This window comes from Pseudorca crassidens, chromosome 9 (genome assembly GCF_039906515.1).
Source record: "Pseudorca crassidens isolate mPseCra1 chromosome 9, mPseCra1.hap1, whole genome shotgun sequence".
Lineage (NCBI taxonomy): Eukaryota > Metazoa > Chordata > Mammalia > Artiodactyla > Delphinidae > Pseudorca > Pseudorca crassidens.
In genome coordinates this window covers 103,687,337-103,831,515 of record NC_090304.1, presented here as the reverse complement: position 1 = coordinate 103,831,515, position 144,179 = coordinate 103,687,337, and positions in this window count along the sequence as shown.

The window sequence follows — 144,179 nt, the reverse complement described above, 5'->3', positions numbered from 1 at the left end:
ATTAGTTACTGAACGGAAATGCAGCTCAGCTCACTTGCCACATCTGCTGCTAGTCAGGGACATACAATTTCATGCCCTATTTTCCAGACGGCTTGATTAACATTCAGGGAAACCTAGTGACTTGGCCAGAGCTGCAGAAAAAGCTGGGGAGCTCAGGGATAATCGGACCTGGGAGAATTACCCCAGATGGAAAGAAAACGCAGCATCATCTCAAAACACAAGTCAAACATATAGTATTGTGAGAAAGAGTCACAAATGTGGAATGGCTCTTCTCTCCCCCATTCATTTTGTGTGTTAGTTCATTCAAATTCATTTGTATTCACTGAATACTTAGTAGGTGCCCGTTTTCTTTGAGTAGAGAGTGGTAAGCAAGTATATATTTTCCATGCTTTTATGGAGCCTGCTGTCAAGTGGGAAACGTATTAAATAAATAATCATACAAAGAAAAAACATGAATGTAGGAGTGATGGATATGTATTAAGAGGGAAGTACAGTATCGGAGTCAGAGGAGGCTTCTCTGAGGGTGAGGTGTTAAATGTGAGACTGAAGAATGAGCACAGATTAGCTCCCGAGCCGGGGAAAGGCACTCTATCCGGAGGGGACAGCAGCTTAGAGGAAATGTCTTGGCGAATTCCTGGAATTGTGAGAAGGCTGGCGTGGCTACAGCTTTAAGAGGTGTGGGAAGTGGTCCAGGGAAGTCTGGAAACAGGAAGGAGCTAGATACATGAAGGCTTTGAGTCTTCTATTATGGATTTTATATGTGGAATCTAAAAAAATAGTCAAACTCAGTAAAAGAGAGTAGAAAAGTGGTTTCCAGGGGCTGGAGTGTGGGAGGAAAGGGATAAGGTGGCAAAAGACTACAAACTTTCATCTATAAGATGAATAAGCTCTGAGGATTTAATAGAGAACATGGTGACTATAGTTGATAACAGTGTAGTACATCAGTGAAATTTGCTAAGAGAATGGAATTGGAATGTTCGTATATGTGGTGATGAATGTATTAATTAACTAGATGGGAGGGATCTTTTCAAAATGTACACATCTATGAAGATGTGTAGATTTGAAAGTGGACATCCATCAAGATGTCCACTTTCAAGAGCTCATAATTTTGTCAGTTATATCTCAATAAAAACTGAAAAGAAGTGTTTTTAAGTGTTAACCCTTAAATTAAGGCTTTTAAAGAGAAGAGATAATATGTTTTAAAACTGTAGACATTTTTTTATCTGCTCCATGGAGAATGGAGACCAGATCGGGAGGACAAGGAGAGGAAGCAAAGATAGGAGTTGGAATCCACTCGACGGATGGTTGTGGCTTAGGTTTGGATGAAGATGGTGAGAGTAAAGTGAAAGGGATGGTTTAGAGAGATACCTAGGAGGCAAAAATCAGTAAGATGTGGTGGTAGATTGAAAGTGGGGAGGGAGAGATAATGGTAAGAAGAATGTTCTGTCTTCTTTCTTAGGCAACTGTGTATATGTAGATGAAATTTACTGAGCTGAGAAAAGGCAGAGTGGGAGATACTAATTTTGAATTCCTGTCATAGAGATGGAAACAAGAGAGTGCAATACTTCATTTTGAGGGAACGTATAGACTAGGAGGAGAAGGAGGTTCGAGACTGAGGGTTGAAGAATTCCAACTTTGGGTCAAATTGGAGGAGGACCTGGTAGGAAGAAGTATATCTGGAGAAATAAGAGACAAACCAGGAGAATGTGGAATCCCAGAGGCCTAAGAAGAAGAAATGTATCAAGGAAAGGGAAATTAGCTCTGCTGGATGCTGTGGAATTATCAGATACAATGAGAACTGAAGAACGTCAGTTGGGTTTAGAAGCTTGGGAGTTGTTAATACCTGTAGTAGACCAGTTTTGGTGGATGCATGGCATATTTTCAAAGACCCATACTCAAGACCAGACTGACACCTAAGAAGTTATATGAAGATCAACAGCAGGCTCGGTGAGTACTGAAGAGGATGATTGGGTGGTCGAACGGATGGGTGAATGTAGACTTTGCCTGAATCTCAGAAAATTTTTAACTTTTTCATTTTCTTAAATCCTCTGGCTGGTCAGAATATAATATGGGGGAAATGAAGAAACTAAACAGAAACTAAACTGGCATTGGGAGTTGTGGCCTTTCCTTGCTGGAGGAGGAAGACATGGAGAAAAGGATGAAGAGGGAATGATCATGGTACATGCCTACTAGCTAAGACTTCAACATCTACCAGGAGATGTCAATGTATCCTCCATCTAAACCAGCTACTTTCAAACCTGGCTGATCATCAGAGTGACACCTACACCCACAAGTATTCTGATTCAAGAAGCATGTTCTGGCCTGGGAATTAGCATTCTGCAACACTTCAGTTAACCCTTGGTTTTAAGTTCTACCATAATGCTCCCTGAAAATTCCAACAAAGAGCTACATGACTCTGTTCCTTCTTTTCCTCACTGTTTTATAAAATATGGAACACAAAGAGAACATATTTGTGATTCGTTAATAGTGCCATGTCATTTTTTCTCTCATCAGAGGAAACTAAGCCTGAACACCAAGTGTGGTATAGTCATTTACATACCCAGGTGCTTGAATCGCTCCTCATAATATTTTGGAATGAATATTGGGAGGCTATTACCAGGCCCATCAGCTCCATTTTTCAGATGTGGAAACTGAGACAGAAAGATTAAAGGCACAGCCATTAACAGGATAAAGTAGGGACTTCAATCTAGAAGTTTCTCTCCAAGTTCAGGTTTTGAAGGGGAGCTGTTCACCCTACTGATATTTGAGATGCAGATATAAGAGGGGACAATCAGCCTGGTGACCTGTAATATGACCTGTACCTTGATACAGAAATACGTGTACGCATATATGCACACATTGTGAAAATGACTGGCTCAACATCCAACACAGAAAGAAAAATAAAATAGGAACTCTCATGATTTCTGCCCTCAAAAGGACCTGTAATCTCAATGGCAAGATGTTACAACTATTTCTAACACAAGGCTGCCAGGCTAAGTGCAAAGTGAATGCTGTGGATCTATTAGCTGCCAAAGATCTGGATGGAAATGGATTTAACGTATCTTGTGAAGATCAGCTTCAGGCCCTTCACTCGTACACACAAGGTTCTGGGATGAACCCTACCAATGTGTTCACATGCTCGTATATTTTGGTAAAATGTGCAATAATAAGACTTTTTTAAAATTAATTAATTAATTTATTTATTTTTGGCTGTGTTGGGTCTTTGTTTCTGTACGAGGGCTTTCTCTTAGTTGCGGTGAGCGGGAGCCACTCTTCATCGCGGTGCGCAGGCCTTTCACTGTCGCGGCCTCTCTTGTTGCAGGGCACAGGCTCCAGATGTGCAGACTCAGTAGTTGTGGCTCACAGGCCCAGTTGCTCCGTGGCATGTGGGATCTTCCCAGACCAGGGCTTGAACCCGTGTCCCCTGCATTGGCAGGCAGATTCTCAACCACTGTGCCACCAGGGAAGCCCCAGACATTTTTATTGTAAGATATTTTAACCATCTCTTTCTGTTTTGGCTTCAACTGCATCACCTTTCTTCTTGTGCTCATCTGTGGAGGGGTGCCTTGGACACTTTTGGGCATCTGCCTCAGTGGTGTTTGAGTAGGGGATGTATTTAGTTTGGGTTTAGTGGGATATGTTCAGAATATGTCTCACAGTGACTCCTGTGTGTTGTTAAATCATGGTGAGCAGTCCTGGTACAGGAATGACTTCCAGAAATCCTTCTATTGCCTACGCTGCCAGCTCACCAGCACCATGCACGAGGGTGCTGGGATAGAGGTCTTCTCCTGTGTGGACATGTCCTATGATGCCTGCCATGAGAAGTCCGCATGTGGGTAGTTGTTAATGAGTGTCTCAATTCAAATATAATTTATAAATAGTCAATGCATAAGAAAACTTAAAATTCCTTGGAATTTGATAGGTCATATACAAAGAAAACCTCACAGAGGATTTTCCAAACTTGACAGCAATCCTCAACTCTCAATTTTTCTAAAAAATCAATTATTCATGCTAGAGGAAAGACTGCATGGTCTTTCTCTTCTCTCTATAGAAAAATATAATACAAAATTGTTATCCTCTGAAGAGGTGAGCAAAGAGACTAGAGCCAAAAAAATGCCTTATAGACTTGTGTCAGGCAACTTGCTAATATATTGGATTATATGATGCTTGTGGTATTTGCCAACTTTTTAAAATTTCCAAATAAATATCTTATTCTAAGAAATAATTTACCTTGGAACCTAATTTCATATTATATTTTGTATATTTTTTTTTGTTGTTGTTGTTAAAGAGCACCCTCCCCAAACAGTCTACACTTCAGGTCCCATAAAAAAATGGATCTGCTTCTGAGTTTAGTGAAAGAATAAGCCACAGAGGAGGTTAGACGTGACTTTGAGAAAGTGGGGGAAGGCTTCCAGATAGAAGAGCAGTTTTACACGTGGAGGCAACATGAAACAAGAGCCCAACTTGGAAGGAGCACTTGGAAAGTCACAGTGTGCTTAAAGGAAATCTATCCAGGCTAGTTCTCATGGGGCTGTTGTAGTTTCTTTGTTGCAATTGGTTTTGCTCATTTTCTTTTGTTTTAATCATTTAATTGTTTTACATCTCACTGTTGAAGAGAGCGTGCATCTCCCACTGCTCCCACATAGGGGTGCCACACAAAATAGAGTGCCAGTTAAATTTGAATTTCAGATGAACCATGAATAATATTTAGGTATAAATGTGGCCCCTGCAATACATAAGACATATTTATACGAAAACATTTTTTTGTTGTTCATCTGAAATTCCAATTTGACTGGACATCTTGTATTTTTATTTGGGAATTCTGAAGGAAGGAAGACGAGTTTTACTTTTGGAAGCCTCTGATTCCGGGCCAGGGTCTTCATCTGAAACAACTCTCCACTGCACCAGCCACTGAGCTGTGTCCAAAGGAGAGCTGTAGGATCTGTGGAGCCTTCTTGGTCCACACAGAGCAAGGCAAGTTGACAAAGCAACAGTGGTTGGTGGAGGAGGGACTTTCCAAATTAGCGGCAAAGCTTTCCTCTGGGAAACAAATGTTGGAGAGTGAAGTAAAGTCATTCCCCAGTGAAGACCACTGTTATCACTAAGTACATTAAATCCAAGACCACATTACTGCAACAGACCTAAGGGAGAGCTGAATTTGTGTACATCCAGGGGTGATTTAGTTTTGTTCATTACTTATGTGTCCTTTGCCTTTAAAAGATGTTTTGAACAAGGCTTGGTTTCCTCCTCGATTCAAAAACAGTTCAACACGGTTTTGTTTTTTTTTTCTTTTCAAAACTCACTCCTCTACAATATTGTGCTCATTTATACCCTCCACAAACATGGGTTTGCTGTTGTGTGGATAAGGGTCGCTAGATTTAGGAAGTAAAAATAAAGAATGCCCAGTTAGATCTGAATTGCTGATAGATAACAAGTAATTTTTCAGTGTAAGGATGGGGTAGCATTTGTTATCTATCAGCAATTCATGTTTAAATGTGTGTCCTGTGGTTTACTTGGCAACCCTGCTCGGAATACAAGCTGATATTCCTGATTTTGAAACCATACAAAGATGGGAACTATACCCAATATTTTGTAATAACCTATAAGGGAAAATAATCTGGATTGTTACAAATATATATAGAATTGTGTCATATATATATACTTATATATATATATATATATATATACATGAAAATCACTTTGCTGTACGCCTGAAACTAACATAACATTGTAAATCAACTATACTTCAATGAAAAAAAACTAACGTAACATTGTAAATCAACTATACTTCAATGAAAAAACAAAGATAAATCCATCCATCCATCCATCCATCCATACATACATACATAAAAGAGTTTGCCCTTCTTTGAAAGTGGGGCTATCTGAGTTTTATCCTAGGGGAAAGGAATTGTTGAAAGATAAAAGACCTGCTTCAGGAGGGAGTGAGTCCCCTGTGTTTGGAGACTGGGTGAACGTTTGGTGGGCATGTAATGGAGGTGACACATATTTGAATGAACAGATTTGTTGAGTGTTGGACTTGAGGACATGATGATTTTTCAGGCCCTGAAGTTGGTGTAGCACAGCACAGTCTCTAGAATTGTATAGATTTAGTTTCAAATTCATGACTTGGTCCTTTATTACTGAATTTTTCTGAGCCTCTATTGCTTTATTTGTAAAATGGGGACAAGCCTAATGAGTTGTTATAAATATTAAAAAGATAATGCGTACAAAGCACATAGCACTGTTATAGACACAACAAATTATAGTGAAATAAATGTTAGCTATTGTCCAAGTCCCTTCAAGCTCTGAGATTATACATTTGCATGAACTTCAGTTACAAAAACTATGAGGATTTAAATAGACCAAGAATTTGGGTTTGTAAAAGAGACAGACAATTCAACAGCATGATATCCTACCACGGTAATGACCAAAACTATATCACATGGTCTCTTAGTCAGTTTATGTTTTTGGAATTGGCTCAAAGAGAATGAATTTGGGTTTTACTTTACTTGTTTCTCTTTCCGCACCCGACACAAAATAAAGTACATATTTGGTGCTCAGGAAATAATGTTTCATGAACAGTGTGCTCTTCTTTGCCATAAATGAGAGTCGGGGATTTAATGTTTATTCCATGAAACGCTTGGTTAGAAATGAACAAGAAACAAATTCAAGGACATAGTGAGGCTTCTCTTCCTTTCCATCTCTCTGCAGAACTTCTAAAATGTGCTTGTGAGCTTAGTTGTGGACAAAGAATGCCTCCTCCCATTTTGAGCAACTCTTAGCAACGGGATCTCGCTTTTTAAAAGGTGCAATCTCAAACATTCTAGGTGAGAGTTGTATGATGGCTTCAGTTTTATGTCATATTAGCACAGAGTAATATTTCCAATTGCCTGCTAGGCCGTTTTTCAGTATTTTGCAGAAACCTTATCTTTTTTTTTAGGGTAAGTCATCTTGATTTGATCCATTCTTCTAAAATAGCACTACCACACAGGTCAGCAGATCCAAATAATGAATACTTCGGACACAGAGGCTTTATAAAAATTCGTTTGTTTCCTGCCCACATCAGGAATGTGTAGTGTATGCAAAATAAACTGGGGACATTAGTTTATGAGAACTTTAGGTCCACCCTGAGTGCACAGAGATAAGTTCTAAAAATAAAGCCGAGTTCCAGTCTCTCTTTTTTTTTTTTCCTCCAGGAGTAAATGCTGACCATGAATCTTCTGGAGACTTGAGAAAGAAGCACCGCGGTTAGTCATCATCCTGCAGTCTCACAGTGCCACCTTTTGGTACATGGTTTCTCATTTCCTAACAGTGAATATGAGACAGCTGGTTTCCTCTGGTGATTTTTTTTACAATCCAACTTCCTTGGTTATGGCTTGACATAATTTCCCTGGAGAGTTCAGGCTTAGGGTATGATAATATACCTTGGATCTGCAAAGCATTAAAAGGGAGGATATTGTCAGATATATGATCTAGCCATGGACACAGGCCAGATGCATTTGTAACTAGGAGAGAAACCCCTCTTGTCCTGGTCCATTCCTAACTGGTTTGGCTTTGCTGTTATCTATCAGCACCTTCCTTAACTTTTGCAAAAAGGCTCAGTTGATTTCATTCTTTGCCTTCCAGCTATGCTGTCAGGAGCTTGCTTGTGGCCACATATATAACAGGTGACAACAGTGTTTTTTTCAGAGAAATAAAACCAAGAGAGCAATCGCAAGAACTTTATGTTCTTTTCAAGATTGCTCCTCTGGAATAATTACCCACAGTAGAGAATAGGATGTAATGAATTATTTATCAATGGGGCAGGCTTTACTGTATTAATGAATTAGTTAATTAGGATTTGGGTTGTATTTCTGGCATTAACTGAAATTAGACTTGTGTTACAAATATAATAAAATAAAGCTATTTAGGTCAACCTGTTGGAGGAAACTTCAAAACACCTAGAGACAATGAGGTTTTACGTTTTATGTTTTGGACTGCTAGTTGGAACCCTTGAAGGAAAAACTGGCTGAATTCTCTAAAATTAGGTTTACTGCATGCCTAGGCCTTAGAATTCCAAGTCAATCATTTGGGCTGAATTTCTACCCTGTCCCAACAGCTAGTCAACTCAATGAAAATACAACTCGTGTTGTTTACTATCATGTGCCCAACAGAAACAGTTGTATTTTTCCTCCTTTAATTTTCAGTCAGAAATTTTGGCTTGTTAGAGAGACATAGTCTAGGTTGGCATCACCGTAAAGCGCTTGTTTTATTCTGAGTTCTAAGAAGAAAATGGAGACATGTTATAAATAGCAACTCTGGTCTCTACTTTTAGTTTGCAGTTCAGTAGAAAAGGTGGGAAGGACATTTTGGTCAGGATGTTTGAGTTCCTTTACTTATAAAAACCCTACCCATCCGTCACCTTTGAGGTCAAATTTTATTTACTTCAAAAAGCCACTCTAATTCTCACAATAGCTGTCTCTCTCTACTCCAAAGCTCTTTAGCTTTTTTACCTTGACAGTGGGCTGTGCAATAAGGATGGAAAATTCCTAGAGATGTCAGACCATGTTTTACCTACTTTGGTGCTTTACGCCTAGTTGGCGCTCCGTATGTGATCTTGAATGAAGTTATGATGGTACACGTGGCAGAAGCAAAAGAACATTTCCAAGAATGCGACAGCTTAGCTCGATGTGGTATAAACATCTCTGGGAATGTAAAGCCCCAGCCCCATTCGGTAGTTTCTCTTTTCTCTTGCCCAATCTAAATTCTGCTGCCATAGCAGCCTAAAAGCAAATTTGAGCATGTTACCCTCCTCCTTTAAAAGCTCCGTGCCTTTTTCTGGCCTCCTGGATAGACTCCAGACACCTTAGATGGGTCTAGCAGACTTAGGCTGTCTGTCCCTAACTCGCTTGTACAATCTCACTTCTCACTATTCCACCCCATTTGCACGTTGATCTACTCATTCTGAATTTCTCTGTTGTTACCCCTTTCTGAAATATTCTTCCTTCACTTTCCTGCCTGAACAAACTTTTGCCATCATTCAAGACCCAATGTAAATATTTTCAACCTCTGTTTAGAATTTTCCGAGGCTCCAAGGCAGAGTAAGCCTCAATTTCTTCTGGGATGTTATGTAATTTTGTTCATTATTTTATTATAGCAACTACTATGTCTTGTGTCAAAACTTTCCTACTTACATTAAATCACTGACTAAACTTAAGTGACCTGAAGATAGGGACCCTAGTGATCTATTTAAATATTCAAGCAGGTGGTCCAGTGTATAATACTCAGGGAGCTTCCAAAAATGTGTGACTGATGAATAAATCAATAATCCTGAAGGGTAATGATGATAACACCGGATGAGGACTTGATGGACCTGTTACTTTCTTCTGTGAGATCTGCGGCAGTTTAACCTCCCTGGTCTCAGATTGCCCAACGTGCACGGGCAGTATTTCAGATTAGGTGACCTCCCTTCTGATACAGGATCTGTGAAGTTTTCACTCCTGAGTAAAGTTCATCAAGGCAGGCTCTCTGGGAACTTCCAAATTCAATAGGTTTAAATTCATTAGTCATGAAAGACACTTCCAGATTTGGTAGCTCCGGATATTTGAGGGTAAATACCAAGTTAGTAATCAAAGGATTGGAATTTCTGGAAAGAAATGGATTCTAACCTGGAGCCTCTAGTTTAGAGAGACTAAAATATTAGATACAAGGTCTATTCCTACTTGAGGTTAATTAGTGGATATCAGAGAATAAAGGGATGTATCATGCTAACATATGAATAAGTGAACATTCTTTTATAAGCCATCCACATTCAGTATCAAATTGAATTCCAAAAAAGTAAAACTCACACATACTTTTTAGAGGGTTGAATTGGCATTTTCTTAGACATTCTAGACAGGGGTCCACAGGGCAGGGACTAAGCTGCAGTTGTGTCATCCACTTTATGCTTGTTTTCACCTTCTATGCCTCAATTTAAAAGAGATCAGAAATCGAGGAAATAGAAGACCGTGGCCCCCTGCATATTCAACTTTCTGTTGAATATCTAAAGCTGTCTGATCAGCATATCAAACTTAACATGGCACAAACAGAACACGTGATTGCCCAAATGTCCCAAATTCATTTCCCTAAGTAGTACCTATTTAAGTAAATGCCATCACTATTCATCTAACTTCTCAGGACAAAACCTTAGAAGTTATCGCAGATTCCTCTTTCCCTCGATCCCATCAACCAATTCATCAATCAGATGTAATTTTAAACCCCATTCTGAATCTCTTCTCATCATCTTCACTGCAACCACTCATTCCCAAGCCACGATTATTTCTTCCTAGATTTTTGCAATGACCTCTGAAGTAGGTTTTTTGCCTCCACATTTTCTCCCTTACCTAGAGTCCCTCCAACACTTAGTGGCCAGAGTGGTCTTTCTAAAGCTTAAATCAGATCGTCATACTCCCCTACTTAACAGTTGCTAGTGGCTTCCAAATATACTTTGAATAAAAAACAAACTTTTTTATGACCTCCTTATCTGGACTTGCAATGTCCCCAACCTCATCTCCTGCCCTTCCTCCTGTGGTTAACTTTGACTCATCCATGTTCGCTTTTGGTGTCTTAAAACATACCCAAAATATTCTCATATCATGGCATTTGTACTTATGGTTCCTCCTACAATGAACACTCTTTCCATGTGGCTGCCTTTTTCTCACCATTTAGGTCTGAATTCATGTCTCCTCATCAAGGAGAACTTCTCTGATCTTACATGAAACAACCTCTCCTATTATAGTTACTCTCTGTCAAAATTACCCTATTATATATTCTTCATAGCACTTCCAGAACTTTACTTACCCTATTTATTGTTTTTTTTTCTTTACTTATATATTTCAGTCCTATGATGCACTCTCCCTGTAGGAGATTCACATCCAAGAATCCCTTCTTCTTTTAATCTTTCTCTTCTCACGCTGGAAGTCCTGTTCCATCCTAGAGGAAAGGCATGCAGCAATTGATTTTCTGGATGCTATACCTGGCTCATACTGAAGGGGGAGCACTGCACTGCATTGCTTGGGAGGGTTTTAGGTTTCATAGGCTTTTTTTTTTTTTTTAAGAATAAATTATCCACAAAGGGAACAAGCAGTTCTTTTTTGCCAACATTGACCACCCCTAGCTATCATACTCAAAACCCTTCTCACCTGGGTGAGAGGGGCACGGGTAAGAGAGAAGAGGAGAAAGAAAAGTTCTACCCCCCCACACACACAAATAAATTGAAGAAATAATATTCAAAATATTCTGAGTGGTTATTCTTGGGTTTGGGGATTCTGGGTGACATTAATTTTCTTAGCTTTAATTTACTTTATCTTCAGGATTTTCTAAAATGAATATTTTTTTCATGACCATAAAATAAATCTTTTTAAAAGATTCCATCTGAGGGAGACTATATAAACCTTCAAACTGCAAAATATCAATAATATTAGCCTCAATCTACCACTGTGTTCAGATACCTAACTGTATTAGTCCAGTGACAGATAGAAAAAGACTTGTTGATTAGCAATGAAAATACAAAAGAACATCAACAAAAATATCTATTCTGGAGAGAAGCTGGTTAAGAGTATTCAACATTAACCTCTAAATTAAATACGGATGAGATATTTTCTCTTGATTCAGTCCACTTATTATTACAACTGAGTAATAACAAATTATATGTATCAAGAAATTTGGTCAGAAGGGATATTGTTTTAGGATCAAAGTAAACCCTTCGGCAACAATTCAGATTCCAATTATGTGAGGCGATTGGACTTTGGAGAGGCGATCGCGTTATTATGCTACTAGTTAATGTTGAGTCTCTCTCGGGGGTTGTAGAAGAGTGGCTGCTGAGAACCAACAACACCCCTGGTCCAACCTGGCCTGCAGCTCTACAGGAATCATTTGATCATCATTTAAATACACAAGTTCTATGGAATTCAATAGATTACATGCAATCATTTTGAGAAGATATTTTAAAATTTAAGGTAACGATGCAAGCTTTTGGGTTCAGACCTTTGAAGGTGTCACTCATCATGACTGGGGTGGAAACAGAAATGTCAGTTTTGCTACTTAGGTTGTTGTTGTTTCAACTACTTTACCACTGGCCTGGGGAATCCAAACTCCAAAAGATGGCAAACTATGACTAGCAGTTGGGATTCACTCTTTTTTTTTTTTTTTAGCAAATTAAGGCAGTGTGAATTCAACCTAGTGATGAATGTGCCTTTCCCCTTCCAGAGCATCATCTGTACCAAATTGTACGATTTTGGCATCTGCCTTGACAACTCTAGCAAGCAATCATTTTGACAGGAGACCATCTGTGTCGAACAATATACGCAGTGTCTACATAACACAAGAGAGGGAAAGAACAGTCCCTAGGAACAAATAATTGTCTGAAATGACCCTGGAGGTTGGTATTTAGAATCTCAGGGGGAAATACGTGTGAAGAGTTGAACATTTGAGACAGATTCCTTTCTAGAATGGTTTCGGGGAGAAAGACTCTCCCTTGAGGATTTAAATGATGAGAAAGAAATATTTAATAAACAACTACCGCCCCTGGATTAAGAAGGTGGCTCTAATCCTGTCTGTTCCATTAACGAGCTCTATTTCCCGGGGTAAGCCACTTGACCTCTTGGTATTCTGTTCTCTTTTCTGCATTAACTAGCTGGGTGTTTCCTTGCATAAGTCACTTAGCATTGGTTTGTCTATATAATAAACTTCACCATTTCTGGAAATTGTCTCTCCCTCTCTTCCATGAACTGCCCCAGCTCCACTCCAAACAATGAGCTTGTCTGGCTAAAATTCATTGCTCTAATCAGATTCTTTCCTCTGTGTTTGGAATAGGGCCTAAGAGATTCCAACTCAGAATTGTCAGAATTTGTCTCTTGAATTGACAAAAATTTGAGATCTCTTAGCAGCAGCAATTTCCCATTGTATGTACCAGGAAACTGAGAAAACAATTCTGGACAAAACAAAAGAACAAAGTAGATGAATAGGCAAAGAGAGAAAAAAAAAAAACTCCGATTATTCACTTGTTCTCAAAGACTAGCTTTACTCTTCTCCCTGGATTTTAAGAGAAATTCTAGGATTCTTATCATTCATTCCTTTCTTTTTTCTCCTTAAATTAGTTTGTCACTTGCAACAAAGGGAAAGCCAACTCATTTAATATTTTATAGGAGTTTGGTATTTTATTTCCTCTAGTCTTTAACGGGATGTACCACTTATAAATCTTTGGTTCTCAATGAGGAAAATAAAGGACCCTATACAAAACCAGCATGCTAAATTATATGAGCTCTCTCATCCCATCTTGTTCTAACTTTCTACCTACAATTTTGTTTCTATTAAGGTCAAAGTTTTGGGTGTGGTTAGAGAGGAATACAGACACTATAATACATCACCTCTGTCCTCATGGAAGAGTTGTAGGACATCCACAGAGACAACTACAAAATCTTTCAGCTCTTGATGCCAGCTCTAAAAGAAACTAGAGCAGAAAGGGCCTGCTCCATCCCAGCTTTACTATGTGATTCTGAGTTCTCATACTTAGGTCTGATTGTACCTTCAGTAATACCAGAAATTGCAAATGAAAAATAAATTTTAACAAAGTGCTTTATGTTCCTTTGTAGCTGGCAAGATTTGACTCTTTCAGATCTAGGGCTGGCTTTGCTGGGAGAATGAATTGTCTGATTGTTGTAATAAGACACCTGCCGGAGGTGGATCTAATAGCTTGCAACCCATAGGAACTTAAAGACAATAGCCATCATAACTTAAAGACAATAGTCAAGCTAAAGACTGGATGAATAATCGAAGGCTTAGTGATAGCCTTAGGAGTCAGGACCCTCTGGTACAATTTATCTGCTCAGTTTCTTCTCTGTCCATTTTCAATCTCCTGCCTTAGCATCTTTGCTTGTGTAGTTTCTCCCGTGGGGTATGATTCCTGTTCTATGAGTCTCAATTCCAACTTCATCTATCGAAGGAAGTTTTAGTCTACTTGATCGCACAGTGACTATTCCCTCCTCTGAATTCAAAGTATTTGATATTAGCCCCATTCATTTGAAAATCATGTGGTGGCTTGTGAGGATAATGCTAGCCACTCTATAACAGGTAACTTCCAAAATTTCAGTGGCTTCACCCAAGAGAAGCTTATTTCTTATTCATGACATAGTGCGGGTTTACAGCCATTTGATGTCTTTCCTCCAAAAGGTGATTCAGGAACCCAGATTCCTTCCATCATACTCTCCTACAATTTGCCCCAAGGCCTTAGAGTCTTCCATATCCATCCAACAGAACAGAGACACCAAAGCACCTCGGCCTAGAAGTGACAAATTTTCATTTTTCTTATATTCTATTGGAAAAGAACTGGTCACATAGCCTCTTCTTCAAGTATGATGAGAAATGTAGTTCCTGGCTGGATACCACCTTCTTAATGCAACTCTGAACTACAGAAGTGGAAGCTTGAAGGGACTTCCCTGGTGGTCCAGTGGCTAAGACTCCATGCTCCCAATGCAGGGAGGGGCCTGGGTTCCATCCCTGGTCGGGGAACTAGATACCGCATGCATGCCTCAAATAAGAAGCCCTCAGGCCACAGTGAAGATTCCCGCATGCGGCAACTAGGACCTGGTGCAGCCAAAATAAATAAGTAAATAAATATTTTTTTTTAAAAAAGAAGCAGAAGCTTGAATTTTGGTTGATTGCTAGCTCTTTTCCACACATTTCTTGTACTTAACTTCCTCTCTATAAGCACTATTTCTCATTTCAAGCATTAATATTCTCGATGGTGATGCAATAATATTTATCTCTCATAACATATAACATACTACTGTGAGCATATGTTGTTCTTATTTAATGTGTCTTGATTGGCTTGTGCTAAATTAGGAAAGTATTGAAGTTTTACAGTGATGCCGAATTTCCCCAAAGTGCCTGGATATTATCCTGTTATCTGGTTTGATGAAATCCAGAAACAAATGGATAAATAGAATGGAAACATTCCCTTTAAAATGCGGTATTGTGCTTTATTCAACAATATTTATTTCATAAACATTTATGGAGCAATTACAATGTGCTAAACATTATACCAGATGTTCTGGCAAAGGAGATAAATATCTTAGAGTTCCTGACCATGAGAGTTTCTAGTAAGACTGACGAGAAAAAGTCAGTTATGAACGTACAGACTGACAAAACTACAGCGGTATATGCACAGAATGGAACGGAGTTGACGAACAGAGCACAGAGGGGAGGTCCCTCACTTTACAGGTTGATCTACTGTGATGAGCTCTAGATAGAAGCCATGAGACCATTCTTCATCATGATCAACGTTACTAATAAAAAAATAAGATTGGCATAGCACAATATCAAACACTCTCGTGTATATCATGTTGTTTTCCTCCACTGCGATCTTTTGGGAAGATTAAAAAAAAACAAGGCTCAAGGAAGCAAAGTGAATTTCCTAAGATAACATAATGAATAAATGGTGAAGATTGGAGTTATCCCACTATTGTAATAAATTTGTACTTGTATATTAGGTACTTTCTTCAAGCGTTATACATTTTAGTATATGGAAGTGAAGAGTCACAATGACAGAGCCCGTGATATAAATACATCGTGGTGTCCACAGAGCCTGTCACCTTGTAGGTGCTGAAGAAGTAAGAGTCAATGAATGGATGGGTTGGCATTTCACAAAGCCGCATGTACCAGTTTAGATCACGAGGGAACCATTACCAACTTGTTCTTTTCAGTATGTGTGCTAACTAGTAACTTGATTATACACCTCCCTGCAGGTTCCAAACTATGAGGAATTGAATTAGGGTCCCAATTTACTAGCTTTCCTTTGACGATAGCAACAGTTCTGAATGAGACAGAGTCCTTCACTGAGAGTACAGACAGCATGGTTCACAAAGCAGTGTGGAGTCCACATTGGTTCCAGACCAGCTTGCCAATAAGAGAGCTGGGTTGGCATAGAGCAGTGTTGCAGCTACACCTACTGGACTTTCCCTAAACCACAATTGAACTTTCAATAGAAATATTGAAAGTATAACAATCTAAGAACATTTAAACTTTTCACGCCAATCCATCTTTCTCTTTAATGACCTGCACTTGCACATGTGGGAAATAAGATAACTTCCTATGGAAAAAATAGTCATAAAAGGTTATCTTACTTTCCACATGTGTAAGCATAGCTTTTTATGTAGCAGAAAGATGATTTAAGACTAAATGTTCAATTTGAGACCAAAATACAGTAAGGGATGCTTCTATGTTTACCACCCAAAGCAAAAGTGGAATCACTGATAACATACACATGCAAAAACATCAGCGTCTATAAATCTGCGTTTATTTACAAAATATACTCATCTGCAGAGTAGTCTGTGTCTCTTTGCTTCTGGTTCAAAAAGAAAGGTCAGATTTAGTCTTCCATGAGATTGCGGGGGAGAGCTCTCAGTTTGAAGCTCCACATGACACCTCCAGCCAGAACTCAGTTTGTGCTTTTTTTCTCTTTTTTTCCTCTTCCTTTCTCTTCCAGATTCTTCCACCTCCACTGCTCTCCCTGTCCCCGCATAAACCTGGGGCAAACTGTAGTCCATAAGCAACCATACCAGCCACAGCATCTTGGATTCGTTAAGAGCTTTGCAGATGAGCTCAAACTCATTTTTCATCTTATTCCTGAAGCCATCAGATTAAAGCTTGTCACATTTTCTGGACACAAAGCTCCAGGCATGTTTTATTCATTATCTGTTCTCATCTTTGAGACAAGCACCTGCAAACCATTTCAGGGTTGGGAGACATCTCTGAAGTTTCAACCTACCATGCGTAGGTTTTGCATCTTTCCATGGGCCAAGAATCCTCATAGCAGCTTGGTTCACCCCAGGTACTTGGTGGCCTATCTAAGTCCTGGGGCCAGTTGTTCATAAGGATGTTCTTGCTGCTGGCATTTGAGGACAAATTGAAACTAAAATAACAAAAATTCTTTATTAACGTTTTACATCATATGACTTAAGTTTAAACCATTTTCTCAAAACACTTGAGAATGAGGACAGAGAAACGAAGGTGGGTGGTATTGAATTAAGGGCTGCTGGCCTGATTACTCTTCCAAGAGCCTACGTATCCCCTCATAACTCACTGATAGTGACCATTGGTGGAAAAACACTGGGCTGCACAGGATTAAAGCATGAAGCCTGGTTTTGTCAATACTTCCAGGTAACCTTGGATAGTTGCTCTATTTCTCTGCCTTTGTGTACCTACTGCTGAGGGAGGATGATTCTAAGCTGATCAATCGTTTACAAAAAAATGCCTTCTTGGTCAAGTGCTCAAAGAGACACCATGATATAAATCATGGATCCTTTTTAGAAAGTTTAGGGTAAGAAATGAGCAAAAGTGGTCCAAAACTAGATGGTACGGCAAATCAGGGGTAGAAGGAAATATACCTCAAGTGTTGTGATTCCCAGTCTACTGATCTTAGGTGAAACTTGGTCCTGCAATACAGTCTTCTTCGAAAACAAAGAATTCAACATTTCTGAAGTAATTTGAAATGTCAGAGGAAAATCAAAATTGGTTTAAAGTTTAGAGATAACTGTGAACATATGCTAGCAAATTCTATCGCAGGTGTCTATATATGCTTATCTTTGTGTCGTGTGACAAAGCTATGTTTAACTAACTAGCTCACTCACTAACTAAACATATAAATAAAGGGGGAAAGGCCCCAGAAGTTCAAATGCAAATTATCTACTCAAAGAATTTTATGGGGAGGAAATATTGGGAAACAACATCCTCCATAGAAGTACTACATCAGAAATCAGTCGGTCAGTCATAAAATAACTTGGACACCAAGCGCAGGACCCCTTATAGGCTCATATCACTTCAGAAGGTGATGGAATATTTGGCAAGTGACACACAAGGATGGGAGTTGAGCCAGCTACCCACAAAGGATTGTTTTACTCTATGCCAATCTCACTTTCTAGCGACCACGTGCTGGACCACAGCAATTTACTCCTCTTTGCCTGCTGGTAAGATAGACATCATGCCCTAACACAGAATATAGCTTCCCGGACATGGCTAACGTTAAGAGAAATAGTCACAAAAGCTTGACCACTTCATAGATGTTTACTGAGAGCATTTATTGGGGTTTTAAGGTATACCAATATGTATGAGATATAATCTCTTGTGACCAGGAATTTACAATCCAGTTGGGAGAAACAGCAGTTCCTGAGAATTTAAGCAGCAGTAGAGAAGTAGGCCACCGTACAAGTCGGTGATGATAATAACAAAGGAGCATGACAGGTAGAAAAGACAGGGGTTTAGAGGAGGCTACCTATGGACAAGAAGGGTTGAGAAGATTTCTCAAAGGAGAATTCTAAGTTGCGTATTGAAGGATGGGTAGAAGTTGGTGGCAGAAATAAGTCCAGTTGTGGTAATAGAAAAAATAAAATCTTGGTGGCAAGAAAAGTCAGAGATGGGAACAAAAAGGCCATCTGGCTGGATTCAGTGGTTCAGACGCACATGCTATGTTCACTTTCACACTAAGCCAGTTAGATCAGTAGGGCTGCTGGTTCGCTGCAGAAATCTGCACTTTCTCCTCAATGCCTCTTTTTTATTTATTGTTCTAATCACTGGGCATAATAGCAGCCAAGTCATAGGAGGATGGTGCTGTGACAGGATAATGGTCTCCGGCTTTGAAAATAATGTCTCAGTTTCTCTGAGGCCTCTTCTTTGGCAGCAGGAGACCATTAGCGTGTCACGTTGTCCGGCCCTATTGACATTATCTTTTAATTGTCCCTGAAGACCCATCTCCCAGGCAGTATGTCTGAGATTTTCAGCGCACTGGGCTTTCTGGACTGACATCCCAATCCACTTTATCATCTAACTTCAGAAAGTGTAAAGGACAAAGAAGATTAAAGGCTTTTATGAAGGGAGAGGAGCATCATGGGAAGAGGTAGGGAAGGCTATATTCATGACAACAATTAAAGACAAAGTAAAGTGGCAAGACAAGCAAGTTATTCTGCAAGAATTCCACGATCAGATGTGTGTGTGTGTGTGTGTGTGTGTGTGTGTGTGTGGCTATATGTAAGGACAAGGATACCATGTTAAATAGGCTATTCAAGACAAAAATCAAATTTCTAAACTGAGTGTTTTGATAGTTTTGTATAAGACATAATTAGAGAAGCAGAATGATGCCAATCCTGGCATATTGGCTCTGTCCTTAACTTTTCTTGAGAGACAGAGCTACATGTCTGGGTGGTCCCTCCTGTTGGCTCCGCTGTTTCCTTCAAGTGTCTAAAGTGTGATTATGCCCAGGAGGCTGGCCAGCTGTTCTCTCTCTCCCCTGAGGACAAAATTAAGTAAATAAGCTTAAACTGTATGAAGAGGCTAGAGGAGAGGGAGAAAGTAATTTTGGACCATGGAGGGTTGAGATCTGAGCATCAAAGACAATGGGAATTCCTCTTTGTTAACAGCTGGTTCTGGTATGGGAAGGGGTGGGTGTTGTCCGGTTAGGAACCTGCAGGCAAGTGGGTGTCAGAGTAGACCTTCCTCCAGTTGAGTCAGTCACTAGTGGGATGGGCTGTGTCTGGATTTGTGACAGAGAGGGATGGATGTTACAGGGGATTCAAGACAGAGTGGGAGGTGGACTCAGTGCCCTTGAACGTCACTTCTCTCCCACTTCAGGCCTAGGAGTCAGCCTTCATCATCTTACTGGCCAGGAGCTTCCCTTAGAGGTCATCAGTTAGGAAAATGAGCTCTGCATAAATATGTCTTCGTCCATGTACTGTCCCAGCACCTGGTTCACAGTGACACCAGGGTAGCTGTTTGGGGATGCGCTTCTCCTCACCCCAGCTCTGGGAGCCGTGGCTTCCTGCCCATGCTTCCAGCTCACAATAGCATCATGGCTGCCAGGCTCTGATTAAAGGGCTCCCTGGGGCCTTCACTTGTAGCCTGTCTTCTTTCCCTCCAGCCCCACCCTCCCCTGCATTCCAGAATCCCCTCCCTCTTCCTGTTATTGTCCTGCTCCTTTCTGATAAGATTACATTTGTCCCCATGAAGAGGAATGTTTCTTTCCTGTACGTTAATGTTTTTCAAAGGCACACTAATGAAAAGATCTCTATCCTAATGCCAGATAATTTATACTAAGTGTTAAGGGATCTGAGAGAGGAGCGAGAGGGCCCAGGAGGTGGGGGAGGCCTGATTCTCCTTTAATCACTTAGGAAACATTTGACAGACTATCGCCAAGCTTGTGATTCTGGTTTCCAAATGCAGTTGTTTTGGCTACGGGGAAAGGAATTGCATTTTACAAGGTAGGGATAATAGATGAGCTGGGAAGGAGAAAGGAGATGTGAGTTCCAAAGTTAACTTTTCTACTGTGTTTAGTTGCTCACATATGGTGTGTGGGCATGTCCCTTCATTCTCACCTCAGTTTCCTCGTTTGTGAAATCGGGCCATCTACCTACTTCAGGGCTTTTGTGAGGGTTAGTGACATAGCCTGTGAGACATGCTTTATAAGTGGGAAGTATAAATACGAGGTAGTTTGAACACCTAAATATATACATTGTGACTCAGGGTGAGATGCATCAACTCTAGGAAACAGGCCCTATAAAGGGTTTGAGAAAGTCAGGCATCATCTTTGTCCTCCTATCCGGCTCCCAGCCAGTCGAATTTTGTTTAAAAATACTGTAGAAGTCTGTTCAAGCCCTACCACATGGAAAAGGGTCCTTAGCAATCACTGTATAGATGACAAAACTGAGGTCCCCCCAAAACAAGAGAATTATTCAAGTTGGTACATCTTTTAACAGCAAAGCCAGCACTGGAATTCAGTGGAGGTTTGAGATACCTGGGCTGGGTTCTTTCCAGTCAAACATACAGTTTCTCCCACCAGGAATATGATTGCTGTGTTGTCCTTCAAAGACATGTTGGATATAAACTGAATAAGCCATGGACCGACTACAGATTCCCTAGCATGAAAGCAAAGGGCTTAGATGCAAAGTTACAGCCCTTGTATTTCAAGGCTGTTGCAGATACTCTGAGCTGATCATCTTCTAATCTGTCTTCCTGCTTCTGTTGGCTCCGTTGACTTTTCCCTCTCTTGGCCCCAACTGAGCTGCTTGGCTGGCTAACTTACCAGAAGTTGCTCTGGAGGCAGTGCTTTGGTCCGTTTATCAGTGGTTCAGAGAATTTGACATCCCTTAGTGCAACGGCAAATCTTGTCTCCCTACCTGGAAATAAAAGAAAACTATTTCCATGGAAGCCGTAAGAACATAGGGAAAAGCCATTGATTCATATGAAAGTGAGGCTGGAGACACGAAAGAGTCAGGAATTCTCAGGGAAAATAAAAATGGTCAAGAACAGTGGTCCTCAAACCTGGAGGCAAATCAGAATCATCGGCGGAGCTTGTAAAACTTGTAGATGTCCAAGCTCCAGCCTAGACTGATAGCTGACCACACTTAGCATTCATCAGGAGCACTTGGAGGGCTTGTGAAAGCAGGTTTCTGGAACCCACCACAGAGTTTCTGATTCAGTGGGTCTACGGTGGGGTCTGAGGATTTTCAGTTTGAACACACTCTTAGGTGAAGATGTGCTGCTGGTCCAGGGATCTCATTTTGAGAAACACATACCTAGACCAATTATATCAAAATTTCCACGTACAGGACCCAGACATCTGTATTTTTTAAAAGTCCCTGGGTGATTCCAATGTGTGGCCAAATTTGCCAACTGCTGATGATACAGGGCAATGCAGATTCTAGAACAAGTAGCTATGGTGGCCCATTCACACTTCTAATCTTCTCAAGAGGATACCATCCTGAGTCTTCTCAGGAGAGAGTTTCCTTCTGATGATTATTAGATGGGAAAGACACTAAGAATTCGTTGTCCCAAAGTATTCCTTCCTATGCTCCTTTCATCCCTTCCCCGCCTGTTAATTAGTTACCTAAGCTTCGTAAGTTACCTATGCTTACTGGTGTGCCTTAAAGGCATTGGAAAGGCTGGTCTGAATTCCTGATGGACACCTGAAGGAGTGAAGTGAGAAACTGGCCACAGCTTCCCACCCCATCCCTGTAGTCTGAAGACATTTCTATCTGAAAGAAAAGCATAATAAGACACTGTAACTGTGAAATGCCAGAGGTCAGTTGCTTGTCCTCACATGGTTATCGGTCATCCTGGTCACACTCAGGAAAGCAGCATCTCTGGTCATGGGGAAACTTTGCATGAGGTATGTAATAACTTCTCACCATCTGGAGTCAGTGGAATGACACCTGCTAAAATGGAATCAGTAGATATTAACCTGAATTTAGCCATTAATTAAAGAGATCTAATAATTAATATTGATCTGTTCTATGACCAAGCTCATTTCATGCATTTTCTTATTTAATTTGTTAAGGAGTGTGTTTTATTACACTATATGTGTGTGCCATACTTAACCAGTTCTCTATTGTAAGGCTTTTGCGTTTATCCAGATGTACTTTTTATAAAACAAAGTTACAATGAAGGTTGCATAAAATTCCTCATCCTTACTTATTATTTTTAAATTGAAGTATAGTTGGTTTACAATGTCGTGTTAGTTTCAGGTATACAACACAGTGATTCGGTTATACAGATAAATATATATCTATTCTTTTACAGATTCTTTTCACTTATAGGTATTACAAAATATTGAGTAGAGTTCCCTGTGCTATACAGTAGGTCCTTGTTGGTTATCTGTTTTATATACAGTAGTGTGTACATGTTAAAGTAAAATTCTTAGAAGTTGAATTGCTAGCTCTTACATATGCCTATTTTTAAGGTCTTTGATACCTATTACCCAATTCCTCTACAGGAAGTTTTTATTTTGTTAAACTAGTTTTCCACCTGCATAGTCAGAGGGTGCCCATTTCTGGCAGCCTTGAAAACACTGACTATTAATACTTTTAAATACCAGTTGTATAGGTGAAAATTGTTACCCGTTGATTTTTTTTTTTTTTTTTTTTTTTTTTTTTGCGGTACGCGGGCCTCTCACTGTTGTGGCCTCTCCCGTTGCGGAGCACAGGCTCCGGACGCACAGGCTCAGCGGCCACGGCTCACGGGCGCAGCCGCTCCGCGGCATGTGGGATCTTCCTGGCCCGGGACACAAACCCCTGTCCCCTGCATCGGCAGGCGGGCTCTCAACCACTGTGCCACCAGGGAAGCCCCCGTTGAATTTTTTATTGGCAACACATTCTCCTAGAATGTGTTTCTCCTAGAAAATTAAAACAAAAACCCTTTATTTAACCAAATAGGATTTCTACAGTAATCTCAGGTTTATCAATCCCATTGTAATCACAAATTTTTGCTTAAATCATAATTTAGACATATTGACAGACTTAGCTGCACTGTCTCTTCATGCTTCTCTTTTACCCTCCTCTTCATCAACTCTGGACTTTCTGACTTGGAACTCCTACATATGGAGTGTGTGTATGTGTGTTTGTCAGGGGAGGGTTATTTCCCCCCAGAACGTTGTGTTTTGGAACTAGAAAGAAGACTGTATTCTCCTTAGGAAAACCCACATTTCTACTTGTCTTCATTGCTCTACCGTTCTCCACCCGCTGTTATTCACCTCATTTCCCAATTAACCCAGGCATCCTTGATTCTGCGGGTAAAAGGCGAAACCGAGCGCTATGCAGACATTATATAATACCCCCATGAGGGCGTCAGTATTTGACAGCCTTCAATAGGTTAATTTTTCAAAGTGGTAAGCTGATATTTCTGTATAAAATGCACATCTGCAGAGTAAATGGTATTAAGTGTTGGTGAATTATGGTCCCAGCCTAGGGGTCACTTGGGCTTCAATGCTACAAGCACCTTAATGCTTTTTTGAATGAAAGCTCCACTAATTGCTTCCATATGATTCTCCCCTGGCCCCTCCCCCCAGCCTCCATCACTGTCCCCAGCCCCTCCCCAGTTGTGCCCTGGCACAGGGATAATGAGCTATGAAATTGTACCGTATTGATTGGGGGCTGATGTTAGAACAGAACCTGCCATTTTTCCCTGGGATTTGCTTTGACTCTTGAAGTTCAGACAGCATTGGGGTCAAGTCCCAGAAGCCCTAAGTCCTCCCCACTCCCCATTCCTTTAAACCACTGGGAGTGCACACTTAGACTGAAAAGGGGCAGACAGATCATTAATTAGCTCGGCTGCTAGGCTGTCTGGTGGGAGTGGGATGTGAGGGCATTTTAAAAGGTGTGCTGGCATGTTGATGGGGTGGAGGAAGAGGGAAGGAGTTGTAAGCATCCCCCAAATACACCGTCAGAAGGGTCGCCTGGGTGAGGCAAGCCAGGTCAGAAATTAGTCTTCTGAGGTTTGCCTGCTCCCCGCCCAGATGGCCACGGAAAGCCTGAACCCTAACGGGTTGGAAGGGGCACTGAGAGACAACTCAGTCTGGCCCCCCAGATGGAGGTTAAAGTGAAAAACATTGTCAATTTGGCTAAAAGAGGGTCAGCAGGAGACCTGGCAATGCACGAACATGGAGAAGCCCTGCCTGTATCATGTACCTATTGCACGTCAGGCGCTTCCGTGAGCAGCCCTGACTCTACCCAGCTGGCTCCTTTGGGAGGCAGGTATGAACACACCCACTCACAGCAAGCTGCTTGCCCAAGATTACCACTGGATCTCAGAGACAGTGGATCTGGACTCACGTTCGGATCCGCCCGGCTTCAAACCCGTGCTCTCCAGCACCATAGCCTATGGTATGTGTCCTGGAGTCACGCAGACCTGGGCTGGAGGCTGACTATTTCACTCACAAACTGGAGAACCCAGAGACACTCAATTTTCACATCTGTAAAGTGAGATGATCTTTCTATACGCCATTTACAGCTGTGGTGAGAATAAAAGAAGAATGCATGTGAAGTGGTCAGCAGAGTGTAGTGCCTGTGTAGCATTCTAAAGATGTTAGTTATTATTACTCATTTTTATTGTTATTACTATTGTTATGTTTCCTCCTAGGAGCCATGCATCCCCACAGCCTCATACTCCTCGACAGTCAGGTCTAGAGCTGCCCATTCCAGCCTCCTCTGACTTTAAGCCCAGCTTCTTCTCCTGATCCAGCTTGAGGTGACTTGGCATCTCCTGAGTTCCTATAATGCTACCTGCCCTAGTCTCTTGGCAGTGATACACGCTGCCCTCTCTCTTGAATTGTATTATTGAACTAGTATTTTTATTTTATGGCTGTTTAATTTCCCCCGTGTTTATGGCCTATTCTCCCCCAACTAAATTGTGAGGATCTCTGAACAGCAAAGGTCTCACATTTCTTTGAGTTTCTCAGTGCACCTGGTTTGAAGCCATGCCAGTATTGCTGCTCAAAAAAGTCTGAGAAGTCTATCTTAGTAAATAGCAATTTAATAAAGAGTATCAAATCTTGTGTTAGATACCCTTAAAGAAATTGGGTGGAGTTTGTTTTTATTTCCCACATCACAGGTCTGGTCTGTAGTCCATACTCTGGCCACTGCTGCCCCTACTGGCATCTAAATGTGTCTGTATTTGGTAGTGGGATTCTCTTTTGAAATAATTAGATGTTTTTAAAAAACAAAACAGAAAACCTAGGTAAATGAAAGAGCTCAAAAAATGGATTCAGCCAAACTAAACTGTATTTGTTTTTCAAGGTTCTGTTCTCTCCACCATGGATTTGGCTTTGTAGCCAAACAAATAGTTGACATTTATGTATCTTTATGCAGCACAAAGTCATGCTGAATGTGTTTACAGTTAGGGTTCTGTCAGACATGCTTTACAGAAACGCAACACAAACCAGTTTGAGAAAAAAAGGATGTTAGGGATGAATCCAAAAAACAGAACAGCTTTCAGAGATCTTAAAAACTAGAATCTGAACCATCTTCCTCTTCCTGCCTCCCTACTTCTTATTCCACCCTCCCTGGTGATAGATTTATTCTGTCTTCTTTCAGCTCTGAGATTATATTTTTAATGCTCCACAGTCAAATGAGAAAGACGTTTTCTCCAGCAGAAACTACCAGGAAGAATTCTCATAGAAACAGGAATAGGGATATTATAATTAGCATAGTCTGGGTCCCACGTCCCCCCCGACTCCCACCCTTTCTATAGTCAGAATGGCCACTCTTCAGCAATCTTCAGGCAGCTAACATGAAAGGTTAAACACCTGAATATTGCCAGATTGTTTTATCTTGTGCTCACTCATCATGCTAATATTTAACAAGCATTTGTTGAGCACCAAAGAGCGAATGAATAGGGGAGACGGTTACTACCCTTATGTAGCTAGTATTCAAGTGGGGAAGAGTGGGGATTAAATAATTGCTAACAACAGGTGAGGTAAGCACTATGGAAGGAAAAGTTTGGGTGGTCCGGGAGCACCAACCCCAGGGAAGAGATGGACTCCAGGACCAGGATAAAGTGAATTGAGTTATAGTTGGCCTGGTGAAGAGGAAGGGCGAGAACATTTGGCACCTGTGAGCATGCCTCGAGGAGAAAAAGCAAGTCTAGTTTGAGAAGCTTAAAGCAAAAGGCTCAGGATGGCTGACCCCTGGGAGGCTTGCCCTCTTCCTCCAGGACCCCTCACACAGGGTCTTTACTAGAATCCTTGAGAGCTGTGCTCAGTCCAGCTCCTTGGTCAACCTTTCTAGGTGTGTGTGTGTGCTGAACCCCTGAGTTTAGAAGGTGGAAAACCTTGCTTCCTACCATTCTCATCACAAAAGGCAACTCACTGTTCACTTGAATGTGCGTTGGGCAGTGGAGGTCTCTGAAGCCCACTTAGACAGCTGAGTTTGGAGAATGTGGAGGCCAAGTTGTTCTTTTCCACATCACCTTTTCATTTGTTCATGGAGCCTCTCTGTCCCAGCTGAAAATCACCTCATCCTTGTCTTAACCACATATTACCCTATTTATATCTCTCTTGTGATAAGCACTTTCTACCTAATGTTACATCTATGTGTGTTCCCATCTTCTCTCTACAACTGCTCCCTGAGAACAGGATCAAGTTGGTTACCTATGTGTCCTCCGTGTCTGTCTCTACAGGGCGTTTGCCAGAGTAGGTGCTCACAATGAAATTAATGCTTATATGGTAAAAATTGTATTCCAGGTACTATTCTTTTTAATCCTCACAGCAATTCTATCAGGTAAGCAATTTATCAACATTTTTCAAATGAGGAAACTGAGGCACAGAAAGATTAAGTAATGAGTGAAATGTCACAGAGCTTATAAATGCTGGAGTCAAAATTTGAACCCAAGAAATTTGGTACCAGAGTCCAAGGTCTTATCTATTATGCTAAACTGTCTATTGAGTGCTAAATGAATTCATGAATGGATGGATGGATGGATGGATGGATGAGTAAGAACAAAACTGGAGGCACAGAACCCTGGAAATGGAGCATTCAGGAAGAACTATCAGTAGAAATACACAGGACTGAGCATATCTTAAAAACCACAGAGGTAAAGCTGGTCAGTTAACCACGGTTGTTGTAACGCCCAGTGGAAAGCTTGGAAGTACTTTCCCCGGGGTGCATATCAGCTCCTCAAATCTACATACAGACCTTACCAAACTGTAAACATGGGGTTTGCAATGGTTTAGAGTAATCTTGAATTCTACTAAACTCCAAATAATTTTGTAATTCCCCTTTCTGCTTATTTCCCCAGATTCCTCAAATCATTCTTCAGCACTCACCTTTGCCATGTAAGTATCACAAAATAATCATAAGTATTTGAAAGATGCCTTAGAGGGGAACTTATTTGCCTAGGAAGTTAGAGGTCTAGTTTAGGGGTCTTTTCCATTTTGTTGAAAATAAATGATGTTTCTGAAGAGTTTGTTGTATAACATTCCAATATCTATTTAATAATTATTCAGCTGGGAAGGATGAGCTGGGAGGATGATGGTTACATAGAACTGATGGATATTTTATTTGAGGTGTAATATAGAATCATCCCAGCCATGGATCTTTGCTCCAGAGTCCCTCTAAAATCTCAGATATCTGTGGATATTGCCTCTGAAGTTTCTCTAGCTCTAAATCACTCTGAGTATTCTGGTTTCCAACCTCTGCCATGGAGGACATAGGTAGATGTCCACAGTGCTTATAGACACTGTCTGTCAGCCATTGCTGGGAATGGCCTTACTTCCCCTAACTATCAAGCTCCACTTATCAAGCTGTAAGGGCCAGATTATTTATCAAATCAATTCCCATGTTTTGTACGTGAGTCCCAGGTCTGTATCACCAAGTCTGTACACCTATCCCTGACAGAGTGGCAAAAGAATTTATGATGTTTCTGACTAGGGAGAATGAGAGGAAACAAGGAATTTTAACTAAAACTATCTAAGCACTTCTGTTGGAAGCTGCTGACTCTTAAACAACTGGTGAAATAATTTAGGAAGTCAACCCTAAGAAAAAGCATCCTGGAATAAAGCAGGAGTAGGAGCGGGAGGGAGGCTGCCAGGTCTACTGCTAGCAACACAATTCCATAGTCTGCATTTTATTACTAGACCCTGGGGGGGTTCTAGTTAAACTCACTAGAGCTAAAGGATTACAGACATTCCTATCTAATTTATGGCTCTGCAAACTGCACTAATTTGATTGAAAAAACACATATTGTTGAGATAATTTTCATGTTTTACCGTTAAACATGCATTATAAACTTATAGACCATTGGCTTTTTGTTGGGGGGGGCTTTATTTATTTATTTATTTTTGGCTGTGTTGGGTCTTTGTTGCTGCACACGGGCTTTCTCTAGTTGCGGTGAGTGGGGCTATTCTTCGCAGCGGTGCACGGGCTTCTCATTGTGGTGGCATCTCTTGTTGCGGAGCATGGGCTCCAGGTGCGTGAGCTTCAGCAGTTGTGGCTCGCGGGCTCTAGAGCGCAGGCTCAGCAGCTGTGGCTCACGGGCCCAGCTGCTCCACGCCTGTGGAATCTTCCCAGACCAGGGATTGAACCCATGTCTCCTGCATTGGCAGGCAGATTCTTAACCATTGCGCCACCAGGGAAGCCCAGACCATTGGCTTTTATTATTTACTTCTTTATTCATTTATTTGTTTACTTTTAAGTGCCTTCCCATGTATATTATCCATTTTGCTATTGGAGAATGAATCTTTCTCTTATTTATTTGTAAATACTTTTTATGATTATTGTTTATTAACTACATACCTACTATGCATATAGTTTCCTGTGCCCCAAAATACCAGTCACATAGTTCATGTTTGATGAATGTTTACTAGCTAAAGAAAAACAAACAAAAAAACAAACTAAAGTTTGTGTTTCGGGGAGTATGGCAGAGACTGCTAGTTGTCAATACAGCAGTCTAAGCATAATGTAGCATGTCTTAGTTTGCTGCAGAAACAAGTGACTTCCAAAGCTCTGTGGCTTGTAATAAAAATGATTAATTCCTTAGTCACATACATATGGGCTCTGGTGTGCACTGGCTCTGTACCATGTCTTCATTTCAGGACCCACACTGAAAGAGCAGTCCCTATAGAGACCAGACACCTCATGTGTTAGGGAAAGCACCTTATAGCATCTGCTTTAGAGTGTTACAGCATCTGCTCAAACAAAACATATGTCAGGTCAGCTGTAATGGTGCAGGGAAAACTCTGTAGGGATGAGTCCAGTAGAGAGGAACAGTAAGTATTTAGAACAAATAAATACATTCTCCCTTTTTTTCAGCAGTAAATAGATCTCTGAGTTTTATCTGGGCACAAAACTTCCCTGCCAAAGACGTGTGTCAACCACACTTGCAGTTAAGTGTGGCCATGCATTTCAGTTCCTCCAATGGAAGCCTAGTAAAAATGTACCTTTCAAGGTAAGGAGTTCTCCCTCCACTCTCTTTCTGCCTTCCTTATAACTAGAATACGATTCATTTTGATGAATGAATGAATTAATTTAATTAGTTTTGCTTTTATGGATGTTGCTTTTCGTGTCTTTGCCTAACCTAAGGTCACAAAGATATTTTCCCTATGTTTTACAGCAAAAGTTTTATACTTTTAAATCATATTCAAGATACATAGTTATTTAATTTTTTATGTATGCTTTGAGGTAAGGATCTAAATTCATTCTTTTGCCTATGAATATCCAATTGTCCCAACATCATTTGATAAAAAGACGACTCTTTACTCATTTCATTGCTATAGAACCCTTGTCAAAAATCAACTGACTATAAATGTAAGAGTTTATTTATGGACCCTTAATTCTGTTCTATTGGTGGGTATCTGTTCCATTGGTATAATTGTATATCTTTATGCCAGTACCACTCTGTCTTAATTGCAGTGACACTATAGTAAGTGTTACAGTTTGGAATTATAGGTTCTGCCTCTTTGATCTTCTTTTGCAAAATTGTTTTGGCTATTCTGATTCCTTTGCTTGTCAATGTCTGTAGAAATCCTGCTGAAATTTTGATAAGGATTACATTGAATCTATAAATCAAGTGGAAGACTGTCATCTTAATAATATAGAAGTTTACAGTATGGAATTTTGATTTCTGAATTTCAATAATTTTGATTTTTAAATTTCTCTCAGCAATATGTTATAGTTGTAAGTGTACAAATCTTGTTCTTCTTTTGTTAAATTAATTCCTAAGTAGTTCTATCTTTTTTATTCTCCTGTGAGTAGAATTGGTCTTTTAATTTATTTTTGAATTGTCCATTACTAGTATATAGAAATACAACTGATTTTTATATATTGATCTTGCCTATAGTGACCATAGATATAGTGATTAATATATACTGTATTGCTTACTATTTTCCTATTTGTTACTCTTTTTTTTAAACTTTCACTCTTTTTCTGACTTCTCTGGTTTTATTTGAACTTTTTAAAAGTTATTCTAATTTTTCTATTCTCTTAGCATATCGATTAATTTTTTTAAAAAATTAAATCTTAAATTGCTCTAGAGTTTTCAATATACATTTACAATAATATAAGTCCACTTCCTAATAACACTGTCCACTTTGTAGTGTGGGTATAATTGAGTATTCCTACTTATAATTGGTCTACTTATAATTGAGTATCCTACTGTTTCTTTGCATCCCTTATAATATTGCTGTCATTTATTTAACTTATATGTATGCCATAATCACTCTAGATTGTTGCTATTATTAATTTAAGCAAGCATTTATTAGACTAATAATAAGTTAAATAGAAGATTTTATTTTGCCTTTATTTTCCTAGAATTCTCTTTGTGAAGATCCAAATTTCTGACCTATATCATTTTCCTTTCCTCTGAAGAACTTTTAATCATGCCTGAAAGGCAGGTCTACAGTTTAAATTCTTTCAACAGTTTAACTATTTCACTGCATGCTTTTCTTGCTAGCATGGTTTCTAAACAAAAAGTTCAATGAAACGTTTAAACTTCTTTCTCCAAGGGTAAGTATGCCCACCCTTATCTCTGGCTTCTTTGAAGATTTCTCCTTGTTTGTGGTTTGTGCAATTTGAATATTGTATGCGTAAGTGTACTTTATTTATTTATTTTTTTGGTATTTATCCAGCTTGATATTCTCTGAGTTTCCTGCATCTATGGTTTGATATCTATCATTAATTTTGGAAAATTCTCAGCCATTATAACTTCTCAATTCTTTTCTTCTCCTTCTGGTATTCCCATTACACAGATGTTACATATTTTTAATTGTCCCCTAGTTCTTGGATTTTGCCTCTTTTAAAAAGAAATTTTTCTTGTTGATTATCAGTTTGGGAAGTTTCTATTGATATATCTTCAAGCTCACTGATTCTTTCCTAGGTCATGTCTATTCTACTTATGAACTTATTAAAGGCATTGTTCATTTTTTTAGTGTTTTTGATTTCTAGCATTTCCTTTTGACACTTTCTTAGAGTACCCAGTTGTCTTTTTTACATCGCTCATCTGTTCTTGAATGTCACTTTTTCATCACTTTTTTCCTTAGAGTCCTTAACGTATGAATCATAGGTGTTTTAAGTTCTCCTTCTGATAACTTCAAAATCTCTGCCATATCTGTGTCTGGTTCTGATACTTGATCTAACTCTTCAAATTGTGTTTTTTGTCTTTTAGTGTGCCTTGTAAATTTTTGTTGATTACTGGATGCAAATTATTGGGTAAAAGGAACTGAGGGAGATAGGCCTGCATTTATGAGGTCTTATGTTTTAGAGGCTAGAAGTTAGACTGTGTTAACAGTTTACTGTAGCTACAGCTGTCAGAGGCTAAGCTTTTCTATGGTGTCCTTGTTTTTTTCTTTTTTTTTTTTTTTCCTTTTTATGTCTTTGGGATTTCCTGGGAACTTTTTTAAATACGTTCTGAGACTTGTACTTCTTTTATTTACAATACCTGTTACTATACTGGAACCCTACTGATATGGTAGTAAATGTGGGGAAGGGGAAATTTTCTTTAGTCCTGTGATTAGGTCTCAGTCTTTTAGTGAGCCTGTGGGCCTATTGTGATCTTCACAGTGTTTCTCAGTCTCTCTCCTCCTTCAGTGACACAGGGAAGCTGGAGAGGAATGCAGTTGGGTGTTTCTAGTTCCCCATATGGAATGCTAGAGTTGGCTTAAGTTAGGTATTTCCCTTTCCTTTGGTTGGTTAGGCTCTTGTAAAGCACAAGGTGGTTAGGCTCTGATGAAACAATTTCCCTTGAAGGCAGGCTTTTGATAAAGAAAACAGTATGCTCTGGGCTTATTTCAAAATGGTTACTTGTCTCTTGCTTCTGAAGGAAGCAGCGGGGGAATTTTTCTCAATTCTTCACCCTAACAGCCTGGTGGGGCACCTGGAGGTAAAACTCATGAACGTGTGGTGATTCCCCTAAGACTGGAGCACCTGGAGTTTTTAACTCTCAAGATTATATACTGAACCTCTAAAAATGCATTAATAACGGCGTAAATCCTCCCACCATGATACTCACTCCAGAGGTAAATGTCTGTTCCATGGCTGCTCTGGTAAGCCATGATTGTCTGTTTCCACTGATCTCTCCAATTTGGGGGCAGCAGTTTGAGCAAAGTTCATCCAGGAGGGCCCTGGACAATCTGAGAGCTCTCAGAATGTATGGAAATTGGACTTCTAGGTTCAGAGTCTAACCGTTCAGCTAAAGCACCTTCATTAAGTGGGGTATTTCATTAAGTGAAGACTCAGTACTGTGGGGATAGTAGTGAGGTAGCACATGTCTGGTACAAGATACAAAGATGTTGCTAATGTTGCCATGGCCACTGTTTGCTCACCAGCCAGTGCTCTGCTGCTGCATAAAGATCATGAAAAGAGGATTGAATCTGATTTAATTTCCCAGCTTAAGACATCTGTAAGCATTATAGAAACACTGAGCACATAATGGGGGTGGGGTTGGGGGTGTTATACTTGGATATATTGAACTTCTGGACTTCTTACTATTAGGGTCATGTGGTTACTTGATTACTTGGTGAATGGTCCAGAACATTCTATTTTTAATCCAGAACTTGGTAGAGGGATATTCCACTTAAATAAATATGTTGTAATGAATTGAATTTTTAAAAATTCACCTCAAGTCAAATTACACAGCTCTGTTTTCGACAGATGAGGAGCAGGCATATACTACAACAAATGAAACACAAGATGTAGGTAGAAACCATACCTTGTTTTCACTTGAGGCAAGGCATGTTGAGGGCAATGCTGGCTTGGTTGTAGGACAATAATCCCTTGGGTCAAGAGACACCATTTGGGTGAAGTTTTAGAACACCAGATGGCATGAGTAAGTGTGCAAAGTTGAAACATCTGCAGATTTTTCTACACGGAATGAAAAGCAAATAAAATTTTAAAAAGCAATGAATCTCATAAAGTTTATGGATTGGCTTTGAAAGGGGACAGGCAAGATATATGGAGACAGTGGAGAAGTTAAAAATGAGTACTTCAAAGAGATCAACAAGTGTTTTCTGGAAACTTCTTTTCCTCTTTTTATTTAAGAGGTTCTTTTTTTTCTGTTTCAAAAGTAATTATAGAAAATTCTGAAAACACAGAAAGAAATAAGACAATATAAATCTCACTCAATCTTAAGACAGTTCCCATTTCAGTGTATATTACTACATCCTTCCAGCAATTTTTTTTCCTTATAATGGGACATAAGCCAGGGGTATCAGGCAAGAGCTCATTGTGTATTTAAGTATTTGAACCAAGACCTGAATGGCATTTTAGTGTTAGCACACTGGAGATAGTACCAGCAAAGGGAATGTGAGTTTGTAAGAGCTTTGATTGAGGGTTCATCTGGGGCTTTGTTGCCTCTGAGGGCATCTTCAATTTAGTCAGGCACTTGAAATTTGGGAATAAAGAGAGCTCTTAGGTAAAACAAGAAATTCCCTCATCTGGCATTTTTTGGAAAGTATGTTCCGTGAACAACCAATGCTAAAGATGTTAATTAGTGTTCACTGGAAAACACAAGTGCCATGGTCAAGAAAGTTGAGAATTCAAGTGGGTTGAATGAAACCAAACAGATTTCTCTACTGCAGAATTTCTCATATTGTTTAATATGCTAGTATGCAGTGCTAATCTCTGAGACAAGAAGTAGAGTATGTCGTGTTTCTCAAATACTGACCGAGAAGGTGACCGTAGAAGGAGATAGTATCCAGAGTACCCACTTCGGGAAATTCTACCCTATATCCATGTGGAATGATGCTTTGTTCCTGTTTCTAGAGGCATGGGGGGGAGAGGTCAAACAGGCTGCAAAGGACAGTCATGAGACGGTGTAGCAGAGCTACCAAGATGACTTTGCTGGGCATGGAGCAGGGCACCAGGGGCTCTCCATCAGGTGCTCAAGAATTATTAAGAGGCTCAGCTGGGAAAGCAGTCTAGTGGCTATTGCCCTGGAGGGAGTTAGAGAAAGAAGGCAGTGAACCAGGCATGAGTCAAAGAGGACCACAGAACTAAGGCAAAGCAGACTGACCCAACCCAGCTCTGCTTCTGCCCTTTGCCAGGAGAAAACAAAGCCAATAGGTTAATCAGAACCTCTGGGAAGCTAAATTGCTCCTGGGTTATCTCATTGGGATTAGAAGCTGCTTTTTTGCAGTTGAATTTATTCCCAGCAGAGGTTTCTTTCTTGGTTTTAAAGAAAGCACGTCTTTGGAAAATTACCTTCTAAATTGGACTTTGATGATCCAATTCACTATCCTACAGAGGACTGTGTTGTTTTTAACTTCTACTTACACTCACACTATAATGCTCACGTGGGAAATAAGGCAAATTATGCAGTTTAGAGAGAGGTTAAATAAATGAAGTCAAGAGTGTAGCAGTAATAAGGCAATGTGTCTTCAAGAGGGTTGTAACTATTATTTCATGAACATATATTATCTGTAAAGATGGTCAACGGGTTTGGAAAATGGGCCCTGTGATTCCTATTCAGAGAAGAAGCTTTAGGTCAGGAGGAAACTTTACTGTGGAGGAATTGGCAGAAGAAGAAACAGTATGGACTTTAGGAGGCAGATCTGGGTTTTAATTCCACTTTTCTTGAATTTCTTTTGCCTTGCACCCAGGCCAGGCCTGGAGTCCAGCCATATGTACACAGCCATAAATAGCTACAAGATCCCAAATCACTTGCCTTATGCTCTACGTTGGCTCATTAGCAATATGATGGGAGCAGTTTGTTGTTCTCACAAAGCTTCAATTCCTCATCTGAAAAATTGGATTAGTGTTATTTAACTCATAGATTTCAAATGGGGTAAATTTTAAATATACATCCAGTATCCAGCAAGGTTCTCAAGTATATACTAAATGACAAGAACTCACAGAGCAAGTCATTGGCAGGCCAGGCCAATCAAAAGACCTTGATTATCAGTCACTCATGTTCCAGGGAAAAGCAATTTAATCTGAGATGGCTGTATAACTTCAGAAAAATTATTTAACAGCTGTTATCTGTCATGTATCTTTTGGAATAATTTCATTCCGTCCTAGAACAAAATAGATTTGGACTTAGGAGACCTGAGTAGGAGGCTCAACTTTTTGCACCTATGGACTAAGCCCCTGAATATTTCTGAATCTCTACTTCCTTATGCATAAAATGCCAGTGATATTTGTCCAATCTATTTCACAGTAATGTAGTCAGGAAAAAATTAGATAAAGTGCTTGGAAGTACTAGGCAGGATGTAGCTTTAAGTTGATGGAGAAAGAGAATTCACAGGTCTCTGCTGTGGGAGGCTCCATTAAGATGCAGGGACCTAGGGCTGGAAAGTAAGAGATCACGGTTCTCATTCTAACTGTATCTGTCTATATTATCTTTGACATGTAGTTTTACCTTCTTGTTCTCCATTTTATTATCTGGTAAAAAGTTTGGGGCGTGGAAGGGAAGGAGATTTGAATAGGATTCTAAGATTTCTCACTGCTCCCCATTCTAAGAGTCTGTGAACATCATAAATTCTCCTTTCTGCCACCATTGTAAAGAAGGAGTCAACATTTATAAGTCTACTTAGATTCACTTGTTTGTGGAGAGATACCTGCCAGGACCATATAGTTTGATAAACTGGCTGTGTTTCTGTAACATTACATCTTTTATATTTTCTTTCAGAGGAAACAAATACACAGGTTGGCCTCGCTCAAAAGAACTTTTTGCCTACATTCTTGCTGGTCAGATACCAAGTGCCAAAGAAGCAAGCGATCCTACAAGAATTTCACTTTGGTGCTACTGAGGACAAAGGGGTAATTTAAAAATTTCACCATCACAGGCAGGTTCAACACCTAATTTGAAGCACAGAGACTGATTAATTGGGTTGTCACTTCCAACAGCTCTGAGCTTTGGCCTTTCCATGTGCCAGAAGAAAAAAAGAAAGAAAGCAACATTCCTGTACTTAATTTTCACAAACTTGAGCCAACAGAATGTGACAAAGGCTGGCTATTTCTCAACCATGAGTTCCTTCTCCCTATAATACTTAACCTCACTGGTTCTTTTCAGTTGTCAAATTGAGGTAACATGTAAAACTAAAATATGAATGCAAGAAACCACTCCCATACATATGCTCCCAACATAAAACACACACACACTCTTATAGATAGATGCAAAGACATACAAATAAACACTCACAACACCACACACACACAGCTTTGTGGAACAAGAATGTTTTATTCTTTGTCACTCTTTTTTTGGTTTTTTAAGAGACAGAGTTTTTGCTTCCATTATATGTTTCTATTTGTCTTCTTGTTTCATAATTAACTCTTAATAGTAATATTTATGATGACGGTAATGACAACTGGCATATAACAAGTGCTAATTATGTGTAAAGTTTTGCATTAATCTCTTTCACACAACACACTGTGTGAGATCAATATCGTTATTATTGTTTGAACTTTATAGATGAAGAAACCAAAGCATAGGGAGACCAAATCACTTACCCAAGGACACACAGTGTTTGAACTGGTTCTCAAATCAAAACATGTCTGATCCCCAATCCTAAGCTTTTGGCTACTCTTTTCTACTCCTTCTCACGCAAATGCCCAAATTTAAAATCTCAATCCACCAAATTTTTTCTAAAGTTAAAGACATTGAAGCCTTAATCAAGCAATAACGCTTAAGCACCTGTTGTGAATCTTGAATCGAGCCACTTCCTAGGTATGAAGTAAAGAGTTAATAGAATCCATGCTTAGTCTCAAAGGAGGAAGGAACAGTATATTACAGGTTGAACTGCATGAAATGACTGATTGTTGACTATTTTTAACAACAGAAATGGCAATTTAATGTGGATGTATATATCCAAAGCATTCTATGTTCTGCACCAAACCAGGACATTTCAAACAAGAGCCAGGCAGGAAATGCAAGTATGTGAAGCATTAGACAAAAGGCTTGGGAGGTGTGTAGCCATGAGAAGACCTGGAGAGGATAGTCATTGAGAAAAGGTATTAATATAAAATAAAAATAAAAGGAAAACCTTAAACCAATCTACTGACTGAAAAATACATGTTGTCAGGTTTCCATCTCTCCTGTAGAAAACAAACCTGCTAGCAATTAGAAAAGGAAGAATTAATTGACAACCAGGATTTTCACAAAGCTGCACAGAAATGTAGAAGGGCTTGAGGTAAGCCCTTTAAGAAAGGTAGACTTGAAATAAACAGAATTACAGAATTATGCAGTGCAATCATCACAGAGCATTTAGTGTTTTCAAAGTATCTGGCCCAGTAATATTTCAGTACAATATAAGAAAATATGAATAATCTCAACATGTATATATCTTTCGGGAGAAAGTAACACCACTCGTAATGCAGTCTCATCAGAATAGAGTCTACCCATTATGACAATAAATTAACACATATTCATTGAGCACTTTTATGTGTTCAGTGCTGTGCCAGATATTGGAAAGAGGAAAAAAAGAGTACAACCCAGAGTTCTTATGTTCACAAAATCAACAATTTGAAGGTTTTTTTTAAAATTAATTAATTAATTTATTTTTGGCTGCATTGGGTGTTCGTTGCTGTGCACGGCCTTTCTCTAGTTGTGGCGAGCGGGGGCTACTCTTCGTTGTGGTGCGCGGCTTCTCATTGTGGTGGCTTCTCTTGTTGTGGAGCACGGGCTCTAGGCGCGCGGGCTCAGCAGTGGTGGCTTGCGGGCTCTAGAGCACAGGCTCAGTAGTTGTGGCTCATGGGCTTAGTTGCTCCACTGCCTGTGGGATCTTCCCAGATCAGGGTTCGAATCTATGTCCCCTGCATTGGCAGGCAGATTCCTAACCACTGTGCCACCAGGAAAGACCAACAATTTGATATTTATCCCTGAGTTTTATTTTATATTTTAGCTTGTGGTGATATCAAGGAGAAAAGCCCAAATCCTTCCCGGTGAGGAATTTGCTTCTTCAGCCTTTTGTTAAACTATTGGTCTTTTTTTGTCAAATGGTGTCAGCACTCTATGTCCAAGGCCCTGCCTGCCTAACTGGGCAGAAATGACCACCCAGCTCCTCCCAGCAGCTCTTCCCCAGGGAAGTTTGAGCCCATCTCAGGGTCATTCCTGGGAGGGGGAGGTGCAGTTCAACCCAAATTAAGGCAATGCTGGGAGTGACAAGTAAATGAACACAGGGCTACTCCGGCTCTGTTCCCCTTTCAGAAAGTAATCAAGTCAAATTATCTATGAGAAGAAGCTCGGCTCATGGTTGAGGCGGTGTGCAAATGAAAACCAGATTCAGACGGAGGCTGACTTGAGAAAGCCCAGGAGCTTTATTTAAGAGAGAGAGAGGGAAAAGAGAGAGAGAGAAAGGAATATGTGTTTTCTCCCATCCCCAGACTCTACTTACTTTTAAATACTTTGCTTCCTCTCTTGTTCCTTTCTCCCCATCTCTGTTTGTTTCATTCTCCAAAGGGAGAGCAGAGTGAGCGCTCTGGCATGAATGTGCCTGGGCTCTGGGTGACCTTCCAGCATGATGGGAATGATAGGAAGGGGTCGAAACTGGTTTTGGCCTGAAGGTGCAGACTGCAGCTTTTGGTCTAGACTGCAGGTCATTGGTGGACCCTATAAAATACACGTGAACCCTTCAGGCCAGACAATGTTACTCCCCGGGGTATATGTGGCAATATCCGGAGATATTTTTGATTGTCATAGAGTTGAGGGGTTTTGCTACTAGCATCGATTGGATAGAGGCCAGGGAAGCTCCTAAACACACCACAATGAACAATGCAGTCCCCCAGACATAGAATTATTTGGCCCAAAGTGTTAATAGTGTCCAGAGTGAGAAAACTGCTTGACTAGGGACCAAATATTAGTCTAGAAGTAAAGAAATGGGAGACAGAGGACCCTTCCCAGCTGCCCCTGTGGAACCGTGGAGCCCTCTTCTTTACTGTGTGCTTGGCATCTCCTGTGCCCTCATTTGAAACTGGAGGCTGGACCCGCCTTAGAGCTGACCTCTCCGCTGATGATCTCATCCCCGTGGAGATAAAGCTGTAGTGAGGTAACCCCTCATGTGTGGGCTCTCCCACTGAGCTAGTCTTTATTCTTCCATTTACACCTGAGAACAATAGTTCCCTTTCTGAACAGAACCACCTCCAAGAAGTACCACTCTAGCAGATGTTGGGCACCCATCACATCACCTTCTTCTCCCCTCCCCTCCCCATACTTAGATGTGTGTCCAGGTGAAATCAGGAGGACTTTAAAGAGGAAAAGAGGCCCAGATATGGTCGTGTCTATGAAGTGTGTGGATGAAATGGAGAAATCCAATCACTTTTTCTTAAGGCCACATACTACTTGGAAGTGGGTCTCTCAACCCCAGGCATTGATAGATAGCTTGGTGATAATGAACAAATGTTCACACCAGGCAATATGGGATTAGGGAGTTCAGCAGCGGGAAGGACAGCATGGTGTTGGTGTCACTGTAATGTCCCTTGGTGCCTGATTCACTTTATCTCCTGACACAAGTCCCTTCATATGCCCATCTTTCCTGGTCATCAGCCCCTCTAAATTGCTTTTACTGTACCTAATAAAATTCACAGAGTCAATCTCTGCTTCAGACTCTGTGTATTCTGTGAGGGGCTGACCACCATTTCTATTTATAATAGAACGAACACAGTTCAGCTGGGCTGATTGTTTCTAAGTTCCAGAAGGACAGATAGAGGAAATTGCTTATCTCTGGAGCCTACACAGGGTTTGTGACGATGGAGAAGTGAACTCAGAGGGAAGAAGAGATGGTGTGAGCCCACGTTCTAAGGGAGAGGATTCCACAGAGGGCTGTGGCAACATCAACATATTCCAGTAATCAGATGGTCACTTCTTTTTACCTGATCAGGTGTATCTGGGAATGGACATTCCAACTCTTAGGGATCTCCTTTCCTCACGTTGAGTTGGGAGGCACAGCAGCTCATGCCAGACTTTATTAGCCGTCAATGGGAGCAAGAAAACATAGCTTAACCTTAGAAAAAGATAATATTTAGGTGCTAATTCTTATTTTCTCCCTCCTGTTCTTTTTTTCCTTGGCTAGTACTCTCCCTCTCTCTCTTTTTCTCTCTCTCTCTCTCACACAGACATTACTAAAGCCCTAGTTCAAAGTGATTTTACTTTGCCATGGCAAAAATACCATTTCACACTTCCAAGAGTCTGAAATGCCTGCAAAGAAGCTCAGAGGGTGGCTTGAGTCCTGACAGGCTCAAACAAATTGATTTTTGGATGCAGTGAATGTAACTCAGTCAGAAGCATGTGGATTATATTTCTCTTAAAATCTACACCATTTTTAAATGAAAGGAAGAAGCATTAGATCAAAGGGATACTAAATTTTGTTCAGCCTCAAAAGACTGTGGGCAAGTTCTTCATATCACTTGTTTTCAGTGTTTACTCTGTAGGGAAAAGAGGGTCCACTAGATAATCTTGTGCATTGTCTCTAACTCTGAAAGTCTGTGGCTTTCTGAGCCAGAATTCATCCTTTCAGACATTCTTTCAGCTTTCTTTTATGGTGAGAATGGGGCTCATGATAGGTCCATGATGTCGAGACCTGAGACTCGGTGTGTCCTATTGGACAACTCCCACTGGCCTTTGCGTGCCATAAAAACAAACAAACAAAAAATAAAAACAAATGAAATTCTCCAACATGCAAGCCATTTGGAACTAAACACTTGTTTCATTTTGTTTTCAAGGGGGTGGAGGGGAGGGCAGCAAGGCTGTTCAAAACAGCCTCTACAAATTCTGATGGAGCATCAGGAAATTGCATTGTTTTAAAGGGCTGAGTTATGCTTCATTGAATGAAAAGCACAAGGAGTTGAGGAATTTACACCACATACCACCCTGCAGCCTTTTGTTCAGTTAGCCTCTGCTGGCTTGCAAGGAATAGTGGCCTGAATGATTGCAAACAGATGCGGGAAAAATAACAGTGTGGTCTGAACAGGGGGGCAGCTAATATATGAAACTACACTTTTATGGGGCCACTCATATGTCCTTAGGAGATGAGAAGATGGCATTCCACTTTGCTACAACCATTTTAAACTGGTGGAGAAGATGCTGCTCTGTCCATACGGACTCTAGGAACAAATAAAACTGCAAAGAAATAGCTGGGATAAGGGAAACGTCAGTTGCAACCCTGGTTAATCAGCTACAATATCAACACTTCCTTAATTTATTGAAGAAATAATTATGGAGTGTCTATATGTATCAGATGGTGTGCTAAATGCTGGGGATGCAACAGGAAATAAAGCAGAAGTGGTCCATGCCCTCAAGGAACTTATAAAGAAGGAATTACAAAACAAACCCTTAAGGGTATAATGTGACAGCTTTTTGCTAGGTGCTTGGTAGATCTGTCTTATTAACCTCCCACCAAGCTGCTGTTTTTTATAGTTGAATAAATAGATGCTCAAAGAGGTGAAAGAGTGGTCAGCTTGTCAGTAGATTCCAAAATCTTTCAGATTCTTTCAGCCTGCCATGCTTTCACCCACAACATGAACTTAACTCCTCTGGGACCTAAGTTTCCTCATCTCAGTAGTGAAGAGATGGAAGATAATCACTTAGAAAGTATCTTCCAAATATAATATTCTATTTGGCCGCTAGCAAATTCCAGGGGCTCTTCTTCCATATTTGAACTTCTTTAAATGTTTGTCCTTTTTTGGATGCTTTGATTTTTTTCTTTCCTAGATCTATTTCTTATTTCTTGGAGTGTTCTTCAATCTCCTTTGCTGGATCATTTTCTCTGGCTCCTTTGAAATGCTGGCATTGCCCAAGATCTCATTTTCGGGTTATTCTTTCCCCTACTGTCTACTTTTCTTTGGTGAGACAATCAGTTCCAATATTCCTAGCCCTCTCCCAGGTGCTGATGTCCCCAAGGGTGTAAGTCCAGACACCACCTCTATTCTAAACTCAAGACTGATGTTTTTAACTTCCCCCAGAACATGTCCATGTGTTGGAGCACAAGTACCTCACTCTTTGTGATGGCATGATGGACTGGCACTCAGCATCCATTCTAATCCTCTTCTGGTTTGCTTGTCAGTACTTCAGAGGCTGGGACCCAGATGCAGTATTTTCCTGGGTGTGAATCATCTCCTGTCCCACTCATTAGAAGAACTTGCACAATATTTGGAAGGTGGGAGATAGGTGGGGATAGCTTGCTGTTGTTTCTGATGTCACTGCTGATACATAGGCGATGCTGTGACATTTTGGTTTAGTTCTGTTTGTTTTGTTTTTTCCTGCAGTAGCATTGCAGTTAGTAACTTCATAGATGTTGAAAGGCATTTTGAGAGTGGTGGCATCCTGAAATTTGTATCACAGATCCATTTGATACAAGCTGATACAAGGGATGTTTTAAAATATTTTATTGAAGTAGACTATACTTACAGAAAAGTACACCACAATGCACTTACAACTTGATACATTTCACAGCCTGAGCATATGAACACACATGTAACTGCATCCCTATCCAGAAACAGCATGAAGAAAGCATCCCAGAGCCCCTTCCCCAGTCACCACATCTCTCTCGAAGGGATAGCCACTGTCCTGACTTCTGGTTTTGGACGTTATATAGATGGAATCATATAGTATATATTCTTTTGTGTCTGACTTCACTCAACGTTATATTGGTGATATTCAATTACATAGCTGTGTGTAGTTGAAGATCATTTATTCTAATTGCTGTTCACTTTCCATTGTATGAATATACCATAATTTATAGCTAAGTTCTACTGTTGATGAGCAACTGGTGGTTTCCTTTTTGAAACCAGTATAAATGGTGTTGTCATGAACATGCTAGTACATACCTTTGGTAAACAACTACATGCATTTGTTTTGGGGGTATACAAAGGAGTGGAATTTCTAAAATGCATGTTTAGCTAAAGTATACAGATACTGTCACACCAGTTTCCAAAATGTAATTGGCTCTACCAATTCACATTCCACTGGGTGAATTCCATGTATATGGATGCAGGCTGTTCCCTATCCTTGTCAACACTTATTATTTTCCATCTTTTTCTATTTCAGCTATTCTGGTGGGTACTAGTGAAATCTCACTGTGATTTTAATTTCTATCTTCTTGGTTACTAAGGTGAGCATCTTTTCATATATTTATTATACATTTGGATATTCTCACTACATAAATGCCTATTCAAATCTGCCTTTTTTTCCCTCAGACTCGTAAGAATTCTTTATATATTCTTGAGATATGTGCTTTATTGAGTAGATGAATACTACTGTGCTTTGACTTTTTCCTCTTGCAGTAGTGGTTTTCGAGAAACAGAAGTTAATTTAATTATAGCAAAATTTATTAGTTTCTTTTAATTTATGGTTAATATTTTTGTGACCTATTTAAGAAATCTTTACCCAATTCATGATATGATATTCTCCTGTGCTTATTTCTAAAACTTTATTGTTATATTTCTTATATTTAGATTTGCTACCTAACTGGATTGGTATTTGTATATATTGATAAGTAGAGATAAAGTTACATGTTTCTTCATTTAGCTGTCTGATTGACCCATCACCATTTATTGGAAAAATCATCCTTTCCTCCTTACTGGTGGCATATTTGTGATACATCAGGAGCTAAGTATGTGAAAGTCTATTTCTACACTTTCTATTCTGTTCTATTAGTCTATCTGTGCACTAATACTATAATGTCTTAGTTATGAGAGCTTCATAATAACCTTAATATCTTACAGTAATTCTCCTAGCTTTATTTTTATGACTCCTGGCCCTTTGCCTTTCCAAATTTTTGCAGATATCAGCTTATCAATTTGCATACACACATACACATATACCTGCTTGGATCTTAATTGGAATGGCATTGAATCTAGAGATACTTTGTGAAGAACTGGCATTTATCCTTGTATTGAGTCTTCTGAACCATGAGCATCATACATACTCCATTTATTCAGGTCTCATTTAATTTATCTCAATAGTGCGTCATTGTTTCCAGTGTAGACACATTGCACATATTTCTTCAAATTTGTTCCTGAGTATTTGATGCTTTTTAGTGCTGATATAAATGGCATCATTTAAAATTTTGTTTCTTATTTGTTTTTTGCTAGTTTACAGAATTGCAATTGGTACTGCACATTGACTTTGTATACAATATTCTTGTTAAATTTATTTATTAATTCTAGTAGTTTTGTATTCATTTCATTTTTTACATATACAATCACATTATCTATAAATAATACCCTACTTCCTTTCCCATAATTATGACTTATTTTTTCTCCATTGCATTGGCTAGAACCTCTGATACAATTTTTAATAGAAGTGGTGTTAGCGTAAATCTGGTCTCATTACTGATTTCAGAGAGAAAAAGTACAATATTTAACCATGAAATTGAAGGATTTTAAAAATATGGATTCTCAACTTAAGTAAGCCCTATTTCTAGCTTGCAAACAGTTTTTTCTCATGGATGGGTGTTAAATTTTGTCGAATAATCTTGCTGTATCTAATCTATCAGCATTATAAAATGATTTTTTCCTTTCAATTTAGAGAATTACATCAATTTATTTTCAAATGTTAAACCTCCTGTATTCCTGAAATAAGCCTCAATTTGTTGGGCTGTATTATCTTCTTTATATATTGTTAAATTTAATTTGCTAATTATTTTAAAGGATTTTTTTCATCTATGTTTAAGAAGAAGCTTGATCTATAATTATCAATTATAATTGTCAAGTTTTGGAATCAAGGTCTTATATAAGAAGTTGGAACATGCTCATTCTTTCTATTCTCTAGAATAGAATTCACCAGTTGAAAGCATCCATTTCTATTTCTTCTTTGTCGGCTTTGGTAAGTTAAAATTTTTTAACGAATTTGTCCATTTCATCCAAATTGTTGAATATACTGGCATACGTGTTTATTATATCCCCTGATTATTTTTAATGCTTATAAGATCTATAGTTCTATACATTTTTCATCCCCAATTTTATAATTCGGGTACCTCCACCTCCCTTTCATAATCGGTGTTGCATGCTATTAGCTTTTAGGTCTAAAGTTTTTCTTTCTCTTGCTGTCCTTTTAGGTTTTGTTGTCTCATAAATTGAGTTGGGAAGTAATCATTCTTGATAACTCTGTAAAGTTTGTATACAGTGAAAATTGTTTTTTCTTTGACTATTTGGTAAAACTGGTTCACAAAATCAGCTAAGTACGTAGATTTTCTTGTGGGAAGGTATAAAGTTACATACGGATTCATTACTTGAATAGAAACAAAACAATTCAGATTTTAAATTATTGTGTTGTTAATTTTTATTTTCCTAGGGATATAGTACATCCATATAAATTTCTGAACTTGTTGGCACAAGGCTGTTAATAATATCATCTTGTTATATTGTCGATGTCTACACTGACTCTTTTTCATTTCTAATGATGATTATTTGTGCCTTTTATTTTTGTCTTGCTCAATCTCACCACATATTTGGTTTAAAATTTGTAATTGTTTCATATATCAAATTTCAGGTTTGTTGATCAATTTGTTTTCTATTTCATTAATTTATGCTTTTCCTCTTATTTTTCTCCTTGCATATGAACTGAACTTTTTAATATTTAGTAAGTTTGTTTTACCTTAAAGTGTATTTCGTCTCATGTTAATATAATTAAACCACCTTTATCTTGATTGAAATCTGCCTAGAATATTTGGGCTGTATTTTTATTTTTAACCTTTTTGTATCCTTATGTTTTAGATGTATATATTATAAATAAATAGCTAGAGTTTTAAAATTCAAATGTGATAATATTTGTCTTTTCCCTGAAGCGCTTTATCATTTATGTTAATTACAGGTACTTACAGATTAGCATATTTATATACAACCAATTATTATGTGCCTTCTATTCATCCCACCTTTCTGTGTTTCTTTCCTTTCATTTTTTTGTCCTCTTTCTATTAATTATGTACTTTTTCCTGATTCTATTCTTACCTATACTAGTTCAGAAAATATGAATGTTATTATTTTTGTTTAATAGTCACTCTAGTAATTACAACAAGCACACATAACTAATCCAAGTCAGAATTAATAGCAGCCTCACCGTCCTCCAGAAGGATGTTTGGTTTCCTTTATTTTTAAACAGCTTTACTGAGATACAATTCATGTACCATATGACTAACTATTTAAAGTGAAAAGTTCAATGTTCAGTATTATATTCACAGGGTTGTGCAACCATCACCACAATCTAATTTTTGGGACGTTTTCCTCCCCCTAAAAGAAACCACTTACTCATTAGCAATTATTTCTCACCTCCTAACACCTTCCCTCACCCCAGACAACCGTTAATCTACTATCTGTTGGTATAGATTTGCCTATTTTAGATATTAAATGGAATCATACAATATGTGGTCTTTTGTGTCTTGCTTCTTTCATTTAGAATAAAGTTTTCAAGATTCATTGGTATTGTAGAATGTATCAGAACTTCATTCATTTTTATGACTGAATAATATTCTGTTAGAGACATGTCACATTTTACTTATCCATCTGTTGGTTGATGGACATTTGTGTTGTTTCTGTTCTTTAACTATTAAGAATGTTGTTGCAAAACACATGAAAGGATGTTCAATATCACTAATCATTAGAGAAATGCTAATCAAAACTACAATGAGGTATCACCTCACACCAGTCAGAATGACCATCATCAAAAAATCTATGAACAATAAATGCTGGAGAGGGTGTGCAGAAAAGGGAGCCCTCTTGCACTGTTGGTGGGAATGTAAATTGATACAGCCACTATGGAGAACAGTATGGAGGTTCCTTCAAAAACTAAGAATAGAACTATCATATGTCCCAGCAATCCCCCTACTAGGCATATACCCTGAGAAAACCATAATTCAGAGAGAGTCATGTACCACAATGTTCATTGCAGCTCTATTTACAATAGCCAGGACATGGAAGCAACCTAAGTGTCCATTGACAAATGAATGGATAAAAAAGATGTGGCACATATGTACAATGGAATATTACTCAGCCATAAAATGAAACGAAATTGAGTTATTTGTAGTGAGGTGGGTGGACCTAGAGACTGTCATACAGAGTGAACTAAGTCAGAGAGAGAAAAACAAATACCGTATGCTAACACATATATATGGAATCTAAAAAAAAAAAAGGTTCTGAAGAACCTAGGGGCAGGACAGGAATAAAGACGCATACGTAGAGAATGGACTTGAGGACATGGGGAGGAGGAAGGATAAGCTGGGACGAAGTGAGAGTGGCATGGACATATATACACTACCAAATGTAAAATAGATAGCTAGTGGGAAGCAGCCACATAGCACAGGGAAATCAGCTTGGTGCTTTGTGTCCACCTAGAGGGGTGGAATAGGGAGGGTGGGAGGGAGACCCGAGAGGGAGGGGGTATGGTGTTGTATGTTTATCTGATTCACTTTGTTATACAGCAGAAACTAACACATCATTGTAAAGCAATTATATTCCAATAAAGATGTTAAAAAAAGAAAAGAACATTATAAACATTCATGTATAGGTTTTTGTGTGAACATATGTTTTCATTTCTTTGGGGGATATGACTAGGAGTGGAATTGCTGTGGCATATGGTAACTCTATGCTAGTATTTTGAGGAAATGCTAAACTGTTTTCCAAAAAGACTGCATTATATTACATCCTCCCAGCAGTGTATGAGCATTTAAATTTTTCCAAATCTTCATCAACACATGTTATTATCTTTTTTTTGGTGGTGGGGGGGTGGGAGTTTATTAATTAATTAATTTATTTTTGCTGTGTTGGGTCTTCATTTCTGTGTGAGGGCTTTCTCTAGTTGTGGCAAGCAGGGGCCACTCTTCATCACGGTGCACGGGCTTCTCATTATTGCGGCCTCTCCTGTTGCAGAGCACAGGCTCCAGACACGCAGGCTCAGTAGTTGTGGCTCACGGGCCCAGTTGCTCTGCGGCATGTGGGATCCTCCCAGACCAGGCCTCAAACCTTTGTCCCCTGCATTAGCAGGCAGATTCTCAACCACTGCGCCATCAGGGAAGCCCCCTATCTGTCTTTTTGATGATAGCCATCCAAGTGGGTGTAAAGTGGTATCTCATTAAGGTCTTGTCTTACATTTCCTTAATGGCTAATGATGTTGAACATCTCGTCATGTGTTTATTGCCTATTTGTATATTTACTTTGAAGAAATATCTATTCATATCCTTTATTTATTAATTTTTTATTTGCTGATACCATACTGTCTTGATTACTAGAGCTTTGTATTAAGTTTTGAAATTGGGAAATGTGAATCCTCCAACTGTATTCTTCTTTATCTAACATTATTTAAACTATTCTGAGCCCCTTGCATTTCTTTGTGAGTTTTAGGATCACATTGTTGATTTCTTCAAAAAACCAGCAGGCATTTTAATAAGGATTTTGATAGGAATGGTGGCATTAACCTGAGGTGAGGGTGGAGTTTTGGCCCTCTGAGGTCAAAAGGTCATCCATCAGACACTTGTGCGGGACCAGTTGAATGGTCCGTGGCCTTGACCAGTTTTAACTGGTCAGGACTAACTCTGTGTTCCTGAAAAGCAACTTAAGAGATCCTTACTATAGTGACTCATCAGTCAGAAGTGTTATCAACAGGGGGTGCTCAAAGGAGTCTTTTGATATATTGTCTAAGCTACATGAAGCTTGGAAGGTATGTAATTTGTAAGAACAGTTAAAGCAAGCTTGGTCATTGAAGACAAGTTACAGGATATTATTTATTAAGCAAGTTATAATTTAAGGGATCTGACTGATGATTGCCCTTGGTTTCACCCTCAGCCATCACTGCCTGGAATAGGGCTTCTGCAACATGGGTCTGGGGGAAATGAGAAATGAAGGCAGCCTGACCTTTCTGGGGTGAATATGTTAGCCCCAGACTGTAATCTGCAGGGAGAGAGACCTCCTGTCTTGTGGGTCTCACCTGCCCAGAGTAGAGGGCTCAGGTAAAGCTTCTATAACACAGACATTGGGAGGGAGGAGTAAGAGAGCAGGACATGGTTCAAATGCAACAGACTGGCATCGTTCTTACTGACACTGAGTAGATTTTCTTGAATGAATTTTTTCATTTATTCTATGTCCTTAAGACAATTTCCAGATATTTAAAATTATTTTTAAAATCAAATTCATCAGTTAAATTGTTTTGATGTGGGGAGGGTCTATTGAGCTCTTTATTCTATCATTCCCCAAATCCTGACCCCCTCTTTAGTTCATTTTAAGCTTCATTCACCTTCCCTTGCTTTGTATTCTAATGTCTTGAAATTATATTTTTCAAAACCCACTAAAAAATTTTTTTCTAATCCGTTTGTCTTTATATCATCCATGTATTTATCACCCTTTCTGCTATATATTCATTCTTATATCTCAAACTGTTCCTCTCGGAACACTTCATTCTGCTTAAAGAATATTTTTAGAATTTCCTTTTGTGAAATCTGTTGATGGCAAACTTTCTCAGACTTTATTCACTTGATTTTTCTTGAAAGATATTTCCACTAGGTAGAGATTATAGGACGGTAGTTATTTTCTCTTTCTTATATTGAAAATATTACTTCCTTTTCTGGCTTTCATTGCTGTTGATATGGAATCAACTTTCAACTAACTGTCTCTTCTCTCTGTCTACTTGTTTCTTGTCTTTGGAGTTCTATAGTTTTACTGTGGAGTACCCAGTTTTGCACTTCTTTTCATTTATCCTGATTTGGATTCATCTGGCTTCTTGAATCTATTTCTTTGTGCCCTTCATTGGTTTTAGAAAATTTTTAGCTAACGGATCTTCAAATATTGTCTACAACCTATTTTGGTCTCCCTTCTTATTCTTGGTCTTTGATAAGACCTTCTCATTCAGGTCTCTTTCTACTCCCATTTTTCTGTTTACCTTTACAGGATTTTGGGCAATTTCTTCATCTCTCTCTTTTAGTTTAATTCAACAATTGTGCTTAAACTTTAGTTTAACTTATACTGTTTTAAATTGCAATACTTATGTTTTTATTTCTAAAATTCCAGTAGGCTCCTTTCAATTTTTCATATCCATTTCTATATTTCTTTTTTCTTGCATATATTTTCAAACTTGTAATTTTATTTCTTTAAAATATTAAGCATAGTCTCTCCCTCCCTTCTCCTCCTCTTCCTCCCTCTCTCTCTTTCTCTCTCTCTCCCCCTCCCTCCTTCTCTCCATCCCTTGGAGTATGTGTCTGAGGATTTCATTTTATGAAACTTATACCAATCTGTTTCTGCTGTTTTTTAAATTTTTTTGCTAGTCCCACTCAAAAATACTTCACTTACTTGTAAGTTTAGTTATTTTTGACCATGAACTTCTTATTTTCCCTAAAATAGTTTTTAATACAAATTCTTTGGCACATTAAATGTCTCTTGGTTCCTTCAGAGTAGATTTCATTCACTTCTGTTAAGTACTTGTGGACACTATACAGTCTCAAATCACTAAATGCTGAGTTTGCGATTCTGTATATTACCTGGGTGTGAGCATATGGACTACAAATCAGCATGAGGCTAGTTTTTCCAAATTCTTAGAGGAATATTTTTCTTCCTTTCACTCATTGCCAAGTTTTGAGATTGCTTTTTTTCCCTTAGCCTTGGGACAGGGATGGTGAGGGGCAGAACATTTCTTGCACACTCCACTCGTGGTTTCAGGCATCCACTGGGGGAGACTACTATACTGTTTGTCTAATTGTCATTTAATTGCAAATGTATCTCTCTCATTCTCTCCTTTAGGCATTTAGATTTTCTGTTTATCACTGTTGATCTGCCAATTCACTAAAATATGCATTGGAGTGGACAACTGTCTTTTTATTTCTTTATACACACCTGGACAATTCCCAGCTAATATCTCTTCAAATAAGGCCTCTCATCCATTCGGTCTATGTTCTCATTCTGGGACATAGTGTAGGTGTGTTAAAGTTCCTTATTTTATTCACTGTGTCTATTTCCCTCTTATATTTTCTCTCCCTGTTTTTCTGTGTTCCATTATGGTCAGTTATCTGGATCTACCTTCTGATTTACTAACTCTCTTTTAAACTTTCTCTTTTTTTAAACTTCCTATTTTGTTTTAGTATAAATTTATTATAAATTATATTTGTTATAGGAATAGAATATTAATATAAACAAAAATTTAACATAAATATAAAAGTTCTATTGGTTCTTTTAAAATCTAAGTATGTTATATGTTCTTTTAACTTAATTGTTGTTTTATCGTTTATTTCTTTAAACATTTCATACATTTTATATCCTGTACTAGATAATTCAATATCTTAAGTTCTTAAGTGTTTAAAATGATATTATATTTGTTTCTGCCAACTATTAGTGTCACCTTGTTTCTTTGGATTCCTCATAATTGATGAGTATTAACTCAAATTTGACATTCTAAGAGCTAAATTTCTGAATGGTTTACTGTAGAAACAGTTTTCATTTGACTCACCCAAGAGCTGGGGGGATAGTATCAATCCAGGACTGGTTTAACTTCTTATTGGACAAAGGATTAATGTGGGAGTCCCTATTCTCCACCCATGGTGAGAGAGCTAGAACTTATTTTTCCATTTAGGCATAAACAGTGGCATTTATCTACAGGTCAATTCCTGATTTTGCATTTGCTTATTAGTTTCTGTTGATGTTGTTGGTGGTGGTTGGTTTCTGTTTTCTTTTGTTGCATTTGTATATTTTCCTTACTTGTTTGAGAGTACACATTTTTATTTTAGAAGTCTGTTTATTATAATTTATTTAGGCTCTGCTTTTATTGTTATAGGAAGATCTATCAGAGTTTCTGATCTGTGTATAATAATGGAAACGTCTGTATCTCCCTACACTTGTAGAAAATGGCCAGCTTCCATAATCTTTTCATTTTATAACCTTACTAAATATTATTTGGTGAATATTTATTTTACATAATAATTTCTATCTATATTTTAAAATTTACCTTTGGTGAAGCATTAATCCAAGATAACTGAAGGCAATAAACCCTTAGACATAAAACCACCAATATCTCCTTATTATAGTCTGTATAACTACTATGAGACAAAGATTGACTAAAGTGACCTACTTGTATTTAGTAACTTGAGTTGACACTAGCCAACTTACTATGCTCAAATTCTACCATTTGTACAATACCTGTTAGTAACACTTGAGCTTGAATTAGTTAATGAAAAGCAGTAGAATATGTTATGATTAGAGAGAGTATTGTATATTCTAGTAAACCAGACCAAGGTGAAAATTCTTTCTGACATTTACTAGGTATATTATATTGGGCTTCAGTTTTTCCCATTTGTAAAATGAAGATAATATAAGACCTATCTTGTAAGATTAATGTCAAGATCATGCATTTAAACACATAAAACACCCAGCAAGATACTTGAAATATAGTAAAAATTTTTAGTAGACTTTAACCATGTGTTTATTATCTCTGATTATCAGACAGCTCAGGAATGGGAAACAGTGTAGGTCAGTCTTTAAGGAAATGGAGTTTGGAAAGTTAAGTTCAAAAATCTTCAAGGAAGACTGGTCACCTGCTAGAGAGTCAGGCAACATTTATGAAGGCACCAGCTGTCAAAAGGAAAGGCTAAGTGTGTGAGTGGTGCAGAGAGATTAATTCCACAGTTTCTCTGGGGCTAGTCTAGGAAAACAAAGAGCTTAAGGTCTAAGGTTCCTTGCGAAGTATGTTCATACAAAAACAGTACTCTGATGACTTTCTTCAAGTGATAGAGGTTAGGTTCACATCTGAACAAGTACCTGGTTGATATTGCCTTATACTCATTTCTGCCCTTCCAGTCTTTGAAACATAACCCTGAGGAGGAGTTACTGTAAATTTCCTATTTTAAGATGTAAAGGTAGGTGGCCATAGCCACAGGGGGAAATGGGGACAAAAGAAGAAAGATGAACCGACACAGAAGTACCTTGGTGTGTGTGTGTGTATGTGTGTGTGTGTGTGTGTGTGTGTGTGTGTGTGTGTGTGTAAAGCTTTAGGGATACTTCTAGATATGATTAACTACAAAGCAAAACATCAATGATTGTAACTAGAGCCAGAATAGTGGTTATTTCTAGGGGAGACGGAGTAGAACAGATTGTAGGACAAGGGAATCGAGTTGTTTTGGTAGAGTTGTTTCTGACGTTTTGTGGCGTTACACTTACGACCATTTGTTAAACAGTATATAAGTGTTTTATTCACATTTCTGTATTATCTTGTGTTTCTAAATTTTAAAAATGAAAAGAATTAAAATGTTAAAAATTTAAAATATTTAATAGCTCTTGTTTTTTTGTAAAAGTATATTACACATAAAGCTAGTTTTTAGTTATTCTCATGTGATTATCATCCTTAGAAGGATTTATGAGGTTCTGATCTCCAGCTGGTTTATCCTTGATAACTGGCATACTTCCATGCTGTTTCCCATACATTTAGATGCTGGAAGCGATGCCTGGCTTTTACCCATTAGCCAATTGAAAAGATAATATTCACAATCTTTCTTATACCAATCAATAAAGTAATCATCGTGAAAGATTTGTTATTATAAATCCAAAAAGTCCTTATTAGTGAGTCACGTCTATCCTACACCCTCTGCCAACTTGCACTAAAGCCCTGCAGTGGGGAGGCTCAGGCGTTTGAGTTTGCTCCAAAGGGAGCCTGGCCTAACCAGGAATCTGGGAACGATCTATCAACAGAGACAGGAAGCAGCTAGATTCCCTAAGTGCAGCTTCTTTACTAAACGGGTTCAGAGTGTGTCACCTCAAAAAAATCATGCCACTCTGGCATACGGATTATTTTGAACTGAAGGCAGTTGACAAGAAATAGAGTCAAGCTCTCTGCCTTCCCCCTATTTGCCTAAATACAAGACATAAATTTGTAAAGGTGTCCCGCCTACCCTCTCTACCAGGAAGGGCAGAAGTTTATCACTGGAGACAACTATAGACCCTTATCTATAACCCAGAGATGGCAGCAGAGAAATCTACAAAAAAACCCTTACAAAGTAGACCTTATCTTCCATGAGTTTCCCTATAAATCTACCTTTCCACAGTTCGCCACCGAAAAGCCTAAACCCTCCTTCCTTTGTCTTGTCACTCCTCTACAAAATTATTATCTTTGTCAAGGTGCTATATAAGCCCCAAGTTTTAATCATCTCTTTACCTATCACTGAGTAAGCCCCTGTGTATGCATGATGCACATGCTAATAAACTTCTGTTTGTTCTTCTCTTCTTAATCTGTCTTTTGTCAGTCTGATTTACAGGGCCCTAGTTAGAGAATCTAGGAGGTTACAGGGAAAAGTCTATTTTTCCTCCCTTACACTACCTACTTCTAACAGATGTCCTTACAATTCCCATTTTGCTCTAGTTTCTGGAGTTGGTGTGTCTTTTTGGTTTACTACAAAGATAGGAGCCTATGGCTGGGGCCCCCTCTTGCCCCCTCTTACCCCTCATTGTCCCTCATGTGGAGTGTTTCTCCTGGCTTTTATTCCTTGGCTCTGCTCTTGGAATCAGTCCTTCCCTCTCTCAGTCTCTCCACTCTTGCTTTTTGAAAGAATTTGCTCCCCAAATTAACAGCCTACTTTTCCCCTCTCTTCTGAATTATTCATTCCATCAGTACACAGACTGTAATAGTTTCCATCTCAAAAACAAAAACAATCCTCCCTTGACTCCTAGTAAACACTACAACCCCATCCTGTCTCATTTCTCTCCCTAATTCACATCAAAAATCTTTGAATGATTTGTCCATGTTTATTCCCATGACTTCCTTAAAATACTGCCGCCCGTTTATCCACCCGAATCAAAATTTCTTCCCACTACGGTATTGAAACCGTTCTTGTCAAGGTCACTAAAGACACCCATCTCACCAAATCCAATGATCAATTCTCTCTCTTCCTCTTCCTCAATTTCTATACAGCATTTGACATGGGACCACTCGTCCTTAAAGAACTCTCTTCATTTGACTTTGGGAACACCTCACTTCCCTGGGTCTTCTCCAAATGGCTCTCCATTCCTTCCCATTTTTCTTTGCTGCCTCCCCTTCTCTTCCTGACTCCTAAGAGCTGGCCTGCTCCAGATCAGTCCCTAGTCTACTGCTCTTTATACGCTTTTTCTCTTTCCCTCGGCAGCCTGACTTCATAAACCATCGCTATGGTGATGTATCCCAGAATGACATTTCTAGCCCTAAACTCTCTCAGGAATTCGGACTTGGAAATTTAATTGCCTCCTTGACATCTCCATTTGGTTTTCAAATTAGGCATATCAAACCAGTCTTACAAAAACAAAACTTTCGTTTTTCCCTCCTAAACTTGCTCTTTGCTCTACTGCTTCCAAATCAAGAAACATTTCCCTCATCCTCCCAATGACTCAGGCCAAAAACTTTCTCTTATTCGCTGAATATAATCCATCAGCAAGTGCTGTCGGCTCTCTCTTCAGAGTGAGTTATGTCTTCAACTGTTTAGCAGCTCTACAGCTGCATCTTAGTCCAGGCTGCTCTCCTATTACCTGGTCTCTCCTCCAGCTGCTGCTGTCTCGCCTGGTTCTATCTGGCCTATCTGACCCTGCTAGTGATTCCCTACAGATCTTTCTACACAGAGCAGACGCAACTATTTTTAAAAATGAATATAATGTATGTTTCTTTCCTTCATAAAATCCTTCAATGGCTTCCCCTTATACTTTAAATGCAAATTCCTCACCGGGGCCTAGAAGACATTATATGGCCTGTCCCTCACCTGTCTCTCCTACTAGTTTTTCCTTTCTTCATTATGTTCTAGCAACACTAGCCTTCTGGATTTTTCTTGGATATGCCAAATCTCTGCCCATTTTACAGCCTTTACACTTTTGTTGTGCTCTCTGTCTGGTAGATTCAGCCCTAATCGTTGCATGGCTACACTTCTCTGTAGAGGATTCTTTTCCAGGCTTTCCTCTAGAGTTTTTCCTTGACCTTATTTCACATACAGCTTCCCCTCCACTCCTGATGCTCTGCTTCTCTTTTCCAGTAACCTGGCTTTTACTAACTTTGTACATACTTACTTTGCTTTGTACATTCTTAGTACATGATCAGTATGTATCATTATCTCAAATTATATTATAATCTATTTTCTAATGGACTACTGTCTTCTTTAAAACATAAACTCCAAGAGTATTGTGTAGCATGCAATAAAAATGATACAATTTCTTCTCAAAAGACATTGCAGACTCCTGATAACTCCACAGTGATCAGTTAGATCTCTAAGTTATATTAGACTCAGAGACCTCTTGCTTCAGGGAGAATAGTTTCATTCTCCTTAGTGCTATTCAGATAGACATTGGCCAAGATATTAACCTCTGACTACATCCTTGGACAAGAAAATGGAGTGAAATCAGCTGGGTCTTAACTCTCCCCAGGACAAATGTTTTCCAACCCAATGAAAGGTTTATTTATAGGTCCACTGAAACATCTTTCTTCCCTCTATACTCCTTGGAAAATACTGAAACAAGGTTGGTTTGAAAAGTTGGTGAACTATTTTAATAAGTCATCTTCAGGTTTGGATTTGAAGGTAAATTCATCAAGAGTAAAGGTCAGACCATGTTCCCTGAAGCTACTGGAAACCGGACTCCAGTGCTAACCACTGATAAACAAATGGTTTAAACCAAATAGCTCAGAGGTTAAACTTTGCCGTGAAAAATATGCCGCAATATTCTAGACGACTCAAAAAATATAAACATTTTTCTCACTTACTAAACCAAACATTTGGCCCACTAATTTAAAAAACAAAAACAAACAAAAAAACTAAAACCAATTTAAACTAAACTCCTATCTACCTTCCTTTGAATGAAATAGTGATTTTCTTTTAAAGTGTACATATCCTCAAAAAAAATTATAGAAGTTCAGAGGCTACACATAGTACCAGAAAGCAAGTAATATATTTGTGAGGCAAAAATCTTTACCACTTTTGGTGCTCAAACCACACTCTATTAAAACTCATAATTTTCAAATAGAATATATGAACAGGTTTCTCTGTTGAAGTTTGCATAGTGTTAGCCCTGGATTAAATATTAAGGAATCAGGAAGGAAGTAGAATGAAGAGAAGCTAAAAGCCAAAGGCAGTCCACTCTCATAATATGTTGCTGGAAATCGCATTGTATTGAGTTTTATTTTGGGGTAAATGAGGAACTCCCTCTCACATTGATCACTATTTACCTCATTTTAAATAGGAGAATTTCAAATGGACTCTTCTGTGATCTTTTTCTAATAAGAAAGATTTCTGGAGGAAATCTTTGAGGTACACAGTGAGTCTTCTTAAAAGGTAAAAAAGAAACATTTTTAAAAGTTTATTTTTTCTCTACAAAAACTCTGAAACAAATCTATTTCATATTTTTTTGTCCTGTAACACACATCCAGTAACTAAAATACATTTCTGAAATTCGGACAGTTATTTGGGAAATACTGCAAGTATTCACCCAATGTGAAAGTAGGGTGTATTACTGTGCACAAGTATTCCTAGACATTATTATGTTCCTGACACATCAAACACTTAATAATGTTTTATTGCATAAATGAATAAACCCTGTGACACATAAAGTCATCAAGAAATAAAGCATATGTTTCTTTCCAAAAAAAGGCAGGAATAAATCAGTAGTTAGGCCATTTTTATTTCTAGTTATGCCATAAATGTATGTCAAAGTCTTGATCAAACTATATATATCCTTTAAATTTTAAATATCCCTTTTAGAAAAATTTTTACATTCATATAATTATGACTTTAACGTTTTTTTCTAGAATGTCCTTCCTGGCATATATAGAAGACACAAAGATTAAAGGTACAATTCCACCTTCAAGGAGTTCATATCTGGAGAGAGAAAATAACAAGTAAACATAGAATTATAACATAGTGTAGTGGGCACTACATGAGAAGCATGAAAAGATTTCTATGACAGTACATCAGTAAGATGTCTTACCCATCCTGGGGAATCATGGCAGGCTTCTAAGATAAAGTGGGGGTCTAAGTCAAAATTTGAAGGACAAATAGTAGTGGCAAGGAAAAGAATGAGTGAGAGAGGAAAAGATATTCCTAGGAGAGGCACAAATACAGGAGTAAGAGAAATCACAGGGCAGAGAAATGAAAATAGTTCTACAGTGGCTGAAATATTAGTTGGAAATAGAGAAATGGCAAACTCAGAAGACTTCCACGCTCAGATGGAAAATTTAGAGGTATGAAGGGCGCAGTATAAAAGAATGGGAAATAATGAGAACTATGGCAGCTGGAGATTGCAAGCCAGGCTAAAAGCATTTATAGTGAAATGAATAGACAAGGAACTGCATAAACAAAATATCTGCAGGTTGGAGATAAAGTCCGTGGATCAGTAGTGTGTGATTCCATGTTAATGATTTGATTTTAAAAGGCTTTGCATACAATGGTAAATCATTTTAACTTTATCTTCAGACAACGGGAAAACACTGAAGAATTTTAAGTAGGGCAGTGACATAATATTTATAATACAAAATAATGGCAAAACTACACTCTAGGTTATGGAGGGTATGGTAGGTTACTTGAGTACGTACATCTAAATGTCCATGTCCACAGTTCTCATCAAAGTAACCAAAAAGTACATATAAAAATGAAAAGCTCTGACCTTCATTCTGAAAATTAGAAAAAGGAGAATCTTGATCCTAGAAAATTTAAACATTTGCTTGCAACATAATAAATATTGAATTGCAGTGGAAGAGTTGGTTGGTTATTGACTGTCCACTGGGAAAGGAAGACTTTGTCTCAGAATTAAATGTTAAACAGGAATGTTTAACAGGAATGTTGTCAGGAGAGACTGTGGGAGATGAAAAAGGAAAATTTTTACATTCAGTAATTGTAATTGATTCAATGAACAAGAATTTGGATTTTGATTAGAATTGAACACATGACATAAGCATAACTTGAAAACTCAGAAAAACTCATAACTTGCAAAACTCAGAAAAAAAATAGGAGCAAAAATAATGAGAGACTATATAGTGTATATTTGTTTTTGGATATTTTATATAAAATTAGAATTTCAAAAGAAACAAGCACAGCAGATAAAGAATGAGAAATTCTAAAATAAAAAACAAAAACACTTTCCTAATCCAAAGATTTGAGTTTTCATAATAAAGTGGATTACTAAAACCCAGATTTTTAAAAAATAGAAGTGTTAGAGGTTTTATGTGAAATTTTTAATAGTGGCAACATCTTTAAGAATTCAAATAGAAAAAACTATTCTTATAAATGTAAAAAATTCATCTGGTATCACTCTTCTCTGCAACATGTTATTTCAGATACAATGGAGTAATGATACCCATAGGTCTTTGGGTAGAAAGAAGATGGCACAAAAATTCTACATGAATTGAGTGCATAAATGTGGGCAGAGAAAATAATTTTAAGTTGTAATAATTCTGAAAAAGTATTCTGCTCAATTCTGGAACTTTCTAAATCAAAACTACTCAAAGAACTACTTTTGTTGACTAAGAGATGGATTAAAATAAACTCAATAATGGGGAGGTTGTGCTATTATATTATTCATAATGAGCAATGGTACCAGAAAACAGTAAATGATTGCTGTTAATATGGCTACAATAATGAAATTTGTGTCAAACAAAAGTTTTAAAATAAAATATACATTATAAAGAAATAATAAGAAAGATCTAAAATAAGAGGTGGTAGTTACCAAAATTGAAAAGGTGTGGAAGGGAAGTTGGATGTATTACTGATTTCTTACTTCAAATAAACAGAAGTCAATATATTTTTTACAAATATAATTTTACAAATTGAAACCAGTAAGTTTGAAAATATTTTTAAAATCTTAAAACCAACTTTTAATAGAATTTTAAAAACAATGCACTAAATAACTTTGAAAATGTCAAAGGAAAGCAAAAAGCAAAGGAAACACTGTTATAAATGACATGAATATTAAAAGAAGAAAAAAAAAGAAGACATCAGAGAAACCTAAAAAGCAAGGTATCATGCAAGTAACAAAAACAAAAACATAATTTAATTAAAAACTCTTCAAATAGAGGCAAGGCCCACTTGGGAGAAAAGAAAAAAAAACAAAATAACAAAAAAAAGCCCCACAAACTTGTGTGCTATTTACAAGAGATACAAAATAAATAAAAGCAAAACCTCAAGTCCACCCAGAAAAGAAAGGAAAATAGGTAATATTAATGGCATCCATAATCAAATTCAAAGAAATAAAGTTGTTTAAAAAAGTTATTCTTTATTAAACACTAATATACTTTGAAGATATAGTAGGCTATAGTGGCTATTATCTTTTATGTTTTCAACAAGAGCTAACTTATAAAAAGCAAAAGTAAAGAGAAATAAAAGGATTTGGCTAAATCGTAATTATAACGGAGGGTGTACATTATTCTCATTCTTTGTCACGTCAAGTAGGAAAGTAATAAAATGGGTGGTTTGGGCTTCCCTGATGGCGCAGTGGTTAAGAATCTGTCTGCCAATACAGGGGACATGGGTTTGAGCCATGGTCTGGGAAGATCCCACATGCCACAGAGCAACTAAGCCTGTGCGCCACAACTACTGAGCCTATGCTCTACAGCCCGTGAGCCACACTACTGAAACCCGTGCACCTAGAGCCCGTGCTCCACAACAAGAGAAGCCACCATGATGAGAAGCCCGTGCACCGCAAGGGAGAGTAACCCCGCTTGCCACAACTAGAGAAAGCCCACACATAGCAACGAAGACCCAGCACAGCCAAAAATAAAATAAATAAAAATTTTTTTTTAAAAAGGTGGTTTGAAATATACTCTTAGATATGCTTATTTGGATAATGGGAAGTTGATTTATAAAGAATTTTACTTAGCATTCTTATTTCAGCTTTGTACAGCTCACAGAGGAGCTCAAAACTGAGAGCAGAATATAATAACTATGCAGTCACGTTTGCAGTGTTATACTGAAACATGGTGGTTTAACTTTCCTGTCACAGTACCCATGATTTGTTAGTAATCACGTCACATATCACTCTCTAATAATTTCATATATCAAGTTCCTAAAATATGAGCTTTTCATTTATTTCTTTTCTTTCTGTTTTTATTATTTTATTTTTGTATTAAAGGTTGAATAATATGTTATGGGTATTATACATTATATTTTGTTTACATGATTTTAGGTGTATGGTAAGTGATAGCTACCAATGAAAGGAGAAAAACAGCCATAAGATAGAGTACTTAATTAGATGAAAAGTATCTATTAAAATTGTGTTTTATTTGACTGTTGAGGGAATTATGTCCATTTAATAAGATTTGGTAATCATTTAACAAAAATTAGCATTGATATTGAATGCAGTTTTTCCCCATTGAAATGAATACTATTGACCTGAGATACTTAACCTATTACAGGGCTTTCATGAATTTAATATGTTTGAAAGGCAGAGAAGAAAATATGTGTACCTACAGTAGACATCCATATTTTCCCAAACATTCATAGAGCATTTACAAAATGCTTGCACTTAATTTTAAAAAATCATTATATTCCCCAAAGTAAATAATATTATCTTCTCTGGACACAATAGATTCAAACTAGAAAGAAACATAGAAAAACAAGCCAAAGCAAACTTAGACCTTAGAAAATACTGTCCTTGTGTCTTTGGATCATAATGAAAAACAATTCTAGAAATACATACCAATGAGGAAACAATATATTAAGTGCCTATCAAAACATCTAGAATGCAGACATAGAAATGTTAAGATAAATCTTCATATTTCTAGATACTTTTATTCTTACTTAAAAAAAGGTGAAAATAGGGCTTCCCTGGTGGCACAGTGGTTGAGAGTCCGCCTGCCGATGCAGGGGACATGGGTTCGTGCCCCGGTCCCGGAGGATCCCGCATGCCGCAGAGCAGCTAGGCCCGTGAGCCATGGCCACTGAGCCTGCGCGGCCGCAGCCTGTGCTCCATAACGGGAGAGACCATAACAGTGAGAGGCCTGCATACCGCAAAAAAAAAAAAAAAAAAAAAAAAAGTGAAAATAATGAAACTAACCATTTGGATAAAGACATAGAAAAGAACCTCAAATGAGTCGGGAAATAACAGAAGGAAATTTCCTCACTTTGGCAAGAAATAATAAAACATGGCATAAAGGGTAAATATTTGGGAAAATATAGAAAACATTCTATCTTTATTTTAATATAATGTTACATTCCTACAGAAGATTATTGACAGATTAAATATGAAAACACCACAATATACTGTGAGGTATATAAATATGTAGAAGCAAAATACATGGCAACAAGGTTACCGTGTGTGGGAGACGATTGTAACTAAGATTTTTACACTGTGACATAGTATAATAGTTGAAGGTAGATGTTGCTATGGCAAAGGTGCATAATGTATTCTATTGAGCAATACTAAAATAATACTATATTTTTAGCATATAGCTAAAAATGCTAAAGGGGGTAAATACTAAATCCTCACTGATTCAAAAAGGGGCACAAAAGGAAGAGGATGAAGAAACTGATGGGACAAATAAAATGAATACCAAGATGGTAAGATTAAACTCAATCACATCAATAATTAAAAGAAAATAGACTAAATACACCAATTAAAGAACAAAATTCATCCGACTGGATATCAAAGCAAGATCCAGCTAAATGCTGTTTACAAGATACACGCTTTAAATATAAGTGCAGACAGTTTGAAAACACAAGGATGAGAAAAATGTATAATATATTTTATATAAATATTAATCATAAGAAAGTTCTTATAACTACGGTAGAGTCAGGAAGAGTAAATTTCAAGATGAAGGGCAATACCAAAGATAAAGAGAGACATATGGTCAAGAAGATACAACAATCGTATGTACATATGAAGCAAAAATAACTCTTTAGATATAAAAACAAATGAAAAGAATTAAAGGGAAAATTAGAAAAAGACACAATTATTTTAGATGATTCTAACACTATTTGGTTAAAAATAGTAGAAAAATAAGTAAAGATATAGAAGATTTGAAAACAAATATTCATCAACCAAATTATTCATTCAACCCAACTGGCATTACAGAAACAAAGAAACAAAATCAAAATACTTCAAAATGCACACTTCTTGCAAGTGTGCATGCAGTGTTCACCAAGACAGACCATGCACCAGGTCATGACACACACACCAATAAATTTCAAAAGATTGAAATCATTGAATATGTTCTCTAACCACAACATTATTAAAGGTAAAACCAAAAAGATATCTTTTAAAATCCTTAAATCCTTGAAAATTAAGCAGCCTATTGTTGAAACAATCAAGAGGTCAAAAATAAATATTTTTTGAACTGAATTATAATGAAAAGCCAGTATGTCAAAATTTGTGAGATACAGCTAAAACAAGGAAAAGTACAAGAAAATGTATAATTTTAAGTGCCTATGTGATATTCATACCAACTAGTGTGGCAGCTGAATTCAATAAGACTGACGCTATCAAAGGTTACTGAGAAATTGGATACCTTGCATGATGCCGATGGGGGTGGTACATGTCTGGAAAGATGTTTGACAGTTTCTTATAAAATTAACTCTACTACTCAGCTTCCACTTCTGGATATTTATTCAAGAAAGTCCTCTAAAGGACTTTCCTAAGAATATTCATACCAGTCTATTCATAATGACCAAAAACTGATAGCAATCTAAATGTCCATCAAAAAGAGAACAGGTGAAAAAATTTGTGGAATCATCACATAATGTAATACTACTTGACAATAACTAAGAAATGCTATAACCTGGTTGAAGCTAAAAAACATTGTGTAAAGTGATATAAACCAGACAGAAAAGAGGATATACAATATGATTCCACCACACGTAAAACTAACCTATAGTGATAGAAATAAGAAAGTCATTGCCTCTGGATATGTGGGTTGAGGGTGAAAGGTAAGAAAATTGCCTAGACAGGGGCAAAATGAAACTTACTGGGATGATGGAAATGTTCTATATTTTGTTTTGGGTGGTGGTTACACAGGTGTATATAGCTGTCAAATCTCGTCAAACTAAATCCTTAAGAACTAGGTATTTTATTGTATATAAATTATAACCCAATATGATTTTAAAAATATATTAATGGAGATTTTCTATATCATTGTTAAACTTTTTCTGAAAAAAGCCCATTTACTAAATATTTTAGGCTTTGATGGCAATACTGTCTATGTTACTCAACTCTACCATTATTGCAAGAACATGGCCATCAACAAAGGTAAACAATGGGCATTGCTCTGCACCATTAAACTGTATTTACATGTTAACTAAAATTACTATGGTGATCTTTCTGCAATATATATAAATATCAAATCATTGTGCTTTACACCTGAAAGTAATATATTGTTATATGTCAATTATACCTCAATAAAATTCTTTTAATTTAAAAATTAAAAAAACCTCACACCTATATTTACAAAAGCAGGTGGCAGATTCGTTTTATAGGCCAGAATTCCCACCTTTGTTCTGTATTCTTACTTATTTTTTCTAATTGATCAGTTAATTATTAAAAGAGGTATTAAGGAGAGGTATTAGTGAACTTGTCAAATTCTTCTGGCTGTTCTGTCAAATTTTACTTTATGTATTTTGAGGTTTTTTTTTTTTTATTACATGAATACATTCTATGTACTTGTAAACATACTGGTGAATTGACACTCCAAAATTTATTGTTGTTGTTAGTGTGTTCTTTATCTGTAGAAGAGTAGATTATTGGCCTTAAGGTCTAAAACTAGTTAAGCCCTGTTTCTAAAAGTAAAACACTACATTTTTAAAGTAAAATATATCTGATATATATTTTTCAATTTTTTTAATTTTAACTTTTCTGTGCCTTTGTATTTTTAGAAGAATTCCTTATAAGCAGCATATAGCTGGATTTATCTTGAACAAGTTTGAAAAAAATCTTTTAATTGGAAAGTTTAATCTATCTATCATATTATTTTGGTTTCTCTATGTCCCTCATTTTATGTTTATTACTTTCGTTTCTGACTTTGTGTGAATTTATTGAACGTTTATAATCCATTTTGCCACTGTACTGTTTTATAAACTACACACTAGTTCCATTCTTTGAGTAGTTTCTAAATACATGTGTATTTTACAAAAAATCAAATTTTAGTCATTGCCTCTGCAAAATAGGTTAATATAACATATTAACTTCAATTCCATTACTCCAACTTAGCATTTTATCCTTTTTCAATTTTTTAATGCTATTATGTTTTATCTCCCAAATTAGACATGATTGTTATTATTTTGTAAGCCATTTTATTATTTTTCTTATATCGCAAAATCTCCTTTAAAATTATTTCCTTCTACCTGAAGCATTTCTTTCAGAAATTATTTATATGAAAGTCATTTGAGTCACCTCTATCAGTTTTTGTTTTAATAAAAATGTCTTTATTTTACTCTCTTTCTTCAGTAAGTTCAGTTGAGTCTCCCTCAGAACCTTGAAATCATTATTTTACTGCCTTTTTCCTTCCACCTTTGCTGTTGAAAAGTCTTCTCCAAGTCCGTCATTTCGTCATAGGCAATTTGTTGTTTATTTGTTTTTTTATTCTGGGAGTCTATGATATCATCTCTTTAACTTTCATTTTTTTAAATCCTTCTTAGGATTCATTGGTCTTCCCAAAGCTGAGGGATTTTTTTTTTCCTTCCATCTCTTCTAGACAGTCTTTCTCTTAGCAAATATTGCTTTTCTTCCATTCTTTCTTGATCTTTAACCAACTATTTGATAATGCTTTTCATCCCTTCATCCATCTCCTTACCTTATAGTCAGACTTCATATTTTGCTCTCTGTACAAAATTCTGATAATTTCCCTAGATTTATTTTTCATTTCACCAACTCTGAAATATTGTCTAATCTGCTATTTGAAATATCCACTGATTTTACAAAATTTCAATGAAATAAAATTTTTCATTACTATAATTTCCTCTAAGGTTATTTTAAAATCTTTCTATAATTTATTTGTGTTTTAAATTCCCTGTTAAACTATTTAAACTACTTTGACTATTCCAATATATGAGGCTCTTGGAGGTAAAAGTGTGCTGTTTATTATTTTGGCTGTCACTCATGGTGGCTAGTTTCCCTCTGTTTTGAGATCTGACATTGGAGGGGGGTTCTTCCTCTGACCTTTTGTCCTATGTGAGTTATAATTCAACTTCCGCCTTACTACCAGTGAGAGCTCAGCCTGCCTGGTTCCCCTTATTACTCACTTGAGAAATAAGTACCTAAAGAAAATCAAGCTTTATTTATTTATTTTTTCCCAGAGACAACAAATTATAATCCTGTACTGCTGAAAGAATATTTCTCCCTTGACCATGTTTTTAAAATTTTAAATCTATTTTGCCTCTGGAACGAATACCTCGTCACATTTTTCATGTGTGCTGTGTTTGGCCTTTTCCTACCCCTCCAGAAGGCAACTGCATGAAAATGTTGGCATCACTGCTCTTTGCTACTGAGTAGGAATGACACTAGCTCTAATTAGATTACCTTTATTATAGGAACGGACAACCCTGAATGGCTACTTGTGCGTGTTTTTTAAGCAACGGTTTGTCCTACGGAGTGACCTGCCTCATTATCTTATCTAATCGTATCTGGGCTTCTCAGTTCCCACCTCCTCAAGTCACCATCACCTCTTCCTTGGGTTAGAGCTGACCTCTTGACTCCCCTCAGACACTCCTCAAATCTGTTCTTCTTACAACCACTTCAAAAACCAGTTCTTAAAAATATATTTTTTTATTTGAGATGACCAATAAAACCAAGAAGAAACTGAAGGCTTTACCAGGCACTTGTTTAGTCATACAGTAGTCTCAGTCTAAAGAAAAGGTCCTGGGTGGAAAGAATGAAAATTAAAATGGGCGTGAAAAGACATAATGAGGAAGAAGAAAAAGGGTAAAGGGTTGCAAGATGCAGGAGAGAGAAAAGATAAAAGGAGAACTGAGAGCTGTTTGGAGAAAACACTATCCATTTTCATCAACTATTTTTTTTTTCTTTTCCATTATGGTTTATTACAAGGTACTGAATATAGGTCCCTGTGCTATACAGTAGGACCTTGTTTATCTATTTTATCTAGTTTGCATCCGCGAGCGATATTTGGCATCAACTCTTCTTTTAGTTAGAACCCACGAACTCAGCATAGGAATGGTGTGGAAATCACAGGGTGGGAGAAAAGGAAAACCCAATGCCTCTCTTGCTCTAAGCAGGCGCAGGTGTGATAAATCACATGCAGTCTGGCAGTATATCCCATTAGACCTTGCCTGGGCACTGGCTTCTGGGGCTTGGACAGGGGCCAGTGGCAACCCACGAGTACCACAAACCTCCCAGGCTGTGCTGTTTGCTTGAGCGTAAAACTATTTGCGAGAGAACAGGAGGGTGTTTGAAACAGCTGAGCTGTTTGGGGGCTGAACTGGCTTCTACTCAGGAAATCTGGGGAGAAAGAAGGTGAGAAAGAGTGGGAGGAAGAAATATACATGTATTGCCTGAAGAGAGAAACAGGACTGAGGCCCTGACATGATCTGATCCCTCTAAGTAAAACCCTATTTGCAAAACATGCATGGTTTTCAGAATTTACTAAGCTAAAGAAGTGTAGAGTACAGGGTCACACCTACCGTCATTCTCTGCGGTCTAGACTAGGAGAGGGCAGATGAGGGACTCAGGAATAAGAACAGAGATATGGGGGCAAGGGAGGAGAAATAAGAAAGACTTGATGCTTCTGTATCTCCAAGTTACTTCTTCTAACTCTGAGTGGTACAACAATGACTTTTGTTGCACCTCCTCCAATGCAGTACATATTTATCAAACTGAGCATTAATTCCAAATATTACCTGAGGGCAAATCAAGAGCATCATCAGCACATTCCCTGAAAAAAGGTTTGTGGTGGAGGGGAGGGGGTCTCATCCAACATTCGTACATTCTTTCTTTTTCTTAAGCATCTAATGGAGGTAAATCCTGCCTCATGGAAACGAGAGGCACAGATTCTGAAGCTTCACTGCTTGGGTTCTGTATCCTGGCCCTGCCTTTTACTAGTTCTGCTATCTTGGATGGGTTACTTAACCTCTCCTTACCACAGTTTCTGCATGTGTAAAATGTAAGAATTCATTTTGTTAGTAAATATAAGTTCTTGCAACAATTCCTGGCACATAGTAAGCACCGTGAAGTGTTTGCTATAATAATCATGCCTCCCAACCCCCAATGTCAAGTCAAACCTGGTTCCAAGGACTCATTCACCAAAGTCCTTAAGATATCTATCATTTTGGTGTCTCCTTCTTCTTTCCATGGTGGTACAAAGACTCGGAGATTATGCAGTCCAGGTGAGGATAAGCAAGGAGTCATATGGCTGTTAATCCATGCTCATCCCAGTCATCACTCTCCTGCCACACGATGCCCTGGTCAAGCAGGTCAGGGCTCTTCAAGGTCACTGAGTACACAGAGATGCTGGTCATAATCGAGTTCATTATGTGGATCCTTACCACAGCTCTCAAGGACATGATGCTCAGTGCCCAGCCTCTGTAAGCTCCAGAGAACCGTCCACAAGCTGAGGTCCTGGCGCCTCCAGGTGGTGTGCAAGGGAGGACAGGTGTTTGCCATTTTATGTCCCATGGCCTTCCTTCCCAATGAGCAGTATATCACCTCTGATAAGTCCTTTTTTCCTCTAATAGCACAAGTTTACATCCCTCTCCTCTTCAGGAACATCCATCCCAATCCTCTACATAAGTCTAGGATTAAAGCACTAAGGTTCTGTTAACAACCCTATGGGTCTGTGGGAAGCACAGACCTCAGCAACACAAAGTTACCCTCTTAAGATATTTTTGCCTATACCATTAGTCCGTGGCAGAAAAAAATACACTACTTATCAATCTTAAATCACTAAAAGTGGGGAAATTACATATTATGTTACTCCTGCTAATGTAGTAAAAGGTAAACAGAAACACCTTTGAAGTATTAATGCCCAAAATATAGTTTGTGTGTTTGGGGATGAATGGGATACAGAGAGGACAGGAACACAACCCTTTCCCTTACAGAATGTAGCTTCTAGTTTGGATGTCACAATCTTTAAACTCAGCAGGCATGCCTTAGAATAATGGCATGCAAATACAGAATCATTCTGGCAAGCCACCGTGAGCCACGTTGCTTTTATAACTCATACATCTATTCATCCCCTGTTCTGCTTTACTCCCTAAACTGACCCTTGTGATCAGATCTGTGGGCAACAAGATAGCCTCATACTTGAGTGGTTTCTTCTCCTATTGGTATTTGTCCCCAAATCCCTATTAATAGAAACTGAAGCTCTGAGAACAGAGCTCTGGGAAGGAATAGACAGGTGTCTACATTTTCATAGGAAATTCACTGAGCTGCAGCCAAGGGAATTATTCAAAAACCCAGGTTAGGCACCGCAGTCAGAGCTAGGAACACCAGAGTATCCGAAGAAGACTTCTATTTACATCTGAATGCAATCTCCAGAGCTGCCTGACTTGCTTTCAGGCTGCTGTGAATATTTTGGTGGGAAAGTCTGCTTCGAATTCAGGGTAGCAACACACAGCTTCTTGCACCTCCCCCTCCTGACACCTACCCAGGAGCCACTGAGAGAGGATTCCTGAAAAAGAGGGCCGGCCAAAACCTTTTAGGCTTTGTTGCTATGGTAAAATGGCCTTTCCTCTGTGCTGCAGATAAGGGAAAGGAAATACAAGGAAGTTTAAGAAGATGTAGTTTAAATAGCATTGGATTGATTCCAAATGGCTTCATTTTTGCATAAGAGAGTCCCAAATCAGATCTAAAACATAACCACTGCTATAGTTGTAGGCTTTCCTTCTAGCTGTCAGCTTCTGCTAATTATACTCCACAATGTGAGAGAGATTTGCTTTGTTTCTTGAATCAAAGCACCAGTCTTTCCTAAGATCAGTGCTAACCATTTCCAAATTCCTCATGTGAACCAAGGAATTTTCTCTGCAGAGACAATATAGTAGAATCGTTATGAAAATGGCCTTTGGGTCAGAACAAAAGCTGAGTGAATAAAAATTCTCTGCTTGCTCCTCACTGCTTCACAGGTTTGGATCAGAAGAGTGTTCTAAAGGCTAAATGCTGTAATGAGTAAAAAATGTTTGGTACAGAGCCTGGTACGTAATGAAGGGTTAATAAGATAATGATCATTATCTCTATGTTGTTGGCTCACATCTAGTAAGTGTATTTTCCATTCTGAATTGCTAGACTCATCCCCACTCAGGAAAATAAAGTCATGAAGATTTTATTTATTTATGTGTTATTTAGTCAGCCACATGGCTAACATTTGAATCACAGACTTTGCAAATATAATTAGAGCCATGGATCCCCTTCTCCCAAAAGAAGAAATACAGTACCAAGATACACCAATGTTCATAGCAGCATTATTCACAATAGCAAAAAGGTGGAAACAAGCCAGCTGTCCACCGATGGATAAATGGATAAACAAAAAGTAGTATATACATACAATGGAAAGAAAATACATTCCTTTAAACGGAATGAAATTCTGACACATACTACAGCATAGATGAACCCTGAAGACATTATGCTAAGTGAAATAAGCCAGACACCAAAAGACAGATATGTGATTCCACTTACTTGAAGTACCAAGAGTAGCCAAATTCATAGAGACTGAAGGGGAAAGGTGGTTGCCAGGGTCTGGGAGAAGGGGAGAATTTGGAGTTATTGTTTAATGGGTAGAGAGTTTCAACACAGGATGATGAAAACCTTCTGGAGAGAGATGGTGGTCATGCTTGCACAACAATGTGAATGTACTAATTGCCACTGAACTGTACACTTAAAAATGGTTAAAACGGTAAATTTCATGTTATGTGTATTTTTCCACAATTAAAAAATAGTAAAAATAGTTTAAAAATAGTAGTACCAGAGGAGGCTGGTTTAGTAAGTCTAGAGGAAGACAAATATTTTTAAAGCAGCTTTATTGAGTTATTATTTACGTACATACCGTAAAATCCACCCACTTTAAGAGAGCAGTTAGTTATTTTAGTAAATTTATACAGGTTTGCAACCATTACCATAATCCAATTTTAGAATATAGTAAATTTATACAGGTTTGCAACCATATAGTAAATTTATACAGGTTTGCAACCATTACCATAATCCAATTTTTAGAATATTTTCATTACCTGAAAATCTTACTTTGTGTCCTCTAGTTGTGCCTTTTCTACAAATTTCATAAAAATTAAATCACACAATATATACTATTTGTGTCTGGTTTCCTTCATTTAGTATGTTTCTGAGATTCATCCACATTGTTGCATGTATCAGGATTTCATTTTTTTTGTTGCCTAGTAGTATGCCATTGTGTGGATAATTGTTTATCCACTCACCAGTTGATGGACACTGAGGTTGTTTCCAGAGTTTGGCTATCATGAATAATGCTGCTGTGAACATTCATGAACAATTCTTCACATGGACATAAGATTTTATGTCCCTTGTGTAGATACCTAGAGTACAGTTGCTAGGTTATAAGGTAAGTGTACGTTTAACTGTTTAAGAAACTGTCAAATTATTTTCCAAATTATGTGTACTATAGTTTACATTCCCACCAACATATATGCAAGTTCTTGCTTTTGATGTTGTTTTGTTTTATTGTTTTCATTCCATTGGCATCTGATGGGCATCTGTGTTTGTGGGCAGAAAGAGTATATTGAAACCAGTTGATTATGTATTTAGTTGTTACCTAAAATTTTGTGGTCTATGTGTAACCACTGATAAAGAAATTCTTATTGCTCTCACTGTCCTTTTTTTTCAAAAGATAACAGAAATTTTGTATTCAATCCTACAAGTTTTTTTTTTTACCTTGCTCTTTTAACCTTTCCCTTGTCCCAGATCCCGGGGGTCTGTAAGTCTGGGTTACACCAACTCATAAGGAAATGTTTAATAGCTAATGTGCTACTTTTTCAGGATTATCTCGATATTTAGGAATAATTGCAGATTGGGGAAGAACATGTCTAGTTTCAAATTCTGGCTCCACCACTAACCATCTCTGTGTCTTAGGGGACATTATTTAACCTCTCTATGTGACATATTTTTTTAACTTAAAGTGAAGATAATAATAGTTTTACCTCATAGAGATGTCATGAGAATTGAAAAAGAAAACACATGTAAAATACTTAGAACAGTGTCTCATATATTATACATACTTCATTAGAGGCAGAATCCAGAGATATTGTGGGTTTGGTTCCAGAACATTGCAATAAAGCGAGTCACATGGATTTTTTTCTTGTTTCCCAGTGCATATAAAAGTTATTATACAGCATATTGTATTCTATTAAGTGTGCAATAATATTATGTCTCAAAAATGTATACACTTTAATTAAAAATACTTTATTGCTGAAAAATGCTAACCATCATCTGAGCCTTCAGTGAGTTATAATCTTTTTCCTGAAGGAGGGTCCTGTCTCCATGCTGATGGCTGCTGACTGATCAGGGTGGTGGGCACTGAAGGCTGGGGTCACTGTGGGAATTTCTTAAAATAAGACAACAGTAAAATTTGCTGAATCAGTTGACTCTTCCTTTTACAAATGATTTCCCTGTAGTCTTTCAAAATTGGAGTCAATCCCCTCAAAGCCTGCCCCTGCTTCATCAACTAAGTTTATGTAATGTTCTAAATCCTTTATTGTCATTTCAACAGTCTTCACAATATCTTCACTGGGAGTAGGTTCCATCTCAAGAAACCCCTTTCTTTGCTCATCCATAAGAAGCAACTTCTCATCCACGAAAATTTCATCATGAGATTGCAGCAATTAAGTCACACCTTCAGGCTCCACTTCTAATTCTAGTTCTCTTGCTGTTTCCACCACATCTGCAGTTACTTCCTCCACTGAAGCCTTGAACACCTCAAAGTTATCCATAAGGGTTGGAATCAACTTCGTCCAAACTCTTGTTAAAGTTGACATTTTTGACCTCTTCCCGTGAATCACGAATGTTCTTAATGGCATCTAGAACAATGAAGATCAGAATGCAAGATTTCTCTGGTTCTCTAATTTCTTTCGTCCTTCACCCTAGAGGCACTCGTAACATGATCCTTTATCCTCCTCTGCTACTCCTGCTGCTCTGTCTGCAATACAGACACACACATGCACACACACACATGCACACAGTATGGGATTGTAAGATCTAGTACCTATTCATTGGAAGGATGCAGGTGGGATAAAAATTCAATGGAAAAAGAGAAATGTTTTAATGATGCAGATTAATAAATGAGGATATTAGGTAAGGATAATTTTGAGCTTAATTTCACAAGATAAGTAAAGATTTATAGTATATGCAGGTTTATATAAAATGATGGGACAAAGCTGTGGATGACTATTCTTCTTCCCACCCCCTCCTTAGGTGGTCACTATAGTCAATCTAGGCTCCAAAGACAGCAGAGAAAATCACCACCTGTTATGGAACAATTCTTTGTAGCCTTACTCTCAGTAGAACTCACAGGAATTCAGGGATTTAAAAAATTCAGAAGTCCAACCATCTCCCTTTACTAATGAAAAAAACTGAGGTCTAGCGAAGCTAAATGATAATTTTGAAAAGACTGATTTTAGCAGAACTAGGGCTAGAATGCTGAAAAACACTCTTTCTACTAAACCATGCTAGGTCAGCCAATCTTAGCCTCTTTAAACCAGAAGGAATGGTCATGAGAAAGGAAACAAGCAGGTGCAATTTTCTTTCCTATATCAATCTGACGCTTGTATTGCATCAGCTCATGAGCTCTCTAAGAGTAAGGGCCATACTTTCATTTAGGGGACAAGCTCTCTTGTCCCCACTGGAACCCAGTTCTGATATTGCAGAACTGATATAGGACTGTGATATAGGACACTGATATAGGACTGTGGCACCCGCTTCATGCACACACTGCAAATATTAGGCAGCCTTAACTTCTGACCTCCTTTCATTCCACCCTCCTTTTAGGAGCACCTGCAAAAGGCCTCATCCCCCTCACTATCCCATCCTATTGTCCCCAGCCTCTAGCTCCTGAAGATCCCGGTGGGAGGTTCACGACTAGGTCAACAGCAATAAGAGCAGCAGTTTCTCTGAGGCCCAGCCCAATTCTCGTTCTTCTGGGCTTTGTACCAGAGTATTTCTTGGTTAATGGCTTCTGTGAGAACCCAGTGTGAATGAGTAACAGGGAGGGATGAAAGACTTAAGTCTTGACATGAAGCTTTCCTCCAAGATAGACATTACATGGAGATATTAAAAATACAAGGATACATAGCCTGAAAATACAAATGTGTTATCCAAACACTAAAGCAGAGTAATTGACAGGATGAATGCCAAGGGGTGTTTAGACTTCTCGTGGCTCTACAACTATATTCCAGATCTATCATTCTCTTACATTATCATCAGTTTGGGAGTGCAAATCCTTCTAGTCCAAATCTGGGTTCATAACACTACACAAAAGAAATAAATACAGAAGAAGGAACTATATATAGTTAGCATTTATGAAGCACTTAAAATTTGCCAGACACTCTTCTAAATCTTTTACCTAGAGTACCTCATGTATCCTTCGTAACAGTCCAAGATAAGGCAGTTTTGTTATCTCTGTTTTACAGATGATGAATATGAAGTTAGGTAGTAAGTGGTACAGTGAAGCATGAGCCCAGGATGCCTGGTTCTATAGCCGGTGCTCTTATAACCACAATATCATTGGTGCACATAATATACCTTAAATGTTATTCATAGGACTTGAATTTCTATAATCAGTGCAAGTCTTGCCTCTGCTTTCTGTCTTCTTCATTCTTTTTGTTATTCTATCTCTGACATATTTCCTCTTTCATTTTTTTCCCCTTCTGTGTCTTATCACTACTGTGATATCAGTAGACATACTTTAATCTCGGGCTTATAGGCAACTGACCCTTGCCTGAGTGCAATGTTGGCTGTCTTTTTTGAGATCTGTATGTTAGATATTTCTCTATCCAACCTTTCATATATATTTCTTCATCTGTTTCCTCCTTTCCTTCCTTCCTTCCTTCCTTCATCAAACTATCAAGTTAAACTATATGCAAAACTGATCTAGATCAGTGGCTCATATGGGGTCAATTTTTGCCACTGCTTACCCCACCCCCAGAAAGAACACTTGGAAATATCTGAAAACCTTCTTAGATGTAACAAATAGATAGGTCAGAGAGAGTGTTTTACTGGCATGTAGTGGGTAGAGACCAGGCGGGCTGCTAAAGATTCTACAGTTAACTCAAGAGCCAACCCAAACCAAAGAATGACCGGTCCAAAATGTCAGTAGTACCGTTGTTGAGAAACCCATAGCAAGATGGAGAATAAGCAAAGATGTCACGAACAGTTCATTGTCTAGAGGAAGGAAAGATAGACAACAAAACTATGACAATAGTACATATGGTTAATTGCTGCAATTAAAATATGTTCAATTTAGGAGATACAGAGGAAATAAGTGTGAGAATAAAGGAGATTGCCTAAGAAGGCTTCACAAGGCATATACTAATACAACTGGGTTCTAAAAGTTCAATAGAATTTTCCCGTGGTGACAGAAGGAAGAACTCTGGCAATAGAAAGAATGAGGGATAAGCACAGTCATTTGGGGGAAACTCTCAATAATTTGGGTTGCTGGAGAATATATTACAAAGACTTTAGGTTCCACATTACAAGTTTACCCTTTATTTTATAGACAGCAGAGAATCATCCCAGGGCTTAAACAGATATGCAGAATCAGATGTGCTCTGTGGATATTGCAGTTCACAATGTAGACTCTGGCTTCTGTGAAGAAGAGACAGAATGCAATACTAGAGAGGAAGAAATAACTAGAGCCTTGGAACACAATATTGAGGACATCAACCATGACAGTGGGATCTGGGGTAGAGAAAGTGAGTGAAAATAAGAGACGCTTAATAGACAGACCCAACAATGTTTAACAACTAACATGTAGATATTGAGAAAAAATAATTGAGAAAGCTCCCTAGGTTCTGGCTTAGGCAGTTATGCAGAAACCATGCAATGCAATATAAAGAGAGGAGCTGGGGTTTATGGGGTTGTGGGTGGAAAGCATCTTTGAATTTTTAAATTGAGTGTATTAAGTTTGTGGAAAGTGTGAGTCGTAGAAATTGAGGCATTCAGGAAGCTGTTGGTTAAGCCTGGAGCACAACGGAGAGGTGGACATTGCATAGGCAGGTGGAGAATAGGGGGAGATGGAACTGGGACATAGGGAGGTTCCTGAAGGGGACAGTCAGCATTTCACTACTCAGTGTTGAAGGAAGGAAAGCAAAGCAAGCTCAGACCTGAGTGACCTTGGTAGCTATGGCTTTCCATTCTGATGGTGACGCCCCAATAGCAGGAGTTTTCAGAAAGTAAAAGATGCTGAGTCAGGCTGGGAGATAGCATTAAGGTTCTGATTATGGGTGAAGAGTCAAGTGGCAAGAACTAGACCCATGACTCAGGCCTAGACAAGCAGGGTGTTTTGAGTAAGAACTCTGGGCTCAGCAGGAACTGAACAGAGGGACAACAGACCGAGATAGAAGAGCAGGCTGGGCTAAAAATTTAAGATGGATTGTGTTCACAGATAGTGGGGCTCCAGCAATAAAACCAGCCCTAGAACCACCAGCTGGTAGATTGGCGAGTATTCCTTGCCCTGTGGATAATGGACTCAGATAGTGCGCAGAGCTGAATCTCTAAGAAGGCAGCTTTGGGGCAAACAGCTAACGGGTCTGGGAAGGCAGGGCTAGCACATGTCACCCAGCCAAACCACGTGGATTCTGAGGTTCAACCTGCATCAGAAGAGCGCTTTTCAGAGAGGGTCCCCTTCCATTATGTCTCACGCTTGTTATTTAGACTTTGTAACTTAGTGTCACTAGAACCTCCGTGTCTTTTGATCTGCCTTGTGAAACTGCATAACTCCTAAAGGGTACCAGCTCAAGATTCATCTTAAATGAATCTATCTCTGACAACCCTGGGAAAATTCAATCACTCTGTTCAGAGGGGACCCCAAATATAATTTTCCCATTATGATTATTATAGATGTGTTCTCCTGAATTGCAATTATTAATTTAAATGGCATGCTGTATTTTTCTTGATATTCCTGGTGCCTTGGGTGTAGTGAGAAATCAATACATATTCGTTGGTTAAAAATAACAATAATGATGTTCTCTTAATCTGCGTGTTGATTTTTGTGTCCTTGCCATTGAGTTTATTTCTTAATCACTGGTCTGTCCCTTTTTCTTAAATTTGTTATTCATAGACATACACATACACACACACACATTTGTGTTTATTTAGCAATGAAAAACATTCCATCTCTATGAGGCTGGTACTTTCCTGTTTTAATAAGCTGTCTCATAACCATCATCCTAATATTATTTGACTGGTGCATTGGGGGGATAAAAAATGTTTAAGCTGAAATTCTCAAATTATATTTGGCAGAATATGACATGTTTTCCCTCTCTCAGCACCAAACTATACAGAAAAATACCTGATCAAATTTCTAAAATAATGTGTTTTAAAAATGATGTAGAAGTGGTCTCGGCTTGAGCCTGAGCTGTACCCACCACTGGGACTCAGGTATGTTTGGATTTGACTGGCAAATTAGCGGGACAGGCAGGGCTCTGGCATCTCACTGAATGTGAGAAAGGAGCCTACAGGAGGAAGGATAGATGTGAAATGTCCAAAAGACTGAGTTCCCTGGACCAGAATTAGTGGCTCCTAGTTGAGCCCTATAGGAGACAAGGTGAAGGTATAAGATAAGCTGTTTGTATAATATCATGGTCTCCTGCAGGCTCTAGAGCACAACGAGTTCTGCATCAATGCTCTGGTGATACAGTCTAGGAGAGGAGCTTCTACTGAAATTTGTGCAAAATCCAACATAGGCTTGATGAAGTAAGAGCTCTACTCTGGTATCAAGAGGGTGTACAGATTTTCTGGCATGGATAGAGATGCTCCGTGGTGGGCACTGTTGGAGGGGCAAGAGTGTGGCTTTCTGCACTGGCTTACCAGGAAGCAGACACTGAAGAGGGTACTGAGGCAGGAGAGGAAGAATCTCACTGATACCATGTGGCCATTGTAGCCCAAGAGATTGTTTGCAAGCACAGGTGACAACCCTCCAAGTCACTCCTGGAAATGACTGGATTAGATTTTGAAGGCTTTTGGAGATTTTGTGGGAGCAGGTGGGAGATGGCATTTATGCAGCTATTACTATTGAGTCTTTATGAATTATAATCACAGCTGGAAAATCCTGTAGAAATATACATTAAATTATTTGATATAGCTGCATTTAGATTCTAATCTATCAATAGATATATAAGTGATAGGTTAGTTTTCTCCCTCACTTAAACAATTTGTTCACTTATATTTTTATTTTTTCCACTTACAGTTTTATTTTTTTTCACCTATGGTTTTTTTTTTCTTCCCTAGATGTTTTAAAATGGGTATTTGGAAATATTTATCCGTTTATTCAGTAAATACCTTTTCATAATCTATGAGACATAATGGGTAATTTATAGGAATCCAGATCAGGCAGCTACGGGCTTGAATTCTGTCCTTGCTACTTACTAATTGGGTGACCATAGTCACATTTCTTAAACAATCTGTACCTCAGTTTCCTCATGGGAATAACACACACACATGCAGGCACCTACACACAGCTACCTTATTGAGTTGTTGGGAAAATATACGTAAGATACTTCAACATCTGACATAGAGTAGGTGCTCATCTGAGTCATAATTATAATTATTACCACCCTCAACATTATCAACTATTCTGTGCATGGCATCATGTTATGCCCTGTGAGGAAAAAACACCTCCCAGTCATTGTCAAGGAACTCTAGTCCTCTTTTTACCTGGTTAAGTCTTTTTTTTTTTTCCTGGAACAATCACGTTGTCATTGAAAGATGGACTTTCTATCTATGATTCTTCTCTTCACATCAATCCTTCCTCCTTGGCGTTTGTGAATGAAGAACAGAGCCTTCCTTGCTAGTCTCTTTGGTCAGTAAAGTAGGGACTATATGGTTGTGCTTTTGCTTCACTTGGTTGTATTTCCTCTCGTTAATGTTTTCCTTGATTCCACTGGGGAAAATGCTGATAGAGATGGAGAAAAGAAAAGCCTAGAAAGAGTGACTGGTCTGTGCTTTCTCACCAGCTGTATGCAGCGGAGGACCTTTTCCCCTCTGGTGTTCTCCAGTTCTCACCTGGGACATGTTCAGGACATCATTCTGGTTTTAGGGAAAGGATATGCATGAATTAATTTTTAATTACACTTATGAAGGAATTGGTCAAATAATCAAAAAGGAAGAGTAAAGAAATAGAGGGCTGTACATGCAATAGGATCTCCAACTTCTGGAATTTGCTAGTTCATCTTTGTGGCTTCCCTGTGATAGGAAAATGAGGCAAGAGGTGGAGGGTGAGTTAACCAGGGTCAGTTAGTGAAATTCTTGCAGAGTCAGGAGCAGAAGTCAGGCCTTCTGAGCAGCGAGTCCTGGACCCCATCACTTGGACCATCACTGTCGGCAGCTCTGGTCCAGGAGCGCTCAGGAGGCAGCTGACTGATGCAGGAGAAACAGGGTAACATGTTGTCTGACGAGTCACTGTGGCAGACTTATAACCACTTTTTAATCAGATAAATCTGTTCTTTTCCACTCAAATAGCATAGGAAGTCAGGGAATCAAATGAGAGGAGCCGTAGCTCTGTTCAGAGAAAGAAGAAAGAGTGAGACGTGGAGGGAGTGAACATTGACTCTGCATTCTTTTCATATTTACCCCTTGAAATGCTCCCTAGAGCAAAACCAAATCCAGGCACTTTAACATATGTTATTTTGCCCGATGCTCACAAAATCCGTGAGCTGAATCTTACATTCATTTTACAGCTGTGGAAACTCAAACGAAGAGAGGTGAAATGATTTCCCAGTATCACACATGAGAAGGTGAGAAAGAATTGAGTCCATATCTTCTGATTTACCTTTTCTTTTACTCTGTAACTGTAGTTTCTAATAATTTCATGAAATATCACAAAATATCTTCTAATTTTCTCTAAATATTTTAAATATTTCATGAGATTCTTTACTCCAATTTATAATAGTTATCCCCTTTCCTGAATTCCTAAGCTCTCATTATTTAAATAGCTTGAGATTTCAATAATATTTTGTCTGGCCAATGAGAATAGAAGTACCCAGGGCAGGAGCTGTGCTCAGGGTTCCCTTCTGTCTTTCAAAATACCATGGGCATGTATCGATTCATAATAGGTGTTCAATAAACATTTGTTGAATCAAGGAATTCTTTCAGATACTTGTCTATTTTGTTCCTTATTGTCCTTGTGTCTCTCACTTTGAGCAGTTTCCCTGTGTTAAACACTATACTTAGCACAATTCACCCATTTTCTCATTTAGATACAATTATTATCTTCCTTTTTTGGTTAAGGAAGCTGAGGATATGGGGTTCCTTTTCATAAAGTTGCAAAGTTTGAGCCTTCATCAGCCTGATCTCAGGGGCCAACCTCTTAATCATGACAGTATTTTGCCTCAAGACCACCTATCTGTGTGGTAATGGGACCTGACCCCAAGAGCACTGGCTTCTTGGTTGTCAGAGTCATTATTAGACCCTCCACCAGGGGAAATTAACCAGTCAAAAAGCTGTTCATTCCCTCCCAATGAGCTCCCTCCACCTGGACTAACATGGTAGCTCCCCAGGGTCACTTTCTACCCTGGCATACACACTGCAAGTAAAAAATCTGGGGAATCAAACTCCAACATTAGTGCCATAAACACTCCACCTAATCACCCTCCTAAAATCAGCAGACCGAGTCCCCAGAATGCTAAATTCTTCTCTTCATTCCCCTCTGCCTCTTCTGAGGCTTTCATTTGAGCCTTTCCCTCCCAACTCAAACCAGATATGTAAGGATGGCATTACGTTTCTTCATAGCTAATAGCTAGACTATGAAATCATTCAGCAAGCAACTCCCAAGCCATGGGAATCCGTCGTAACAAATTTCCTTCATTTTTATAACCCTGAAGATAGAAGAGGGGCCAGGAGGTGGATGAAGGAGAGGGATATGGCCAGGTATTTTTAACTTTGTCCCTTGGTAGTTGAAGTGAGAGCAGCCCAGGTCAGATTAGAAGCAAGATCTCCTTGGAAAGGCTGGGGCATAACAGGGGCCTGGTCGACCCATATTGGATTGATTATGAAGCAGGAAGTGAAATCTGACATGGCTGACACTTAACACCTTCACACGCATCCTGTCTCCTAGACGATGAGAATAAAGATATTGTATTTTCAGTGGCACTGACATTTTTATACCTCTTAACGAAAGGGGAAACAACTCTTTGGGCTGGGTTGAAAGGATAAGGAAGCAGAGAACGCCTTCAACAGCCTTTGGGAAGATAGGTGATGTGAGTAGGAAGTTGTATAAGGAAGGAAACATCAAATCCTATATTTTGGGTGAATAAAGCAAACGAGTTTGCCTCAGCCTGGCCAAAGAATGGTTTGGGTGAGAGCAAAAAAACATGAAATAGCAAGTCAAAATAGAGAAATCCAATATTGATTTCTTTATCACCTGAAATAGTTGAAACTTTTTTCAATGTTTTCACTCCCAGTGTATTCAACAATTTCCAGAACTGAAAATATTTTCAAAATTGCATTAACTGTTTAAGGCTACTTGAGGATACATGGAATTGAAGCACAACTGTAAGTGTCTAGATCAACAGCACAACCTGACTTGATAAACTGACAACCACTTATAATAACACAGTCTGGAAATTTGAACAGACCCCGGGAATCACCCCTTTCGTCAACACCTGCCCCACCTCTAAGAGCTTTCCTTCTGAACATCTGAAGGCAGGCAGGGAACTATTTCTACCAGCTCTAGCAAAGAGATACCTCTACTTCCCTCAGTAAACTTTTCCCATGCAAAACAGCAGGAAATTATTTTTTTTATTCCAAACTTAAATCTCTCTTGTTGTAATTTATGACCGTTTCTTCATATTTCATATCGGGTGAAAGTGGGGAAGAGCCAGCCCACTACTATTTCTTTCATGGTAAGATGTGTACTTGATTCAGTAGCACCATCCATTCTACTGTCTCCAGAGGGCTGGATGGGCAGGCCTTTATCTATAAAGAGGGGCCACAGCCCCCAGATATGATGGGGCTCAGTACATCACTGGGGTGGTGAGACAGGGGTGGTACCATAGGAAACACCATCAAGTATGATATCAACAGCAGTAATAGCTACAATGACGTGTGGCACCACAACAACATTTCATAATGTTTAGGGTATTTTCACATAAATCATCTCATTTGACAACCATTTTAATTCTTACTTAAAAAAAAATACTTTTAATTTATGTGCAACTCTTGCCTCACCATCACAATAGCCCATTAAAATTTCCAGAGAGAAAATAGAAATTTCTTGAGACTCTCTAATATCTTTTTTAATAGATTTCATTCTTCTCTTCTCCAAAGCAGGTTATCCTCATAACCTCATATTCTGCTTTCAGTTCTTTTCTGTGCTCTTTTCTACAACTGTATGATTCCCATGAAGTGATTCTCTCTTTCTTCTTTCCACTTTCATTTTGTAAGATTGCATAATTCTTTTTGTAACTGTTGTTTTCCTACTTTATATCCATTAAACCTGCCCCACATCTCCCTCACAAACTTCCGTACCTCACACACACACACACACACACACACACACACCAAAAAAAGAAAACAAAAAAAACAACAATAGCAAAAGGAAGAACAATCTTTTGGTTACCTGGATCAAAAATTTCTTATTTTTCACCAGAGAGTACATGTGATGGGTTCTGCTTCTCCCCATTATTATTAAGAAGGTACTCTTTTTCTTTTTTTGCTGTGGTTATTCCTACCAGTCCTGTGTGCCTGCACTTGCTTGTGTGCGCATGAATGTGTGGGAAATCCCTCCTAAGCTCACCTTACCATGCTACAGAGACATAGCATGGGTCCCCACTTGGAGGAAAGTATTTGAATGCATTATTTAAGACAACTGGCATTAGGAATTTGATCAGTTTTAACTTAGTTTTTGGTTGAGTTAACAGCTACATTGTGGGAAGGTCATAGGATTTGGAGTAAAAAAAAAAAGATTTAGGTCAAAATGACCTACCCCTAACTGTGGGACTTTGGGTAAGGCTCTAGGGCTCCCTGGGCATCTGTCTCTTTCAGCAGCAACATAAAAACTGTTCTCTGTGCAATTTTACTCATTATTGGTTCATCTGATATATATATATATATATATTTCTAGTTAACCTTTGCACATGGAATTCTAGTCGTTTTATAGCACCTATGACACACAGTATTTCTGCATTGTCTTGGAAAGGAATTGTTTAATCAATCAGATCTTTATAAATAAGTAACCTTGATTTCTTGCTTTGTGGTTATTCTATATTACCTCTGTAATTAAAAAAAAAAACAAACAAACCTTCTCCTTGCCCCTCTGTGCCCTGGCTGCATTGTCTGTCACTTCCATTATTCTGTTCTGGCTTCATGGCAAGTTTCCTGGGCCAGCTTTCTAACAGGAATTTACAAAGCTTATTGATCCTCACTTTACAGCATCATTCTCTTGCTTCTCTCAAAAAAAGTCCCTAATGGCTTCTTTCCTCCTTTATACTAATTGTTTTTGTCTTTCTCCCACTTGCTATTAGCAGCCAAAGGTAAATCCCATCTCCCTTGTAACAGAGCAGCCTCTGCATTGAGAATGGCCAGCTCTTCTCCAGGAATTTCTCCCCACCACTTAGTTTCTAAGCTTCCATGGCTATGGCTACATTATTTTACTCTTCCTTCTTTGATTAATAACCATATTGTGTTCAGCTGTTGTTTACCTTGATTTTTTTCTCCTTCTCTTGAAGGAGTTCAACACAAAAGCTCCGCATCACCTCTCCTTCAGGCAGCCTTCCCTGGCTACCTTGTCTCCAAAGCCCCTCGCCACCACCCCTTCTCCCTCACTCCTAGAGGGCTGGAGTTGGAGCTTTGATTCTTCCTTAAACTCTTCATCATTCATTGCTTTCATCCTGTCTTCATGAACCTCTTCCATTTTTGATCTTTGTTTTCTGCTATTTCTGCTCAAATTTCCTCACCTTTTTTTTTTTCCTGTTCAAGAATTCTATTAAATTATTCCACAGTTGGAAATATCTATTCACCGCTTTAAAGCTGGTGGCTTTATATTTTTTTCCTTCAAAGCTTTCTCTCCCCCTCCCTCCCTCTCTCCCTCATTCCCTCCTTCCTTCCTTTCTTTCTAAATGTTCATTACTTTCTGAAATTTTTGGAAGGAGTACAGGGCATTCCTTATTTCTCTTATAGTTTAAATTTGTTCTTGTTTTAACAAGAACTTGCTCACCTTTCGTGTACTTCTGTCAATTTGTTCATGCCTGAGAAATTTAATTTAGCCTTTACGAAAGCTTGACTAAAGCAGGTACTATTATTCATTTAACACTCCTCAAACTCCACCTCTGTGTCCATAAATCCAATCTAGTCTGTTTCTCCACTTTTCTTGGTCAGTGTTTGTCATTGTTGGGTCATTTTCACAAGCAGCCAGCCCATTCTTACCAGGTGTGTTAGAAATCCACTGACAATACCATTTTTCTTGCCGTGTGTAAGATTTATAATATATATAACAATAACTATTATCAACACTATTTTTCAGATAAAAGTAATATTTAATGAGAAGTTGTAGTGTTAGGCATTATACTATATATTTTCTCACATTAACTCTTTTTATAGCTGTAAAATATTTTTTGAGGCAGGTAAGTAGCCAAACAATTTTATAGGGTTTTTTTTTGTAGATATAGATTTTTATAGATAGAAACAAAGGATTGACAATGGTCATTACTATTGAGCAGCAGAATCAGAGTTCAAATGTATGTCTCCCAATTCCTCCTATGTCACACAGGTCATTTTTTACCTTAACTTTTTTTGTCATTAAAAAAGGTCATGAAGTCATGAACACACTGAGAAATGGAGACAATAATCCACATAATTGATTAAACGTGAATGTTTTACCCTATTTCAGAATTGTCATTAGTTGTAGTGCTGGTATGTGTTGTAGCAGTAACAGTAGTAGTATTTTACATAAATGAAATATTAAAATTGCAGTTGAAGACCTCTATGCACTCCAGTTCAACCCTCTTATACTGAATTTGGTGAATTATTATTATTCTCAACCAATAAAGCCAAGATATAGTGTTGTGCTGAAGGAAGCATTTAGTGTTTATTGAAGGATTTTATTTGTGTTTTTGTGTGTCTTGCTTTATGTTCCTAAGGATCGTGTGTTTTAATTGGTGTCTTATTACATTTCTCTCTGCAGCATTCAGAGATGGCTGAAGCCGGGGGCATGTGTGGAAGTTAAGGATTGCTCTACTCAATACACTGATAGAGATGGGAAGTCCTGCAGTTCCCAGAAGCTGGAGAGTCATTTGCATTTCATAGTGCTACTCATGTCATTCCTTATTTAACTTTCGTGATTTTCTCATTTTTGAAGAATGGGATAAACTGGGTAGCTTCTTTGAGTTGAGTTTGAAGAGCTCTTAATTATTTATTGAACCCACTTTCAATGAACTAAGTGTAATTGTAAATGTGGCTTTTGTTTTTCCAACTTATGACTAAAGTGAAATTAATGGAAGAGTTGGTACCCTATTCCTAACTATGGAATTGGGTCTGGGGAGAAATAGAGTATGTGTTGTGTATTATTAGAATGCCTGTGGACAGGGCTAACTGAGACCATTCCCAGATGTGCTAGTAACTGAGGACTAGATGATTATGTTTCTAAAAGCCATGGACCTGAGCTCTTGTATTTCAGAAGACTGATGGAGAACTTACCCAGTTAGGGTTTCTATAATTTATGAAGGATATTGGGAATTTCAATAAAAGGAAAACATTTTCACAAAACTAATATTACAGCAAAGCATCAACAAATAGTATCTTTGTTACAGTAAAGCTAATTATTATTGTATGCCTACTTGGATCAGACACAGTGGAAACTACTTTGAATATATTTCCTCATATAATCCTCATAATTGCCCTATTAAGTATTCTTAGTCTTATTCTATAAATAAGGCAACTGAGACTTAGGGAGTTTAAGCAATTTATACAAAGCACCCAGTTATTAGCAAATAGAAAAAATTCTGTCTAATTCTGGTAATAGGAGCTGAGCTTTCTCCCTGCAGAGGCTGTCAAATCATAGCACTTAATGTATAAAAGTTATCAAGCAAAGTAGGAAAAAATTAAATGAAAAAGTGAAAGATTTATTGGCTCCTTTATGTGTTTCTACAGCAAACACTGCATATTAGCCATCCTGTCAAACTTATATTGAATTTTCGGTCATTTGACCTTTTATCTGTTTCGTTATCACATCACATCATTTTAGTCTTGTATAGCACTAAGTACTAATAAAGGGAAGTTCAGAATAAAACATTTTTTTCCTCTAGCTTAGCAATTCCCAAGCTTCATGGAACTACGTAGCACGTTCTTTATTTTTGCACAACACACCTCTTCCCAAAGGAGTTATGTGAATGTTTGTTTTTGTCTTCCAAATAAAAGATAATAGTGATTACAAAATGAATACTGTTTCAAGAATGTCCTTATGCTCTTAGGATATTGAAGACAACAGGTAGAGTTAGTCTCTGCTAGCACAATGCCCGGTAAATAGTAAATCATCAATCAATGCTATTTAATATAATTATTACCTTTAGTAAAAGAAATCATGACAAACATAGCTGCAATAGTGCGAGCATGAGATATATGGAAACAAAAACCCGTAATGACAAAACTTTGACTTTTGATCTAGTTATCTTGGCACAAAAAAACATGACTAGTTTTGAGTATATGGCAAATTTTTTCTTAGGCAAAAAGACTAGTTTAATATTTGCAACATGGAATTTCTAGTAGAAATTACACTAACCAGGTTCTTATTTATTTCTGTTCTAAAAGATAACCGTTCATGAAATGAAGGAAGAACCTCTGCTTTCATAAGAACTTATATTACATGAAAATATTGCCTGAGCCTCAGATCCTGTGAACAGTCATTTTCATAGGACTTACCTAGAATTTTCACACACGTTATTCTAGCCTTTAAAATGCTCTAATAGGGTAGCTGCAGCAATTTACAGACAGGGAAACTGAGCAGAGGTTAAGTGAGTTACTCAAGGACATGGAACAAACAGCTCACATTTTCCATCTCCAAATAAGGGTGTTTTGAAAATTCAACCTCCCATCTGTGGGTGTGGAGCACATTACCAGCACTAATTACCATAATAAACTGTGGGAAATCCAATTCAGAACAATGAATTATTAGGCTTGGATAACAAACAATTAATCACTACCAAATTAATAAATATGTAACATTTGTGTTTTAATTGTTTCACTAGAGTTTCGCTTGTGTGCTTGGCCAAGGCAATGTACCAGGCATTGTGCTAGTAGAGACAAACTCCACTTGCTGTCTTCAATATCCTAACAGTGAAGTTCAGATCTCCTGCTGTGGGGAGTGTAACAGACTAACCACTCTATCTGCTGATCTTTTGGACCTCCCACTGTGGTCTCTATGCTCTTGATGAACTATTTTTTTAATATGCAAAACAAAACTATAATTTAAGGATTATGACTTACATAGTATTATTGTAATACATGCTATTTTTTTTCCAGAAATTGAGCTATCATAATTGTTTTGGTGTTTGTGTGTATAGGATGTGCCTAGCATTACATGTTGCATTTTACTGCAAATTTCCATCAAGACCATAGCTGAAAATTGTGTTCCTCCATCCCAACATTAAATCCCACAAAGGTTTATTTTATCCAAAACATTTTCTCCCTCATCTAAATTAAAATCATCTAAAGATAAATATACCCAAGACATTGATTTGGGCTGAATAGAATTTTATCACACTCGATTTTACAGAGCAGAAATTGTGGGGTGTAAGAAGGGATTTGAACCAAGGTGGTTCAGTTCTTAACCACTCTGCATTATTACCTCCCAAAGTCTTGCCAACCAGTTAAGCAGCAAGAGTCTAAGGAATAAGATGGGAAGTTACAAGACAAGAAAACTTTGGTTTCAAATTCTGACAGAGAAGATTTTCAATATAAAATTCTTTACCCAGACAAAAGATCAGATGTGGTGATAAATATTTCAGGTATGCTGAGATTGAAAAATCAACTTATTACCACCTTTTCTCAGGATGATATTAAAACAAAAAAAATGATTTTCAACAAAATTTAAAGTAAAAAGGAAACAGGAAGAGGGTGTTACATCCAGCAAACTGGCCATCCAACACAGGTGGTCATTAAAAGGAACGTTCAGGATGGTAGCTGTGTAGATCTAGAAACAAAACAATATGGACTAGAACAGAAGGACCGGAACCAATGTCTTTGGGAGTTTGCCAGAAAAAAAGAGATGTATTTGAGTACATGGAAAATAATATTGTTAGGCCTGTAGGAGAAAGATTGGAACTCTTGAAAAGATATCAGTTAGTTTGTTCATAGAAAACTAAACAAATGAAAAATTATGGTAATGATGAACTCCAGAAACAGCAACAACAATAACAACAGCAAAAGGTTTATAAGAAAGGAGGGACACAACAGTGAACAATATTTGGAAGGTTCTAAGAATATAAGCTATTAATTTACCTAAAAGTTGTGATATAATTATGTTGGAAAGCTGGGAGTAGGTGAAGTTAGGATGACTGGTGTGGAAAAGCTAAATCCTTATCTCCAATGGCAGGTTGTCAATACACAAGGCTTAAAATTAAAAACAATACTCAAGGCTAGTAGAATCACATGCTGTTCAGAGACATGGAAGCATCGGTCATGTGAAATAGCTAGAAGAGTTGAGTAGTTGATTTTGGGATAAAAAATCTGAGGAATGGGATGGGGTAGGATACTCTTTCACTTTAAGACTTTAAGAATTATTTGACATTAAAAACTATTTACAGTTATTACTGATATAACATTAAAATTATTTAAAATTTAAAAATAAAAATACTTTTGCTACATGTTTCCCAATATATCAAGGAAGATTCTGGAGCAGGAACAGAACTGGGGAGAAGAGAGAGCTGTCTTTCCCTTGACCCTAGAAGTGAGTCTTCTATATCTTTGCCTCAGAACTGTTAAGATCAAGGTGGACAGACTCTGGAGGAAGGAACGTGACACATGAGTTTGAAACATTGGTTATTGGTCCTCAGATCATGAGCCATGAAAAGAAGGTCACCAAAGGTTTTTTTGTTTTTGTTTTGTTTTGTTTTTTGCTGCTCCCATCAATGCAGGCACAGACCTGAGTTCCTTGAACTTCAGCTCTGCTATGGACATGGGGAGAGCTGCCTGCCCCTCAGTCCTGGCTCCCTCACCAAGAGCGGGGAGCTGCCAGTTAAGTTGGACTCTGGACCCGTTAATCATGCACGTGACAGGCATTCTCTCTCTTCAGTCTCTCTGGGTGACTGAATGAGCCAATGGAGCCCTGACTATTTTGGCAGGTTTAGTGCTCTGTATCAGTCTGTGTGACCATCCTTGGATTTCCTGCTTTTGTGACACTGATTATTAGGAGTAAGGTCCAAGATTTTGATTTTGGCTTTGGGGCGGCACATGCCAGACTTATGACTTAGCTCAATTTGGACATTGGCTCAAGCCAGGTATGCCAGCTTTTCGAAGAGCCCTCTGTCAAGGTGGGGACCTTCACCCAGCTTTCAGTAAAGTAATTTCCTTTTTCTTATTTGCCTACTGAGCCTTTCACATCTATCCCTTGGCAACCCTACTGGTGGGGAGGTGAGTAGATGGATTGCAAGGTAAGATTCAGGCAATCCTGGGTCCCTGATTCTAATAATCATAAAACAAACAAACACAAAACACTTAAACCTACTTACCTTCACTTCTAACAGCAACCATGAAGAACAAGCAATCACACTTATTTTATACAAAAAACAGTTTTTATGTGTAAATGTAAGATGCCCAGAACACATTGCTTACAGTCTGTTCTATCCCAAATCCTACACAAAAGACCAGCCCTTGCTATTGATTAAAGACCTAGGGATGCTCATAAAAGCCTCTTCAAGCAGCTGTGGAAGTCTATGGAAATTATATTTTCATGTGCTTTTACAATAATAGTAATAATCATTCATTTTCTAGTGATGAAACAGGAACAAAAGAATGAACAAACAAAACCAAAAGAATAAAAATGGAAGGCTTATGTTAGGTAAGGAATTAATAAATACTGGAAAAAGACCCAGTGTTCCAGTTTGCCAGTATTAGGCTAAGAGTTGTAGCTTTTGTAACACAGATAATTTCATTTTAAAAAATGAGGATCATATTCTCTCACTCAGATTGCGGAGCTCTAATCTTTTGCAACTGAGTCATCACTTAAATTCAGTAGATGAGACGCTAGCACAGAGTTGCTTCCCTATAGGTACTTGCTAAATCCCTGTGAAATAGTTTTATATGGATTTGTGAAGGGGTTGGATAGAAGTATTTACCTTAAATTCCCTAATTCTCAGAAAATCAAATTCTGTCACTTAAACATCAGTTTCTCAGTAATTTCCTCATGAGAAACTGGGAATCCCAAACTTCTCTCTCTCACCTAAAATTGTATTTATATTTATTTATGTTATTGAAGTACAGTTGATTTACAATGTTGTGTTACTTTCTGCTGTACAGCAAAGTGATTCAGTTATACAAATATATACATTCTTTTTTATATTCTTTTTTAAACTTCTCTATATATATATCTATATCTATATCTATAGATATATATATATGTTTTAAGATTTTATTTTATTTTATTTTTTTATGGCCGTGCCTTGTGGCTTGTGGGATCTTAGTTCACTGACCAGGGATCAAACCCCAACGGCAGTGAAGGCATGGAGTCTTAACCACTGGACCACCAGGGAATTCCCTACATTCTTTTCCATTTTGGTTTATCACAAGATATTGAGTATAGTTCTCTGTGCTGTACAGTAGGTCCTTGCTGTTTATCCATCCTATGTATAATAGTTTACATCTACTAACCCCAAACTCCTAATCCATCCCTCCCCAAGGCCCCTCCCCTTTGGCAACCACAGGTCTGTTCTCTATGTCTGTGAGTCTGTTTCTGTGTGTGGTGACCACAAGACTGTCATAGATAAGTTCATTTGTGTTGTATTTTATATTCCACATACAAGTGATATCATATGGTATTTGTCTTTCTCTTTCTTACTTCACTTAGTATGATAATCTCTAGGTCCATCCACGTTGCTGCAAATGGCATTATTTCATTCTTTTTTATGGCTGTCATTCACCTAAAATTTTGCTTGCAGAAGCAGACCCAACTCAGAGTGATGCTCAGTGGAAATAGGCAATGTGGGATGGGCTTGTTGGTAACGTCTGTAACTACAGGGTCTCTAATTTTTTTGCTGTGAAATTATTTAAGTTGAGTGGTTTTTCTCTTGGAAGCTCCTGTTACTTATCCAGCTTCATTTTTTAAGCCTAAACATTTTTACTGCAAGGAAGTTATTCAAATGTGTTGAAATATTAGTCTCCCAGTGAAGACTCTTAAAACAACATATTATTTCAACACTCCCTGCTTCAAGGACCAGTTGTTTCAACATTCCCTGAGTCTCAACCCATATCACAGCCAAGTCTTTCTTCTGCATGTGTCTGAAGATTTACATTTCCATCCACTTAGAAGGGGAAGTCTTTGATTTCGGTCCAGCCATGATGGAGGCAACGTTGGTGCTTATATCTGAACGTTCTCTTGTTGGGTGAGGCGCCGTTTGGTCTTCCTACTAGTGGTTTCATTACTCTCATTACATTCATTGTTTCATTCTTTCCTCATACTGTTAATATTTTAGAAGAAAGGTTAACACTGATTACCATGAAAATCCACATGGAAGTTCTGCTTATATTGACTCACATAAAAATCTCAACTCTCATCCAAAGCATGTTTATCAAATGACACAAATGATCATTAATTCTTTTCCTCAAATAATAAGAAGGTTACTCTTTTATCATAAATAACACCTTATTCAGAGCATGGCACCTTATTCAAGATTCAAAATGTATTCTTTCAACTCCCGAATGTTATTTGTTTTATGCATTGACTCCTCATAATAAGTGTCACCAATGAATTTTGTTTACCTTTATTATGATAATACAGTTAGGTAAGCTGAACAAATATCATTTAGCGCGGAAAATATAAGTCGCTATTGTAGACACCGTGGAGGAAATGCAGACCAGTAAATGACAATGCCTGCCCTGCCAGGTTGAATAACTAATGCATGACTGACTGTCGTAAGTACTGTACAAATGTATGAATAAAATACTCGGGGAATATGGAGGGAGAAGTGATGGATTCAACAATTTCTAACACACACGTGAAAGAGATATACCAATGCAGCCTTACAGAGAAATCACCCTCATCAAATCCTCTCACCTTTTCCCCACTTGTTCTTACAAAGACAGTCTATTCTGGGAGCATGTGAAGCTCTTCTGTCACCACTGTCACCACTCACACTCAACTCTCTAAAAATTACGGTCTGCATTTTGAAACGGGTTTCACATGCCCTCTCTCCCCAGCTACCCACTCACCCTCTCGACGGCCTCATCGCAAAAGTCATGAGGGGCGTTGCCCGTGTGGTTAGCTGAGTACAGGCCAGGCCAGGAAGCCTCGTGTGAAAGAGGAGTTGCTGGTGGTTTGGCTGAGAGAACAGAAGTCTTGCCAAAGATGGCTTTGCTGCTCACTTTAGAAGTGATGTGTGGTGACCACAAGACTGTTTTCCCCACAGGGCTGAAAAACAGTTCATGAAAAATGACGTGATGGCACATGGAGAGTATCTTGATGCCCCCTCCAAGCTCACACACAGCGTGTACACCCTCCCTTGGCCAGAGGACTTAAACATCATTTCCACTGACCGCAGACTTTGAAGCTCTATGTGCACTTGTAATTGGCCTTTAAAGGGCTTCCTTGAGCAGATTCTGTGATACTGAAAGCTTTGCACACACAAGTCATGTAGACCACACCTCCACTGTAAACCACAGATTTGGCCCCATCATTCACTGACTCATTGTTTTGTGTTTACAGAGTCCTTGCTCACCCTGGGGTCTAACATCGAGAAAGACAAGAGTTCATTTCTAGTTGAATTCCCAGAATATCTTCGAAACTTCTCTTGCTTATTCTTCAAGCTTTTCCCTCTATAAAAGGAAGAAGGATATCTTATCCTATTAGATATTCAAAGAAGTTTTGTGTAATAGATGTAAAATAAACCAAGAGAAACAAAAAGATACGATGTTGAACAAAATCCCCACTGCCTTCTGCACTACTCATATAACCAAGAAAGAGACATATATCTGACTTTGAATTTAGAATTAGAAAAAGCAAGGTATGTAGGATTAGAAAGTAAATTGATGATCTTTTGGACCCACGTTGTTCCAATTCACCAAACATTTGTGGGGCACCCTCTGGGCACCAGGCACTCGACTAAATACATACTTGGGATTCAAAGATGTGTAAGATGTGGTCCCCAACCTCAAGGAGCTCACTGAATATGCAGACAGGAGAAAGTCAACAGTCACTGGAAATGGTGAGTGTTGAAACAGCTGGGATGGCCATCACCTTGGGAGCACAGAGGCCGGACACAGCTCTGCTGCGCAGGGGAGATTGAATAGCTTGAGGGGAAGAGAAAATATTTGCGGTGGGCATTTAAAGATGAGTCCAACCATCTCCTCAGTCTACACCCAGAAAGATGGAATCACGCACCTTGGGGCCTTCAGGTAACAGGCCAGTGTCTCCATAGTCAGAGAAGAGCAAAGATGAGGGAAAGATGGGAAGGCAGACAGCTCAGCGGCTCCGACAGAGTAGAAGCGCCGGATGCAGCTGGAGCAGGTGAGGGAGGAGGTCAAGGCTTTTTAACAACAGCTGCGACAGCTGGGATCCTAGGATCCTTCGAAAGGAAAGCCAAGCCCGTGAAGACATCAGAGGTGACCCCAAGAAGGGCATGTCAGGACCCTTCAACTAAGCTCTGCAGGAGAATATATACCTTTAATTTACTTTTTTTTAAAACATCTTTATTGGAGTATAATTGCTTTATAATGGTGTGTTAGTTTTTGCTTTATGACAGAGTGAATCAGCTATACATATACATATATCCCCATATCTCCTCCTTCTTGCATCTCCCTAATTTACTTTTAAGTATTTTTGTTTGTAAGAAAATGTATTGAGTTCTTATGCATATTTTGTCCTGGCTTCAGATTGGAGAAATCCTAGTTGGTGAAATAACATTTGAGAGATCTGGGATCCACAGTGTTAACATGGTGTCATGGACCATCTTTGATGCAATCCGTCTGTGCATTCACCACTTCGGGAACTGTGCTCCTCTAAGGCTGGCAATTCATAAAAAAGCACGTGGTTTGAGCTCTTAAGTTTCAGGCTAAGATGGGAACTAAGTCATCTGCACAAATAAGGGAAATGAAATGGACATGGGAAAATGGGTCCTTTGAAGTATAGAAGGAATTTGCATTTTTCCCCTGGAAAAGCTTTCCACTCATGGTACTTATTGGCTTCCTTCACTCCTGTCTGCTCTTTTCAATCTTGTGTGCCGGCACCCCTTCTTTTGCCAGCAACCCAGCCCTCCGTTCCTCAGACCATCCCTCCTGAAGCTGCCTCTCCCTGCAAGTTCATCTTCATCGACAATACTTCCCAGAGCTCTCCTTCCCCTAGGGCTGCCCTCAGTTTCAGGTGCACCACCTACATCCTGGAGGCAACTCATGTCATCCTATCTGAAAACACAGTCATTTCTTCCCGAATTATGGTTCTCTTCCTGAACAATCCTCTTGTTAAACGATGTTGCTATCGTACCTAGACCACACATCTGGACATCATCCCTGTCTTCTCTTTCCTTATCCCTGCACACCTAGGCAATCCACATCTGGTCTGTGGATTCCACAGTCTTATCTTCTGTCTCTAAGACTAAAGTTATTGATGGAAACAAACAGAAACTCACTCAAGGTAAACCATGTCAGAGGAGTTTGTTGTAAAGCCACAACAGATAATTCGAAGGCCCCCCGAGGGGATGACAGAAGCCAGCAGGCAGCACAAGGACTGTGACTGAAACTAGAAATTTAGGAAACGAGGATTCTCTCTCCCTCTCTTTCTAGGGCCCAATGATCTCATCTCCCTCTTTGAAAATCATCTTCTCTCTGACGCTTCCCCTGCATCTGCAGTCTACAGATATGGATACCAGGTCCTCATCTGTGTGATCACAGCGCTGGGTTCAGAGCACTCTTGAACAGTCACAGTGATCACCACGGTGACCGTCAATGTCTGCAGATGTGTCTAGCTCACCTGTCATAGTCTCCAGAGATTGTGAATTCCTTGAGGGCTGCAATGTGTTCTCTTCATCTCTGTATCCCCGGGATTTACAACAATGTTAGGCACCTAGTATTCGTCAAAACATGCTTGCTGCATGGATGCCTACCTCCACCTTCAAGTGCACACATTTGCTGTGACCTTGGTACAGACCTCAGCATCTCTGGGTTGTTGCAGTCCTCTCCAGCTGGTCTCTGGCTTCTACCGTCTCCTCCCTGGTTGGAGTCCCCTGTTTCCTTGCTTGCGTGTACAGTACATTCCTCACAGAGCGGCTGCATTGATTATTTTGAAACAGAAGTTAGACCACGCCAGTGCTCTGCTCGAGACCTCCCAGTATCTTTCCATCTCAGCCAACGTGAAAGCCAAGTCCTCACACAGGCCGGCGAGGCTCTGCGGGATCTGACTCTGCGCGGCCTCCTCCAGCTTAGCTCCCGCCTCACTCCTCTCACTCACTGCGCTCCGGCCACAGCGGCCGCCTGGCTATTCCTCTATCACATCCTCCCAGGACCCATGTTTCCTGTGCTTTGCCAGAAACTCTTGGCTCAGATATCTTCATGGCTGCTTCTTCAATTCCACGAAGACTTGACTCACACATGAGCCTATCAGAAAGACCTGTGCCCCAAGCCCCCTGTGAAGTGGGAGCTGCCATTCCCAAACACCCTACACCCCTTTCACTGCTTTGGTCTTTGGGATTTCTTATATATTTTATATTAATTTTATGTTACGTGTCTTAAACTGCTTGACTATCTGTTTCTTTAAGTCAGAGACTTTTAATTTTTTGTTTACTGCTGTGTCCCTAACATCTAAAATAGTCCTTGTCACTTAATAAAGGCTGAAAGATGTTTTTGAATGAGTACATAAACAAATAGAAAGACATTTGTAGTGATTTTCCCATTTACTTCCCTCTGTTTTAACCAGTTCCTGTGGCTTTCTTCTTCTGATATTGTAACCCTATTGTTTGTTGCCAAATTGGCCACAAATCCTCTATTTCTTGGAGTCAACTTTTGCTTTAACATTTATATCAAAAATGGAGTGCACTTCCATCCCAGGGGGGCAAGAAAACATTCCTGTGCAGATAGATGGGTATTAGAGGTATCAATAATTCAAGACTTCTAAACCCTGCATATGTATGTATACTTCTCCGGTATATGTATGTATGTGAGTGTGTACATTTGTGTGCATGTGTCTGTGCGTGCAGACATTTCCTACCTCTGTCAACTGGAAGAACCCAGAAGTAAAGATATTCCTAGAGTAATGAGTTTATTGAGTGCTCAAATCTTGATGTTTAATACTGAAAGGAAACAAGTATCCTGAGAAGAATGGCTGATAGGGTAGGAGAAGAATCAACCTAGAATATTTTGTTGCGTCAGAAAGCAAGACAGCATGAAAACCGTAATGAGAACATGTCACAAGGACACAGGAGCCAGACTGAAAGGGCTCCCACGGGTGACATCCGGGACACTTTTAGCATCACAGTGATTATGCATGGTATGCATAGTAGTGAACTGTAAATCACCGAAAACAACTTAGGTCTAAGCAGATAATAAGTAGAAAAATAAACAGACGGGGAGAAGGAGTGCTTCCGATTACAACAGAATGCTGGGTGCTGACTGGTAAATGGAGGGTAGAGACAGGAAGCTATCATCTGCAATCATCGCTGTAAAGATTGGATCAGGGACGACTAATTAATGGATGCTGGATCTTGTGGGAAATTTTGAGGAAGAGCAAGACATTTGTATAATTTTAACTGTCTCCCTACAGATTGCTTACTGTTGCGAGGGGAAAGCGTAGCAATTACACAATGAGGGAATCATGCACCTTGAGCAGGTGATCAAAATTAACATCCCCTGCAGGGGACAGTTGGATATCACACGTCTCACGGAGGATACCCTGAGAAGAATTCAATATTACCTGTTGTGTATTCTGGGAGAAAATACATAATCTGAATGTATGCACGAAAATGTGGCAGGCAAACCTCGAATGAGGCCAATTCTATTTTTTAAGGAGGGTGGTAGGTGGCGTTCCTTAAAAATATCAGTGTGATTGAAAAACAAGAAATGCTGTTCTAGACTAACTAAGGCTAAAAGAACATAAACAACAAACTTAATAACTCACCTAAACTACATCCATCCTGGAAAAGAAAAAGTGCTATTCAGGACCTCACTCGACAGACTGTAAATATGGATGGCCAGCTAAACTATTTCATCAATATTGAATCTACCGAAATTGGTAACTATACTGCAATCATGTGAAAGAATATTCCTGCTCTTAGGGAATGCACACTTAAGTATTTAAGGGTGAAGAACCTTGATGAATACAATTTATCCTGGAAAGTTTCTGGGGAAAAAAAAAAAAAGTGAGGGTATATAGATATATAAAGCAAATGACAAAGCAAATAAAGTTAAAAGTTAACAAGAGGTGAATCTGGGTAAAAGGTATATGGCTTCTTTTGTATTACCAGTCAGACTCTGTATCTGCAGGTTCTGCATCTGTGGGTTCAACCAAACTCATATACAAATGGGCCGGCTGTAATCCACCGTTTTATACAAGGGATTTGAGCATTCGAAGATTTTGGTGTCCTCTGGGGCTCCTGGAAGCAACCCCCGGTGGATATTGAAGGATGACTGTATTCTTATTCTTCAGTTTTCTTGAAGTTTGAAATTATTTCCAAATAAAATGTTTAATTTATTTTAAAGGCACTACCACATATTAGGGAAAGGTCTATTCCCTGAATTTCTGCAGACCCCTAGAAGAGTCTGCACTCTGGGATGCCTACCATGAACCCTCTCTCTTTGGGACCTGCGGCTGCCCCTCCCCTCTGCCTCCTGAGGGATGGCAGCCCCAGCACTAGTAACCCAGTAGGTGTGCAGGAGACCTTTGTGGAAGGCCTGGAGATAGAGCGATCACATCATGGTATAAGGAACAATTCAAAATTATTTATGGTACCCTGTTCTTAACTTTTCCTGGCTGTCTGAGTCCATGGAAATAGCCTCGCTCCGGCTGTTACCAGGCCATTGGCCTCCCACCATGGGGTTCTAAGACAGAAATGGCTACAACCAGATTTTGGGTCTGAAATATCTTTTTTTTTTTTTTGCGCTACGCGGGCCTCTCACTGCTGTGGCCTCTCCCGTTGCGGAGCACAGGCTCCTGAAGTGCAGGCTCAGCGGCCATGGCTCACGGGTCCAGCCGCTCCGCGGCATGTGGGATCTTCCCGGACCGGGGCACGAAGCCGTGTCCCCTGCATCGGCAGGCGGACTCTCAACCACTGTGCCACCAGGGAAGCCCTGAAATATCTTTTTTTTTTTTTCCTCCTGCTGCTACCTGCCCCTTACTGTGCTACTGCGGCGGCTAGTGTTTAAAGAGGAGAAGACATTGCAAACATATTGAGCGTTTATTTTCTCTCCAAAACTGTGCAAAGCACTTTACAGAAATAATTTCATTTAAAACTCACAACACCCAAGGCATAGGTATTATTATGATTCCCATTTTTCAGGTGATGGAATCATCATTTATCAGTATCTTGGCTAAGGTCTCAAGCCCCTCTAAGCTCCTACTACATGTTTCGACCGAGATGGCTGACTTCCAACTCCAGAGAAGCCTGTCGGAAGTCTGCAATGAGAAATAAGTGTAGTGTAGGTGTGGTGTTCGTATTTTTTAAAGTACTTAGGTTGCCGGCTTTATTAACATCCCTGGGAAATCTGAAGTAACGTGGGAAGAACTCTGCTGCCCTCTAGTGGACATTATTCACTATGACGCCCATCAAGATGTTAGCAATTCGGTTCTGCCAGTGTGAAATCAATACCCAAAAACATCAAGAGGTACGTATAGAATCCATTTCGTTTTTATGTCATATCTGGGGGCAGAGCCCTTTTGATCCCAAACTATGCTACAGCTTCTCCTGGAAATTAATCTGCGGTGCCAATTGGCTGTCACCAAGTACACCCTCATGTTGGAGCAATCGTTTTTTTAAATGATTTGAACCTCAGGACACTTTACAAAGTGGGTTTATTTTTTTACATACTCTAAAATTTTAATCTTTATAATATTCCTGTGGAGTAGATATAAGTAGCCCCACGTTATAAATGAAAAACCTGAAGCTCAAAGATGTAGAGAGACTTTCTCAAGTCTCTACCTTTAGTTAACAGCAAGGCTGAAATATGAATATATTTCCTCTTAATTCAAATCCAGACTTCCTTTCCTCCCTCCCTCCCTTCTTCCCTCCTTCCCTCCATCTTTCTTTCCACTCCTCCTGTCTTCTCCTTCCTCTCTCTCCCTTTCTTCTTCTTTCTCTCCCTTTGTTTCCACATCTATACGTTGTCCTCTGGGGCAGGAATAGTTGTCTGGCTGGTGCCCCCCCAGCGCCCAGCCCTCTGGAGCACATTCCGGTCTGTGAGACACCAGCAGACACATGAGCTGGGGTCTGGGGTACCCTTTGTTCTCCTGGGACGGGGCTTTCCTTGTCTCCCTCTCCTCCTTGTGTGACAACAACACGTGACTCAAGCTGTAAGATGAGACTTGCTGGACTGGGGCTGACACAGCTGAGCTGGGGTACACCAGCCACCATCCCCTGGGAGGGCTCGCTCGCTGTATAAGAAAAGGATCCTTCTGTGTGTTTGTCGCTGTAGGCAGAGCTTTTGAGACGTTTCTGATGGATGGGGTGCCCATCAACCGACAGCGCTGGGTCAGGACCGAGTCCCAGCCTCCTGAGCTCAGAGTCTACGCTGCCTGGGCTGCAGGGCCCATGGTTTTTAGAGATGATCCCAATTCCAGCCATCCTTTCCCCGGGCTTTCCTCAGTCCTCCCCTTAGACATTCCCACTTTATTTTCTATAGTTTTTTCCATCAAAAACACTGACTAGTTTTGAAAGAGGAAAAAAAAAATCAAGACGTAGAAATCATTAGGGGAACAAAAAAGCCCATTTTGCCTTAAATACTAATCTGCAGAGTGGGTTCGTTGGTAAATCATTTTCTGAAAGCCCGAGGCCACAGGCATTTGAGCCAGGCCGGAAGATAATAGCCTTGGCCAGAGCCCCCCCACTTCTTCCTTGATGCTCCTTCGTATCAATTCTTCTTCATGAACACCTGACTGATGCTGAGGATGGGCCCAAGCAGCTCTGTGCAGACACCCAGTACAATCTCCATCCTCACCTCCCTGGGAGAGTCACACAAGGCACCTCTTTCATCAGACCCACCTACTTTCTGATAGGTCCTCCGTGTCTCCACTGGCTCAGTGACCATCCCCAGCCTCTCTGTAAAAAGCCCCTGAAGCCCCCTCCAGCACTCCAGGGCCTCTGTCCAGGGCTCATCTCCTACCCCTGTTCCCAGACCCATCTGGAGCTCAGTTTCCATCCCGTGCTTTGTACTTTTTCACTCCTCTTTCCAGGCCCCGTAGACAGATTCTTTGAAGGGATCAAATTGCTTCATCTCTTCCCTGGAGACCTTCTCAGCTCTCCTTGGGCCTCATGCTGCGTGGCGCTAGGTGCCCTGTCTGTGCCTGGAGTGGACAAATGTAACTCCAGACCCAGATCCAGGTCATGGGGAGTTCAGACACTTAGCACGGCACGTGGGAGCTTTTTTTTGCAGGCGGATTCACATGCATTAAAATAGTACGTCAATCCTACTGAATCAACTGCCTCTCATTCTTTCAAACACCAGGATGTTACTGCTGGGAAAAGCCAAGTGCAGGCATCTGTGTCCAGCCCTCGAGAATTTCCCCTTTCCCTCTTTCAACACAAGTGTCACCTGGAAGTACAGCAGGGCTGCATTTGACAGAGTGGTAACAGCTACAAGACACCAGGTCAGTGGTTCCAGCTGGCAAACTTTTGGGTTCAGCAGCTGCCAGATGGGCAAAGCTTAGCAGTAATTCCTACAGTGGCTCCTGGGAAAGGTTTTAAGTCTTTCTTGGAGAACTGAGGTCAAGAAACTTGTGGCTGATAGTAAGAAAAGAGTTCAAACGCACAGTGTAAGGGAACAGATGGCAAGAGATTCTTCCCTACCTACTGGGAGGTTCTATCCTCTTCCAAAGGTCAGGTCTTACAAGCATCAATAAACTTGATTATTTTCTTCTTTGCTCCCAATATCTATGCAGCTGGGCCTCTGTTAACCACACCCCACCTCCCCGGTGTTTGCTGGGAAAGATGCAGTAGAGATCAGCTGATAGAATATGTGTGGGGCTTCTTTGGCTAAAGAGCTTGTCCTGGTCTAGATGGAATGTGAGGTTGGAATGTCAGCTGTCACCTCTATTGGTTCTAGAGATGTGGATTGAAACTATCTAGCTTAGCAAAAATAATTTTGCTATAAGATGGAAGACTGTATACGTAGATCGCAGAAGCCACCTTGCAAATGGCCCTCTGCTTAGGAAATGTGACTGGATTTACCCAAATCTTAGTAGCGACCAGAGGATTTTGGAACTAGAAGTGGGTATTTCAACAGAACACCATGGGACCAGAGTCCACTTGGTAACTACAGTGCGATGTATGTAGCTACTGAGCAGTGTGTCCTACCACTCACCCCTCCAGCCAGACAGCTCTCCACTCATTTATTTCTGAGTTTCAAGTGTAGCAAAGTGACTAAGAGCCCAGAGTGTTAAGTCAGGCGACTGGAACTGATCCTAAGTGCTATTCAGCCTCTGTCTGCTTCAACCTGTAAAATAAGGATAATAGTAATGGTCATAAGGGTAATAATAACTAAACTTTACATAGCACTTACTAGATGCTTGGCATCGTTCCAAGCACTTTGCATTTATTTAATATTAATAATTTAATTATTTACATTTATAAAGCACTGTTTTATAGCAGAAATGCTGCTTGCAAGAGTGTTAAATTCTGGAGTCGTTTCATGAGCAAAGGAAGTATGCATATTCAGAATGACCCCCTGGAAATTCCTTAAGTTTCCCGTCAAATATAATACATGATAGAGCCGACCCAAGCTAGTGGGTGTTGATTCTTCTAATACTATCCCTGCACACTGCCTTTCTGTGCAAGTTGCTGCTGGGGTTACAGGAGATGATGCATGTACAAAGCCTATCACAGGTCCTGGAGCATAATACAGCTATAATGTGAGTTCATATTACAACTGGGTTCCCAGGATGCCCTCTGAGTCAGAGTAGGACATTATTACACAGTCCTCCTGGATGGACACGTGACAAGGGAGGGGAGGACACAGGACTGGACAGAAGGACCAGTTGAGCTGCAATGAAGCCCTAAGTCTTCAGCCAGTTCCATGGGACTCTCTGCAGTTGCAACAGCTGAGAGCTGTCCCCATGGAGGTCTGACAGCTGAAGACCACATTCCTGGAGGGAGAAACTGTCACATTCCTGCGTACACCAGTTTCTGTGATGCTTACAGTATGTATTATTATTGCTGTTGCTGTTGTTGGTTGACATTATCACAATTTTTTTTTTGAAAAACATTCCATCTTTCTCCCTCTTGTGAGAGCACCAGAATCACAACTAACTGCTGAACGATCAGCGACAGGAAGACACAGGAACTCACCAAAAAAGATACCCCACATCCAAAGACAAAGGATAAACCTCAATGAGATGGCAGGAAGGGCGCAATCACAATAAAATCAAATCCCATAACTGCTGGGTGGGTGACTCACAAACTGGGGAACACTTATACCACAGAAGTCCACCCACTGGAGTGAAGGTTCTGAGCCCCATGTCAGGCTTCCCAACCTGGGGGTCTGGCAATGGGAGGAGGAATTCCCATAGAATCAGACTTTGAAGGCTAGTGGGATTTGACTGCGGGACTTTGACAGGACTGGGGGAAACAGACACTCCACTCTTGGAGGGCACACACAAAGTAGTGTGCGCATCGGGACCCAGGTGAAATGACCCCATAGGAGACTGAACCAGACCTACCTGCTACTGTTGGAGGGTCTCCTGCAGAGGTGGGGGGTGGCTGTGGCTCACCCTGGGGACAAGGACACTGGCAGCAGAGGTTCTGGGAAGTACTCCTTGGCGTGAGCCCTCCCAGAGTCTGCCATTAGCCCCACCAAAGAGCCTGTAGGCTCCAGTGCTGCGTCACCTCAGGCCAAACAACCAACAGGGAGGGAACTCAGCCCCATCCATCAGCAAACAAGTGGATTAAAGTTTTACTGAGCTCTTCCCACCAGAGCAACACCCATCTCTACCCACCACCAGTCCCTCCCAACAGGAAGCTTGCACAAACCTCTTAGATAACCTCATCTACCAGAGGGCAGACAGCAGAAGCAAGAAGAACTACAATCCTGCAGCCTGTGGAACAAAAACCACATTCACAGAAAGATAAACAAAATGAAAAGGCAGAGGGCTATGTACGAGATGAAGGAACAGGATAAAACCCCAGAAAAACAATTAAATGAAGTGGAGATACGCAACCTTCCAGAAAAAGAATTCAGAATAATGATAGTGAAGATGATCCAAGACCTCAGAAAAACAATGCAGGCAAAGATCGAGAAGATGCAGAAAATTTTAACAAAGACCTAGAAGAATTAAAAAACAAACACCTAGAAGAATTAAAGAACAAACAAACAGAGATGAATAATACAAAAATTGAAGTGAAAAATACACGAGAAGGAGTCAATAGCAGGATAACTGAGGCAGAAGAACGGATAAGGGACCTGGAAGACAGAATGGTGGAATTCGTTGCCACAGAACAGAATAAAGAAAAAAGAATGAAAAGAAATGAAGACACCCTAAGAGACTTCTGGGACAACATTAAATGCACCAACATTGGCATTATAGGGGTCCTGGAAGGAGAAAAGGGAAAGAAAGGACCCGAAAAAATATTTGAAGAGATTATAGTTGAAAACTTCCCCAACATGGGAGAGGAAATAGCCACCCAAGTCCAGAAAGCACAGAGAGTCCCAGGCAGGATAAACCCAAGGAGAAACATGCCGAGACACATAGTAATCATATTGACAAAAATTAAAGACAAAGAAAAATTACTAAAAGCAACAAGGGAAAAATGACAAATAACATACAAGGTTATGTTAACATAACATAACATAAGGTTAACAGCTGATTTCTCAGCAGAAACTCTAGAAGCCAGAAGGGAGTGGCATGGTATATTTAAAGTGATGAAAGTGAAGAAGCTACAACCAAGATTACTCTACCTGGCAAAGATCTCATTCAGATTTGATGGAGAAATTAAAAGCTTTACAGACAAGCAAAAGCTAAGAGAATTCAGCATCACCAAACCAGCTCTACAACAAATGCTAAAGGAAATTCTCTATGTGGGAAACACAGGAGAAGAAAAAGACCTACAAAGACAAACTCAAAACAATTAAGAAAATGGTCATAGGAACATACATATTGATAATTACCTTAAATGTGAATGGATTAAGTGCTCCAACCAAATGACAGAGGCTTGCTGAATTGATATAAAAACAAATCCCATATATATGCTGTCTACAAGAGACACACTTCAGACCTAGGGACACATTCAGACTGAAAGTGAGGGGATGGAAAAAGATATTCCATGCAAATGGAAATGAAAAGAAAGATTGGAGTAGCAATACTCATATCGAATAAAATAGACTTTAAAATAAAGAATGTTACATGTGACAAGGAAGGACACTGCATAATGATCAAGGGATCAATCCAAGGAGAAGATATAACAATTGTAAATATATTTGCACCCAACATAGGAGCACCTCAATACATAAGGCAAATGCTAACAGCCATAAAAGGGGAAATCAACAGTAACACAATAGTGGGGGACTTTAACACCTCACTTACACCAATGGACAGATCATCCAGATGGAAAATTAATAAGGAAACACAGCATTAAATGACACAAGAGACCAGATAGATGTAATTGATATTTATAGGACATTCCATCCCCGAACAGCAGATTACACTTTCTGCTCAAGTGCACACGGGACATTCTCGAAGATAGATCACATCTTGGGTCACAACTCAAGCCTTGGAAAATTTAAGAAAATTGAAATCATATCAATCATCTTTTCCAACAACAACGCTATGAGATTAGAAATAAATTACATGGAAAAAACCGTAAAAAACACAAACAAATGGAAGCTAAACAATACGTTACTAAATAATAAAGAGATCACTGAGGAAATCAAAACAGAAACCAAAAAATACCTAGAGAAAAATGACAATGAAAACATGATGATCCAAAACCTATGGGATGCAGCAAAAGCAGTTCTAAGAGGGAAGTATATAACAATACAATCCTACCTCAAAAAACAAGAAAAATCTCAAATAAATAATCTAACCTTACACCTAAAGAAAAGAACTAGAGAAAGAAGAACAAACAAAACCCAAAGTTAGTAGAAGGAAAGAAATCATCAAGATCAGAGCAGAAATAAATGAGATAGATACAAAGAAAGTAATAATAAAGATCAATAAAATTAAAAGCTGGTTCTTTGTGAAGATAAACAAAATTGATAAACCTTTAGCCAGACTCATCAAGAAAAAGAGGGAGAGGACTCAACTCAATAAAATTAAAAATGAAAAAGGAGAAGTTACAACAGACACTGCAGAAAAACAAAGCATAATAAGAGACTACTATAAGCAGCTCTATGCCAATAAAATGGACAACCTGGAAGAAATGAACAAATTCTTAGAAACGTATAACCTTCCCAGACTGAACCAGGAAGAAATGGAAAATATGAACAGACCAACCAAATTGAAACTGTGATTAACAATTTTCCAACAAATAAAAGTCCAGGACCAGATGACTTCACAGGAGAATTCTATCAAACATTTAGAGAAGAGCTAACACCTATCCTTCTCAAACTCTTCCAAAAAACTGCAGATGAAGGAAACATTTCCAAACTCATTCTACGAGGCCACCATCACCCTGATACCAAAACCAGACAATAATACTACAAAAAAAGAAAATTACAGACCAATATCACTGATGAATATAGATGCAAAAATCCTCAACAAAATACTAGCAAACAGAACCCAACAACACATTAAAAGGATCATACAGCATAATCAAGTGGGACTTATCCCAGGGATGCAAGAATTCTTCAATATATGCAAATCAATCAATGTGATACACCATATTAACAAACTGAAGAATAAAAACCATATGATAATCTCAAAAGATGCAGAAAAACTTTTGACAAAATTCAACACCCATTTATGATAAAAACTCTCCAGAAAGTGGGCATAGAGGGAAACTACCTCAACATAATAAAGGCCATATATGACAAACCCACAGCAAACATCATTCTCAATGGTGAAAAATTGAAAACATTTCCTCTAAGATCAGGAATAAGACAAGGATGCCCACTATCACCACTATTATTCAACATAGTTTTGGAAGTCCTAGCCATAGCAATCAGAGAAGAAAAAGAAATAAAATGAATCCAAATTGTAAAAGAAGTAAAGCTGTCACTGTTTGCAGATGACATGATACTATACATAGAGAATCCTAAAGATGCCACCAGAAAACTACAAAAGCTAATCAATGAATTTGGTAAAGTTGCAGGATACAAAATTAATGAACAGAAATCTCTTGCATTCCTATACACTAACAATGAAAGATCAGAAAGAGAAATTAAGGAAACAATCCCATTCACCATTGCAACAAAAAGAATAAAATACCTAGGAATAAACCTACTTAAAGAGGTAAAACACCTGTACTCAGAAAACTATAAGACACTGATGAAAGAAATCAAAGATGACACAAACAGATGGAGAGATATACCATGTTCTTGGATTGGAAGAATCACTATTGTGAAAATGACTATACTTCCCAAAGCAATCTACAGATTCAATGCAATCCCTGTCAAATTACTGATGGCATTTTTAACAGAACTAGAACAAAAAATTTTTTAATTTGTATGGAGACACAAAAGACCCCGAATGGCCAAAGCAATCTTGAGGGAAAAAAACAGATCTGGAGTAATCAGACTCCCTGACTTCAGACTATACTACAAAGCTACAGTAGTCAAGAAAATATGGTATTGGCACAAAAACAGAAATATGATCAACAGAACAGGAGCGAAACCCAGATTAAACCCACGCTCTTACGGTCAACTAATCTATGACAAAGGAGGAAAGGCTATACAATGGAGAAAAAGACAGTCTCTTCAATAAGTGGTGCTGGGAAAACTGGACAGCTACATGTAAAAGAATGAAATTAGAACACTTCCTAACACCATACACAAAAACAAACTCAAAATGGATTAAAGACCCAAATGTAAGGCCAGCCACTATAAAACTCTTAGAGGAAAATATAGTAAGAACACTCTTTGACATAAATCACAGAAAGATATTTTTTGACCCACCTCCTAGAGTAATGGAAATAAAACCAAAAGTAAACACATGGGACCTAATGAAACTTAAAGGCTTTTGCACAGCAAAGGAAACTATAAGCAAGTTGAAAAGACAATACTCAGAATGGGAGAAAATATTTGCAAATGAATCAACGGACAAAGGATTAATCTCCAAAATATATAAACAGCTCATGTATCTCAGTATTATAAAAAAAAAACAACCCAATCAAAAAATGGGCAGAAGACCTAAATAGACATTTCTCCAAAGAAGACATACAGATGGCCAAGAGGTACATGAAAATCTGCTCAACATCACTAATCAGAGAAATGTGAATCAAAACTACAATGATGTATCACCTCACACCAGTTATAATGGGCATCATCAGAAAATCTACAAAGAACAAATGCTGGAAAGGCCGTGGAGAAAAGGGAACCCTCTTGCACTGTTGGTGGGAATGTAAATTGATACAGCCACTATGGAGAACAGTATGGAGGTTCCTTAAAAAACTAAAAATAGAACTACCATATGACTCAGCAATCTCACTACTGGACATATACTCAGAGAAAACCATAATTCAAAAAGACACATGCACCCCAATGTTCAATGCAGCACTATTTACAATAGCCCAGTCACAGAAGCAACCTAAATGTCCATTGACAGACGAATGGATATATATATACAATGGTACATATGGTATATATGGATATATACACACAATGATACATATATATACAATGGTACATATATATATATAGTGGTACATATATACAATGTAATACTACTCAGCCATAAAAAGGAACAAAACTGGGCTATTTGTAGAGATGTGGATTGACCTAGAGACTGTCATACAGAGCGAAGTAAGTCAGAAAGATAAAAACAAATATCGTATATTAACGGCTAAATGTGGAATCTAGAAAAATGGTACAGATGAACCGGTTTGCAAGGCAGAAACAGACACAGATGTAGAGGACAAATGTATGGGCACCGGGGGGAAGTGGGGGATGGAGGGGGTGGAGATGGGATGAACTGGGAGATTGGGATTGACATATACACACTAATATGTATAAAGTAGGTAACTAATAAGAAGCTGCTGTATAAAAAATAAAATAAAATTCAAAAGAAGAAAACACGCTTCATTCATTTAATAAAATGTATGAACAACTAAAAAAAAAGAATTCCATCTTTGCAAGTTTCTGCTTTAAATCAGCTAATTGGATCCCATACGAGATGGAACATTGAGTCCTAGAGAACTGGCTGCCTCCTGGAGCCCCAGGGTATCCAGGTCAAGGTCAAGGTCATGGCCCAGGCCGCTTACTTTCTGTCCTGTACTCACTCTTTGATCTCCGATTCCTCTCTCACTGGACCACAAGGTGAACCGAGCCTGTGTCACGGTCTCCACCATGTATGAATGAGAGAAGTCACCCCAGACCCATATTTCTTTCACTGGAGTCTCAGTATCTTTCTAAATCCAACATTTGCCTCACTAGATATTTAGGGACTAGAGATGCCATTAGAAGAAATAGGATGTAGTCTGTGACTCTGGGGTTTATAGAAATAGGATTCATGAGATTTATGCCCATGAAGGCCTTTGGAGAGAACGTTCATGGTTATAAATTAGATTTGGTATAAATGATGGTATAATTAAGTATTTCCCAGAGAAACAGCATGAAAGAGGAGATGTTATGGGTGTTATTAGCATTGTTACTATCATGCAATATTTGAGACCAACTATCTATAGTACTATTGCGATTGTGTAAGATTTGAGGCAAGTAAGTATGTGTATATACTGGCCTCAAATAGAAGGTATTTTAATATACAAATTGTAGATGTGAAATATTGGAGAATCATTAGCACAAAAATAAAAGATAAGAGCTGAGCAATCCAGGAGTGTGCGGGAGGGTCAACGGTGCCTGAATCCTAGTCTTAAAATAGCCACTGCCCTTGCACACAAAACTTAGCTCTGAAGCTTTTGGTAGCCAAATAGGTCTCAGAGATTAGCAGTCCGCTTAGCACTTCCTCTTTAAGAAGGAGATGAGGGGCTCAGAGATAGTTGTGGCCCAGGCTTAGGAGAGTCCCCACCTGAGTCAGGTTCATCTGGAGACTTCGCTGGCAGATGGCAGGCAGGGAAGCCCTAAATTTCGTTGGACACTTGGGAATGTGTGTATGTGTGTTTGTGTCAGTGTACTTGTGCCTAAGTGTGCGTGTGCATGTTTGAATCATTGTATTTATTGCTGTGCAAATTTGTGGTGGCTTAAAATGTCTCAGCAGATCATACGTTCTGTGCAGGACTTATCTGTAGGTACCCCAGGAATATTGAACCAGCATTAACTCTGTAGGAGAAAGTACTTTTCTGATACCAACTTCTAGGCAGATGACAATTGTGCAATTGTCCAGTTGTCGTTCTTGCCCCGGGGGCCTGATCAGGATGGATTAAGGAGGGCCAGCCTGCTGCAGGCACAGGCGCTGTGTGAGAGGCTACGTCTCAATCATTTAGCTGTCTGATCACCTGGCCCCCAACCATAGTCCCTGCTTCAGAGAGGCAGAGTGCTAAGGGAAAGTGCAGGGAGCTTGAGATGGTGTTGACAGTATGGGGAGCATTTTCCTTTGTAACATGACATTAGAACCACACCCCCTGACCACCTCACATGATCCCACTATGACCCACTGGGAGCCCTGAGGCTCTGACAGCAAGACAAACACCAGGGTAGGTAAGTAACATGTTCTCTGAACTTCTCTGTATCCACCATTACCGACTGACACAATTGAATTGGTGTCTTTCTTTTTTCCCTTTGGTAAGGCAAGAACATGACTGTAGCTCTAATGGATCATCTTCAAAGACAGAAGACATGCTTATGCTCCCAGTTAATACACCAGTATGACTATTTGAAAAAAGGGCTGGGATGGTATTAGAAACTAGCCCTTTTTAAAATTGCCAAACTTATATCAAGCAGTTCTAGGGTCTTGCTTCAACAGCTTTATTCCAATAATAAATAAAGGGTAGAGCGCTTTTGAAAGGTGCCCTGTGAAGCAGGAACTAATATCGGCCTGTTTATAAATAAGGAAATTGAGGCTTAGCACGTAGTTTGCTCAAGATTACTTAACCCGTGGAGGGGTGATCCTCACCCAGTGCAGTCCGATGGCAGCGCCAAACCTCTTATCCATCACACTCTACTTTCTTTCATTAAGATATTAGACAAAACAGAGAAGACTGATTTCATTTCTGCTTCTCCAGGGTTCTTTTTGGGTCACTGTTCAGTCTTCACACCTACAGATTATTCTTATCAGAATTTGAGCTAAAAAATTGTAGTCGGCCTCCTAGGGTTGACCTGTCTATCCTTAGCAGACTTGAAAGCAGTCCAAACACCCCATTTCATACCTTTACTTCATGCTACATATTCACACCCATGATGTCAAATATCTTAGTGTCTCTGATGAAGGTCGAACCCTTAGGAATCAAGGACTCCACAACCTGGTCCCAGGTAACCTGCTCCATCCTCTTGCATCTCCAGGCTCTTACCAGCCTGAGTACCACAGACCAGAGTGATTGAGGACCACTCCATCATGTACTGCAAGGATCTCTGCTCAGGTCATGTCTGGTTATTCCCTTGGCTTGGAGAATTTATTTCCCTTTCCTCATGTGGAGAACTTCAATTTGTCCGTCCTTGAAAAAGTAACCCAAGTGTTACCTCGACCCCCAGGCAGAAGAAGCCTCTTGCCTGTGATGCCTGAATGCTGTTGATTGCAACTCAGTATAAGCCAGGGTTCTCCAGAGAAACAGCATCAATAGGAGAAATCTATATGTCTCTATCTACTTGTCATCTGTCTGGAGACATTTATTTTAAGGAATTGGCTCATGCAAATGTAGGGACTATGAGGTCTGAATCTCCAGGGCAGGTCAGCAGGCTGGAGATCCAGGGAAACGTGAATACTGCAGCTCAAGCCTGAAGGCAGAATTCCTTCTTCCCTGGGGGACTTTACTCTTGTTTGGACCTCAGTCTTTTCTCGTAAGGCCTTCAATGGATAGGGTGAAGCATGCCCACATCACAAGAGGATAATCTGCTCTTCTCAGAGTCGTCTGGTTATAAATATTAATCTCATCCGAAAGATACCTTCACAGCAATATCTAGACTGGTGTTGGACCCAAAACTGGATACCAGGACCTAGCCCAGTTGACACAAAATAAACCATCACAGTCTTTTATCACACTTCTCTGCAATTGTTTGTGCCTGCCAGCTCCTCTAGAATCTGAGCTGCTTAGGGGAAGCAAACCTAAATTTTAGTCTCATTGGGACAATACATACATGAAGATCACTTCTTTTAATGTATAAAACTGTGAGCACTGCATTTGACATAAAAAAAAAAATGTGTTCCCAGAGTGGCACTCAGTGCAAAAGGCAGGCGGTGGCCAGGGAAACAGAAATGACTAAACTACCGGCTGACTCCAGTGAACTGATTAGTCATAAATCACTAAGATCCCTGGCTTCAAATATGAAAATAGGTTTTTTCTGAGAGGTCTGATGCTTTCGTCTGGACAGTTGACTACCGGCAACAGGCTGGATACATCCCAGGTTTCGGGGTCCCAGGGGCTGTACTCTCCCAAAGTGGCAGGTCCCCACGCTCTGGAATGGTCAGAGATGCACGCCCTCGGAAGTGGGACTGATTGTCCTATGAGATGCACTAGCCCTAAGGAGGACTTTACATTAACTTCTTTCTTGGCCGTTTCCTTCCCAGTCACCGTGAAGGCCTCTGGAACGAGGGGGACAAGGAGGCAGTCCCGTAACTTCCCACTAGGTGGCAGTAGACTCCCACCTCTGACGGCCTCTGTGTCTCCTGCTCACTCAGCCTCCAAAATCTGGAGAGAAAACTTCCAACCCACGGGCAGAGCCATGCTGGGAATTTCAGGTTAACTGACTAAGTCGCTTTAATTTTCTTGGGAAAATAGTTGCAGTCACCCATTAAATAAGAGGCTTCTCAGGCACCGAGACCTGCGGTGCGAGGCACCAATTTTTTCCAGCCCCCAGATGTAGAGATGCTTCTCTTCCTGCAGTCATCTTATGCCCCCAACCCGGTCCAAACAGCAGGAGCAAGGCTCGCTTCTGGCATGACCCCACCAAGGCCTGTTTACCTCCTCCCCTTGAGTCCAGGACGGATTTCATGTTTAGGACCTGCCAGTGATTTCTCTCAATGTCCTCTCTCTGCTTCCCACCTGCCGTGCCACCGCACACAGGCTGCCGGTCCATAGCTGGCCACAGAGTTTGCAGGGTTAGGATTAGACTTCTTGCGGTGTAAGCACAGTCAATGTAAGTGGTAAAAATAAACACAATTCTCAAGCCAGCCCAACATGGAGACGTGGGCATTAAACAAAAAGTCTTTCTCTTCCTCCTTCAAAACCTTTATCTCCTCTATGAATATATTTATATCAGCTCTACAGCAAACCATTTTTGAAGGGCACACGTCCCATAGACAGGGACAATTTGTAGTTTTGGTTAATTCAGTGTACACGATATGAACTGGTTCACAGTGCAGAGCGAAGTCTCATAAATGTTGGTTGCATCTGACATCACTCTCTGGAAATTTTATGTAAGAGCTCCTTTGTCTTTGGGACTTTAAAGTCCTTCACCTACAGGTTCTCATTTTCCACTTAGAGTGATAACAAAGGGACATGGATTATTATTCTCAATTTACAGGAAAGGAAATTTAAGTCAAGGAAAGATTATTTGCCTGAGAATAGAGAGCAGGTCAGTGACCATTTCTCTGTTCTTGCCAGCAACCAGAGGTGCCAGCTGAAGCCCTGAACCCCAAGGAAGTAGAATCAGAGTCTCTTGAAATTGACTGAAGGTTTGGACCTTCCATCTCCTGCTCTCTCTGAGGCTACCTCTTGTCTCTTTACACTGCTCCGTAGTCACCCACAGGACAGATCAGCAGTACAGTCATCTGGTAGATCAATAGTCAACAATATCTCATTACCCCAGGAAGCAGATCGCTCCAGCAGCCTAGTTCTGATTTCCCTCAAGTCAGAGCATTTAGAGGATGGTGCTTCATCCCCAAGCACTCCATACCATGGACCTAAAACTCCAAGCTAACTCCAGACTTTGGGGCTGGAAGGTGTGAAGTCAGTATACGCATCATACAGAGTAATAGGGGCAAAAGCTCCAATTTTGTGCAGCTCCCATCATTTCCATCAACTGATATTCTATCCTCCTTCAAGACCTCAGTCATGTCACCTCTGCAGACCTTCTCTTAACCCTCTATTTCAGTTGGTATTAGTTGATTGCTCCTTGAGACTTACATACAATTTAGGGAATATTTTTGGTTTGAAACATCTCCTGTAATGCCTTATATTAGAGATATTATCCAAAGTTCTTCTCCACTGCTCCTTTTATTGACATTATGATGTCCTAAGGAACATATGTCATATTATATTTACTTTGCCTTATACCTAGAGCCAGTGCGTTGCTTGTTCATAGTGCAATGGATAGCAAATGTCCATAGGAAAGCCCAACAAACGCTTGTTGAATGGAATTGAATCCTCCTAACTAGATCTATAGCTTTTAGCCATATCTAATTCATTCTGATGTTGCACACATTAATCTTCCTGAAACAGCTGTGTTTCTATGCCATTTCCCTGTAAAAAGTTCTTAATATTCCCCTATTGCCTGTAGAATTAAGTCTAAACAGGAAGACCTAGTATGCAAGCAAAAGTTGACAGGTTTCATCCTTGTCCTACTTTTCCAATTTTCTCTCCTCCTATTTCCAACATACATCCTTCATTGCCCATGGGCTTTACATTGTGCCTTGAATCATCCTTTCCTACTTCTGTTTACTTACCTTTATTTAATTTTTAAAATTTTTATTTAATTTTTATTGTGTAGTTGATTAACAATGTTGTGTTAGTTTCATGTATACAGCAAAGTGATTCTCTTATACATATATCCATTCTTTTTCAAATTCTTTTCCCATTTAGGTTATTACAGAATACTGAGCAGAGTTCCCTGTGCTATACAGTAGGTCCTTATTAGTTATGTATTTTATATATAATAGTGTGTATATGTTACTTCCAAACTCCCAATTTATCTCCCCCCCACCTTCCCCCTTTGGTAACCATAAGTTGGTTTTCTAAGTCTGTGACTCTATTTCTGTTTTGTAAATAAGTTCATTTGTACCATATTTTTTAGATTATGCATATAAGAGATACCATATGATATTTGTCTTTCTCTGTCTGGCTTACTTCACTTAGTATGATAAGCTCTAGATCCATCCATGTTGCTGCAAATGCATTATTTCATTCTTTTTTATGGATTAAAGACCTAAATAAATGACCTGATACTATAAAACTCTTAGAGAAAAACTTAGAATACTTATCTTTATTGTAAAGCTATGTTTCCACCTGAAATATCTTCTTTACTTCTTTGCTTCTCAAAGTACTTACTTTTCTTCAAGGAAGTTGGTTAATGGGAAAATCTCATTGGATTTGGTAGAGGAAGGGACATTAGTAACATTTAAGAGTGGAGAATGGGATTTCTGTAGGGTTGGGGACAGAAATAAGATTCCTGAAACAAAGAAAGGGAAGGGAGGTGAGCACAGCATCTATGATTCATTAGTTTAGTGGTTTGACAGTAAAAAAATAAGTGACCAGTCATATGACATCTAGATGAGCTCAGTGGTTATAAAAAGCATTCTGTTTGGTTTGGTCATTGGTACACAGATGTCCTCAGCGTGACTGAGAGCAGTGGGGCAGGGTCCTCGAAGAGAAGATTCAGTTTATTGGAGACGGACAACCTGAATTTGGTGGTTTCTCGCCAAAAGCTTGAATCCAGGCATCGTCTTCCACATCAGCCTGCTCCCCATCCAGCTCTCTGTTCAGGGACACAATCTCATTAAGTCGTTGCTGGACTTCATCAGGACACTTCTCTTCATTCTCACCCATTTATTTTTCCACTTCCCCCCTCTTCCGACTTGCGCTCCGTCATCCATCATATCAATAGTACTAGAAATTCCCCCTTTCCCTTCTGTTAAGTATTACTCTTATTTGTTAAAACACCAACCCCAATAAATGCAAACATCCACTATGTTTGTGCTTGAAACCAAGATGTGATAGAAAAAGCTATAAGAGAAAACACATTGGTTCTACATTAAATTTATTCTCACCCACATCAAAAGGTCCTGCAGAACTGTCAGGATGCACACCATACTTCAACAAGTCAGCTCGTTCTCCCACCTGAGATGCAGGACTCTTCAAATTATCTCCACGTTCCTAAAAGGCTTGGCCGGCTTGGCCACTCACTCCCCGCTCCCCCTGCACATACAAACACACATACACACACACACACGCACGCACACACACACACACACACACACACACACGATCTTATTTTGCAGGAGATGATCTCACTCTCATGTTTGAAAAGAACATAAGAGCCTAGAAGCTATCAGAAGGGAAATCCCTCAACTCCCTCTGCATCCTTTCTCTCCCTCTTCCCTCCTGTTACAAGAGAGGAGCTTTCTTGCCTCCTACCTGAGGTCAATGTCTTGACCTAAGCTCTGGAGCCCAGTCATTCCTTTCTTCTTAGAAGACCTCATTCCTACTCTCTTTTCTCTTTTCAACTCTGCTTCTCAATTTGATAATTTCCATCTACTTATCTCCTTTGCAGTCTTACTTTCTTTTGTCTAATATTGATAATAATGATGATAATAATATAAAAAATAATAATGCTGTTAAAGAAGAAGCAGTAAAAGAAGCAACTAACATTTGGTTGGTGTTTATTAGGGGCCAGACACTGTACTTAGAACTTTACATGTGTTATTTCATTTAATCCTCACAAAGCCCTAGGGGATAAGTATCATTAGCTCCATTTTTGCCAGTGAGGGAACAGAGGTACTAAGAGATTCAGTAAACTGCTTGAGACCCCACAGCTACTATATGAAGGAACCAGAATGTAGACAAAGACAATCTGACTTCAGAACCTCAACTCTTTATTACAGAATTATCGTGTTTCCTGTGCTTGAAACTCCCTAGTATTGGACTTCTCAGCATACTTTTCTCTGTACCCACAACTTCACTTACACCTCTATGCTGATGACTCACGAATTTATATTTCTAGCCTTGACTGTTCTTGAGTTCTAGAATTGACCATCTAATTATCTATTTGATGTATACACTTGGGAGACATAAGAGCTTTCCAATGTTGATCTAATATCAAACTGGGAGCTCCCCCCAGATGGTTTCTTCTTCCATTGTTCCCTGTGTCAGCCAGTAGCATCATTATCCATTCAGGTGCTACTGCCAAAAACTTAAGAGTAATCATCTTTAACACACCTGTCATCCTCACCCTTCTTATCTCCATATCCCATATCAAACATAAATCTGATTCTGCTATCCCCTTGCTGAAAATCATTCAATGGCTTCTTATTGTTTAATTAATAAAGAATAGTAAAGAACAAGAAATAAAGGAAGAAGCAACTAAAATTCGGTGAGCCTCATCTCACCTCACTCTCTTATCCCCTGTGCTTTAAAAACTTGACCTTATTTCAGAAGCAAAATGTGCTGTGTGTGCTCTTTCTGTCCCAGGATACATCTTTTCCTCTTTCTGGAACACTCCCTATTGCTTTTCAATAACTCCAATCCAACTTTCAGTTGTCTGTCAATACATTTTTCCAGAGAAGCCTTTCCCATTTTCCCAAAATAAATCTGGTCTCTTTGTTATACACTCACATCGAGTACTTTTTTTTTTTTTTTTTGCAGTACGCGGTCCTCTCACTGCTGTGGCCTCTCCCATTGCGGAGCACAGGCTCTGGGTGCTCAGGCTCAGCGGCCATGGCTCACGGGCCCAGCCGCTCCACGGCATGCAGGATCTTCCCGGACCTGGGCATGAACCCGCGTCCCCTGCATCAGCAGGTGGACTCTCAACCACTGCGCCACCAGGGAGGCCCACATCAAGTACTCTTTAGGGCACAGCACACTTCTTTGTTGCAATGTTTCCTTTATTTTAGTTAATTATCTGATTGATGTCTATTTCCTAACTACACTTTAAGCTCCATAAAGGCAGTGACCTTGTCAGGTTTTGGTCATCATAAAAATAAGCATAATACTCAGGCCCAGGGTTCAAAGAACTCAGAATAGGGCCAGAAAGATTAGACAGTGTGCCTAATCAAAACTATTTTTCTTCTCTTTTATAACAATAGATATACCATTTATAAGGAAATCTGCTAGTAGGATGATACGTAGTATGTTGGCCATGAAAAGAGAGCTTGGTTTTCTTAGAATCACACAGTAGGGAACTATAGAAGGCAAAAGTATATATATGTAGAGGTAGAGGGGAAAAAAAAAAATAAATCTGCTCTCAATAACCTGAAGATTTACTTGTAAAACTGGACTCTGAGTCAGTCCATGTAGAGTGCCAACAAATTGGAAAGCAAATGTGCCATAACTTGTGCCATGGAGAATTAGCTGCCTTGGATGGAGAGGCTTAAGAAGGGCCTGGGTCTAAAACCAGCCATGTCTGCTGGGCTAAGGCAGATGGCAATGAGAGGGGAACATGTAGACCGGTTCACGGTGGAGGAGGAGGCTAAACTCCAGCTGTGCAATTCATAGATAGTATGCAAACTTCCTAATGAGAAGTGTGAAATGTCCTCACGTATCATCAGAACAAGGTAGATCTGTCTTAATAAATTGGGGGACTCTAGGGAGAAAGCTGAGACTATTGCAAAGTTTTCTGGGCTGTAAGATTCCATAAGGGAGTATTTAGGACTTAACGGATAGGAAGAGGCTCTTGGAATTAATCAGAAGTAACTAGATAGGAGATACTTCAGCAAAACCAATTTCCTAAGATGTTTGATCGGGGAGAGTGCTACGAACTAAGCTCTGTCTCCCCCAAATTCACATGTTGAAGCCCTAACCCTCAATATGAGTGCATTTGTAGCTAGGGCTTTTAGGAGGTAATGAGATTAAATGAGGTCCTAAGAGTGGGGCCCTAATTCAATAGGATTCATGACCTTATAAGAAAAGGAAGAGAGATCTCTCTCTCCATACACATGTACCGAGGAAAGACCACCTGAGAAGGTGGCCGTCTGCCAGCCAGGAAGAGGGCTGTCACCAGAACCTGATCATAGTGGCACCCTGATCTTGAATTCTCAGAGCTCCAGAACTGTGAGAAAATAAATTTCTTTTGTGTAAGCCATCCAGTCTATGTATTTTGTTATGGCAGCCCAAGCAGACTAAGACAGAAGGGAAGTGAGAACAAGGTCCTGTGTTAGATGGGCTAATGGGAGAATTTTTCCTGGTAGAGACTGACCGTATCAAACAGTGACTTCTCTTTGGAGTTTAAATAAAAAGTTTGGCCAAATGCTTCCTCTTGCCTCTCCTCTCTAAGCCTCAGACACTAGCATCCTCTGTGTCGTTTCCATTTTGGTCATCCTGTGCCCACTTATATTTCTCCTCTGCTTTCTCTTGCTCTGTTCATGTAGCTCAGGGACCATTACTGCCAGTTTCAGGATGCTCAGCGCCCATGCACGTGGGGACGATTAGAAGGATGGGATATGAGCAAAACCAGGAAGTTTCACAAAGTAGAATGTCCAGGGACCTGCCTCTGTGCTGTTCATAGGACCCTGACTTGCCAGAAGACATCATTCCTGGTTTCAACAGTGCCTTCTGTTGTTTTATAGGACTCCCAACAGAGGATTCTATCCATATCTTTTACCTACTCCACACAGGAAGCAACTCAGCTGGTCAAAGGCCAGGCTACCGATAACTATGTTGACTCTTTCCCCTGCCTGTGTGATAGCTCCTGAGCTGAAAACAGAGTCACACTTCTGAAGCAAGTACAAGGACTTGGATTCTGCAACCTGAAATAACGTCCCCTGTTCTTAGGCACCCCTTTGTTGTTGGATCTCCTTTATGCATTTTACACCCTCCCGATACCCAATTTTGTTTATCCCACTGGATGCATTATTATTGGGAACCAGAACCATCTCTTTTCCAGTGCTTACACCAATCCTAAAGCACACAACTAGTTCCGGTCCCATCTTCTCCCTATTTGCTTTATCTTATTAGGTTTTACCAATCCATCTTCAGCTATATAGCTGAAATCTCACAGAAGGTCAATTTCAAGGCCAGAACAGACCTCTCAGAGAAGTTCCCTCACTCACGGAAATTCTAGTTCCAGAGCCTGAAACAAGACTCTGTGTGCTGGTGGGAACATGTAACTCTGATGCTGAAAGGACGTATGAGTAAATTCGGGGATAAAACTGATGAATTTCCATTGAAAGCTTTTTAATTTTTGATTTTATTTTTATACTAAACCAAAAATATTTTACATTTTTCAGTATCAAGAGCTTGTTCACTTGGACATGGAGCAAAATTTGTCAAGATCTTTTGGCGCTTAAGTTTAGAATGTGAACTATACCTCTTCTGTTTGGATAATTTCTACCAAGGTAGCACAAATACTCACAAAGCCAGGATGCTCGTAGGTATCTTGAGGGTTGTGAGAACATTGCCACCTAGTAACCTCCCACCCCAATGAAGTGCAAAAGTATGGGTAATGAAATGTTCTTCTTAAGGCCTTTGGGATGGTTGTTTTAGTGACTCTAAGGAAAGAAACTTAGAGTCAGCCCTTCTCTCTCTTCTTTCTCTCAGGTATTACTGTTTCTTAAATTATGTTGGCGTGATTCGATCCAAGAAAGATTTATCCAAAGAATTTATAGTATGGCTGGAGTCCCACTGTTGGCTTTTTCTATAGAATGGAGATTTTAAAAGCAGCTGGTGCTGAAGGCCAACGCCCAGGCTTAAGAGTATGAGCTCTCTTTTGAATAGTTCCTGCCAACACCAGCATGTGAATCTAGCATCTGTAATTAAATCCTTACCTCTACCAGTGTGCTTTTAATCTGTATGCTTCTGTCCAGTTAAAAGTGATTTTGAAGGCAGTATATAATTTCTAAATGAAAGACACACAATGATTGACCCTCAGCCAGAACAAAACTGACTTTCAAAATCTTTGTATCACACTTTCCTGTAGGAGAATGTTTCCTAGAAACACATCATCCTTTCTAAGGACTTATTTTCGTGCAAGGAGGCTTATTTTAATGAAAAAGAAATAGTATTCTGGAAGCATTCATAATGCTCAGGTGGGATAGCTCAGGCCTGACCTAGGCAGTGCAGTGTGGGGCTTGAGGGAGCAGGTTCTGGCCTAAGACTTAATGGGCACAAATCCCGGTTCAGCCAGTTAATACCTATGCTATGGTGACGTGCTAGTTAATTTCTTCGTAGATCACTTTTCTCATCTGTACAGAGGGAATCATCGTGCTACCCTACAGGAACCTTGTGAAAATGGACTGACGTAATTCAAATACAATGTTTATCTCGGTGAAAACCCCGGAACGGTTAGTTGTTGCTGCTGTTATTTTAAAACCCCAACTCTAATGAAAGATCTTACATTTATTCAGTCCAAATGGTCATTGTGCATCCTGGCTGATGGAGAAGCTTTTTCAACGTAATTAGTTAATGGGACGCTCTCATCTATGCATGAATGTGAATTATCATATCAAATAATAAAGGTTCTTTTGGGTTCTGTGCGTGTGTGTGTGTGTGTGTGTGTGCTTAATAAGGACAATAGTATTTTCAAAAAAGCTCTAGTCTGATAATCAGATGAGCTAGACTATAATCTTTATAACAGTCCTGATTCTTAGTTTGGTTTCAGTTTCTCTATATACAAAGTGGAGAGAAACCCTTCCATTTCTACTGATCTCATAGAGTTAGTGTGAGCACAGGGGAGATGGATGGATTTAGAGTTTCTAATATACCTTTTTAATAGCCCAAACTACTATGTTGTTTAGACTCAGTCATTTTTAAGGGGATTATTTTAGACTCGTCATCTTTGAAGTATTATTTTTATCTCTAAAAGATGTTATACCTCTTTCCTCTGAAATGTCCCATTTTAAAAAAATTACCAAATATTACTTCATGTTATTATCATCAATAAGTCATTTTATTAATTACCTTATTAATTGATATCAGCTTTGCCACAAATGGTCTACTATTTCTGACATAAGCAAATGTCATTCGTTCTTTCCCTAAATTAGCACTTGTATTACAAAATAAGGAGAATTTAACCCAACAGCAAGGGGGCCCCAGTTCCAACAATGACAAAAAGAAGTTTGGAACCAGATGTTTTCGGTCTGTTTTTCTATAGTTTCATTAGATGATGTGAATAAAAATCAAGGGAAGGGTATTTCTGACCTTTACTTCATGCTTTGTAAAAATAACCCTTATCTGTGTTGCCTGTTTATTTGTTTACCCTAAGATTTAATTATTTTACACAACAAATTCTATATAGTTTTTTGTCCAATGACTTTATTTTAGAGTTCTTATTTTTTTTATTCTCTAAGATAATAATTAAGTGGCAAATTACTTTTTCTGCTTCCAAGAAGGGTTAGTTTTTTCCTATAATTTTTTCTCTCTTCAATTTTCTTCCTTTTCACCCCCTGAATCCAGTGCTTTTAAGTTTTGAATGACATTTAAAGACTTGCCATAGTGGGGCTCCAGTGCAAAGGGGAAAGCTGTAATGAAAAGACAGCAGAATTTGTTAATAGCCTCCAGGAGGTCAGACAAATGCTTTTTCTTAAAGTTTAGATACCCTGTGCAGTGTACTATCCAACTTCTGCCAAGGAAACTATCTGTGCATAATGACTGAGGCTCTGGCAGAAAGAGTTGGTATAGTATGATAAACCAATGACCTTTCAGCTATTCATTTGCTGTGCTTAGAACTTAATTTATATCTCAGTCATTTGATGAGTATAATACAGAGAGAGTCTCTGGGTTTTATCTACTCTGGACAGCATAGCATGTTGCTCCAGTAAGCATAAAGTGTGGAAATTAGGTACAGAATGCTGGCTGGAGAGTTCTCTCCATGTGAGGAAAGTAGATACAGATAAATCAGTCTCTCTGTGTAATGCCTTTGCAGTAAACCAAGGAATAATGCCATGGGGAGCAGATGGTGGCTACAGCTTGGTAGCCTCCATGAATAGCTCTGAGAAGTAAGGACAGTATGGTCTAAGACCTGTATGGATTTGTCACTTCCTCTAAGCCCTGTCCTTGACTCACTCCGTCACTTTCTTTGGCTCACCTTTCCCAACAGCACCAGAAACTGATGGTAAATTTTGCATATCTAAAATGTTAGACAGGTACTTCTCTGGTGGTGCAGTGGTTAAGAATACACCTGCCAATGCAGGGGACACAGGTTTGAGCCCTGCTCCAGGAAGATCCCACATGCCGCAGAGCAACTAAGCCTGTGTGCCACAACTACTGAGCCTGTGCTCTAGAGCCCACGAACCACAACTACTGAGCCCACGCATCACAACTACTGAAGCCCGCGTGCCTGGGTACTGTGCTCCACAACAAGAGAAGCCACTGCAATGAGAAGCCCACACACCACAACAGAGTAGCCCCTGCTTGCCACAACTAGGGAAAGCCTGCACGCAGCAACAAACACCCAACACCGCCATAAATAAATAAATAATAAAATGTTAGGCAACTAGTAAGAAATTATCTAGTTACAAATTTACTTTTGTAAAGTTAAGGGAAAAGTTCTAAGAGGATGGATCGCAAAACTGAGCCAGGAGAACCGAGCTTTTTTTCCCCATGAGGAAAGATAATGTGAGGAAGCTTGGAAATAAAAATAAACACAAAACAAACTACTGTGTTTACACACAGTAGTTTATAATGTGTGTAAACTATATTTAGTTTAAATAAAGTAAAAAATAAAACTATAAGTTGTTATATGCTTTTCAAATGACATCCACAATTATTAGTTCATTTGAACCTCACAATAAGGGCTGTGGGCAGATATAATTCTCTTTGTTTTGCTGTTATAGAAACTGAACTCAAAAAAGATAAAATGATTTGCATAATTTCACAGGACGAGTTAGTAACACCACTTCACATTGCCTGGCAAATATAAATCACTTGGTAAATATTTGTTGAGTGAATGGACATGAATGGAGTCTGATCCCTAGTTCATTGTTTCTGTCTAATACAATGTATCATAAATTACTGCTGCCTCTGGTATATTGTTGGTGAGAGAATTAATTTGAAACACCCTACCTAAATAAATTTAGAAACTTTCAGAAAATTTTCTTTGTATTGCTCATTGTCAGGTGGACTTTAAAATAATTCTGTTATTGTATATCCCTGTATTCTCCTTTCTTCACCTCGATTAAATTGTGGGATTTTTTTGCTTGTTTGTTTGTTTTTAAAAGTAGCAGTTTTTGTAAAGCTTTTATAAATGAGAACATGAGCAACAGTGTTAAATCTTCTTCTTTTAGTTTAATAGTGAGAAAAAAGACAAAGATTTTAATTTTCATAACCAAGTAATCTGTTCAATTGAGTTACTTCTAGTTGGTGTATGATGGCCACTAGATCACCTTTTTAAATCCAGGTTCCTAAAATGTCATGGAAATAGATTGAAAATTAAAGTATCATTTCATGTTAAAATGAATCTTATAGCAAATCCCTTATACAGACTCTCTCTGAGGAAGATTTCTTAGGGAAGCCAGATGTCCAGAGGGGAGACAAAAACTAGGACACCAGAAGAATTTGAAGCATCTGGCATGTATCAATACAAGCATTACACACAGCCAAGAGAGATGGGTAATGTAAGCAGAGAAATGGAAATAATCAAAAGGAAATGTTAGAAATGAAAAAAAAAATAACAGAAAGAATAATGTTTTTAATGGGCTCATCAGTAGACTGGACAGAGCTGAGGATAAAATCTATGAGCTTGAACATAGGTCAGTAGAACTTCTCAAATTGAAATGCAAAGAAAAAGAATATTAAGGAACAATGGGACAATTTCAGAAGGTGTAACACACACTTAATTAGTATGCCAGAAGGAAATGAAAGAATAAAGCAGAAAAAAATATTTAAAGTAATAATGTTTGAGAATGTTTCAAACTCAATTACAGACACTACACCATAGATCCAGGGTGCTCAAAGAACACAAAGTGGGATAAATACTCAAAACACACCTAAGAATACCATATTTCTAAAATGGAAAATCAAGGGCAAAAATCAAAGGCAGAGAGAAATCTTAAAGAAAGTCAGAGGGGAGAATAAAGCCACCTTACTTACAGAGGAAAAGGATGAGAAATATAGTGAGTTTCCTGGCAGAAAACATAGTAGTATAAAGAGTAACATGAAATCTTTAAAGTATAGAAAGGAAAAAAGCAAAAAAACAAAAAAACCCCTGCCAACCTAGAATTCCTTATCCAGTGAAATGATCTTTCAAAAATAAAGAAGAAATAAAGATTTTCAAAGATAACAATTGAGGAAATGTATTGCTAGCAGAGCTTCCCTGCATTCAATGATTAAACAAACAAAATCTCTTTAGGGAGAATATAAATAAACCTCAGAGTGAAAACTCAGATTTACATACAAAAAGAAAGGTCATCAGAGAAAGAATAAGTGAAAGTAAAATAAATTCCTTTATTTTTCTTATTCTTCGTTTATTTAATGTCATTTGTTTGTTTTAAATTAATAATGATAACAATGTATTGGGTGATTATAGCATATGGACAAGTAAATAAATGATAGCAAAATCACAAGGGGCAGAAAGGAGGAATTAGAAATAGTCTAAATTACCTGCAATTTATATGAAGTGGTATAGCATTATTTGAAGATGGACTTAGATCAGTTAAAAATATATATTGGATGGTTTGATGAGGGCAACATTCATTTTTTTTTAGCAGTAATCTTTTGATGTTTGACTACATGTTTTTTCTCCCCAGCAAAACTCTTATATACCCTGGCTTCTCCCTTACCTCTTTGGAATAGAACAGTTCTTCAAAACTTTCTGAGAGGCTGCATCCCAGGTTATATAGTCCTCAGTAATGTCCATGAACAAAATATAATTCTCAAAAAACATTATCCCATATATATATATATTTATCATATATATATATATATATATATATATATATATATATATATGAAACACTAGGCCAACGAGTAAAAAAAAAAAAAAAAAATTAAAAAAAAGAATATTTGATATGATAAGAGAGGAGAGAAATGGAATCTTATAAAATGCTTAGTTAGAACCAGAGAACAAAGAAAAAGAAGACCAAAAAGAAATATAGAGCAAATGCCATGAATAGAAAACAGTTACAAACATGACAGACACTAAGACAACAATATCAATAATCACCTTATATGTGAATGATCTAAATATACCAACAAAAAGACAAAAACAGTCAGAGTGGATACAAAAATAATCCCAACTCTATAGTGCTTAAAAGAAACCTACTTAAAATATAAAGACTCTGATAAGTTAAAAGTAAAGGGTTGAAGAAATACATACCATGGTAACAATAATCAATATAAATCTGAAATAATAATATTAATTTCAGACAAAGTTTACTTTAGAATGAGGAAGTTATCAGGAATTAAGAGAGATGTTACATAATAACAAAGGTTAATTCTCCAGGAAGACAAAACAATCCTTAAGATGCATGCTCCTAACAACAGAGCATAAAAATATGTGAAGCAAAAAACTAATAGAATTGACAACTTCACTACTATAGTTGGACATTTTAGCATTCCTCATTCAGTAATTGATATGTAGCATGCAGAAAATCAATAAGAATATAGTTGACCTAAACAGCACTGTCAAACAATTTGATCTGTTTGACACTTATAGAATTCTCCATAAACAGTAGCTAACTACACATTCTTCTCAAGCTTTCATGGAACATTTACTGATGGCATAGACCATATTCTGGACCAGACCATAAAACATATCTTAAACTTTTTAAAAGAATAGAAATTATAAAAAGATTGTTCTTAGACTACAATGGAATTAAACTGGAAATCAATAACATAAAGATAACTAGAAAATCTGCAAATATTTAGAAATAAATAGCACACTTCTAAATTTCAAATGGATCAAAGAAAATGTCTCAAGAGGGGTTTAAAAACAGTTTAAACCAAAGAAAGTGAAAGTACAACTTATCAAAAACTTTAGGATGCTGCAAAGTTAGTATTTAGAGAAAAATATATAGTATTGAATACATACATTAAAAAAAATAATAAATCCAAAATAAATAACCCAAACTTCCATCTTATGAAGCTAGAGAAGAAGGAGCAATTTAAGACTAAGCAAACAAAAGAAAATATATGATAGCAATTAAGATAAAAAAATCAATGACATTGAAAACAGGAAATCAATAGAGGAAATCAACAGAACCAAAAGATTAGTTCTTTCAAAATATTAATAAAATTGATGAACCTCTAGCAAGACACAAATTATTAATATCTGAGATGAAAAGTGATACATTACTACTGATCCCATGGACACTATAAGGATAATAAAGTAATATTATGACAACTTCATGTACACAAATTTGATAACTTTAATGAAATGGACCAATTTCTTGACACAGTCCAAACTCACACAAGGAGAAGTAAATAATCTTAATAGGTCTGCAGCCACTAAAGAAATTGAATCAAGAACTCATAACTTTTTAAAATAAAAAGCAACACAATTCTTCCAAAAAAGAGAGAAAGCACTAATGAATTCTACCAAACATTTAAGCAAGAAATTATATCAACTCTCAACAATATCTGCCAGAAAATAAATACAGAGGGAACACTTCCTAACTTATTTTATGAGACCAGCATTATTTTAATACCAAAATGGATAAAGACATTATAAGAAAGGAAGACTACACACCAATAGCACTCATGCATAGAGATGCACAAATCCTCAACACAATAACAGCAAATTAAATTCAACAATATACAAACTGAATAATAGACGATGACAAGTTGGATTAATTCCAGGTATGCAAGAATCATTCACCATTTGACAATTAATCAATGTCATCCACCATATCAACTAACTTAAGAAGAAAAATTATATTATCACATCAATTAGGCACTTTTCCCCTAAGATCAAGATCAAGGCAAAAATGTCCACTCTAATCACTTATATTTATCATTATACTGGAATTTCTAGCTAGTGCAATAAGACAAGAAAAGGAAATACAAAGATTGGAAAGGAAGAAATAAAACTGACATGATTTTCTATGTAGAAAAAGCAAAGTAGAAACAGAAAACAACTGGAACTTATAAACATACATGCATAATAAGGTTGCAGCATACAAGTTCAATATATGAAAGTCAATTTATTTCCTATATACCCACAATTAACTATTGAAATTTGAATACAAACAAACAAATAGCATTACAATAAAACTAAAACCATAAAATATTTAGGCATATATCTAAAATATACTAGGTCTAAATGCAGGAAATTACAAAATTCTAATGAAAGAAGTCAAAGAAGATCTCTCAAAGTGGAGAGATATTCCATGTTCATGGATTGAAAGTCTCAATATTGCTAAGCTGTCAATTGTTTCCAACTTGATCTCTACATTCAAAAAAATTCCAATGAAAATCCCAATAATCTATTTTGCAGATACTGATAGACTGATTCTAAAATTTATGTATAAAGTCACAAGATTTAGGATAGCCAACATCATACTGGAGAAGAAGTACAAAGATGAAGGGTTCATATTATCTATTTTTAGGACTTACTATAAAAATACAGTACTCAAGATAGCATGGAATTAGAGAAAAAATAGACATGTAGATTAATGGGATAGAAGAAAGGGCCCAGAAAAATATTCAAAAATATAGTTAACTCATCTTTAACAAAAACACAAAGGCAATTTAATGAAGAAAGGATGGTCTTTCAGCCAGTGGTACTGGGATAAGTGGGCATCCATTTACAAAAGAAAAAAAAAATCCTAGACACAAACCTTACAACTTTCCTAGAAATGAACTGAAAATAGATATTAGACCTAAATGCAAAATGGAAACCATAAAACTTCTAGAAAAAATGAACAGGAGAAAATTTGAGTTACCTTGTGTTTGGTAGTGAGTTGTTAGATATAACACCAAAACTATCATCTGTGTAAGAATAAAATTGATAACTTGGACTTTTTATCAAAATTAAAAACCTCTACTCTGAGAAAGACACTATTAAGAGAATGGAAAGAAAGCCAGAAACTGGGAGAAAATATTTGCAAAACACATATTTGATAAAAGACATTCAAAATATACAAAATTATTTTAAAGCTCAGAAAAAAAAAACCCAACAACAACTAAGAAGCCAATTAAAAACTGGGGAAAGGTCTGACAGATACTTCACCAAAGAAAATATACAGATGGAAAATAAACATATGAAAAGCTTCTCAGCATCATTTATCATTAGGGAATTATAAATTAAAACAATGAGATGCTAGTACACACCCATTAAAATAGCTAAAGTTTTGAAAAAAACTGACAATACCAATTGCTGGCAAAAGTGTAGAGCAACAAGAATTCTCATTCATCGCTGATGAGAATGCAAATTGTACAGCCACTGTGGAATACAGTGTGGCAGTTTCTTACAGAGATAAACAGTCTTGCCACCGGATGCAGAAAATGCACTCCTAGCTATTTACACAACTGATTTTAAAATCTATATGGATGGACCTTGAAAGAAGTGTTATGCTAAGTGAAACAAGTCAGACAGAGAAAGACAAATACTGTAGGATATCACATATATATGGAATCTAAAAAAGCCCAATTATAGAAACAGAGACTTGAATTGTAGTTACCAGGGCTGGTGTGGGAGGGTCATGGAGGCAGAAAAAGGGAGATTGAATCCAGCGTCTGTACCCCAACACCAAATTAAATCTCAGAGATAGAGTTTGGGGTGAAGTAGAAAAGAATAGCGTTATTGCTTTGCCAGGCAAAGGGGGACACAGTGGGCTAACGTCCTTAAAACTGTGTGTCTCGACCTAGAGGGGGTAGTGAGGAGTTTTACAGTAATGGTTCAGAGGGGGCATGATCAGCTCATGGACATTCTTCTGAGTGGTTGGTGGGGAGGTAAGTGGAAGTCAGCATCATCAACCTTCTTGTTCCAACCCTTCTGGGGTCTACGTGTTCACGGGCATCATGCCTTCATTAACTGTTAATTTCTCCCATCTGGTAGGGGTTTCAGTATCTGCAAAACAGCTCAAAGATATTGTTGTGTGCATCCCTTGATGGGGAACCGGGATCCTGCCCCAGGGCTGCACTATTTTTTCTCATGTTCCCCCCTTGTCTCCCATCCCCTCCTTCCTAATTAACAACTGCTTGAGGGAAGGTCATGGAGGCCGACTGAAGCCTATTTCCTGTAATCAAAGAAATGGGGGACACAGGAAAGCTGTTGTGCCCAGGAGCCCCACAAGGTCCTGCTCAATATCAAGATATTGGTCAAAGAGTACAAACTTCCAGTTATAGGATAACTCAGTTCTGGGAATCTAATGTAGTGCATAGTGACTATGGTTAACAATACTGTATTATATACTTGAAAGTTAGTAAGAAAGTAGATCTTAAATTTTTTACCACAAAAAGAAATGGTGATTATGTGATATGATGCAGGTGATAGGTAACATTATGGTGGTGATCATGTTGCAATATATAAGTGTACGAATCAACACTTTTACACCTTAAGCTTATGCAATGTGACATTTCAACTATATCTCAGTAAATCTGGGTTAAAAATCTTATATGCACACAAAAAACCTGCATTTGAAGTTTATAGCAGCTTTATTTATAATCTTCAAGAAATGAAGCAACAATTATGTCTTTCCACAGATGAATGAATCAACAAACTATGGTATATCCACAAAATGGGATACTATTCAGTGATAAAGAGAAATAAACCATCAATCTGTGAAAAGACATGTGTGAGCATTAAATGCATATTTCTAAGTGAGAGAATTCAGTCTGAAAAGTCTAAGTACTCTGTAATTTCAATTATATGAAATTCTGGAGAAGGCAAAACTAAAAAGAAGTAAAAAAAAATCAGCGGGTGCTAGAGAGATTGTTGTGAGGGGGAGGTGCAGTGTTGAATAGGTGAGGCATAGAGAATTTTCTAGGGAGGTGAGACTTCTGTGTGTTACGGAAATGCTGGATGTACCACGCTATGCATTTGTCAAAATCCATAAAGCTTTACAACATAGAATTTTACATGATTAAAGAGTGAATCTTATTGCCTGCCATATCAATAAACAAAAGATGTCACAGTCATCAGCGATTGCAGCCACTGCTGGTGAGCTGGTGAGCCTGAGGGAACTCAGGGAGGAAAAGAATACCTGCCATCTAGCATTCATCAGACCGCAGCCACTCCCCACGGTGAGCCCTGAGGAAACTCAGGATATTAAAACATGGGATGCTGGACCCGATAACTGAGGTGCACATCAAAGGGATGATTTCAGTGAGCCCAGACTCTTGCATCTTCCCGTACATAGACAAGTGCCAAATTCCTTAACTTGAGATATCTGGTTTTCTTTAAGCAACAATAATCTTTTGGGGAATTCCCTGGTGGTCCAGTGGTTAGGACTTCAAGCTTCCACTGCATTGGGTGTGGGTTCAATCCCTGGTCGGGGAACTAAGATCCCAGAAGCTGTGCACGTGGCCTAAAAATAAATAAATAAATAATTTAAAACAACAACAACAATAATCTTTTGACATTCAGACTACCTGCCATTTGTTGCCAAACTCCTAATATATCCTGCTCCCCCCCTTGACTCCTCAGAGCAGTTTTCTCAGGGTTACTTGAGATGCTGCCTCCTGGGCTTGAAGTCCTAAAATTTTCCACCAAATAAAACATAGCTTTCAATTAAAAAAAAAAAAAAGAGGGACCCTTAATGTATGTAAATTTTTTAGAAATTCGTGCAGAAGGTCACGGGGTCTCAGGATGGAATACGGAATCTGACAAAACAACCTAACTGTATTACAAATATATGGCACACCTCACTAAAGGAGGTGAGGGGAAGAGGTGCTGACCTAGGTAACTGAAGATGGTGTCTGTAAGATTAAAGGCAAAGGAGACTGTACATAAGCACTCATGTCCAGTTGATAAAGATGTTCCCTCGGGAGTACAGATTAACAGTTCTGTTACTGCCATACATCTGTATTTGAATTCAACAGTTAAAAGGATGGCAAATGCTAAGAGCCAGGTTACTCACTGATGAAATGAAGGTTACATATAAATAAGCAAAGGTAAGAGGCTAGAATGATCCATGTGGGAATGGACTACAGTTAAAGGCATCACTATGAACACATCTAGTGCAGTATATGCAGATGGTTACAGATATGTGTATTTGTAACACGAGTTAGCCTGCACACATAGACTCCCTTGCTCTGTAAGCTGAGAGGGGCTAGAAGCAATAGTGCCCAATAGCAACATCCTGTTATCAAAGTGGAGAAAGCATAAAGCCAGGTTCAGACTCCCTTAGCCAGTCTGTAGTTATTACGTAACCATTTAATTAGTAAATGAAACCTCTGTTATGTCATGAATTGAACCTACGGTTATCTGCTGGCATCACAGAGATTCACTGCTTCCTTCATAGTTGGTAATAATATTCTAAGTTTGTAAGGGAGGTATTCTATAGTTTTCTTAAAAACGACAATGGAGTTCTTACTCTCTTTTGATGTAAACTGTCAGCCTCTAGCAGCCTTCTATACCATAAACAGGGCACACATAAACAGACACAGGTAAAAGTAATGTTATAACTGATAATAAATTAGTAGTATAACTATGTCCCAAATATAGCTAAAAGCTTTATAGGCATCTTTTCATTATCTCATTGAACACACACCACAATATATTGAGGTAACTACTGCTACTATCTCTGTTTCCCTGTTGGAGTAGCCAAGGATAAGTGAAATTTAATAACTTACCCAAGGTTAAACAATAAGTAAATGAAGGAGCTGGGATATAACTTGCATAATTTGACTTCTGAGCACATACTCTTAACTAGCAGGGAAATTACTTTGTAAAGGTAAGGCCTTATTAAACCATCCTTGCTCATTGTGGGAAGGATGCTATACCACTGACAGCACCATCTGCTGTAGAGGACCCACATTTAGAAAGAAGAGAGACTTTTAAACGATCAACATAGTCTTTGAAGCATGAGATTTGATTGCCCATCATTTACAACTTAAATGCTTTAATGACACGAAATAATTTGTATCATGTGGGTTTCCCCCCCACCCCCCACAATTTAGAATATGAAGCACATGTCTAAGAAGGCAGTGTTGCTAGAAGGCCAGAAGAAATATTAGTGCTGGATAATGGAAATGAATCAATTGACTCCTATATGTCGCCATAAGCAGACACAATGTGAATAATAATAAAAACTTCAGTGTAGCAAGTGTCTACGGTGTGCTAGACATTGTTCTAAGCTCTTTTTTTTTTTTTTTTTTTTTGAGGGGCTCATCCTCCTTTGTCCAGCCCACAAAGGGTAGGGTAGTTTCCTTTTTTCTTTTTTCTTGCGGTACGCGAGCCTCTCACTGTTGTGGCCTCTCCCGTTGTGGAGCACAGGCTCCGGACGCGCAGGCTCAGCGGCCATGGCTCACGGGCCCAGCCGCTCCACGGCACATGGGATCCTCCCGGACCGGGGCACGAACCCGCGTCCCCTGCATTGGCAGGCGGACTCTCAACCACTGCGCCACCAGCGAAGCCCTGTTCTAAGCTCTTAATGTATTATCTCATTTAATCCTCACACCAGCACTCTAAAGCAGATATCATTATTTACAAAGGAAGAAACTAGTACACAGAGGGAGAAATTTATACATCTAAGATCACACAGCTAGAAAACAGTAAAGTCAGGATATCCGATTACAAAATATACGCTATTAATAATAATGCCGTACAGTCTCCCTATATGCAGCTCACATCAATGAAGATTAGAGAATGACAGCTTTCAAGAGGACAGATTTGGGTTTTTCAGAGATATCAGTGTTCTGTGTTTGCTTGTAGATAACTGTTTTTTTCCCTCCATCACCCTAAATAAGATATTTGCACTAGGCATTCTGCTAATATAGTTAAGAAAAACTAATTAGTTACTCAGACGGAGTGAGATCCTTGCAAACCTCAGAAATAGAACATATGTTGCAGAATATCTGTCTAATTCAGTTAGTTTTAAAATTGTGGTAGTGATTCTAGGGTTCAAGATTTGATCCCTTCATGAGGTATCAGTTGTGTGTGCATGTGTGTGTGTTTCATTGCCACAGGAAGCATCCTCGCCTCAGCCACCAGCTGAAATGGTGGTGGTTCACCATTTATTGAAATGGTCTATTATCATAGGGATCAGTGGGTCAGCATCATGACAAAAATGGGCAGAGTTCCTCTAGACAGATAATGGGTTGGTGGTGATCTTTTTATTTACAAAAAGCTTCTTATAGGGCTTCTCTGGTGGCACAGTGGTTAAGAATCTGCCTGCCAATGCAGGGGACACGGGTTCGAGTCCTGGTCCGGGAAGATCCTACATGCTGCAGAGCAACAAAGCCCATGAGCCACAACTACTGAGCCTGTGCTCTAGAGCCTGTGAGCCACAACTACTGAGCCCATGGGCCACAACTACTGAGCCCACGAGCCACAACTACTGAGCCTGCGTGCCATAACTACTGAAGTCCGTGTGCCTAGAGCCCGTGCTCCACAACAAGAGAAGCCACTGCAATAAGAAGCCCACGCACTGCAACGAAGAGTAGCCCCCACTCGCCACAACTAGAGAAAGCCCTCATGCAGCAACAAAGACCCAATGCAGCCAAAAACAAAAATAAATAAGTAAATAAATAAAAAAAAAGCTGCTTATAATTCTAGCAAGAAACTGCATCTCCTTGTGTAGTAACCTAACAGATTTCTTAACAGAGGCAAAATAATGACTCAGTTGTGTGCCCCTTTCTTGGCCCCAGGGCAACCCAAGGAGAGCCATGGTAATCTATTTTGGGGCAGTACTTGGCTGTGACAGTGGACTCACTGATCTCTATCTGCCACAGACATATCTTAACTGGGATAAAACTGAGACCCTTAGATGCAAGGTGACTCGTCAAGCTCATTTATCTAGTACGTGGATGAATCAGTTCTTGAATTAATCTTGAATTTTGCCTGCTAAAAATTTGAAATCTAGTACTTCCTCAAGGCTAACTTTCTGCTCTAGTTCACTAAAGTACAAAATAAGTTATTCATTCATGCTTCTCGTGTGGGATCAGGATATGCACAATTTACTCAGGCTGCACCTTCCCTGACACCTATGATTTTCTTAGTGGAGCCAAAAGGGAACTTGGGGAAACTACTGATCAGAAGCACTAAACATTTTATAACCACAGCACTTTACATTGATTCCACCTCTGATTAAGAAATGTTCCAAAATATATTGTTTACACACGTGGACTGTTGTGAGTGAAAACTGTAAAGTAAACATTACTTATATTAATCAAAACATATACAACAGAGAGTATAAGTTCACTTTTGCAAGCTGCCTGAGACATTGGCAGAGGAGGACATTATCTAAAAATACTAAACATTTTTAACTCTGTGGCTGAAATAATACCCAGGGAGAAAATTATCTGAAATATTAGGGAAATGCCATGTATTGATACAGAGGAGTCCAGGGAATACAGAAGATGGCTGGAATGGCTCTAAAGAAAGATGGAAAGAGCAAGACACACCAATTAAGGATTTATCAGCTGAGACTGACCTCATATATTCATAGCTGTTATTTCAACAGCTTATCTAATCCCAGTTGGGAAGAAGAAAAAGAGTAAGTAGCTTCCAAAGTGAAGACCTCCATAGGCTGATTCCATCCTGGAATTCCATGAGGAACACCTCTGCTTGTTAACTCATCAGGGCAGGAGCCCCAGAGGGCTGCTCATGGTTGTACCATCCATGTTGGTGCCAGTCCTCAGAGCCGAATTTCGGAAGAGACTATGGAATGTCTTTTCCCTATGTTTCTTCATATGCTGTTTCTGTGGTCTGTCTCCAGGTAAATAAAGTTATGCAGGCACAATCAATTTTTTCAAAAGCCTGATTCTCAGCACAGTCTGGAGAGGGAAGGAGAAAATCTGGAACGGAGAGTGAGAGAGTTCCAGAGCACAGGTGATGTTTTGTTTCTTGATCCGAGTGCTGAATACACACGTGTTCAGGTTGTAAAAAAAAAAAAAATCATGGAGCTGTACATTTGTGGTAAGAACACTTTTCTGAATATATATATATTTCAGTCAAATGCAAAAAAAAAAAAAAAAAAAAAAAAAAAGAAAGAAAGCCTGGCTGTGTTTTGTCAGCCATGTACATGATGTAGCCTTAGGGCGAAAATATCTAATACAAAAGCTTTGAATTAGGACTTTTAGATTCAGACCCAACCCAGGCATTTCAAATGCCTGCAACAGTATGCTTAGGTTCATTTCCCTCAGTAGTCAGAGGTTTGTGAACCATGTAGTCTAGCCTGGCTCTTCTTCCCCTAAAGTTGTTTTATTTCGGAGAAGAAGGAGAAAACTTTCTAAGAACCTAAGAACTTAAGCCATGTTGGGCAGCTTACAACCATCAATACATCTAACCAGCCCTCCTCTTCCTTCTCTGTACAGCCAAGTGACTTATGATTAGAGAATATAGTTATGTTAGCTAACATTAATACTAACTTCATAAGTTAGAGGTGTCACAGAGAAATCTATTTTTCTAAATAATACCATATTTTTTCTATAAAATGAGTTTTGTGTGTCTAGGTGTGGGAGGGAAGTGTGCTGATTGGGCAGGACCAACTTTAAGGTTCATCTGTCATAATAGGCTTTCCAGATGATTTGTTCCAGAAAATAATAAAATATCATTTATCTCTACTAAATAAACTATACGTTTTGAGTACACAGATTCATACACACACACACACAGACACATACGCGCACACAACACACTTTTCTATCCATGTGCATTTCCCTACAGATTTTTGAAAACTGTTGAAAGTTTAATCACTGAACCAGTTAGGTATAGTGGAAGTTAACTAACAAATCTTATTCCCTAAAGTGAACTTATATAATCGATGATTCTTCTATAGTAAAGCAGTCAAATGAAGTATGGCTCCTTACTTTGTAGGAGTAAAAAAAAAAAAAAAATGAAAATGAGAGATTTAGAAGTTGAGGGAAGAGAGGAAATTAAGTCAAACAAAAGCCCTCTTCTCCAAAGTTATACATTGGGGATATACTGCAGCAGGAATAGGATGTAAGTACTAGAATGTTTTGGGGTTGTGGTGATGTCTTAGTCCACATGAGCTGCTATAACAGAATACCACAGACTAGGTGATATAAACAACAAACATACATTTCTCATAGTTCTGGAGGCTGGGAAGTCTAAGATCAAGGTTCTGGCAGATCTGGTGTCGAGTGAGGGCCTGATTCCTGTCTTGTAGAGGGAAGACTGTTTTCTCACTCTGTCCTCACATGGTGGAAGGAGCAAGAAAACTGTCTTTTAGAAGGGTACCAATCCCATTCACGAGTGCTCTACCCTCATGGTCTAATCATCTCCCAAAGGCCCCACCTCCAAATACCATCCCATTGGGGACTAGGTTTCAATACATAAATTTGTGGGGGGAAATGCAAGCCAGTCCATGACAGGTGATAATATGGGAAGAGGACCAAAGGTGTCTTTGCTGCCAAATAAGGGCTCTCATGTACTCCGTGTGTGTGTGTGTGTGTGTCTGTGTGTGTGTGTGTGTGTGTGAGAGAGAGAGAGAGAGAGAGAGAGACACCCAGCTCTGAATCTCACAAAAGAAACAGTGGAACTGGCTTAGCAGCAGGCCTCAGGTCTCAGGCCCCTGAGATACTCCTAGTGCACCATGCTTGCCCACTGGGCAATGCACGATGACTGCAGTATAGTGGCATTTCCTACCACACAGCGTGATTAGTGTGAACCAGGTTGAGGAAAGGAATTGGTTCCAAGGACAACAACAGAGCCAAAGACTGAAACTTTAAGCTCGAATAACCAGGATTCAAACTCTGGTCCCATCACAATCTAGAGCTAAAAATGATAGCAAACCACTCTGAGCCTCATTCTCTCATCTATACAAGCTTTCTCATAAGTCTGTTAAGGAGCACAGGATGTAGTAATGTAAGGTAGCACCTAGCGTCCTACCTGGGGTATAAGGGCCCAGGACATGGCAGCTATTATTGTCAAGAAACAAAGGCTCAGAGACTCCCTGGGGTTATAGCCAACAGCCCCTTCAGACGGTGACCCAGTTAAGTGGGCATTAGACACTCAAACTGTAGCTTTGACTGCCAGGTTCTGTTTGGCTTTTCAGAATTGAGCATTAAAGACTCTGCCCACTCTTTTGCCCTCTTCAACTCCTGTTTACTTGAATAAGCTGTGCTCACTAGCTGTCCTCCCTCCAAGGGCACAGAACTTCCTTTCATCAGCTGAATTTTTCCATTCCCTTTCGGATGATCTCTCCCTTCCTGAGCCTCTTTCTTCAAGCAGCAGCATTCCACTTACCTGAGCTAAAAATGTAGAGAAAATTGTTTTTATGGTGGAAAGAAATAAAACCATATATGCATATTATTAATATTAAAGTAACCATGTACATGATACACACTAGGCTGAGATGGTCATGGATTGAATTACACCACCTCCACAAAAAAAAACATATGTCAGGAGCCCTAACCCCCAATACCTTAGAAGTGACCTTATTTGGAGACAGGGCCCTTACAGAATGTAATCAAGTTCAAATGAGGTCATTAAGTTTGGTACTAATCAAATATGATTGGTATCCTTATAAAAAAGGGAATATCTGGACACAGAGTCAGGCATGCACACAAGGAGATTGCCAAGTGAAGATGAAGGCGGAAATTAGTTATGATACATCTCCCAGCAAAGGAATGACAATGATGGCTAGCAAACCACCAGAAGCTAAGATAGAGGCATGGAAAAGATTCTGCCTCACAGCCCTCCGTGGGAACAACACTGTGTACACCTTGATTTCAGACTTCTAGCCTATGGAAATGTGAGACAATAAATTTCTGTTGTTTAGGCCACCCTGTTTATGGTGTCTTGTTATAGCAACCTTAAGAAATGAATACAGGGATCCATCTAGGATCATAGCAGTTTTCTTTCCATGAGTTTAGACCTAGGGGAGAATTAATGTATTTCTGGCTGAGGTTTTAATTTGTCCCTTGCTGAATCACAATGCAAAGTATACGCTTATGTATCCCAAGTAAAATGAAGACATTGATTAAAAAGAACATGTAAGGATTTTCTTGAAATTCATCCCTAGATTCAACATTTGTGGATAGAGCAAGGCAATCACTTCTTAATCTGAGGGTGAGATCTTCACAACCTGCACTCAGATCTAAGTACTGTTTCCCTGGCTGGGTGGGTGGGCACCTGAAGGTGTAGTGGTTGATGGTTGGGAAGAAGATGGTTGTGTATATATATCTTGTCCAAACTCTCCAGTGAGGCTTCTATGGCATCACTATCATCTGAATCTTCAACTTCAAATACAATTGTTTGAGCAGGTACCTACTGTGTTCAGGGTAGTTTGCTGAGTATAGATGCTTAGGACCTGTGCTTTGTAAAATATGGTTTCTATCCTGTCAACTTAGTTGGTGAGCTTGACAAAACACAATGCAGAGTAGGTGTGACTAGAGAGGGTGTTATAAGATTTCAGCTCTAATACATACTGTTTTTAAACTTGAGTTTGTGAAACTACTGTCAAAAGGATAGAGGGTATTTAGAAAAATATAAAAGAAGGAAATTTTGATTATGCACACAGAAAAGTGGTTTATGTGTTGTTCTCTCAAGGATTGTGTGAGCAAGGTGGTAGTTAGTAGAGTACAAGCAGTTCTTAATAATATTCTTATGTCAACACTTTGGTCCTTTAATTCCTATGGGCATTTTGGCCCTTATCCTAAAATCAAATAAAATATATTTGAAGATGGGCCTTTAAAAGCAGAGATATATGGGGTATCTAGTAGAAGTAATGATGATGGCAATGCTATTCTGGACATTAAGCAATAATGAAATAGAAAATTAATCTTTCAGGAAGCAGACATGAACTAATAGAAATGCATACATGACATGCATACATAGCACATCTTCTCTCTATAGGACCAAATGTGCTTTCAACTCCATTGCATGACTTCGTCCAAAATTTTCTAGGTGCCTGACAAATTTAGCTCTCTGCTGTGTATATTTAAGATATGTTTGTTGTATCAGAGGATAGCATCTCAAAAGCCATGCGATGACTTTACCCCCCATCAATGAAGGCATTGTTGGATGGCATACAGTTTGTTTGTCTTTATGTGCCTTATAGAGGGTATAGCTGAGTTCCTGGGTGAAAAGCACAGAAAGGAGTGAGGCACAAATATTAATCCATTTTGAGTTAGTTTTAATCCATTTTGAGTTAATTTTGAGTGGTGTCACATAGGGGTCCAGTTTCATTCTTTTGCATGTGGATATTAAGTTTCCCTAACATCATTTATTGAAGAGCCCCTTCTTTCCTCTTTGAGTATTCTTGACTTCCTTGTTAAATTTTAGTTGCCTGTATACATAGAGGCTTATTTCTGGGCTCTTGATTCTGTTCTATTGGCCCATGTTTGTCGGATTTTATGTCACTACCATTCTGCTTTGAATACTATAGCTTTGTAATATAATTTGAAATCAGGAAGTGTGACGTCTCCAGTGTTGTTTTTCTTTCTCAAGATTTCTTTGGCTATTCAGCATCTTTTGTTGTTTTATACAAATTTAAGATTTTTTTTCTATTTCTGTGAGAAATGACAATGGAATTTAATAGAAATTGCACTGAATCTGCAAATCACTTTGGGTAGTCTGGATATCTTAACAATTTTAATTCTTCTGATCCATGAAGACAGGATATCTGCTTATTTATTTGTGTCTTCCTCAGTTTCTTTCACCAATGTTTTATAGTTATCAGTGTATAAAATTTTCAGCTTCTTGGTTAAATTTATTTCTACGTATTGTATTGTTTTGATACTATGGTAAATAAGAAAGTCTTCTTAATTTCTCTTTCCAACAGTTTGTTGTTAGTGTATAAAAATACAACTGATTAGTGTACATTGATTTTGTATCCTGCAACTTTGAGTTTATTATTTCTAACAGTAGCTTGGTGGAGTCTTTAGGGCTTTCTCTCTATATATAAGATTATGTGATCTGCAAACAGAGATAATTTTACTTCTTCCTTTCTGATTTGAATACCTATAATTTCTTTTTCTTGCCTAATTGTTCTGGCTAGGGTTTCCAGTAGCATTTAGAAGATAAGTAGCAAGACTGAACACCCTTGTCTTGTTACTTACCTTAGAGGATAAGTTTTCAGGTTTTCAGCATTGACTACAATGTTAGATTTGGATTTGTAATATATGGGCTTTATTATATTTAGATATATTCCTCTATTCCTAATTTTTGATTTTTGCTCACAAAAAGATGTTGAATTTTATCTTATGCTTTTTCTGTATCTATTAAGATGATTGTGATTTTGTCTTTCATTCTGTTAATGTGGTGTAACACATCGATTTGTGTATGTTGAACTATGCTTGCATCCCAGGAATAAATCCAATTTGATTATGGAGTATAATACTTTTAATTGCTTTGAATTCAGTTCACTAGTGTTTTGTTGAGAATTTTCTTAATCTATGTTCATCAGGGATGTTCTTTTCTTGTGATGTTTTTGTCTGGCTTTGGTAGCAGGACAATGCTGGCTTCATAAAATGAGTTTGGGAGTATACCTTTCTCTTCAGTTTTTTGCGAAGAGAAGGATCGGTATTGATTCTTTTTTAAATGTTTGATAGAATCCATCAGTAAAGCCATTAGGTCCTGGGATTTTCTTTGTTGAGGGTTTTTGATTATTGTTTTAGTTCCCTTACTCATTATTGGTCCGTTCAGAGTTTATATTTCTTCATGATTTATTCCTGATTGGTTGTATGTTTCTAGGAATTCATCCATTTCTTCTATGTTATCCAATTTCTGAGCATATGGCTATTCATAGTAGTCTCTTATAATCCTTTGTATTGTGTTATTAACAATAATTTCACCTCTTTTATTTCTGATTTTACTTACTTGATTATTTTCTCACTTTTTTTGTTAGCCCAGCTAAAGTTTTGGCAATTTTGTTTATCTTTTAAAAAAACAGGTCTTAGTCTTATTGATCTTTTCTATGGGTTTTCTGGCCTCTAATTTATTTATTTCTGCTCTGATCTTTCTTATTTTCTTTTCTATGCACTTTTGGGCTTAGGTTATTCTTAGTTTTTTAGTTCCTTGAGGTGTAAAGTTGTTTATTTGAGATATATTTTCTTAATGTAGGCATTTATTGCTCCAAACTTCCCTCTTTGAACTACCTTTCTACATCTCATAAGTTTTGGTATGCTATGCTTTCATTTTCTTTTTTTTTTTTTTTGGTTTTATGGTATTTTTAATTTCCCTTTTGATTTCTTCTTTGACCCATTGGTTTTTCAGGAATGTTTTGCTTAATTCCATATATTTTGTAATTTTCCAGTATTCCTCCATTATTAATTTCTATTTTCATACCACTGTGGTAAATAAGATACTTGGCATTATTTCAATCTTCTTTATAAAGGGAATTTTCTCTCCCTTGCTGCTTTTAAAAATCTTTCTTTGCCTTTGATTTTAGACAACTTTTAATAATGTGCCTTGAAGTTTTGGGGAGAAGACGCAATCGTTTTGGGGATGTCTGAGCTTTAAAAACTTAAATTTATTTATTTATATTTATTTTTGACTGCATTGGGTCTTTGCTGCTGCTCGTGAGCTTTCTTTAGTTGCAGCAAGCAGGGGCTACTCTTTTTTGCTGTGTGTGGGCTTTTCATTGTGGTGGCTTCTTGTTGCAGAGCACAGACTCTAGGCACGTGGGCTTCAGTAGTTGTGACGTGTCGGCTTTGGTAGTTGTGGCTCAGGGGCTCTAGAGCACAGGTTCAGTAGCTGTGGCACACAGGCTCCGCAGCATGTGGGATCTTCCTAGACCAGGGCTCAAACCTGTGTCCCCTGCATTGGCAGGTGGATTCTTAACCTCTGCACCACCAGGGAAGCCCCTATTATTTCTTTAAATAAGCTTTCTTCCCCTTTCTTCTTTTCTTTTTTTGGGACTCTAATAATGCATAGATTGTGTCCTTGATGGCATCCCATAATTCATGTAGGCTTTCGCTCTGTTTTATATATCTTTCTTTGTTTTTCCTCTGACTTGATAATTTCATATGCCTTGTCTTTAGCTTCATAGATTCTTTCTTCTGACTTATCAACTCTGCTATTGTTACTCTCTATCATATTTTTAAATTTTATTCATTGAAATTTTCAGCTTCTGTTTATTTTTTTATGGTTTCTATGTCTCTATTAAACTTCTTGTTCATGTACTGTTTTCCTGATATTGTTTAATTATTTTTCTGTCATTTCTCGTATTTCAATGAGCTTCCTTAGAAAAACTCTTGAATTTTTATCAGGCAAATCATCAATCTCCATTTCTTTGGAGTCGATTGCTGAAAAAGTTTTGTGTTCTCTTGCTGGTGTTATGTTTCTTTGATTATTCATGTACTTTGAAGTCTTGTGTTGCTGTTGAAGAATCAGTTGCCTCCTTCAGTCTTTATTGACTGCCTTTGATAAAGAAATAACATCTTTTAATGATGGTAGGACACCTGGGACTTTCTTGATCCTTTTCAAAGGATACACCAGCTCCACATGTCGTTTTTAATGTTGGTAGGATACTTGAAGTTTTTTCAGATTTGAATATGAAGACTACTGTTTTTCAACAAATTTGGGAATTTTTAGGCACTATTTTTTCAAGTACTTTTTCTGTTTTTCTCCTCTCTTCCTGGGACTTCCACTGTGTCTGTGTTGGTATATCTGATTATGTTCAACAGGGCTCTGAGTTTCTGTTTTGTTTTCTTCATTATTTTTCCTTTTGCTATTCATACTGGATAGCTTTTATTAACCTATCTTTATATTTGTTGATTCTTTATTTTGCTAGCTAAAATCTGCTGTTGTGCCGCTCTAATTATTACCATTTTATTTCTTGTCATTTTCAAATCTTCCTTGTTTATTATAACTTCTACTTCTGTATTGACATTTTCTCTTTGTGAGATGTCACGGACAAACTTTAATTCTTCTTTTAATTATTTGAACATATAATAGTTGATCCAAAGTTTTGTCCTCTAAGTACAAAATCTGTCCCTCTCTTTGGGT